The sequence below is a fragment of the Delphinapterus leucas genome, chromosome 11, assembly GCF_059928025.1.
Source record: "Delphinapterus leucas isolate spDelLeu-1000000601 "Yukka" chromosome 11, BTC_Dleu_Yukka2, whole genome shotgun sequence".
NCBI lineage: Eukaryota > Metazoa > Chordata > Mammalia > Artiodactyla > Monodontidae > Delphinapterus > Delphinapterus leucas.
In genome coordinates, this window is record NC_143139.1 from 13221926 (window position 1) to 13366104 (window position 144179).

General features: G+C 38.6%; 1 protein-coding gene, 1 long non-coding RNA gene, 1 other non-coding gene and 1 pseudogene across 7 annotated transcripts; 2 read left to right on the forward strand and 2 right to left on the reverse strand.

Moving 5' to 3' along the window:
• Positions 1-4658: 4658 nt before the first annotated feature.
• Positions 4659-27023, reverse strand: LOC111176811 (uncharacterized). The gene is made up of 3 exons (XR_002645156.3): positions 26668-27023; positions 24783-24812; positions 4659-8566 (listed from the first exon to the last, which is right to left on the reverse strand). It is a non-coding gene; the product is annotated as an uncharacterized LOC111176811 (long non-coding RNA).
• A 7783-nt stretch (positions 27024-34806) lies between these two features.
• On the forward strand, positions 34807-68928 carry MGST1 (microsomal glutathione S-transferase 1). 5 transcript variants are annotated; one of them, XM_022577681.3, is made up of 5 exons: positions 34807-34922; positions 39802-39918; positions 54696-54843; positions 57041-57135; positions 68318-68928. In XM_022577681.3, exons 3-5 carry the CDS (start codon positions 54718-54720, stop codon positions 68562-68564), a joined length of 468 nt encoding a protein of 155 aa, XP_022433389.1. In that variant the 5' UTR covers positions 34807-34922; positions 39802-39918; positions 54696-54717; the 3' UTR covers positions 68565-68928. The 5 variants fall into 5 exon arrangements, with proteins under 5 accessions (XP_022433389.1, XP_022433388.1, XP_022433393.1 ...); XM_022577680.2 differs by lacking the exons at positions 34807-34922; positions 39802-39918 and adding an exon at positions 48052-48178; XM_022577685.2 differs by lacking the exons at positions 34807-34922; positions 39802-39918 and adding an exon at positions 48653-48675.
• Positions 68929-92139: 23211 nt separating this feature from the next.
• Positions 92140-92265, reverse strand: LOC115802894 (small nucleolar RNA ACA64). The gene has a single exon (XR_004023472.1). It is a non-coding gene; the product is annotated as a small nucleolar RNA ACA64 (small nucleolar RNA).
• A 51187-nt stretch (positions 92266-143452) lies between these two features.
• Positions 143453-144179, forward strand: part of LOC111176558 (large ribosomal subunit protein eL43 pseudogene) — a 7524-nt pseudogene continuing 6797 nt past the window's right edge.

Here is a 144179-nt window from a genome sequence, read left to right on the forward strand (position 1 = left end):
GACCATTCTGACCACTGTGAGGTGATACCTCATTGTAGTTTTGATTTGCATTTCTCTAATAATTAGTGATGTTGAGCATCTTTTCATGTGCCTCTTGGCCATCTGTATATCTTCCTTGGTGAAATTTCTATTTAGGTCTTCCGCCCATTTTTTAACTGGATTGTTTGTTATTTTGATATTGGGCTCCATGGGCTGTTTGTATATTTTGGAGATTAATCCTTTGTCTGTTGTTTCATTTGCAAATATTTTCTCCCATTCTGAGGGTTGTCTTTTCGTCTTGTTTATGGTCTCCTTTGCTGTGCAAAAGCTTTTAAGTTTCATTAGGTCCCATTTGTTTATTTTTGTTTTTATTTCCATTTCTCTAGGAGGTAAGTCAAAAAGGATCTTGTTGTGATTTATGTCATAGAGTGTTCTGCCTATGTTTTCCTCTAAGAGTTTTATAGTGTCCAGTCTTAAATTTAGGTCTTTAATCCATTTTGAGTTTATTTTTGTGTATGGTGTTAGGGAGTGTTTTAATTTCATTCTTTTACATGTAGCTGTCCAGTTTTCCCAGCACCACTTACTGAAGAGGCTGTCTTTTCTCCACTGTGTATCCTTGCCTCCTTTGTCATAGACTATTTGACCATAGGTGCATGGGTTTATCTCTGGGCTTTCGATCCTGTTCCATTGATTTTTATTTCGGTTTTTGTGCCGGTACCATATTGTCTTGATTACTGTAGCTTTGTAGTATAGTCTGAAGTCAGGGTGTCTGATTCCTCCAGCTCCATTTTTTTCCCTCAAGATTGCTTTGGATATTTGGGGTCTTTTGTGTCTCCATACAAATTTTAAGATTGTTCTAGTTCTGTAAAAAATGTCACTGGTAATTTCCTAGGGATTGCACTGAATCTGTAGATTGCTTTGGGTAGTATAGTCATTTTCACAATATTGATTCTTCCAATCCAAGAACATGGTATATCTCTCCATCTGTTGGTATCATCTTTGATTTCTTTCATCAGTGTCTTACAGTTTTTCTGAGTACAGGTATTTTACCTCCTAAGGTATGTTTATTCCTAGGTATTTTATTCTTTTTGTTGTAATGGTGAATGAGAATGTTTCCTTAATTTCTCTTTCTGATCTTTCATTGTTAATGTATAGGAATGCAAAAAATTTCTGTGCATTAAATTTGTATCCTTACCAAATTCATTGGTTAGTTCTAGTAGTTTTCTGGTGGCATCTTTAGGACTTTCCATGTATAGTATCATGTCATTGGCAAGCAGTGTCAGCTTTACTTCTTATTTTCCAATTTGTATTCCTTTTATTTCTTTTTCTTCTCTGATTGCTGTGGCTAGGAGTTCCAAAACTATGTTGAATAAGAGGGGCGAGAGTGGACATCCTTGTGTTGTTCCTGATCTTAGTGGAAATGCTTTTAGTTTTTCACCATCGAGAACGATGTTGGTTGTGGGTTTGTCATATATGGCCTTTATTATGTTTAGGTAGGTTCCCTCTATGCCTATTTTCTGGGAGTTTTTTTCATGAATGAGTGTTGAATTTTGTCAAAAGTTTTCTCTGCATCTATTGAGATGATCATATGGTTTTTATTCTTCAATTTGTTAATATGATGTGACACATTGATTGATTTGCATATATTGAAGAATCCTTGCATCCCTGGGATACATCCCACTTGATCATGGTGTACGATCCTTTTAATGTGCTGTTGGATTCTGTTTGCTAGCATTCTTTTCAGGATTTTTGCATCTATGTTCATCAGTTATATTGGTCTATAATTTTCCTCTTTTGTGATATCTTTTTCTGGTTTCGGTATCAGGGTGATGGTGGCTTTGTAGAATGAATATTGGGAGTGTTTCTCCCTCTGCAATTTTTTGGAAGAGTTTGAGAAGGATAGGTGTTAGCTCTTCTCTAAATGTTTGATAGAATTTGCCTGTGAAGCCGTCTGGTCCTGGACTTTTGTTCGTTGGAAGATTTTAAATTATGGTTTCAATTTCACTAGTTGTGATAGGTCTGTTTATATTTTCTAATTCTTCCTGGTTCAGTCTTGGAAAATTGTACCTTTCCAAGAATTTGTCCATTTCTTCATGGTTGTCCATTTTATTGGCATATAGTTGTTTGTAGTAGTCTCTTATAATCCTTTGTATTTCTGCAGTGTCAGTTGTGATTTCTCCTTTTTCACTTCTAATTTTATTGATTTGTATCTTCTCCCTTTTTTTCTTGATGAGTCTGGCTAAGGGTTTATCAATTTTGTTTATCTTCTCAAAGAAGCAGCTTTTAGTTTTATTGATCTTTGCTGTTGTTTTCTTCATTTCTATTTCATTTATTTCTGCTCCAGTCTTTATGATTTCTTTCCTTCTACTGACTTTGGGTTTTCTTTGTTCTCCTTTCTTTAGTTGTTTTAAGTGTAGCGTTGTATAGTTTATTTGAGATTTTTCTTGTTTCTTGAGGTGAGATTGTATTGCTATAAACTTCCCTCTTACAACTTCTTTTGCTGCATTCCATAGGTTTTGGGTCGTCATGTTTTTGTTGTCATTTGTTTCTATGTATTTTTAAATTTCTTCTTTGATTTCTGCCATGATCTCTTGGTTATTTAGTAGTGTACTGTTTAGCCTCCATATATTTGTGTTTTTTACAGTTTTTTTTTTCCTGTATTTTATTTCTAATCTCATAGCGTTGTGGTCAGAAAAGATGCTTGATAAGATTTCAATTTTTAAAAATTTTCCGAGGCTTGATTCATGACCCAAGATGTGATCTATCCTGGAGAATGTTCCATGTGCAATTGAGAAGAAAGTGTATTCTGCCACTTTTGGGTGGAATGTTCTATAAACATCAATTAGATCTATCTGGTCTATTGTGTCATTTAAAGCTTGTGTTTCCTTATTTATTTTCTGTTTGGATCATCTGTCTATTGGTGTAAATGGGGTGTGAAAGTCTCCTATTATTATTGTGTTACTGTCAATTTCTCCTTTCATGGTTGTTAGCATTTGCCTTATGTGTTGAGGTACTCTATGTTGGGTGCATAAACATTTATAATTGTTTTATCTTCTTCTTGGATTGATCCTTCAATCATTATGTAGTGTCCCTCCTTATCTCTTATAAGAGTCTTTGTTTTAAAGTCTATTTTATCTGATACAAGTATTGCTACTCCAGCTTTCTTTTGATTTCCATTGGAATGGAATATCTTTTTCCATCCCTTCACTTTCAGTGTGTATGTGTCCCTAGGTCTGAAGTGGGTCTCTTGTAGACAGCTTGTATATGGGTCTTGCTTTTGTATCCTTTCAGCCCGTCTGTGTCCTTTGGTTAGGACACTTAATCCATTTATATTCAAGGTTATTATCGATATGTATGTTCCTATTACCATTTTGTTAATTGTTTTGGGTTTATTTTTGTGTGTCCTTTTCTTCTTTTGTGTTTCCCAGTTAGAGAAGTTTCTTTAACATCTGTTGTAAAGCTGGTTTGGTGGTACTGAATTCTCTTAGCTTTTGCTTGTCTGAAAAGAGTTTGACTTCTCCATCGAATCTGAATGAGATCCTTGCTAGGTAGAGTAATCTTGGTTGTAGGTTTTTCTCTTTCATCACTTTAAGTATGTCCCGCCACTGCCTTCTGGCCTGCATAGTTTCTGCTGAAAAATCAGCTGATAACCTTATGGGGATCCTTTATATGTTATTTTTTGTTTTTCCCTTGCTGCTTTTAATATTTTTTCTTTGAATTTAATTTTTGTTAGGTTGATTAATATGTATCTTTGTGTGTTTTCCCTAGGGTTTATCCTGTATGGGACTCTCTGTGCTTCCTGGACTTGAGTGACTATTTACTTTCTCAGGTAAGTTTTCTACTATAATCTCTTCAAATATTTTCTCAGACCCTTTCTTTTTCTCTTCTTCTTCTGGGGCCCCTGTAATTTGAATGTTGGTGCATTTAGTGTCCCAGAAGTCTCTGAGATTGTCTTCAATTCTTTTCATTCTTTTTTCTTTATTCTGCTCCTTGGCAGTTATTTCCAGCATTTTGTCTTCCAGCTTGCGTATTCGTTCTTCTGCGTCAGTTATTCTGTTATTGATTCATTCTAGTGTAATTTTCATTTCAGTTATTGTGTTGTTCATATGTGTGTTGTTCTTTAGTTCTTCTATATCTTTGTTAAACATTTCTTGTATTTTCTCAATCTTTGCCTCCATTCTATTTCTGAGATTCTGGATCATCTTTACTATCATTACTCTGAATTCTTTTTCAGGTAGATTACCTATTTCCTTTTCATTTATTTGGTCTTGTAGGTTTACCTTGCTCCTTCATCTGTGATATATTTTTTTGCTGTCTCATTTTTTTTTCTTTTTTTAATGAGTGGGATCGCGTTCCTGTCTTACTGGTTGCTTGTCCTGAGGTTTCTAACACTGAGGTTTGTAGACTGTTGGGTAGAGCTGGGTCTTGGTGCTGAGATGAGGAACTCTGTGAGACCTCACTCTGATGAATATTCCCTGGGATCTGAGGTTCTCTGTTAGTCTAGTGGTCCAGACTGGCAGCTCCCACTGCAGGAGCTTTGGCCTGACCTGGGGCTCATGAACCAAGATCCTGCAAGCCACCTGGGGGTGGCAAAAAAAACCCCAAAAAACAAAAACACATCAATAACAAAGTAAAAAATAAAATTAGACTAGGAAACTAACAGATATATTAGGAGGAATATAAAAATAAAAATATAGATGAATCAACAAACGGAAGGTACATCAGTACCACAATAGTAGAAAAGAGGAGGCGGGAAAAGAAACAAATGGTGGGGGGAGGGGGGAAGGCCTTGGCTGTGGAGGGCAGGGCCTAAGCAAGGGCGAGGTTTGGGTGGTGGGTTGGGCCAATGCTTAGGACCCACAGGGGTGGAAAAGGCCCTGGGGGCTGTGGGGGGTGGCCCTTAGGCTCCAGGAACAGAAGGGGCCCAGGCGTGCCCCCCACCCCTGGTCTCAGAGGGCAGGGGACCTCACCTGGGAGCCCATTAGGTTTCCTGGACTTGACTGGGTGGGGAAAATGCTCCTCCCGTCTGGGAGGGCCCCTCCTGCCTGCCTCTCCTGATCTCCACGGCCTCCCTCCTATGCCCCCAAGGACCTATGTGGCCTGCAGGGGTCTTTGGAGGGCATGGGACCAGGCTGAGAGCTCAGCAGACTCCCCATGCCCGAGTGGGTGGGCAATCGCCCTCTCTGCTTCTCTCCCTCTCCTGATCTCCCTGGCCTCCCTCCTATGCCCCCAGGACCCACGTGGCCTGGATGGGCCTTTGTGGTGGGGGTACTGGCCTGGGAGCTCAGCAGGCTTCCCGGCCCGAGTGGGCCAGGCAATTGCCCTCCGCTCCTCTCCTGCTCTTCCCAGAGAGTCCCTCCCACCTGCCTCTCCTGATCTCCCTGGCCTCAGGGGTGCTGATCCTGTCTGGTTTCCACCTCTCCTCCCCACTCAGTCCCCCTACATCCTACCAGTTCACTTTGGGGTTCCTCCCTTCTCTTTGGGTGTCATAGTTCCCCACAAGTGGCTGGAAGGAGCCCTAGTTGTGGGGAGATGCTAACTCCGTGTCTTCCCACGTGGCCATCTTGACTCCCCTGTCTTCTTAATTTTCATAGTACAGACACAACACATAGCTCAGGACATGGGTATCTCCAACCTGGACTATCACTCACACCTTTCTCTGAGCTTTGGACTTTGGAGAAAAATTGAAAGCAACCTAATTTTCACCAACAGGAGAATTAATAAGTAACTTGGATTACATTCACATGTGATCACTATACAGTGGGCAAACTGGGTGAACTAGAGCTACACGTATTAACAAGGAAAGATCTCAGAAATATAAGGACGTATGAGAAAAACATGCAAAATGATACATCCAGGATGATACCATGCCTCTAAGGGTTAAAAACTAAAAAGTCAATAATTGTCGTGGGTACACACATATGAATGGGGATGATAAACAGCAAATTCAGGATAGAAGTTATCTCCAGGGAGAGAGTGAAGGGAATGAAATTGGGTAGATATTGATACAGGGGGCTACACCTCTACCTACAATATCATATTACTCCTTTTCTGTAGGAAGAGAACTTTCACCTGAGTTCAAAAGGGCACATGGATGCCTAGCTAGAGATTATGTTTTCCAGTCTCCCTTGCAGCTACTGTATAGTCATGTGACTAAATTCTTGCCAAGGTAGTATGATTAGAAGTGATGGGTGCGACTTCTTTGTCACTTCCTTGAGGAAATTGCTTGTCTTTTCATCTTCTCCTTCCCCTTTCCCACGTGCTGGAATATGGTTGTAATACTGTTAATCCAGTCTTAACCTGGAGGACATGCACAGTACTCTGGGGCACGTGTCATGCTCTTTGGGCCAGTAGCCTCGTGTGATGCATGTAATAGTAATTCATAACTTTCACTCCTATGTCTTATTTTATTGTGTGAATACAGGATGGTTTATCCATGGTCTTACTGATGGACATTAAGGTCACTTCCTGTTTGGGGCTATTAAGAATATTCTTATACAATTCTCCTTGCCTCATAGATTAGAGTTTCCCTATGGTATTTTCTGTCTTAGTCTCTTTGGGCCACTATAACAAAAAATACAATAAACTGACTGGCTTATGAACAAACGTTTATTTCTCACTGTTCTGAAGCCCGAGATCAAGCACCAGCTTATACCTGATGAGGTATCTAATGAGGACTCACCTCCCAGATGACCACTTTTTCTCCATGTCCTCACATGGCAGAAGGGATAAAGGGAGGTTTTTCAGGCTGCTTTTATAAAGGCACTAATCCCTGAGGGCTCCAGCCTCATGACCTAATCGTCTCCCAAAGAGCCCCCCCCACCACCTTTTAATATCATCACCTTGGGGGTTAGGTTTCAACGTATGAATTTGGGGGTAGACACAAACATTCAGCCTGTAGCATAGGAATGGAATTGCTGAGTCATAGGATATGTCTATGTTCAATTTTTCTTACTACTGTCTGGATAAACTTTTTTCCAGGTGGCTGTTACACTTGAAGTCATCACCACCTGTATGTTAAAATTTCACCTTGTTTTGATTGAATTTTAATTTTTAAATGTATCATCGTTTTAATTTTTAACAAAATTAATTACAGTAAATCGCCTACCTACAAACCTTCAAGTTGCAAACTTTCAAAGATGCGAATGTGCCCCTGTATGCCAGCTGTTGTGCTGTACTAGTGTACTTTTCAAGGTACTGTGCTGTAAGATTAAAAATGTTTTCTTTATTTTTTGTGTCTGTTTTTTATGTATTATTTGTGTGAAAAGTATTATAAACCTACTACAGTACAGTACAATATAGCCAATCGTGTTAGTTGGGTATCTAGGCTAACTTTGTTGGACTTATGAACAAATTGGACTTACGAGCTCTCTCTCGGAACAGAACTTGTTCATATGTAGGGAACTTACTGTAATCATTTCTCACTGTGGCTTTATTTTGTATTTTTCTGATTGCCAGTAAGGATAGGCATCTTTTCATATGCTTAGGGCTATTTGTGTTGCCTTTGCTGTGAAATGCCCATTTACATTTTTGCTCATTTTTCTATTGGGTTATCTTTTTCTTATCGATTCTACATCAGTGATTTGTGATTTGTCTTTTTAACTTCTTATACCTTTTGATGAATGCAAGTTTTTAGTTTCAATGTAATGATATATCTATCTTTTACTTTATGGTTTGCCAGTTTTATTACTGCTTAAGAAAGCCTCTGTAGTCTGACTTTGTAAAGATATCCTATATTTTATTCTATAATATCTATAGTTTTTACCTTTCACATTTATTTTAAATCTATAACTGATAACTAATTTTTGGATATGACCTGGGTTAAAAAGTAAACATTCAATTTTCTGGTAGATAACCAATTGTCTCAGACCCATTAATTGAATAATCATTACTCCCCACACTGATCTCAAATTTCTGCTTCATATTATTTGTGTGAGATTAATTTAGACCTCTCTATTCTTTTCATTATTCTGTCTACCTAACCCAATTCACATGCCACATTGTCTTATTAGAGCTTTAATAAAAATGATGGCGGCAGGTAGGACACAAATCTCCCACTCCTCCTTGCTCTTTTTAACCAAGATTATCTTGGAGAGTCCTGTTTCTTTGCTAACATGTCTTAACTTCAGAATCAGGTTGTCATGTTGTTCCACTGTGTTTGTGTATTCCATTGTTTTTATAGATTAATCTGGGAGAAAATTTTGGCTTTATTTCTTTATTTGTTTTTAAGTTGACTTAAACATTTCTTTTATGTAAGTTTCTCATAAGCATGACTTTTAAACTTGTTTTCTATGAGTTGAAGTTCTGGTTCAAAATTAAACAGAGACAGTAAAGATCCTAGTTAAAGAATTGTTTAAAAAAAGAAGAAAAGAAGAGAGTTTTTGTTGTGGCTTGAAGGAAAAATTAATACATTCAGAAAAAAGAATACCTTAGATGGAAACAATGAAAGTGGAAGTCATAAAAGATAAAGGTAGGAAGCAAAGCTTGTACCTGAACTTGAAGAGTGAAGTGGGTAAGTGGAGGCCAGGCTGGCTACCAGCTGGCCCACGTTGGCTTAGGCTGGCTCAGCTGCTTTCTGGAGTGTTCCCTGAGGGAGAGAGCAGAGGATCCAGAGGTAAATATTGAGGGTGGGAAAGAATGAGTTCATTATGTAAATAATAGTTGCAAGCCAGATGTTCAGAGCTTGGGTATACCTTCCTTGCCTGAGGCGGTTGTACAATGCATTTTGAGCGAGTTTTCATATCCTCAGGGACTTTGCTATCAAATTCCAAAATTACTCCCTCTCCCCAGACAGCTTCCCTCACAACTGCTGAAAAAAGAAACTGTTAGGAAGATCTCATATTGAGGAAATTTTGGTAAACTGTGTTACATGCACACAGGAAGGGAGCGGGAATTAAACAATTCAGATAATTACTGTCCTGAATGCAGGACTGTATAAAAAAGAAAGGTTTCTGCTTTTCAGTGTTTATACTGAAGTACATAAAATGAAAAAAAGAATGACATGGAGCTAATTTAAAAAAACAAAACGAAGCAGGCTTTTAGATGCTCAGATCCTATAAAAATCAAAAGGACAGATATGACTTAAACTTGCTTTACTGAAGCAAATTTCCACAACCTGACATTTAAATTGAGCTGGGGGGCACTCAAATAATCCCACAGGTATGTAAAATCGGACACTATATCTGCAACCAAGTATTCTGCTCTGGGATTTGGAGTCCCAATTGGCAACCTGGGAAAACCATGTTACTTACACTTGCTCAAATAGTCTCTAATTAGTTCTTCTGACCCTCTTGTATACTAATAAATGGCCCATTCCGAAACATTAAAATGGAATTCTTTGCATTAAAAATGATTTCCTTGCTAGTGAACATGAACTAGGTTTAATGGACAATGTTGGTTAACATTAGGTTGTCCTAATGTACAGAGGACGCTTTCCAGTGTGAAAGGATGCGAGCAGGTTAGGCTTTCTGGTTCAGTCAGAGAGCTGAGAGGGGCGTGAGTCTTCCTACAGTGGTCGAAATATTGCTTATGTTCTTAGCTTGTTTTGGGTGGGTCTATTACTTTTTGATCTAAAGAGCTGAAAACTCTAATGTGAAATTGTATAATGAGCCTTGGAAAATTATGAGCCTAAAGAGACTTTTAGATCACTTCTTCAGGTCAATTTCCAAGTTTATTTTGTTAGTGGGATAAATAGGCTGACGTGGTGGGAACTTCTTCTGGGATTCTGGCACTCCTCATGCCATCCAAGGCTCCCTTGGCACCCAGTATGGTGTCACACATAGTAGGTGTCCAAGGACTATCTGTTAGATTAATATTGTAAAATGCTTCTGAGGGACCGATAATTCAAATTTCTGGAATGTGTATTTAACAAATCAATAAACACATATTTATTGATTACCTAAATGTGCCCAGGACTGTGTCTGACCAGCCCTAAGGAAAATTTAAAAGAGGCATTAAATGTGCTCCTAGGAGACAATATTATAAGGGAAATATTAAATACGTCTCTGAAATTCTTGTTTTTATCCCCATCCACACCAGGAAGAAGCATCTTTGCTGCTTAGTTGGTTTTGGAGAGGAATATTGGATAAGCCGAGAGAGGCTGAATTACTTTACTTAAGAAGAGGGGAAAACCCCTGTAGGAAAACTTTCTAAACAAGGGGTAGGAGGCTGGGAAAAATGGTCAGAGAATGGAGTGAGAAAACCCAGAATGACTGAGTCTCATATGAGAGGGTTGTGGGTGGGGTAGAAAAGAGAGAAGTTGCTCTAAGGGGTGGATCTTTGGGGTGGAAAAGAAACAATAAATTTTTCAGAAACTCGTGCTCTGTAATGTGTAAGGTAACAAATCTCCTTGTTTTGCCAACAAACCTTCAGTAAAAATATCTCTCTTCAAAGCTTTTAGAGTCAAATTTGTTGGGAGGTTTGCAAACGGGGCTTAGACTGGTCTTAAGAGCTAGAACTAGTTGCATTCACATCTCAAGAACGTTGAAAGAAACATAACACTTGGTATCTAAGTGCTTATTTATCTAGAATAAATTATAAATACAGTAGTCGTTTTTGACACAAAAGTAGGACACATGGTTTGAAAAATATAACGTACTTATTTGGTTGATTGGTAATTAAAATTCCTGAAATGTTTATCTAATCAATCAATAAACATATTATTGGGCACCTATATGTGACCAGAATTGCATTTGATAAGCCCTAAGGAAAATTGAAAAAATGCATTAAATATGGCTCTATGAAATGATATCATAGGGATTAAAGTTTTTCAGAAAATTATAAACTATTTTGGTTTGAGGATAGCCCAGAAAACCCAGGCCATAAGGCTCACAAACTCTTGGCATGCTATTCAGAATGTTGAGTAGTAGGTCTTGGAAGGTTTTAATATAGCGACCAATTTTTTTTCCCTAAGTTGATATGGTGGGAAATGTACTCACTGAACTATATTTATGGAGCATCTGGTATGTGCCAGCTGCCCTGCTAGGCCCTAGGTACATACATAATGCATTACGATTGCCCTTCAGATGAGCGTGATGAAATGGGAAAGTGAGAGACACGCAAAGATATGCTGGTAGAATGGAATAAGCATCATGATAGCTGTTACTGCAAGTTCAGACAGATGGACCCTATCTCCCTGCTGAGCTGGGCTTTGCCTAACCAGGTGAAGAGGCAAGAATGGACAGGACAGGGAGAGAAGGTGAGGCCAAAGGAATTGGTGAAGGATGTTGACTAAATAGGAATGTACAGGGGATAGAAAGTAGGTGCAGGAAAGAGGAGATATTTGTTGAATGGCATGAATTCTGGTGGAACTTTGGCTTAGTTGGTACCCAGTACTGCAAGAGCTTCACAACTGCTCTTCCTATTTTCAGCTTAAGCTGAAATTATCAAGCAAATCTTTTAAAAAATAATGCACATTTATGCTCTCCTCTCAAAGGTCTCCCAATTTTTTGAGAAAATAAACTCAGACTCCTTATTTTGACATTTGAGCTCTTCTATAGCTTGGCCCCAACATAAAATTTTGACTTATAAAAATAGCATTTTATGTGTTTCAACCACATAACTTCACTTCTTCCTACTCCACAAATATACTCAAATTAATCAAGCTTGACTTCTTTATTGTTTCTGTATCTTTTCTAAAAATACTGCTCATTGCTAAAAGCCCTTTCCGAATGCTGCTCCGCTGTGAAGGTGCTCCTTGCCCTCCTTCACTCATCCGCAGTAGGATTTTTTCCTCATCTGAATACACATCTTAATTTATTTCTCTCTATGGTGTCTTCTGTCTTATAATTATTTATGTACATATATATTTTCAATCTCTTTGATTATAAGAGATTCAAGAAATTCTTATTGTATTCAACTTTTGGTCTTTCACTCCTCTTACAGCAACTAGCATAATCTAAGACCATAAATAATGATTACAAAGAACAAAACTGAGTGCTTCGTGGAGTTGATTGTGAGAGACTTGAAAATCCAAGGGGAAAGTGAAGTGTAGAGAGATGTTGAGTTGTGATCCCTTGGAGGACTGTTGGAAGAATCTCTCTCTCTTATTCTCTCTGTCGTGTGTGTGCGTGTGTGTATGTGTGTGTGTGTGTGCGCGTGCGTGTGTGTGTGTGTGCACGCGCATGCGCACGTTTGAGGGTCTTCTAAATATTTAAATCAAGATTAGGAAATCTCTGCCAAAAGCATTAGTAGCTGCGACTATGCAAAACCATTATAACCTCCTTATTTATTGTGTGATGAGATTGACAGCCTCATTTAAACATTGTGAATAATGCAAAATGCCTTTGTTGGGGATTCCAATGTACAATTTTCCCAACAGTTTCAATGAATGAATACAAAGTATTTTCAATGCCAGCGATTTCTGAGAACGAATTTGACTCTCAAGATTTTTGTCTCCTACTTCCATAATACAAATTTTACAAAGAAATACTGTTTGTTTTTTTAAAAAAGAAAATTATTTAGGAGTAGAGAAGAATATCTGTGGATACAGGTAGAAAGTTTGAAGTCAGTACTTGTATAGTGAAAAATAAGTATGAAAAAAATAGAAAGATGAGTATGAAAGAAACAGCACGTGCATTTGAATAAATGGTGCTAATCTACATTTGCTGACATATTTCCAGCAATAGTTTCCCTCTCAAGGTGCTCTTCTCATATCTGTGGGGGAATAAGCATTTTTTCAGATGTGGAAACTGAGACGCAGAGAGATCATGTGATGTGCTCTAATTTTCTTACTTTGTTGCTCTAGATTTTGCATTCTCTCCCCTCACTATTTAAAGAAACACTCCTTATGAGTGAGGAACTCATTACTCTGAACTCTTCATGTATCTCATACTCTTGCTCTGTTTTTTGCTGACTAATCTTTTAACCCCACATCCTACTCTAAAATGGTGAGGTGTCCAGATGCAGACACTCTTTTCTAATAATTAAGCAAAATTCCTTCTGTTTTGCTCCCTTCTCTTTCTCTGCTATTCCATCTAGCAGCTTTTATTTATTTATTTTAATTAATTAAACTTATTTATTTTTGGCTGTGTTGGGTCTTCGTTGCAGTACGTGGGCTTCTCATTGCAGTGGATTCTCTTGTTACGGAGCACGGGCTGTAGGCACAAGGGCTTCAGTAGTGGTGACTTATGGGCTTAGTTGCTCGGCAGCACGTGGGATCTTCCTGGACCAGGGCTCGAACCCGTGTCCCCTGCATTGGCAGGCGAATTCTTAACCACTGCGTCACCAGGGAAGCCCCCAGCAGCTTTTAAATATTGCCATTGGTCTTCATTTAATCTAGGTCTCATATCTGTATCATTATTCCTATTTTTTTAATAAAAAGAATGAGGCCCAGAAAATGTGTGAGACTTCCCTAAAGTCCCTGGGATTCTGTTACAAGTTGAACTGTGTCCCCCCAAAGTCATATGCTGCAGTTCCCACTCCCAGGAACTCAGAATATGACCCTCTGGAAAGAGGATTATGTCAGATGTAATTAGTTAAGATGAGGTCATACTGAAGTAGGATGGGCCCTTAATCTAGCCTGATAGGTTTCCTTACAAAAAGGAAATTTGGAGACAGGCACACACGTAGGGAAAATGCCATGTGGAGAAGGCAGAGATTGAGGTGATGCTTCTACAAGCCAAGGAATTCCCAAGATTGCCAGCAAACCACCAGAATGGAGATGAGGGCATGGCACAGAGCCTTTGTCACAGGAGCCAGCCCTATGGACACCTTGAGTTTGGACTTCTAGCTTCCAGAACTATGAGACAACAAATTTCTGTTGATTAAGCCACCCAGTTGATGGCAAACCGATACAGATTCCAACCCAGACCACCCAGGTCCTGTGCCCTTTCTACTCAGTCACAGCTATCTTTTTCTGAATAGATGTCACTTGACTTGGGTCTTAAGGTCTAGGCTAAGTTACTAGGAAACACAGAATAGGAAATGATGTCTTCTGCCTGGGTGTCCTAGAAGGTTTTATTGGGAAGCTATCATTTGTAAGGGGCCTTGATCCAAGAGTTGGAATCCATCAGATACAGGCAGGTTGGTGACGGGGAGGAATTCCAGGTGGAAGGAACAACACCTTGCACTCAAAAAAAGTAGATTACAAAAAAGATTGGGGAAAATCGATAGATAAGGAAAAAGTCTTGAGCAGGCTGCAAGGCATAAAGAAGTTTTAATATTTTAGAAAAACTTGTGGGTGATTGTTATGTTTGAGAAAAAATAACTCTGACCACAAGGATAGACTTGAGAAGAGGTCATAGGAGGCTGTTGAAATGGCTATTGTACTAGATCCTGGCCCTTAGCAGCCCCGCCCATGCCGCTGTCAGACTCATGAGCCTCTGCCATAGCCCCAGTCATCTCATTTCCTAACACCACCAGTTGGCTCAGCCTCCCCTGGAGCAAGGACTTGTTTTTTTGGCTTAAGCTGCATCGCACCTACTACAATGGGAACCAACTACACCGGGAGATTTGACTTGCAGCTGCCCAGTGGGGGGCAGGTAACACAACCCAGAAGGATAGGCAGTTAACACATAGGGTTTTGTCCAGTTCAAGACATTAGACAGGGAGGAGTTGGCAGATACACTGCTTCCTCTTTTTGACAGGCTCTGAGCAGAGGTATTATTCAATCTTGCAAGTTTGCTGCAGGTTTTTTTTTTTACTTTTTAAAAAAAATTAATTTATTTATTTTGGCTGTGTTGCTTCTTCGTTTCTGTGCGAGGGCTTTCTCTAGTTGTGGCAAGCGGGGGCCACTCTTCATCGCGGTGCCCGGGCCCCTGACTATCGCGGTCTCTCTTGTTGCGGAGCACAGGCTCCAGACGCGCGGGCTCAGTAGTTGTGGCTCACGGGCCCAGTCGCTCCGCGGCATGCGGGATCCTCCCAGACCAGGGCTCGAACCCGTGTCCCCTGCATTAGCAGGCAGACTCTCAACCACTGCGCCACCAGGGAAGCCCTGCTGCAGGTTTTCTGTGACTTTCTGTTGTTGGTGATAGATACTGTAAACAGCTCACCTTATATTTGCTTTGTTTCATCTCTTGCTTCACTTTCTTATGACTATCCTGCCTTGTCTTCCCAAAACCAAAATGAAACACCAGCATGCATATTTTTTTCTTAATCTCTGGGATAGGCTGAGACAACTCTATGAGGAGTGATACCAGAAAGCAGACTTTTGGAATGGAATTTTGAAGTTGAATTGCCCACTGGTCTGAAGGTAAAAGGATCCTTAGCATCCAGTGGCATCACAGTGATTGACACTCCTATAGTTAATTGGAAAAAGGATGCATCTGCAAAGCAATGTATTGGGAAAGGAAGTGGCTGTTACACTGGAGCATTGATAATTATAAGGACTGTTGTGTAGGATAGCTACCTTTGAGAGGCTTAGGGCACCTACTTGCCAAGCTAAAACCCACTGTTAAAGCCACAGGCAGCTTGAAAGGAGATTCTTACCTCATGTAGCCACATGACAGAATGTGCTGTAAATCAGGCCTAAGATCTTATTATAAAGCAGCGCTGCAAAGAAGACAACTAAATAAACAGCCTTGTCAGGGGTCCTAGTCAAAGTTAGATGTCCGATAGGGAAAGAGTGGGCCCCTGAGATATTTGAGTAGACAAGCCTGAGAACAGTAAGCCCAACAGTTCCTGTAAACGCTTCTGGGTGGCAGAAGAAGCCCCTTCTTTCTTTTTTAGAGAATAGCCTCCGTTTGTCCAAAGACCATTCAGTGACCTCAGGTAAAAGGTTGCCATGTGAGAGAATGCTTGCTCTTCTCAAGATGTGCGATCACCACCCCTCTAATGCTGGTAGCCCAATACCCGGATAGAGTCTCAACACAGCCTCGGTGGGGAAGTAAGAGTCCTATTTCAGAAAGACAAAGACCACAAGAACTTGCTACTATTATCTAGCAGGGATTAGGATAATATAAATGACTTGAGATATGGAATAGATATCTGAATATGGAAAAAAATCCATTGACTTGGTGGGCACTCAGCAGTGACTCAGGATTCAATGTTGAATCAAGACCACCTGAGGCTGGTTCCGGGATTTTGCCAGGATGATTCCTAGAAGCTTGGACATGATAATGGACTATAGTAAATGAAGTGGAGAGGCCAGAACTTCCTTGGCATTTTGAGGAAAGTGAGGGAAGGCCGAGGGAGGTGGATTGTTAGAGTAGTTTTGTTAGGTAAGATCCACCATTTGACTTTGGTCCCTGGGAAGGACTGGGCAGGGGAGTAAACATGAGGATATTCCCTTCACTAAGGTAATAAGGACTTCATTGGAGAGGACACCAAAATCTTGGAGAAACTTACTGGTGGCTGTTCTCTGCAAGCTGGGGGTTGACAGTAAAATAGGCCGTGGAACTAGATTCCCTGCTATCTGTAAGGATGCTGCGATTTCAGAATGTCAGGAGCCAAGTGACAGCGCTTAACAATCAGAGATAAAATGAATTTAACTACAGAATAGGAAGTAAATGTAGCAAATCAGTCATGACAATCAGGGTTCATTTTCCTGCAGGGATCTGTGGTAAAGGCAAATAGGTCATGGTAATCCTGAGAATGAGATATAGGAACAGCTAACAGAGGCATTGCTCAATTTATGTAGTAAAAAATAAAAGTAAGATAGAGCTGGCAAGTAGAAGTTAGTTGCTATAATGGAAGATTGAAGCCCTCATTCAGTTTCCAAATCTAAGTCATTTTATAGACATAGATCCCATTGATTGAAGTGGAGACTGCATCACCTTGAGGAAAGACCTCGCAACACCACCAAGAGTATATCCAGTAAATACTCCTCTGAACCTTCCGAAAAGATCGTGTGCCCATTTATCAGAGAACAGTGCAAGGGGAATACAAAACGTTTTCAAGGATCTTAGATATGTGATGTGATGTGACGTTCGATTATAATCCCTTAGTTTGAATAGGGGTTTATGGAAGGCAGGTGAAAATTGAATTGCTGGTTTCCTAGTCGGTTTTGTGGGTCCGTGAATAAAACCTGTGGTTGTTTCCCCACCCCGCTAAGGTATAGTTGGGATAGATATGCTTAGCTGTGGGAAGAACCCTCTCATTGGCTCTCTGATCTGTGGAGTAAGGTCCATTATGATTGGAAGGACCAAGTGGAAGTCCCTATAATCAGAAGCAACATTGCATCCCAGGAGGGACTGCAGAGTTTAGAGCTTTCCTTCAAGAGTTGAAGGATACACGGATAGTGGAGTTATGTCCTAACCCCTGCCTGCTCAATTCACTCATCTGGCTTCTGCAATAACCGTATAGATCATGACAGGATTACCATGAACTGGGACCCCCAACAGCAGTGGCTCCACATGAAAGTTCTTTACTGCAATAGATCAGCATAGCCTCTGGTATGCAGCGTGCAGCTACTGGTTTGATGAATGCTTTTAGATCCCCACTGACACATACCCTTCATTGTTTCCTACAGGGCTTCACAGCTCTCCCCCTTTCTGTCATAACACAGGGAACTGGATTATCGTAACATTCTTTCAGGCTGTCATGCAGCTAGCTCATCTATGTTGATGATGTCATGTTAACTACACCTGGTGAACAAGAGGTGGCAAGTGGCCTGGATGCTTTCATAAAGCACGTATGTGACAAAGGGAAAAAGATAAACCCCAGGAAGATTCAGGGGCTTGACACATCACTGAAGCATTTAGGGACCTACTGGTTTGGGACATGTTGGGAAAACTATTAATAAATGACTTGTACCTCTTATCACTAAGAAGAATGTACCTTGTACCTCTTAGCACTAAGAAAGAGGCCCAGTACTTGATGGGTCTTTTTGGATTTGGAATGCAGCATGCATTACTTATTTATCAAGGTGATTTGGAAATCTGCCAGTTCATTTCTGGGCACAGCGCAAGGATGGCATGTCAGAGGTGCAGGCTGCAGACAAGCTACCCTGCCATTTAGACCATCTGACCCACTATTTTCAACAGTGCTAGAGGTAAACGTCATGGTGAATAAGGATTCCACAGGAGAAGAGTAGCAGTGTAGACCTTTAGGGTTCTAGAGTGAGGCTACTCTCTCTTTTTAAAAATAGCTCCCTGGATGTTTCAGAGCCCTCATAGAGACTGAGTTGCTGATTACGGGACAGCGAATGAGAATGGGACCAGAGCTACCTCTCATGAATTGAGTGTTTCTGGATCTCGTGCCTCAAAGTGTTAAATGGACACAGCAGCAAATCGTCATAGGATGGAAGTGATACAGTCAGGACCAGACCTGAGCACCGGCACTGTTGAATGTACAATCCACTAGCAGCAATGACTAACAGCCCTTGTATGCCACTGTTTTTTTGGAGAGAAGAGTCAGCCACATGGTGGCAGGTCAATGACATCGAACATCTTTCATCTTGGAGGAGGCAGTAATTTATCCTTACCAGAACGGATAATAGATTGAAGCAGATGAATTTGTCAATATATGACCATTTTTGTCTTACATAGCTGACAATTTCATGTGGTTCAACCAAGTACATTATTCTGGATGTAGGTATGGAGGCAGAACCATGCTATGCCTTCCCCCAAACATGTCTATACCCTAATCCCTGAAACCTCTGAATATGTTAGGTTACATGGCAAGTGAGAATTAAAGCTGCAGGTGGAATTAAAGTTGCTAATGCGCTGACCTTAAGATAGAGAGATTTTCCTGGGTTTTCTAGGTGGACCCAATGTTAATTCTAATAGTCCGTAGAAGTAGAAGAGAGGATTGGAAGAGAGAACCAGAGAGATGATGGTGTAAGGACTCGGCTCAACATCGATGGCTTGGAAGATGGAGGAAGGCAGCCATGAACTGTGGGTAACCTCTAGAAACTGGAAAAGGCAAGCAGAGAGCCCCCCAACCCCGGCTAGAGTCTCCAGAAAGGAAAGCACCCTGCCAACACCTGGATCTTAGCCCACTGAGATCCACGGCAGATTTCTGATCTACGGAACTGTAAGACAATTCGTGTTGTTTTAAATGACTGATGATTTGTTAGAGCTGCAATAGGAAACTAATACAGTTGACCCTTGAACAATACGGTGCTGACCCCCATGCAGTCAAAAATCCACATATAACTTCACAGTCAACCACTGGTATCTGTGGTTCCATATTTGTGGATTTACACAACCTCACATCATGTAATACTGTAGTATGAATTCATTGAAAAAAAAAATCCACATGTCAGTGGCCCCATGCGGTTCAAACCTGTGTTGTTCAATGGTCAACTGTAGAGGTTTGTTTTTCCTGCCTGCATTGCCCATGGCAGCATGCATTTTAATCCTCTACAGAAAGCCTTGACCGTTGACCTGGTCAACACACAATATTGCCCTGGGCTAAGAGAGCCATTGTTGGGCAAAGGAGGCACAGCGCTGGGCTCATTCCCATGAAATACTTATGTCTTCCCCATGGCTCATAAGTAGGCAGCTTGACAAAATGTGGAACAGCCATTGAAGCCTCAGTTAACGCATCAGCTTAGAGGAATCTTTGAGGGGTTAGGGCAGTATATTTGAGGTGTTAAAAACCAGTATATGGAGCCATGTCCCTTACAGCAAGAATGTTTAGGATGAAGAATAAAAGGACAGCAGAAGGATTTATCTATTTGCACTGCATTTCTTTCTCTCATTTACCTCTTATCCTAGAAAAATGTAGGCTCTATGATGTTAGAACTGGAAGCTGTAAATACTGTTTGGTCCCTCTGGGGTTTCTGTGCCAATAAATCAGAAGGCAAAAAGGAGTTACTCTAAAGGTCAAGGTAAATGGTACTCTTTACTCTCAGGAGCCAGAGTTTCTACTACAGAAGTAAGGCAGGAAGGAACATGTCCGGAACGGACAATATTCACTGGATCTTCTCTTGGTTCTCTGTGCCCTCTGATAATTTTGAACAGACTATGGTAGCGATCGCAGCCTGTCAAGGACAAGGAAGCTATAGCTCAGACACTTCCAGAAAGGAGGGCTAGTTCACTCACTAGGTAAGAAATACAGACCAGCTGGAGTTCTGGCCAAGGGAGAGGAAAATCTAAAATGGATAGAAGAGAGAAATACATGTTAAATGTCATTAAGCAGCTGGGAATGCAGCTTGGGCTGCTAACCTTCTTTAAGCTCTTTTAGGAGATGGCAACAAGCACGATCTTAGATGACTGGATTTGTACCTCCCTCTGGGGAAGAAGTGGGGACATCTTCTGTACATCTAAGACCTGTACTTTATTAGAGGTTATTAGATTGTGAGCAGAACTGAGTATCACCGAGTAAACTTTAACAGATTCGGTTTGTGTAATCCCAGACTTGCCTCTCCACCCCAGTCTCAGTGATTTGCCTTCTTTTCTGTCCAGATTGCTGCTAGCAACTGCTCACACCATTTCGTGCTACGTTCTGAGTAACCTTATGGTCCCAAACCTCCAATTGTTTACACCTTCCCCAGGAGGTGAGGGCTGGGCTTCGGCACAACCTCCATGCTACACGCTGCAACTGGGGAGCCAGAGTAGCTCTAGTGCTTAGTTCCTACTTGAGAGGGTACTTGGAGATTCCAACTTCTTCAGTAGTTGTCCAGAGGGACCCAGAAACCAAGATGGAAGTGTAAGAAAGTTAAAGCCCAGAGGAGGAGACTTTGACCAATAAGAGATGGAAGACAGGATCTGAAGAAAATCTGCTTATGCTTCTTCTCCCATAGATTCTTCCTAACCGTGTTTCCATTCTATCTTGTGGAACTGAGGAAGCACCTGGATTTCCTTGAGAAACTGTGCCAGTTCGGAAACAGATCACCTTGTGCTTCCTTTTCCTTCTTCTCCACCTCGCTTTTTCCTTCCCCTCAGTATTAAGTGTTAGCACTTTGGCTTTGTCCTCAATTCTGATTTTGAGAAAACTGGTCTGAGATATTGCACTTGAGGCATGTGGAAGACTTGAACTACGTGAGTCATAGTGCAGATGGTAAAGAAGTGTAGATGCGTGAGCTAATTTGAGAGAAGAAATGTCTGTATATGCTATTGCTTTGGATTGGAATTGGAGAGCTGAGGGAGAGTAAGGGAGTCAATTATGAAACCTTTGAAGTTGATGGTATTGGCAACTGCTGAAATGATGTGTTAACTAAGATTTCAAATATTAAATGTCTGGAGAGAAGGTAACGAGCTGAATTTTCAATAAATCCTGCTTGAGGTGCTGGGGGACATCCAGGTGTTGAAGTCTAAGAGGAAGTTGGAAATGCGTTCTCACAGCTAAGGTGGTGGCTTTAGTAAATGAAAGGCGGAGGTCAGCTCACTACAGTGTAAATTTTTTGTACACATAGATTGTTGTTTTTTTTTTTTTGCAGTACACGGGCCTCTGACTGTTGTGGCCTCTCCCGTTGCGGAGCACAGGCTCCAGACGCGCAGGCTCAGCGGCCATGGCTCACGGGCCCAGCCGCTCTGCGGCATGTGGGATCCTCCCAGACCAGGGCACGAACCCATGTCGCCTGCATCAGCAGGCGGACTCTCAACCACTGCGCCACCAGGGAAGCCCCACATAGATTTTTTTATGGCCACATTTCTGGCAGACATGGAGGTGTGTTTCAGCAGTAAATATAACACCTTTTGGAAGATAAATCATCCAATAGCATTTATTTGAATGTCCCCTGCCCTAAAACATTTTAACACTCCTGTCCTTTATTTCTTCCAAATCATCTATCATTTATCCTTTCCGTGCTAAGGCCACACTTATCCACAGGGCCGGCTATGATGTGCTATCAGAGGCCCCCGTAAGCCTGCTCTGTTTCAGGAAGTATCTCTTCTACTGCCTTGCTCAAGCTTGATTTTCACAATTAGTGGTTCTACTATTGAAATGAAAGATGTAATTTATCAAAACTCGGGAGGTCATTAGTGGATTTGGAGAGACTGAAAGTAATAGATTCTCTCTGAGGGAAGAGAGAGAGAGAGAGAGAGTGTGTGTGTGTGTGACAGAAAAAGAGTGAGACAGGGAGTTAGGTGATGTCATCAAGGTTGTAAAATAGTGGTTCAATTAAGATTCTTGTGTCAGTCACTTGGGTTGAATCCTAGCTGTCTTGTGTCTGGCTCATTCATCTTGGAAAAGTTACTTCGCTGAGATGCAATTTTACCACATCTATAAAATTGGACATAATCATAGTAAATGCCTAAAGGGTTGTTATGTGAATTAAATGGAAAAATGAATGAAGGGCATTTCGTTTATACTAAGCTCTCAAAAATTCTTAACAATATTTTTTAAAGTATGAATTGTAAAGCCAAAGACAAACATTACCTACTTTATAATTCTGTCCGGAAAAGGGCTTTTGGATCATTTGTTAGTAAATTTAGATTTGGGATACATTTTTTGTCATAATTTGTATTCTTTATAATTTAATTAAACAGAATGATTCCAAATGACCCCTGCCCCCCACCCACCCTGTGGAAGTGCCATCTACCTGCTTCGCTTCTTGGCTTCCTGAGAAAGTGGTTTCTCAGTGTTAAGGTCTCACCCATTTACTTGGCAGGTAGATGGTCTGCTTTACCTCCAAAATACACCTTAAACTGTCCATCTCTCACCATCCACATGGCCTTGACAATGGCAGTGACCTCCCAATGGGACTCCAGTTTGCATTTTTTCCTCCTACAATCTGTTCTACCCTCAACACAGAGATTGTAAATCAACTCCACTCTAATTTTAAAAAAAAAGAACCGTTCAGTTGATTTTTGTTTTGATAAGAGTAAAATCCAAACTCCTAACCATGGCTTCCAACGTCTCCCATTAGTAGATTTCCGTCATGTCTCCCATATCATTAACAGCCACAGGATCTTATTCTACTTCTTAAAATATCAAGGCTTTTTGCTTCTTTCTTGGTTGTTTTCTTTCTTGGGCCTTTTCACTGGTCTCATTAGCCTGAAATGCTCTCTCCCTGCTCATGATGAATCACAAGTTTGTGTTCACAAATAATCACCCCTTTCATTTTCTTTATAGCCTTTATATCACAATTTTCTTGTAATTTTCTTGTTTCTTTTTAATTTCATTTGTATAAGCCTCTCTCTTCTATAAGAGCTTCATGAGGTCAGGTGGCTTATTCCTATCTTGTTTATTGTTGTATCTCCAAAGTTAAAAGAGCCTGGCATAGAGCAAGGACTCAATAAATATTTTTTAGTGAGCAAATGACTGAACAAATGAACGCGAGGAAGTATTATTGACCATCCATGTCTCCATGACTAACAGAGTCAGAAAAGGAGGTGACAGTGAAGACCACCCACATGATGATAATATACTAGATGTCTGTGTGCCTACGGGTAGTGGAAAAGAAGTAAATATGAAGGTTTTAACAGTTGAGAAAGTAGTGCATAATAATTGCAAACACATTGTTTTTGTTTGTGTGTTTTGTTTGCCAGCGATTGTTCTAAGAAATGTAAGCACGTTAATTCATTTAACTTTCACTATAACCCCACCAAGTAGAAGCTGTTATTAAAATTCCTATTTTATAGATGAGGAAACAGTCACAAAGGAGTTCAGTAAGTTGATGTTCAAGATCACACAGTTAGCAAATGTTAGGGCAGGATGTGAATGCAGCAACCTAGTGCACATGGTTACCCTACTCTATGATTCTCTAAAGTAGTATAACAGGCTCATCAATGTGACACTTATACTGAATGATGAAAGCCAGGACCATAATCTCACAAACGTTCATATCCACTTAGTAGTTAATTCACTGCCTTACATGTGATGGTTGTGTATCAGACTGAATCAGAATATCATCAGGGTAGGTGAAGAAAGAAAGGTCTTAAGCTAGACCTTAAAAATCAACAAGTTAGGGGGCGTCCCTGGTGGCGCAGTGATTGAGAGTCCGCCTGCCGATGCAGGGGACCTGGGTTCGTGCCCCGGTCCGGGAAGATCCCACATGCCGCGGAGCGGCTGGGCCGGTGAGCCATGGCCGCTGAGCCTGCGCGTCCGGAGCCTGTGCTCCGCAATGGGAGAGGCCACAGCGGTGAGAGGCCCGCGTACCGCAAAAAAAAAAAAAATCAACAAGTTAGTTGGGAGAATATTCTAGAGATAGGCAGGAAAAAATGATGATTAAACAAAAATGGGGAACATGGTGATAATAAACACAAACGATAAGATTTTTATAGCATCCAGAAAAAAAAGTAGAATAAATGAATGTGTTTCCAGGGAAAGAAAGACATTCAAAAGAAAGAGGGTAACTTGACTAGAGAACACAAATATATGAGAAAATTGGCAAGAAGAACCCTTCAGTGGAGAAGAATGACTCATGAGTCTTCATAGCTTGATGAAAATATCATCTCTTGGGAATACACAATTTCCATTTCTCTGATTCCAAGCAGTCATTCCTTGGTATCCACGGGAGACTGGTTCCAGGACAGCCCGGCAATACCAAAAACTCCCACATGTTCAAGGCCCTTATATAAAATGGTGAAATATTAACACATAATACGCACATCCTCCTGTATACATTAAATCATCTCTAGATTACTTATAAAACCTAATACAATGTAAATGCTACGTAAATAGTAGTCAATACAATGTAAATGCCATGTGAATAGTTGCCAGCATGCAGCAAATTCAAATTTTGCTTTTTAAAACTTTCTGGAGTTTTTTCCAATTATTTTCAACCTGCAGTTAGTTGAATCCGTGGATGTGGAGCCTGTGGGTACGGAGGGCCAACGGTATTTACCAGGCAACCTTTGAATTTAAATTCAATTCCTCAATGTTTCCTGACCTAGATAAGAAAGGTCTAAAGTCACAGACAGAGAACAGACTTGTGGCTGTCAAAGGTGGGGGGAGTGGGGGAGGGATAGACCGGAAGTTTGGGATTAGTAGATTCAAACTATTATACATAGACTAGATAAACAATGAGGTCTTACCGTACAGCACAGGGAACTCTATTCAATATCCTGTAATAAACCATAATGGAAAATACCATGAAAATTTATATATATATATATATATATAACTGAATCACTTTGTGTATAGCAGAAACTAATACAGCATTATAAATCAACTACACTTCAATACAATAAACTTTTTAAAAAAGGTCCAAGAAACTAAAAACACAGGCAAATTGTCTGCTTTAAAGCAAAATTTTTCACAGAAAATTATTACATTTTCTCTTGATTATGATTGCAAGCAATGCTGCTTAAGCACTTCATTTATGCAAGGAACTCTTTCAGGTGTGGGTGTGGTCTAAATGTGTGGCATAAATGTGAGTCTTATCATATAGAGGAGCTGACCATTAAATTCCTTGATGGGTAGTCGTGGAGGATCAAATTCTGGCTGCACGCTGCCTCGAGATAATATGTGTCCACCGTAAATGTCCCTATTTCAAGGGAGGGCATAAACTTTTGCTATCAGAGAGTTTGCTCACTTGGCCCTGTTCAACCTTAATTCCTTCTCTTCCTCTACCCTGGGAACCCGTACTGACCTGGTGAACCAGCAATGAACATTCCTCAACTAAAGACCAAGATAATGCCTGGCCTTTCGTGGTAGTGACATCACCATATTGGTGCCATGATCCCCGTTTTAATTGTGGCCGGAGCAGGGGGGATACTTGGGAGACAAAAGTTGTGTGATCTTGGCAATAGCTTGAAAGATTTTTATTATTTACTTGCATCAGAGAGCTATAGATAAATAAAGCCTTCAAGCCGGTTTTAAGAGTGTTTGTTTTCAGTCAAGAATATGTAGCCTGATCTCTCTCTCTCTCTCTCTCTCTCCCTCTCTCTCTCTCTCTCTCTCTCTCTCTCCCCCCCCTCTCTCTAGTACAGACACACACAAACATGGGTGTGTGCGCGCACACACACTGCCTTCTCCCAGCGTACAATTATATAATATTCTAATGTTATCATTCCCCTGACACAGACTCGAACCACATGCATCATACAGGGTGAGTACTGAGGAAAGGAGCATGGGGGTAACAGTATTGAAAGACTTGAATGAATTTGTTTCCTCTTATTCATGAATAAGAGGAATTTATCCTACTTGTCAGCTTCCAACATTGTATGATTTTCTGCATTATCCCAAGAGCTTTGGTGCATGGGTCCCTCCCAAGCTAATGTTAATGAGTTGACATAAAAATACTCATAATTACATAGATGTTAAATAAAAACTAGGATACAGATAAAACACATTCTAAGACAAAGGGAGTGGAGCTCATCACAGAATGGCTCTGTTTACTGGTTAAGAAACACAGGCTGGGTGTCTGTAACATTGCTTTGTCCTCTTGCAGCTGTGACCTTGACTCCCATGCATATGTGGCAAGGCCTCAAATCCTTCTGCAGTCTTGACTGAAATCAGTCTGAACTAAATACGAGGCTTTTTCTTCTCTCCCCCTTTTTTCCTTCATTCCATTACTTTTTCATAGTTAATGTCTATGTGGAACTAACTGGCTTCACTGTTTTTCAATTCGTACTCCCCAAAGCCTCCTCTGGAGCCATAAAGCCATGAATAAGAGGAATTAGCAAACAGAAAGCCTATGATTTTAGAGTATCTGGGGTAAATGGAAATATAATTAGTCTGGTGCTGGTTTACAATTAGGAGAGGGATTATATCTGCCTTTGCTCGCTATCTATGAAGGTAACCTGGAGAAATATGACTAATTTGGAGGAGAATTATCACTTTAGCCCATAGCTCTAGTTCAGCGTCTCTCTCCGCTAGCTGTGGTAACCCTACCAGCCCCTTCTTACAGAGAAAGCCCGGGCTACCACCCCTGCTGCTTTATAAATGCTCTCTTCAACCCGAAGGGATTGTACTCACAGCACAGTGCAATTTTCATTTAGAAACGGGCTTCCAGTCGTGTTGACACACCTCATTAGCTAAGCCCTGCCTCTTAAGTCAGGAACTTTCATACAGGTGTTAAGTACTGGAGGAAAAAAAAAACCTAACAAGTAAACGAAGAAAAGCTTTATTGTTCACCCAGATAAACAAGGGAAGACAGGGTTCCTATTCCAAGTCCCTTGTACCGTGTAACTTTAAGCTTTATTATTGTTGCTGCTGTTCTGTCTTATCTCATTTCTCTTCACTCTAGGGTGGAAAGTTACATCATTTGTAGATGATGAGGGTGCAGTTAGATATGGGTTCAGCTTTCTAGAATTATAGAAAAATGGCTCAATATTGTTTTTCTCTCCATGGCTTTCACCACTGTGCATTCTTCTCATTGTCGGATGTGCCATTTGCAAGTATTCAGTTAAATTTATTTAAATGTTTTATTTTATCAGCCTCTGCTGAGGGTACCTTTTGCACTTTATTTTACTTATTGGTTTATCCGATGAGCTGTTTCTCAGTTGTCTAAAGGAGTTTGTGTACTGTTAACTGTGGCAGGTGTTTAAGCGTTTGGCAGGGTTTGTCACTTGGAAGAGAACCAACCCAGCTTGGGCCATGTCCTGTGGTAGTAAATTTCAGCTCCACCGTAGGTTTCTCCTGATCATCGATGATTTACATGTCAGGAAGAGCATCTAGGAGGTTCTACTGAGTTAGATGACTCTGCCGTCCTCAGAAATATTTAATGAATCAGTTCTCATTATAAGAGAAGACTGGAGACAACCGCTCATCTATTTTGCTCTTTTTCTTCCTGTTTCTTTCTAAGCCTTTCCCTGAGAAAGAGAATTACAACCTAATCCTGCCGTTTGCAATTAATATGTGATTCTTGCCTTTTCTCTGGACATCTTTTTATGTTTCACGATGAGCTTTTGCTAACAGCAGAAATGAGAGACAGGATGTCAGGAGGGAGAAGCTACTGAAAAGGCTTTACGTAACAAACCACATTGTCGGACATTACCGGAAAAAACATGGGTACAGAACGGTGACAAACACGGGGGGAAACACCAATGGCCACCACAGATAAACACATGCATTTAAGTTCCCTTAAGTTCTTTATTCACAGGTGAATGCGGAGCAGATTTTAGAATGCTACTGGGGTAAATTGATAATTTTTAGAACCAGGATGTTTTTCTTAGTAAACGCAGTGTCCCCTCTCCAGTTTTCACGGAATTGTTTTTGTTTTAGCTCTCCTTCTATGTCCTTTTCACTTGACCTATTTGTAAACTGTAATTTTTTGTTTTTGGATTTTTTTAATAAGAAATGTGTTCTGAGACCAGAGCACCCGCTCCCCACTCGCAGCACTAACCGCTTGGGAGAAGCTAAACTGTAATCTTGCTTCATTCTAATTATCGGTTAGCTCTAATGATGCTTCCAGAGATGACAAAGAATGACTGTACTTTTGGACTGCACCGCCTTACCTAAAACAAGCAGTGACTAGCCTGCTACCTGAAACACATATCCTGTTCTGTTCAAAAGCATTTTCTATGATTCAGGAATGGTGTTAAAGGCTTTATGTGCTCACTTAAGACATGCAGATATCACCATAATTCTAGTCCGTCTCAAAATGTATTCTGGAAAAAATACTGTAGTGCAGTGTTACCAAAGCTTGAATAACCATAAGAATCACCTTGAACGTGTAGATTCTAGCCCAACACTAGGTTGATTTGGGTCAGAATCTCCAAAGGGAAGAGCCCAGGAATCTATAACTTTGACAAAAGCTTACTTTTACTATCAGACAAGTTTGAGAACCATCTCTCTGTGTCTATGAGCTGTGGGTATGGGAGGAAGAAAATGGTCTATGAAGACAGAGAGACATGGCCTTGAGTCTCTGCTTTCTCATTTCCTTATTGTGTGGCCTTGGCAAGCAAACTTCTCTGAGCCTCATTTTTCTAATTTGTAGATTAAGGACAATACATACAGGGACTGATATTAAAAATATTTGGCAACCAGGATGGCATGGCAGCCACCAATGAGATGCCAGGCATCGACTTTTTATTTATTTATATTTATTTTTAATTTAAAAAAATTTTTTTTTCAGTAAAATATTTTATTTGCCCAAGACTTAACTGTTGCAGAACAACTCCAAATATATCACTTTTTTTATACCACATGGCTACAAATGAAAAATTGCCATTGGTTTGTCTGATTATGTTTGACATAGAAAGGAGGAAAATAAAGAAGGTAATGAAGCAGTTTTCTTAGAGAACATACAGAGATTTGGTTGAGCTTTTTCCCCATCTTACTATCCAGTAGCCCTCCCTTTGTTTGATATGAATTTTAGAGCCGAGAAAGAAATGACTGATTCATTTTTGCTTTAGAAGGAGCATGAATGACAAGGTGGAAGTATTCTGTTTAGATAACTTTATAACTGCTTTCTTTATCCAATTTTATTTCTGAAGTAAAAATCAGAACACTTTTTCTTTGCCAGATTGATGAATAATGGTTTGTTAATTTTGGTTTTTTTTTGAAGTTACAGATGAAGCATTTATTTTGCCATTCTTTTATTTTTATTTATTTATTTAATTTATTTTTTATTTTTTACATCTTTATTGGAGTATAATTATTTTACAATGGTGTGTTAGTTTCTGCTTTATAACAAAGTGAATCAGTTATACACATACATATGTTCCCATATCTCTTCCCTCTTGCGTCTCCCTCCCTCCCACCCTCCCTATCCCACCCCTCTAGGTGGTCACAAAGCACCGAGCTGATCTCCCTGTGCTATGCGGCTGCTTCCCACTAGCTATCTACCTTACGTTTGGTAGTGTATATATGTCCAAGGCACCGACTTTTTAATTCCCATTCCTGGAGAGGGCAGCTGATGGCAAGAGAACCTGGGAGCTGGGGAGTCTGATGGGGGGGCACTTGGAAGACTGAGGCCATGGCTATTTACTAACCCATGAGAAAGTATTACAGTATTTCCGTAATTGGGAAAGAGATGTCCTTATGCCTATCACCAGGCTAGCAGCTCTGTATAAATTAAAAGATGGTTGTGGATATTAAAATAATACTTAACATCACAGTGCTAAGTACCTTGTAAGTAATTCAACAAATAGAAGTTACTATTAGCATTCATGCTTCTTATTACTTATTACATGTATTATACTTGTGGAACTGAACCAGACCAGAGAAGGTCAGGTCCAAGAGTCCACAGACACTCTCAGATCTTCTATAGGCTTATAACTAAATTATTGATCTAGCTTTGGGAAGACAACAATGTGAATATAGAAAGGGAATCTGAAATTGGGAGATGACTCCAAGTGGGAAAAACAGCTTCGATATGAACCAAGCTTAGAGGGAACCTCATGTATCACCTTAAGCAGAGACAGAGCAGGTAGTTACAGAGTCTACAGAGACCCCACCCCTGTAGAGAGAACTGGCAACAATCTAAAGAGACAGGTATTCAGATATTTGGTAGTGAATGTCAAGAACCTAGTTGCAGGGATGGGCTGCAAATTAGGTGAAGGACTAGCGATAAAGATGGCTCAGGGCCCGAACCCAGCCCTGGGGAGACTTGGCTGCACTAGTCACAGGGTCATGATAGCAAACAAATTGATTTAACACGAAGATAAAACTTAAATATGAATGCTTAAAATCCCTCTGCCTAAGGACTGGGCTGATTTCACTGTAGGAGGCAAGTCTTAGCCTACAGATGAAGGCTAAGTGGACAATTTTCCAAGCAATAACTCTGATCTATGTGACAAGAGATAAGCACAGTATTGCAGACTCCAGAGAGATTCTGAGAAAGGAGTGGATGAGAGACAGTGGCGATGATTTGCGGTGGGAGGTGGGGGGCGAGAAGAGGAGAACTCAGCAGGCAAGGAGATGTCCTTCAGAGACCTGTCAGTCCTTTTCCTCCCATGCTCACCAGCTCTCTCTGCCTTTAGCCCATTTTTCTCTCATCCATTGACATTTGCTCCCCAAATAATGTAATTGTGGAAGCCAATCGTTATTGCCCTAGGAAAGCATTATATACATTTATTAAATGGAAACAGAGCTATTTGTAGAAAGCTTAACTTTAAAAAAAAAAATTGAAAATGCTACTCTTCAGGTAGTGACAGCATTGTAGCCTGCAACACTGTCATTGAACCACTGCTGGAAGGAAGAATCCAGCTGTGGGCACTTCTGTGGGGCTGGGAGAGCCATTGAAGCCAAAATTGAGAAAACTTCATGTTTTGTAACCCACAGCAGTATTGATTCTTCTCTGCTGCCTTCTGTGGGAACCAGAAATGATTGTAGCAAGAAGGCTGACAGGGGGAAAATAGCAAAAGTGGTTTCCAAGTAGTTCAGGAAGCACCAGGGAGGGAGCATCTACCAAATGGGACCTCTGGGTCCCCTGCCGCCTTTCGCAACTGCCTCTTCCTCTATTTACCTCTGGCCAGTGTTGCCGTGGAGCAATTGGGAGCATATTTTTATTCCACTATTAGCAAACTCCAAAGGGAAGACTTATCAAACTGCCTCTCATTTGTAAATTTTGAGCTGGTGACTAGAGTGACTTACAAGGTGGGTACCTTGTCCTCAATAACTAAATAATTCACATGATTTATACCTTTAAATAAGTTTCTTTAGGCACCTGCTGTTCTTAGAACTGTCACAGTTAAGCTGAAGGGGGTGAGTTCGGGCTGGAAACACAGTTTCTTTTTCTCGAGTTTAAATTAAATCCTTGACATTATAAAACATTACAGATACATTACCATTGTCGACTGTGTACTGTTCCTATGTTTTTCCTATTGCATTATTCAGAATTAAGTTAAAAATTCTTTCTATTGTGTCTTAATGTTTCTGGGATGTGGACAGATCAATATTTCCAGCCTGTGCACACACTCTACCTAAGGGCTGTGAGTCATATTTGCTTTGAAAGAAATAGCACTTAAGGACTGTCAGTCAAGTCAGTTGTAAGAAACATAGAACTCTTTAAGAATTACTCTGCCTCTTCCTCACATCTAAATGTAGCCAACCGCTTGGAGTATCTAAGGCAGATAACTAAACTGTATTTTAAAAATGGTGCAATTCCAATTAATCTATGCAAATAAAAAGCTCTGTGTCTTAGCACCTATACATAGCAAATATATAATCTTTATTAAACTAAAAATTATATAACAATACGAGTAAGGAATATGTGTAAGAAAAAGACCCAGTTTCCTAAAGTCATTTGGATGTCAATATTACAGTATTTTGCTATACTAGGTCTCTATGCCCAGGCTGGGAAAGCACTGGGTAGGGTGTGTAAAATGGGATTTCTAGTCTGTTTGGCCACTGCTTAACTACATGACCTTTAAAAACTACTGCCTTCACCTCTTGCTTCCCAAGGTCCGAGTCTCCTTTCAGACTGCAGGTTAAGGACCGCATGTTAAGAATTAGCTGTATATTTTCAGATTTACTCACTGTGTCTGTGAGAAGTTGGAGTTCATATCAATTCAGCTTGATATAGAAGAAATCCACCTTCAGCATTAAAACTGGCTTGCCTCATTAGGATCTGTTTACTGTTCCTGAAAGTAAATAAAAGCAAAATTGTTCCTCTGGTATCTAATATACTAATAATGTATATTAGTACTATTATTTATCCAGTGACTACTTACCTCAGGCTCATTGTGGTGTTAGGTGTGTAGACGTTTAATCTTCTCCCTGTATGAGCTTCCATTTACCTACCACATAATTTATATATGCAAAGTGATATTTGGATTCTTCTGGCACATTATTGCCAAGAGTGCCAATAAAGGAGTCATACTGCGCCCTAATATTCCTGATTATATTTGTATCATTGTCGTAGAGGCTGTATCAGTGGACGGAACAACGGACTGTACCGTTAAATTAGCACAATTTTGCAGCTCTGCCTGGCAGAAGCTCTCAGTTAATCCAAGAGGTGATTCAACCCTATCCAATATGATTACTCTATAAATATTTGCCCAAGCTCAGCACCAGCCGTTATATCACTAATCACACAGAGGTTTGTTATAGCGAAGGCCGCCAGTGTCAGCAATTTGAAAAACAAAGCTAATTAGTTTTGATTTAGGGATGGGAAGACTTATTAAGTTGCAAGTGGAGAGCTCGCATAGTATAGCAGCTGTTTAGAGCACATAGGAATATGAAGGAGATTTACTATTTTTTGCATAGGATTTTGAGAAGGAATGGGAGGACTGCCAGGCTAAGAATACAGGCGTGTGTGACAATGAGTGGCAACAACCAGTGATGGCTGGGGTGGGGGTGGAGCAATAGAAAACCCCCCTTAAAATACGACCCCAAATAGACACACATTAAGTAAACAGTGTGCTTTCTATATAACCAGCTTTAGGTCAAGTTCCTGGCTTCCCTTTCCAAACAGATTACTGTTCTTAGACTCCTCAGTAGAGAATCCTGGTACCAACAACAGTGTTGACCCATATGGGTTGATTTGGAGGGAGGGTAGCAAAGGAGCCCCTTACTCCTACATCCCTGAGCTACGAGTCTACTGTGGTAGATAGGTTTATTATTATTATTATAGTCTTTGCATCCTTTAAAAAATATCTTGAATTGGAAAGTTTTTACTTAGTGACATTTATCTTTATTAGCAACAAATAATACAGTGCTATTTGTTCCAGTTTTTGAAAAGCACTATTGTTTTCCACAGAAATACCTCTACTCAGACACTAAAGGAGGAGAACTAACATTAATCAAGCCTTTAAATTGGACCGAGCACTGTACTACCCTCTTTAAATATGCTCTCATTCAATTTAACACTCATAACAGTTTTCTTTGGTAGGGTTCATTATTTCCCCTTTAAAGATGAGGAAACTGAGATCCAGTGGGGTTAAGTAATTTAGCTCTGGGCATCTCACACTGTCTCCCATGGACAACCAGGTTTTTCTACTCACAGTTGAGATCTTGGGTAAGTTGCTCCATTCTCTGGAGTCACTTGCCTCCTCTGTGAAGTAAGAGGAATAGGTCAGATCACTGATCTCTCAACTTTTTTGATTATACTATTCTATTAGTTAAAAAAAAATCTTGGAGTATTTACAGCCTAATACATATTTATGGTAAGTCATATATATACTATTGTGAATCCATTCATTAAATAATGAGCTTGTTTTTTTCTTAAATTTTACACTAAAAATATAACTCTGAATACTTTCCCCTCAGGATTGAATCAAGATATTAAGGTTCCTGTGCACCCTACTTTGTAAACTGTGGGACTAGGTGATCTCCATGAGTTCTAAAAATCTGTGATTCTAGGCTGTCTGTTCAGCTTTGTAAATTATAGAAAGAATGCATTGATGAATAACTTCTTGGCATGAGTAAATTGTGATAGAAGAGCCAGAAGGAGCCTGAAAAAACTAGGCCAGGAAAGGTCAGTTGAGAGTCCTGGATAATATAATATGGAAAAACTGGAAACCCAGTAAATGGGGAGGAAGAAGTAGGGATCAAATGAGGTGATGATGATAATGATGAAGATAATAATAATATTTAGTAACATAATAGAATAATTTCTATGTTCTTGGCCCTGTTTAAATCATTTAACATGTATTTCTTTATTTTCTTATCACCACAACAATGCTATGAGGTAGGCGCTATTATCTTTAAATGAGGAACAGAGAAGGAGAAAATAAGGAACAGAGGGGTCAGGTAACTTACTGGTTGTATAGCTAACAAAAAGCTGAACTGAGATTCAAAGCCAGTCACTTGGTCTCAGAAATGAGACCAAAGGCCATAGAAAATTGCTAAGTCTCAGTGGATATTTGTTCATTGTCTTATAAGGAGCCACTCAGTGGTTGTACTAGTCAGAGTTCTCTAGAGACACAGTAGGATAGATAGATAGATGACAAATAGGTAGATAGACAGATAGATGATAGATAGATGACGTAGATAGATAGATGATAGATAGGTGATGTAGATAGATAGATGATAGATAGATGGATAGATAGATAAGGTTATTATAAGTGCCTGGCTCATGTGATGATGGAGGCTGGGAAGCCCAAAATCTTCAGTGTGGGCTGGCAGCTTGGAGACCCAGGAGACCGATGGTGAAGATGAAGACCAAAGGCAGTCAACTGAAGGAGTCTTTCTTGCTCTGAGAGGCCAATTTTTTTGTTCTATTCAGGTCTTCAACTGATTGGATGAGGCCCACCTACATTATGGAGGACAATCTGCTTATTCAAGGTTCACCAATTTAAGTATTAATTGCATTTGAAAACATCTTCCAAGTTGACATAACCAGTGTAAGTCATTCAGTGTATTTCATCTATACAATTTCCGAGATGGATATTTGACTCTGTTAAAACCAATTAGGGACAAGAATGTTTACCTTGTGACTTAATGTGTTTCCAGAGACAGGACTATCTTGAAAGCATGAGGGGAAATGTTGCCTGGAATTCAGCCAACAGCAAGGAAGCAGAGCAGAGTGAAAGAGAGACATCTCAATTTTATTTTATGAAACTTGATCCAAGTTTCCTTATGGAAACTAGATATACGTGTGGACTACCCAGTTTTGTGAGTTAATAAATCCCTTTTAATTGGATTTGAGTTGGGCATTCTGATACTTCTAACATAAAAAGTTCTAACAAATATATACAGAGAAGTTAGGCAGGGAAGGAGCCCAAACTTTTTGAGATCAACCTCAGGTTGTAGGCAGCTACCATGATTTATCACAAAAGGACTGTGGCCACTGACTATTAGATCCAGGAAAGCAATGCAGACATTTTCATGTATTTCTAGGTTCAAAGAAAAGCCTGGCTGACCTTTTCTGCCAGATGAACTATTGCCTACTTCATGGTTTCACTTAAGACCACTTAATGATAATAAATAAAGGGAAGGATGTGGCCATACATCTAAACCAGAATTTTTTGAAGGATTGGTGACTAGAATTATTTTAATGTACTCTATAAAAGAATTCATTTTAATCTCCCGCAAAAATAACCTTTCACAAATCTCCTCTACAACATTTTTCTTTTTTTCTTAATCCTGGTCAATCTCGCTGTATTTCAGACTGTTCTTTGGCTCACATTGTCCCCCTCCTAACTGTCTATCCAATGGTACCAAAAAGTGCTGTCTTCTTCAAAAGCATTTTCCTGTTTTAACCCAGATTGAACTTTCCTTTTCTAAACCAGCGAAGCTGGTATTGCCTGTTCTACTCATTTGAGCACTTAGTCATTTGTTGTCTTATGTCATTACCCTGTAGACTCGTGTCCCTGAAAGAAAAAGAGAGAGAGAGAGATGTACTACTCCAATTTGTAAGACCAAGATAGAACGTACTCAAGGATTTGACATATGGGTTGGTCAAGAAAGAGAAAACAGAATGGAGGAAGATCTAGATGTATTGCTCAGCCTGGAATGGTGAATTTAGAGATAGGCACGTGGAGACTGGAGTGCTTTCAACTGTAAAATCAGGCCAAATGTGGAATAGACAGAAAAGATGTCAGTACTTTTAGGTTCAGACACATCATCAGTCTGTCAAAGGAGGAGCAATGTAGTGATGAGCACATGGTCCGATGACAGACCAGGCATTGAGAACAAGCCCTGGGAAGTCAGCAAATAGCCATTTGGTGAGGGAAGTTCTTGACAGGGAAAGCTTCCCTGGGGTCTGAAATGAAAGCAGGACTTTAGACATTGAGACTAGGGTGTAAGCAGGGGGTAAGGACTCACTTGGATGTACGTCACAATCTGGAGTTAGGTCAGATAAATGTAATGCTCTAAAATAATCCCAAACAAGATTCAGGACCGTATGATATAAGAGCCAGAACCTTAGACTTAGAAAATGTAGGTTCTAGTTACTAGCTGATTGGTCTTGGACAGGCATTATAACCTCTCTGTGCCTCAATTTCCTCTCTGGTAAAATGAGAGGGTTGGACTAGATGAACCCTAAGGTTCCAAGGGGTGATTCAGGGATTTTCTAGCCAAGTAAGTGCATATTTGCTCCAATTACTAAAGACTTCAGACCATTTGAGAAACCTGCACCTTGCTGTCAATTATTTTAGATATTAAGGTTCTATGTAAGATTTCTCTTGAAAATAGAATTCTACTGAAAAGAACAGTTTGAAAACCACTGAGCAGATGCTACTAGAGTCTGTTTTCATGATATGAACTAATAGGATTCTTTATCCTTCTGGCAAATAACCCTAGATGATAAGTGATGGGGGTTTTATTGATATCACTTGACAGCGTCTTGTGAAATAAAGGGCCTAAAGTATCTTTGGCCAAAGGAACTAATCAAATATTTGGATTTCTGATCAAATATATTTATTATTGTATTTTACATTAAAACGTAATACATGTTATGATGGACACTTTCAACAATAAAGAGAAGTATAAGGAAGAAAATGGAAATCATATGGATGACTTTAAGCCAGGGAAAATAACTATCACCATTTAGTTTATTTTCTTCTGGTCTTTTTGTGTTTGTGTGTGTGTGCGTGCACACAGGCACAATGTTTTTCAACAAACTTAGGGCTCTGTACATTTATATACCGTACATTTAAAGGTGAGTAAGAGTAGACTAGTAGGAGTGTTAAAATACAAAAGTAATTAAATTACAGTTTAATGTAAACATACTATAAAGGAGGTGAATATAGTCTGCTGCAAGAGTCCAGCAGAAATGAAATCACTTTTACCCATAGGTAACAGCTTCAAAACAAGAAGCTCTATGGATTTCAGGTAGACTGACGTGAGAGAGAAGATATTCTCAGATAAGTCAACAGAGGGTATTGCAATGGAAATGGCGGGGAACCAGTGTCAATTGACAAACCCCAGAGTAGACAATCCATCTAGACTCTCCCCCTAGTCTCTGCTTTCTCTGCCTGGCTTGGGATTTCATACAAAGGCAGATCTCATTTTATTGCACTTCACAGACACTGTGCTTTTTACAAGTTGAAGGTTTGCGGCAACCCTGCCTTGAGAAAGTCTATCAGCGCCATCTTTCTACCAGCATTTGCTCATTTCGTGTCTCTGTGTCACATTTTGATAATTCTCACAATATTTTAAAGACTGCACCAGCAAAAAGATTACAACTCACTAAAGACTTTTATGATGGTTAGCATTTTTAGCAATAAAGTATTTTTAAAGGTATGTACATTATTTTTTTAGACATAATGCTTTGCACATTAAAGAGACTATGTATAGTGCAAATATAACTTTTACTTGCCATGGGAAACCAAAAAATTTCTATGACTTTCTTTACTGCGATATTCACTTTATTGTTGTGGTCTGGAACTGAACCTGGAATATCTGCAAAGTATGCACACACAATGGAATACTACTTGGCCATAAAAAAGAATTAAATTTTGCCGTTTGCAACTACATGGATGGAGAACTTGGAGGGTATTATGCTAAGTGAAATAAGTTGAAAGACAAATACTGTATGATATCAATTATATGTGGAATTAAAAAAAGAAAGCAAACTGGTAAATATAACAAAAAAGAAACAGACTCACAGATACAGAGAACTAACCAGTGGTTACCAGTGGAGAGGGAAGAGGGGAGGGGCAACATAGGGGTAGGGGAATAAGAGGTACAAACTACCATGTGTAAAATAAATAAGCTACAGGGTTATATAGTACAATACAGGGAATATAGCTAATATTTTATAATAACTATAACAGTACCCAAAAGAGTAAGTACGTGTAACTCAAGTTTCTCTCTGTGAAAAGAGTATGAAAATCACTAAACAGACATTTTGAAAATAAACAGTACATCTTAGTTCAAGAATAAAAATTGTGAAATTCGTATTAGGGAAAGTTTTCTATTTTATGATTCCCAGACACCCTCAAAAAAAGTTGGCACATAAAAAGGAGAGAGGGTTTAAATAGTTCTATGTGAGATAGGAGAGACGTAAAAAGAAGAGAGGTTTACTAGAGCAGAAACCTTAGAAACCAGGGCCAGTAGTTCAGCGGGAACAGTTAATTATTTTATAATAACTATTTTAAAATTGTGAATCATTACCTTGTACATCTGAAATGTATATAATATTGTACACCAGCGATACCTCAAAGAGTTCGTATACTGGCCCCATAAGCTATTAAAATAGTTTGGCGTTCCTAAACCACTGCTGACAGAGATGATGGGGGATGGAAACTTCATAGAGTTGACATAAAGTGTCCTGTCACCGCCAATGTAGAGCAATCTCTTTTCAGATCTCATGTGAAGCAGGAAGCAACACTTTCATCTTAATAGGGGCTTAAACCCCACCCCTATCTTTCCTATGCTGTGTGAGTAGCAGAATAGAAGGTCATTGATCTTACAAAGAGATGGAGGACATGGAGACCGTCATTGTCTGCAGCCAATCAGCACTTTCCATAGACGTCATATACAGATTTGCATATATACAGACTGCACTGTGAGCAAGTGTCCAAGTAAAGACTGAGACTTCACAATAAGGTTTCCAAAACAAGATGCAGCATAGGTTTTACTGGACAAAAACAGAGTAGAACATGTAGGGGAAAAGTCCATTCTGAAGTAAGTTATTGCGTTATTGAGCTATTGAATTCAATGATTGCCAGTTTCTCCCCAAGGGGGAACTGGCACTGTGATCAGAGCCTGCTGTGTGTTCATTGTATATTCGTTGTTTAACCAAGACATGGCTATGCTCAGGAGGCTTCTACATTCTCAACTTGTTAGTTGGAGCCCAGCTTAGCACCTCTCATGAGTTCCTGATGAAAAACCAATTCCTTGAGTCTTTAGAGGGTTGGATACTTCACTGAAGACTGATGGGAAAAGAAGAGGAGGGTTACATTACATACTATGCTTAGAATCCTCATTTGAAAATCCTCATTAGCTATGTCTCTTCTCCCTCTGAAGTTCCTCTTTTTCACTAGCCACTTCCTCTCTTTCTCCATCCTTCTCCTAACTGTTCCTGCTCACCTTCTGGCCCTGGTTTGTAAGGTTTCTGCTCTAGTAAGCCTGACTGCTTTTCATGTCTCTTCTATCTCACACAGAACTATTTAAACCCTCTCTCTTTTTTTATTTGCCAACTTCTTCTGAGGGTGTCTGGAAATCGTAAAATTGCAAACTTTCCCTAATACGCATTTCACAATTTTTATTTGTGTACTAAGATGTACTGTTTATTTTCAAAATGTCTGTTTAGTGATTTTCATACTCTTTTCACAGAGAGAAACTTGAGTTACACGTACTTACTCTTTTGGGTACTGTTATAAGTGGGCGCACGTACAGTTGACCTCACTGTCACTGTCAAGATTTTGATGCCATAGAAGTCGACCAAACCAGGTAAGAAGACTCATCCCATTTTCTAAGTACTTTAACTGTCATCCAATCTGATGCATCTTACAGATGAGATTGGAAAGACAGATCAGTTGAAATCATTGTTTCTTTTTTTTTTCCTTGTTTATTGATTGATTGATTTTTTTTACGTCTTTATTGGAGTATAATTGCTTTACAATGTTGTGTTAGTTTCTGTTGCACAACAAAGTGAATCAACTATATGTATACATATATCCCCATATCCCCTCCCTCTTGAACGTCCCTCCCACCCTCCCTAACCCACCCCTCTAAGTCGTCGCAAAGCACCAAGCTGATCTCCCTGTGCCATGCAGCTGCTTCCCACTAGCTATCTATTTTACATTTGGTAGTGTATATATGTCCATGCCACTCTCTCACTTCATCCCAGCTTACCCTTCCCCACCCCCCGTGTCCTCAAGTCCGTTCTCTATGTCTGCATCTTTATTCCTGCCCCGCCACTAGGTTCATCAGTACCATATTTTTTTGATTCCATATATATGCGTTAGCATATGGCATTTGTTTTTCTCTTTCTGACTTACTTCACTCTGTATGACAGACTCTAGGTCCATCCACCTCACTACAAATAACTCAATTTCGTTTCTTTTTATGGCTGCGTAATTTTCCATTGTATATATGTGCCATAACTTCTTTACCCACTCATCTGTCGATGGACATTTAGGTTGCTTCCATGTCCTGGCTATTGTAAATAGTGCTGCAGTGAACATTGTGGTACATGTCTCTTTTCTGAATTATGGTTTTCTTAAATGCCCCAACCAAAAGATACAGACTGGCTGAATGGATACAAAAACAAGACCCATATATATGCTGTCTACAAGAGACCCACTTCAGACCTAGGGACACATACAGACTGAAAGTGAAGGGATGGAAAAAGATGTTCCAAGCAAATGGAAATCAAAAGAAAGCTGGAGTACCAATACTAGTATCAGATAAAAAAGGTATTAAAATAAAGACTGTTACAAGAGATAAGGAAGGGCACTGTTGGTGGAAATCATTGTTTCTTAAGTTCTACCACAAGTTTCTAGAAGAGTGGATTGATCACAGTTGTGCGTCAACAGGCAGTGCTGGGTAGGCTATACTAGTAGGGAAAGGCTAAAATTGGAGAATCCAGTTTAAAAATTCTGGTGTTATTTCTGTGGTTACTGGAAAGGTATCCTCTGAAGGGAACCTGAGATAATTCTCCAATTCTACTATAGCCTGGATGAGGTATTTCTTTTGTTCTGGGCAATTTATTATTTCCCATTTGGTTTTCCACCTAGGAAGGGAGTATTTTGTAAAGAAGATATGACTATCTGATCAGTGGAAAGGAACAACTCTCCTTTTTTACCTAATAAATTAAATTCTGATTTATAAATCAGCAATAATAAATCTAGTAGTATGAATTAATTTTGGAGAGACTGAACACTTGTCTGGGCCAATAAAAAGGAAATATTTAAAATATTTTAATATTAAGTTAAATACTTAAATGTAAAATAAAGACAGAGGCATCTGTGTGGCATCTTAGCCATGTTCCCACCCTCCCCTTTATTTTATTTATTTATTTAATAAATTTATTTATTCGTTCATTTATTTATTTATTTAGGCTGTGTAGGGTCTTTGTTGCTGTGCGTGGGCTTTCTCTAGTTGTGGTGAGCGGGGGCTACTCTTCGTTGCAATGCACGGTTCTCACTGCGGTGGCTTCTCATTGTGGAGCACGGGCTCTAGGCACGCGGGCTTCAGTAGTTGTGACACACAGGCTTCAGTAGCTGTGGCTTGTGGGCTCCAGAGCGCAGGCTCAGTAGTTGTAGCACACGGGCTTAGTTGCTCCGCGGCATGTGGGATCTTCCCAGATGAGGGCTTGAACCCATGTGCCCTGCATTGGCAAGCGGATTCTTAACCACTGCGCCACCAAGGAAGTCCCTCCCTTTTACTTTTTAATTGCCATATGCCATTTCAAGGTCATTAATGTCTGTTCTTCGGTTTCCTAATCTATGCAAGGAAGCTAATACTTGTTCTAAAGTGTTTTTTTAAGAAGCAAATTATCAGTAGAAGAAAAGACAGAGAGAAAAAAACTGAGGTGTTATAAAATTTTAAAGGGATTACAAGTTAACTTTATAAACAGAAATTGTTTGGCCCTTTGTTCCTGATAGACCATACCTGGTTGTACTGAAAAGGTATAAGACATTTAATTTATATAAAATGTATGCCCCTGTCTATGAATGTTTACTGTCACATGCTCCATTCTTGAGCTTTGTACAATGTTGAGAAATATTTGACTTAGATTTATGTTATTTCTAGGATAAAAAATTTTAGTGGGTATAAATTGATAACTCCATAAAAGTTCTCTGGAATAATTGGAAAGATGTGCACCCAAGATGAACCAAATCAGATGTTCTCAGTTCAGGGCAAATTGTTCTCTGCTCACCCTAAAACCAGTCCTTCTTAAAAACATTTAATAACCTCAGTGCCTGGAGTCTCCCTTTCCTACCACTCATGCCATACCTCAGCCCTGCTTGAAAATTTGTACTGTTGCTACCACTGATATATCTGTTCTAGAAAGAAACAGGCTTTCGTTTCCAGGACTGTCAAATCAGGAGCTTTCACGAGAACACAAGGATTCACTCTATTATTGCACATCATAGAACTCATGCCTGTAGCTTGAAAATAGAAGTCTTTGGTGTAGGCATTTGCTTGTTTGACAGTTCTGTTCTAAATTTTGAAACTCGTGGTACTGTAAAGTGCCTGTCTGACGATGGTGTACCAGCGCTTAGTCATGCAAAATAATTATTGTTCACGGTTCCTTAGCTGAAGTCAGTAGCTCCGTGCAAAACACAACATAATGCAGAGATCTAAAGTTACTAAATCAAAACTGAGAAAAAGAAGAATTTTAAGCAGGCTTGGCAGAAAAAAATAGGTTCTACGAGATTTGCCAAGTGATTTCTCTCAGCATACGGAAGGCTCTAATATTTCTAAAAGAACCCCCATGATAGAAACCATGGTAACTTTTATTAGTATGTCCTGGTGATTGTTGTCAGTTAACTTGCATGACGTCAAAAACACGAAAGCAATTTTGGAGATAGCAAATGGTGCCTACTGCTTGTTTCCTAAACTTGAAATAATATTTTCAGGTTTGCTTCTGTCAATTCAGTGTTTGAATATCTACATCCAGTATATCATCTACACTGAAGGGCTTGATTAAATTAACCTAAGTGTGTATAGGACTGAATTTTTGTGGCTGGAGTGTTGGGATGCCTACCCTGGACCCATAGTAGGGCCTGTGAATCAGTATAGTGGTGCATGCAGGAAAAGTGAACATCAGTCCTACAAACGAAGAGTTATCTCTCCATGTTGCCCGAAACATTTGCCGGAGAATCTTGGCAAGATTAGGTATTGCTGCTTGAATGCAAGGGATGATGTCCTTCTTAACCCCCAGCAGACAATTGAGCTTAAGAGTATCCCTTTTCTGGGAATAACAAACAGCAATATCTATCGTTTCCTTAGAAGAGGGAAAAACACAGAAAATAAACCAGGAATTTCACAGACTCTGCCATAATATATTTACCTTCAACACTTTCAATCCAGTATTAAGACAGAATTGTTAGAGATGGATATGTAATTATTTTAGACTTAGCTCATGGCCACTTTCCATAGAGTTCATGAGTTTTTAAAAAATAATCTGTTATTGAGGTTTCATTAGTATACAGTGAACTGCACAGATTTTAAGTATACAGTTCAATGGTTTTGACAAATGTATACTTGCATGTAACTAATATCCTGAACATTTTCATCACTCCAGAAAGTTTTCTTATGCTCCTTTCCAGCTAATTATCACCCTTATCCCACTAGAAACAACCATGTTTCTCATTGCTGTTATCATAGATTAGTTTGCCTGTTTTTGAACTTCATATAAATGAATCATAGAGTATATACTCCTTTGCGTCTCATTTTTTTTTACTTAACATAGTGTTGAGACTTAGTCATGTTACTGTGTGTATCTGTAGTTTATTATTATTTTTAAATTGTGCTCTAGGTAGTGTTTTTGTGTGTATATACCACAATTTGTTTTCCCATTCTTCTGCTGATGGACGTTTAGGTTTTCCCAGTTTTTGGCAATTGCATATAAAGCAGCAAAGAAATTCTTAAACAATCCTTTTTGTGTCTAAATGTCCTCTTTTCCCTTGAGTTATTCCTCAGAGTGGAAATGTTGGATTATAGCCTAGGTCTAAGTTTATCTTTATAAGAACCTACAAGACAGTTTTCCTAGTGTGGGTATCCCATTTTTTTACTCTCACAGGCAACATGTGAGAATCCCATTTGCTTCACACCCTTGTCAGTATTTGATCTTGTCTGTGTTTTCAATTCTTGCCATCCTAATGTTTGGGAAGAAATATCTCATTGTGATGGATATTTATAACTTTAATTCAATTATATTATGAGGAAGGAGCAAAAAGTAAAAATATCAATGAACAAAGTAACAAGTCAAAAAGAGAGCTATAGAATAATACAAAGATATTTGAAGGAAGGAAGGAAGTAAAAGAGGGAAGCATAAAGTAATGAAACATGAAATAAACATTTAATAGAAAGGATCACAAAGCCAAAAATTGATCAAGAAAGAAGAGAAAGCACAAATAAATTCTATTATGAATAAAATGGGACCCTAACTACTGATGCAGCAAACATTAAAAAGATGAGGAAAACATTATAATAACCTCATAGTAATAAACTGCTTAGAAAATATAACTTTCCAAAACTGACCCACAAAGAAAAAGACTGAATTCTCTTCAATAACCATTTAAAAATCTGGACTGTTAGTTAAAAAAAAATCCTACCCAAAGGGAAACATGAGGTCCAGAGGGCTTTACAGGTAAACTCTATAGAATAGTCAAGAAACAGATTATCCAAACCTTTATACAAACTCTTAAAATAATAGAAGAAGGGTGAACACTGCCCAACACACTCTGTGAGGCTGGTATAACTTGATACCAAAACTAGACAAGGACAGTATAAAAAACCAGAAAACTACAGGCTACTGTATACTACATCCATGAACCAAGATGCAAACTCCAAACCAAAATTAACAGCAAAGTGAACCCAGCAATATACTAAAAAACTAAAGCTTCATGGCTAACTTAGGTTTATCTCAAAATGTAATCAAAATCGTGATCAGGAATTGTTCATGAAACTACAACGAAAGGGCTAAGGATAGCCAAGACTCTCCTCAAAAACTAGCTGAAAAGACTTGTCTTACTAATTATGTAATTAATAATTAAGACAGTGCATTGGTTCAGTGATAGAAAAATAGAGCTAAGGAATAAAACAATGAGCCCCGAAAGGGACCCATGTGAGTATCTCATTGTTATCTGACTGCATATCTCTGAAGACTAATGCCACTGGACACCTTTGCATATGCTTCTTAACCATTCAGATATGTTCTTTTGTGAAGTGTCTGTTCAAATCTTTTGCATACTTTTTCTATTTTTAATTATATATTTTGTCTCCTAATTATTGTTATAGGTATTCTTTATATATTTTGCATACAAGTTCTTTGTTAGATAAACGTATTGAGAATATTTTCTCCCAGACTGTAGTTTGCCTATTCACCTTCTTAATGATGTCTTTTGATGAGCAGAATTCTTAATTTTGATAAAGTCCAATTTATCATTTTTTTTCTCTTACGGATAATGCTTTTTGTGTCTGGCCTAAGAAATCTTTGCCTACTCCAAGGTCATGAAGATATTTTCCTATGTTTTGTTGTAGAAGGTTTATAGTGTTAACCTTTAGGTCTGTGATCCACTTTGAATTATTTTTGTGTATGGTGTGAGCTGGGGGTTGAAGTTCCTTTTTTTTCCATATGGCTCTCCGTTTGTTCCAGCTCCATGCATTGAAAACTTTCCTTTCTCTATTGCATTGCTTTGGAACCTTTGCTGAAAATCAGTTGACCAACTGAGTGTGCGTGATTCTATTCTGTCCTTTTGACCCACTTGTTTATCCTAAACCTTTACCACATTCTCTTGATTAGCTTCATGAGTTTTATCATTTTTTTTTAGTCCTGTTCCTCTCATTGTGGCTTCTTTTAACTCCAGCAGGTAAGAGGTTCATATTTTGTTTCAGAAGTTAGTACAATTTCCGAACTCCTCTGGATCTCAGTATCTATAAAATAGGAAAAATAAGAACTCCCTTATAGGGTTTTTTGGGAGAGATAAACAATCTAGAATACCTTTAAAAAGTATAATATAATTCTAAAATAATATTTGTATGTTTAGAATGTTACTTATTTTTATTTCACTTTTTGCTTCCCTTTATCTTAAGACACGTTCTCACATATGTTTACTGAAATCTCCAAGAAGGGTCTGTACCCTTAGTTTCAGATTTGTGGGGGCATCTGTTCTACGGATTTAGAGAAAAAAACAAAGATCTAAGAAAATTAAAAGGAGTGAGGGGCACCTGATTCCTTCCCACTTTACCGGAAACCTAGTCTAGTGGTGATAGCAATCCTTTCTGACATTTCTCATTTGTCTGTTTTTTAAAAGGCAAGATCGGCTAGATTTCTAATGCTTTGTTCTTACAGATCTTTCTGATTTGATCTTCATTTTCTTTGTTGTAGCAGCTACATTTTGCTGAATGACCTTTGCTCTTCCCACCCCAAATCAGTGACCTTTTAAACTGTTTTAATATTTACTGTGGAATTACTTGTCCTGAACTTTGGCTCGAGTTTCCCTGAAAGATTTCATTATAGGCTTAAAATGGAGGGTTCCAAGTTTGTACCCTTACCTTTACCCAAACTAAAACAAGCTGAAAAAATAACTCTTTCTCCTCCTTACTCATCTAAGAGCATACAACAAAGATGAGCAGAAATCTAAATTTTTTCATAACCTTTTCCCTGTTACTGCTCTAGATCATACCCCAGTTATCATTCTCATTGCTAAATTGAAATCTTTTCATCCTTAAGTTTAGTGGCAACTTCTTTTTTCCGGCTTTTGTGTCTACCTGATTGTAAACTCCTTGAGCACAATTATTTGATGTTATTTATCTTAGTTTTGGATTTTAGCATCAAACCAAGTGCCTTGCATTCACAACGTAACTGTCTCCTAAATTCATTCATTATAGGCAAGTGCTGATTATTGTACCAAAGACAGTTTCATATATATAACAGACAGGCAATAATTGTACATGGTTTATGGAGAGCAGGAATCCAGTATTTATTCATTGATTGATTAATAGTTTGAAGTCATTTTATAATTAGAGCATCAGATGAGTTTGGTGCTCCTTTCTTTTCAAAAACCTGTTAGAACCACTCAACTGGAATTCTGTATATCAATTATTTAAATAATAGCTCACTGTACCTTTTTCTGTAAATTTATCCACAAGATTAGAGCTGTATTACCTCATAATAAACGAAAAGGGTCTTTTAAATACTTGTAGTACTAAAATCCCTTGGCAGGAATTCAGAATTATCTCACATTCTGCCCTATTCCAGTCAGTGTCACAGCCAGGTTCCAGTGTACATTACCAAGATAGGAGAATAAATATATGTAGTTTTCAAAAGACACAGACAATGAAAACGAAGACTAACGTCTGCTGATGCTAGATTTTCCGATACTTCTACTGATATGCTCCTATAGAAACTGTTCTCAGGCCTGTGATTAATTGCTGTTTCCTAGAGCAAACTGGTAAATCTTACTTCCTTTTTTGGTAGAATATGGATTTGTCCATCAAATCTTAGCTAGTCCTGGAGGCACCCTTTAAAGTCTAAAGGAGGTAAAATTAGGACAAAAAAAGGAAGTACACCACACATAGCAGGTGGTAAATGGGTGAGAAGTATGACCAAGTGAGAAGTAACGTAGATGGAAAGCATAAATCCTTAAACATGTTTACATAAAGCCATGGAAGTTAGATCCATAAGTACTGTTGTGGGTACTAGGAAGCTTGGAAATATCCTTAATCCAGATATTGGTGTTAGAATAACTACACCTTCTAACCCTAGCATTCTTGAAAGTCCCTGCAAAAAACCATACTAAACTGATTGTGTAATGAATTGTGTAATGAACTGTAATGATCCAGCTTAAGCTCCTCCAGTTCCATTTTGGACTCTGAACAGCAGGGGACAGAATGAGGAGGCAAATTGTCTAGGATCACGGATTTGGAAGACTGGAAGACTATAGGTGATCTTCACCAAATGTTACATTGTGTCAGTGCCAGCCTTTCGAGGAAGCTTTGCCACAAGAGCAGGGAAAGAGAAGTTCAACAAAAGGTAATTGATTTATCAAAGACTTCTAATCAGCGTCCCCCCAGCCCCCGAGATTTGAATATTCTCTAAAGCTTTCAAAGCTTTCAACATTGAGATCTTTTAAAATTGTTTGCGGCTACATAAAAGTCGGCCTCCTTTCCCTCTTTCCCCACGCCCAAACTTGATGTGTCCCAATACAACGGCTAACGTCCCGAGGCGCTGCAGAGGGGAAATGGCCTTTCGGGAGGAGACTTTGCGCCGGCGCCAAAAAGAAGGGTTCAGAGAGGAGAACCGGTGGGCGGGGGTTACTCCAGGGGGAGAAAAATCAGGCGATTTAGGGGAGGGCCTTGGCGAGGTTGGAAGTCCTGCTTTCGGCGCCCGAGAGCAAGTTCCGAGGAAATTAACCAGAGAGGGCGTGGCGCCTGCCTCCCACCCGCCCGCCCTCGCAATGAAAGTCACCGAGCGCCTGCGCGACCCGCCTCTGGGACCAGGTCGCTGTCTTTCTCCTGCTCGGATTCACAGTACGTGCCCGGGAGGGGTGTGTAAGCGGCGGGTAAGGAGAGGGAGGCGGCGGGAAGGGGACCGGGGTGGCAGGTGTAGGCTTGAGGGTCTCTGCCGACCTGAAGCTTCTTTGTTCCGTGTAGCTGCTATATGTTTGCTTTTCAGTCCATCACTTTTAAAAGGGAGTTTCATTCCTGTCCCCCTTGCAGGTGAATTGTCAAGCCCCAGGACTAAAACTTGAGAGAATAAGTCTTTTTGCGTTTAAGTGATGATTGACCCACTTTGTATTCTCAGACCAAGGTAGCATCCACTTTGAAAGGGCCCCCTTGAACTTTTGGGGAATAAAAAGTACGTGCAAGTAATAGTAATCTAGAAAGTGGCTGCAGTTGAAGCAACTTCTGTTCATCCTAAGGGTGTAAAATCCTGCAGCGGCTCTGAGTTCAAGGGCAAACTGGCCTTTGTACCTCCTGAAAGACAGGACTTGCTTCTCTTGGTTTGCTTTGATAAGCCAGAGAAACATTAGCAAAGTTAAAAAATAATAATAATTAACAAAGTGGAGGAGGACATGAATTAGACCCTATTAGATGAATTGGAGATTGTTAGAGTCTGCTGACTGGAACCCTGGGAGGATTCTCAGCCCCCCGGTCTGGAGGCGAAAGCCACGTGGAAGGAGTAAAGGAGAAAGGAAGCCTTCTTTGGGGGTTCAGGCCTCAGCTGTTACTGCTGTTGCTGGACTGGGGTGGTGGGGACCAGGGTGCATGCAGATTCCATCTCCCTGCTTCCTTTGAAATAGTCCCAAGGCCTCTTAGTAGTCCGGGCACCACATTTATTTTCTCCTTTTTCCTCTGCCTGTTTACTCTCCAAGAACGTGCCAGTTGGGCTGTAATCAAACATTGTTGAATGGCCTTGGAAACTTCTCCAGGTCTCCAGCTAACAGGCTTTAACCCAGTCTAGCCCAGTGTCCTCAGATCCCTAGCCTGCTATGAAAACTAGACACACCTTTTGCATCCCCTGGGAGTTAGGCTGGTATTGAGTTTTACTGTCTTCTGCTTTTTCCAAAATAAGAGGCCTATGTGTGTTGACCACCTTTGTTCATCTTGAAAAATGGCAAATCGGTCCAGATTTGAATATTACTCTCTGTGGCAGACAAGGACAGTTTTTCTGAGGGTTTGTTTGAGAGTGGAGTTTCTTAAACGCTGAGTCCAGAAAAGGTCAGCATAGGCCCCTGGTAACGGCCTCCCCCCACCTCCCCCCCCAGAGCCAGAAGCATTTTCCTCCCAACACCTGGGCCCTGAAACTTGGAGGCCTTGTCTGCAGTCACCTCAGTCTATTCAGTAAATTCTAGAACTCATAAACAGCAATGAGACCACTGAATTATCTTTTTTCTTTGTCTCATGGGTACTGTTCTGTTGCTTTAAAAAGTCTAAAATTGCAGAGTCATGGCCATGGGAATGCGTGCTCACATACTGTGTGTTGCACAATATTGACGTAGAAAGGCTGCTATAGATAAGAGAACTTTGCTCTTTTTGGCTAACAGCCTATAAAGAGAAGAGGAATATTTCTCAGTTGGTAGTATCTATCACTCAACTGTGATAGATACTAAGGGAGCAGGGGTGGGATTCTGTGGGGTGCGGGGGACAAGACAGGAAGGGGATTTGACAGAAGGAGGCCCCCAGAAGGCCAGAGAAGTCTAGAATGTGTAGCCTTGATGGTAGATAGCCCACAAGTTCAACACTTGAGAAAACTGGGTTCCAGTCTTGGGCCCTCCACTGTGAATTTGGGTCAATTACTCATTCTAGCTCTCTGGGCCTCAGTTTCCTTATATGTTAAAAGTAGAGACAGATATTTGCTCTGAGTACCTTAGAGTTCTCCAAATTCTCAAGTGAGATAATGTGATGGCTTTTGAAAAGTCTAAAATTGTATCCTCAGTGCCTAGAACAGCACTTATTTATTTACCAAATACTTGTATAGCACTTACTGGGTCCCACTGCCTTTCTGAGCACTTTATACTTTATTCACTTAATGCTCACAAGAGTCCTGTGAGGTAGGAAGTATTATTAACCTCATTTTTACAGGTAAGGTAAATTAATTGCAGTGGGTAAGTGGCAGAGTTGCATCCACCTGGACCACAGTCTAGTTGCACAGTCTGTGTGAGCTCAACACATAGCTCTTTGTCCTTTGTAAAGGCATCACCTTCACATTAGGGGACTGAGCCCCCCTCTCTGGCGATATAGGTACAGATATTCTCCACTGTGCCAACTAATGCTGGACAATAAAAGGAACAATACACTGTCCAAATAGAATACATCGTTGGAATCATTTATTTTCTATAACTCATCACCAAGTTTCATGTTTTGCTCTGCTTACTTTTCTTAGATTATTTCTACTGCGCTCCTAGACTACTCAAATCACTGAACACTTTACCGTCTGAAGTATTATTACTACTATACTGCTCTCCTCCCTCCTGGTGACCTTTCATGTACAAAGTTTCCACTAACTATTTTTAGAGTGCAGTGCCCAGGCATGATGCAGGTTCAAGGCAACTTACTGACAAATTAGCTTCAAAAAAGAAAGTCTAGATCAGCACCTCCTAATTTTGTGCTGTAAATGACCCCTATTTCTTAATGCCTTATCTTTAACTCTCCTCACCCCACCCTCAGATGTGCTGGGAGTGGACCATGTTGATCCTGAGAGGCGATTTGTGGACCCATAGTGTGTGATACCAGAAGCTCCCAAAAGCCACAGACTTGAGCTAAGGCACATTTTGGTGACTGAGAAACTCTCTGTGTAAAGGACACTTCGTGTGTTGTTCACATTTAGAGAAAAAGCCTCCCATTGACCTTTGCCTCCAACTGCTCATGTCTTTGTGTTGTTTTCCCACCAACAGGTCTGGAAGTCTTCTACTTTTTCTCTATCCTTTCTATACCCATTTTCACTGAGAGAAAACCATCCTCTGGTTGCTAAATACACTTCATTCTGAGAACATTGGTGGGGAGGTACAGAAACTGTTTGACTTTTAAAATGATGGTTGAATAGTAGCATTTCCTACTTGATAAACTTTTCTTAAATTAAAAAAAAATTAACACCTCTGCTGTGTTTCTTCATTATCTCTGTCCAGAGGCATAGGACTTAGGGCTTCCTTATTAAGCTAATTACTCTACCTGCGTACTGAAGGAGAGTGCAGTTTATTCATGACACCCCCCCCCGCCATACTAGAACAGGAGCATATACATTAAATGTTGCTAAAAGTATTATTTTGCACTGAGAAACGTCAACTGAAAAAAACACATAACGTGAGAGCTGGGAGTTCAGCTTTAGTTGGGGCTTTCTGAGGACTGTAGCTCTTGAGGAGGTGCGGGTATCAGTATATATGTGATTTTGCTGAAGGGGGTATGTGCAATCAAACACACATCTTAGTAGAAGTTTGCTGCTGGTTATGAGGAACAGGTGTCTCCACTAATGATGTTAGTGCTTTTCTAGGTATGAGAAGATGCAAAAAATTGGGCTCATAAAAATTTCTCCTGAAAATATCTAACTCTCTGAAGGCGTCTTCTGCCACTTTTCCCCAGAGCACACACAGTGCCTCATTCCTGACCTGCCCTGAACTCCTTTCAGGGTGTGTTAAAGGTCAGCGACGGCATTGGCTAGTGACCTCCTGCTTGTAGAATCAGATGGTGAGTGCTATTTTTAGTTGGCAGAATCTATCTAACATACTTGCTTTCAAGACTACTGACTGGTGGAGGTGGGTTAATTTGCTACTGTGTGTGTGTGTGTGTGTATTTAAACTAAATACGGTTGACCCTTGAACAATGCGGGGGGGTGGGGGGCCAGCCTTCCACGCAGTCGAAAATCCACGTATGACTTACAGTCGCCCCCTTCTTATACTCGGTTCCTCTGTATCCATGGTTCTGCATCTGCTGATTCAACCAGCTGCTAATTGTTTAACATGCTGGTATTTAGTATTGAGAAAATCCAAATATAAGTGGACCCACACAGTACAAACCCGTGTTATTCAGGGGTCAACTGTACATTTCTATTTGTCTGAATCCAAGGAGTATATTTTTAGTCTACCTTTTAAAATAGGAGTTGCTTAGGAAGCTTTGGGTTTTTTATTTGCAAAATGGGAGTAATACTTAACTTGTAGCATAACTGGAAAAGGAAGGAAGATAACAGATGGAAGGGGTGCCAGCGCTGCCAGCTGCAGGGTAGGCACTCAGTCAGTGTTAGTTGAATCAGAATTAAGCAGTTTGCAGCCTCTTGAAGGAGACAGTGCAGTGTGGTTGGTATACAAGACGTGAGGTCAGAGACCTGGGTTTGTGTCCCAGCATGGCCACTAAGTATCTCAAATTTCCATTTCATTCATCTGTAAAATAGATATACTTATGAGAATTATAATTTTATGGTTATGAAAATTATGTAAGGCAATGCACATAAAGTACGTGGTATAATTGGATGTGTAGCCAAGCCTTATAAAATTAAATATACATGTATTATATATGTGATTTATGTCCCATTCAACAGTAACATACAGACAACTGCATGACCGGTAGCAGAGTATAGAAAGATATGTAGGTTTACAGATTATTGGTAGATAGAATGATCACTCTAGGTTGCATGCAGGAGTCGAGTTTTAAAGGCAGGAACAGATATGGTCTACAGGAGACAACGCTCCGTGCTAAGCCTGAAAAATAGCGTTTAAGCTTGGGTATGAGAAAAGATATTTGTTTATGTAGAAGACATAGAAGATGTAGGTAGTGGGGCTGATAATAGAACAGAGGAGGTTAAAAAGAATGACTCTCAGATAGTGTGGAATTTCAGCTTTACCCCCTTCCCGAGCACTTTCCAGGTTATACTTCCGACACCAGACTCAGGGCGTTACCTTCAGTTTACTCCTGACTGCTTTTAGGTGGAAGTAAATATGGAATGTGAAGTGACCTGAAGACTTAGGTAAAGTTAATCCTCCTCCCCTTGTGCCTTCTACAAAAGCATCATAAATGCCAATTTTTCACCTTGCATTTGCAAGCCTGTTATTTTATGTTTCCATTATCCTGCTTCACCCTCTTCATGTGTGTTGATGTGAATGATGACCATGGTCTTGATGGCAGCGATGATTGTGATCAGGAGATCATAAACTTTATTGAGGGTTTTCATGGGCCAGGCACTGTGCTAGGTATGTTCCACATGTTATCTCAATTAAATCCTGACAACAACCCACTAAGTTAGGAGGTATTACTATTGCTATCTTATAAATGAAGAAATTCAGTTTCACAGAGGCTAAGTCTCTCAACCAAGGTTAATAGCAAAATGGTGTGACTGGAATTAGAATCCTGGAGTCTGAGATCTTGAATATGACTGAAAGGACAAAAGGCTGTTAAGTTGGGTTTGTAAAGGAGGACATATGTTAGAACTTAAGCATTTCTAATCAAACATTGATGATACTAAATACTATGTACATAGTTTGATGTTTCTGAAGAGATCCATGGATTCTGTTTTTGTGTGTGTCCAACTTGTGGCTCGTCTTGATGCAAAAATATGATTTTATTTCTATCTTTAGAGCAGTTCACCTGTTTATTTTTGCTTGTAATACCCCCTGCATTTTCATTTTCACTCAGTACTTGTTTGATGTCTTCAAGCTTAATGATATAGAACTAGAAAAAAACATAATAGTATTCATTTTGGCATTAAACCTAACATTATTTCTTCTTCAAATAACCCAAGATATCTTTTTTTTTTTTTTTTTTTTTTTGCGGTACGCGGGCCTCTCACTGTTGCGGCCTCTCCCGTTGCGGAGCACAGGCTCCAGACGCGCAGGCTCAGCGGCCATGGTTCACGGGCCCAGGCGCTCCGCGGCATGTGGGGTCTTCCCAGACCGGGGCACGAACCCGTGTCCCCTGCATCGGCAGACGGACTGTCAACCACTGCGCCACCAGGGAAGCCCTACCCAAGATATCTTTAAGAACAGTGTGGTTAATGCTGCAGTATAAGCACATCGAGGGTATTTCTGTCTGCTTTTTCCTATCTTGTCTAAAATTCTTTTAAGATTCCAGACCAAAATTGAAACAATGGTCGACCTCACGCAGCTAATGGAGAATGAAGTATTCATGGCCTTTGCCTCCTACACAACGATTGTTCTTTCAAAAATGATGTTTATGAGTACTGCAACTGCATTCTATAGATTGACAAGAAAGGTAAGACATTGGAGGCAATATTTTCTTTTAAGAGTTGAGATTCTGGAAAGCAATTTTCTTAAATTATTTTTTGTAAAGCCCAGTGGCATATTGTCTAATACTGCAAATGAAATATGCAATCGTTTGGTACAGGTGGTTCTGATATATTTATGGAATGGGTGCTTTTTCCTAGAAACTAGTAAATAGTTTTTTCATTGTAGCTTTTACCTTTTGTCATGCCACTTAGCATATGAGATTTCTGGAGTATCAAAGTTTTCAAGGAAACTTTTTGTGATTCCGAAGTTAATTTTGCCTACTAGAGTTTAGAAAATAGTCATTTCCTAGACAGTGAACTGGTGTTTTTCAGCTCTGTTACAGGTCAAGGATGTGCCTTTGGGGATAGAATTAAAGTTCTTATTATCAGCAGAACCTCTTATAATTGGGGATAAGGCATTTGAATTTTGTGTGGTTATGAATTCTTAAGTGGATAATATTTCTACCCATCATGATAAGAATGATTTTTTTTAAAACTGGAGGCTTGGGGAAGGTGGTAGAAAGTTTTTGAAACACATAACCTATATTCAGGCAGGGTTTATGACAACAGTGATGGGCGTAAAGCAAAGCTACATTGACAAAGTTAAATGCTCTTCATTGGTGTGGTCCCTGTGCCTATTCAGCAGCTTCTTTCTGGAAACCATCATTTCTCTTTTAGTCCCTGTCCTGAGTTTTTGTCCTCCAGAGCCTTGCTTTTATCTAGAAGTCACGGTCCTTCCTAAGGTATTTCCTCATTACTGTCTTGAGGTGTCATTTCTTCCCAGTGATATTTGCATTTTAATGGGGACACATACCCACATGTTTAACTCTCTAATGGGGCAAGGTGTTAGAGCAGCAGGCTATAAAGTGGCTGCTACCACCAGATCCACACTGTCCTCTAGAAATGTCATGGCACCAAGGATAGCAGAAATGTCGCTCGTCTTAAAAGGAGAAGGGAATTCCAGTTTGTGGAGTGCCAGTGATATATGTTAGGAGCCATGACACTCTGTGTGTGTGTCAGATCATGGAAGCATTTTACATAATTGTTAGCATTATCATGTGAGATGAGCATTACTGTTCCCATTTTATAGATGAGGAAATACAAGTCAGAGAGATTAAGTAGCTTTCCCAAGGTTACACACCAATAAAGGGTGAGGCTGAGATTCAAATTCAGATTGGTTTAAATGAAAATCTCATGCACTTTACGTTGTAATACCTTTATTTACTTATTCGAAATGTATTTATTGAACATCCACTGTGTGCCAGGCAATTATTTAAGGACAAGACAGACAGATCTGACCTCAAGAACTGATACTGTATCACACTGCTGCCCATCAGTTCTCCTCAACATCTTTACCTGAAATAAATGCTCATGTCATATTAAGAAAAATATTATAATATTTATGACGTTCCTCAGCTTAAATTAAGGCTAATTTTAGAGTTCGTGTTTTTCTTTATTATATATGATTAAATACTGGGACATACTTAAATATTTTTAAATGCATGTTTCAAGTTTCAGGGAATGGGGAAATCATTTCAAACATCATCATAATGGCAGGAAGGAGTACATGAAATACGCCCTAGAACATGTCCTTGGTGTTTATAGGAATGCGATTCAACTTCTTATATTTCACTGTATTGTTCAACACAAACTTCTAGTTAATTCAGAAAAAGAAAAGAGGCACACATATCCTAACGAAGTACAAAATACTTTTCCTGCCCCTCACTCTTTTATGCTGCATGCCTGTTCTCTGATATCCTTGGCAAGTAAACTTATGACTTTCATATGAGCCAACCAGTTAGAAATATTAATACTCTTGAGGGCAAGTGCATCAACATTACTGTAAAAAAATGCCAGTTCACCGTAATAGTCAATGAGGACTTAGAATTATGCTCTGTTTGTCCATTTTTGCTTCCTTTTCGCTATTTTTATACATTGGTTTTTATTTACGTTATTTATGCTTCTCTTAAAATTTGTTTTTACACTGTTAATAAAAATTCAGATTTTAAGAAGAGATGCTTTCTGCTACCCCTGGGTTTGATCTATTGCTCCCATTTTTTTTTCATAATGGCCAACTTGGATGCCTGTATTTCCTTCCGTTAAAATGTAAATAACTTATCAGATACAGTTACCCCCATGTTACTTGGCATTTGAAATAGGTTTTTTCCTCGTTATTTGGAATAGGTTTTTGCCAACCCGGAAGACTGCGCAAGCTTTGGCAAAGGAGAGAATGCCAAGAAGTACCTTCGGACAGATGACAGAGTGGAACGTGTACGAAGGTGAACCCACTGTCTCCTGAAATGGTTTACTTGATCAAAGAATTTTGGTATCAGAGTTAAGTGAGGATGTTGGGGTCTTGAAAGAAGGAAGAAAAGTCGGTCATTTTACCTAGTCCATATAATTATAGAAAATTAGCGATCTAGATGTCTCCAACTATCACTGTGATTACACATATTTCCAATTTAGCTTTTCTGTGCACTTTGTTGGGGTTAATGACTTTGTTCTGTGTAGGGATTTATCAAAAGTAATGACAGGTAGGAGGTGAAATGAGGATGGTAGATTCTTGCAGTTTTTGTCATCTTTCTCCAGAGGTGAAACTGTTAGCTTGTGTAAAAGGTTGAAGAACTAGGTATTTTCGCATAAGATTCAAAATATGAACTTGGGAAATCTCTCCCTTTCCAATCTCTCTCTCTCTCTTCTTTGTAGATATTATGTTTAATATACTGAGAATGCAATGAACAATGAAAAGCAGTAAGCCAAGATACCATCTACACAGTTTCCTAATAATACCAGGAATATACTTATTTTAAAAGCACATTGAATTCTAGTTCTGGAGTATATTTCTTAATCCTTGGCATAAAGTCATGTAAATTGCAAACTTTTTTTCATCTTTACAGAGGTATTATTGACAAATAAAATTGTAAGATGGTTGAAGTGTACAATGTCATTTGATATATGTATATGTTGTGAAAGAATTCCCTCTATTGAGTTAATTAACACATCCATCACCTCACATATTTCATTTCCCCTCCTCTCTTTTTTGGTGAGAACATTTAATTTCTACTCCTATAGCAACTTTCAGTTATACAGTAACACAATACAGTGTTATAAACTATAGTCAGCATGTTATACTTTAGATCCTCAGACCTTGTTCATCTTATGACGGACGATTTGTACCTTTTTATCAACCTCTCCATATTTCCCCCAACCTCTAGCGCCCTGGCTACCACTACTTTCTGTTTCTATGAATTTTATTTTTTTCCTTTTGGTAGATTCCGTGTATAAGTAATACCATATAATATTTGTCTTTCTCTGTCTTAATTATTTCATTTTGCCTAATGCCCTCCTGTTTCATCCAAATGACAGGATTTCCTTTTTTTTTTTTAAGACTAAATAATATTCCATTGTGTGTGTGTGTGTGTGTGTGTGTGTGTGTATGGTTAGGTTGTTTCCATGTCTTGACTGTTGTGAATAATGCTGCAATGAATATGGGAGTGCAGACATCTCTTTGGGATAATGGTAGTTCTCTTTCTAATTGTTTGAGGACCTTCCATACTGTTTTCCATAGTGGTTGTACCAGTTTACATTCCCAGCAACAGTGTGGAAGAGTTCCCTTTTCTCCACAACCTGGCAAGCATTTTCTATCTCTTGTCCTTTTCATAGTAGCCATCCTAACAGATATAATGTGATAACTCATTTTGATTTAGGATGATTGGTGATGTTGAGCACCTTTTATGTACCTCTTGGCCAGTTGGATGTCTTCTTTGGAAAAATGGCTAATGGGGTCTCCTTTTTTAATTGAGTTATTTTTACTTGTTTATTTGTTTTGGGCTATGGAATTGTATGAGTTCCTTATATACTTTGAATATAAGCCCTTATCCGATATGTGGTTTGCAAGTATTTCCTCCCATTCCATAAGTTGCCTTTCAGTTTTGTCGATGGTTTCTTTTGCTGAACAGAAGCTTTTTGATTTGATGTAGTCTCATTTGTTTGTTTTTGCTTTTGTTGTCTTTGCTTTTGGTGTCAAATCTAAAAAATCATTGCTAAGGCCAGTGTCAAAGAGCTTACCGACTGTCTTTTCCTTCTAGAAGTTTTATGGTTTCAGGTCTTATGTTCAAGTTTTTAATCCATTTTGAGTTGATTTTTGTGTATGGTGTTAGATAGGGTCCAGTTTCATTATTTTGCTTGTGGAAATGTAGTTTTCCTGACACAATTTATTGCAGAGGCTGTCCTTCCCTATTGTGTATTCTTGGCTCCTTTGTAAAAAATTAATTGACTATGTATGGGTTTATTTCTGGACCCTCTATTCTGTTCCTTTGATCGATGTGTCTGCTTTTATGCCAATACAATACTGCCTGGATTACTATAGTTTTCTAATGTAGTTTGAAATCAGGAAGTATGATGCCTCCAGCTTTGTTTTTATTTCTCAAGATTGCTTTGGATATTCAGGGTCATTTGTGGTTTCACACAAATTTTGGAATTTTAAAAAAGTTCTTTAAAAATGCCACTGGGATTTTGAGAGGGAGTACATTAAATCTGTAGATTGCTTTGGGTAGTATGGACATTTTAGCAATATTAATATTAATTCTTCCAATCTATGAGAAGAGAATCTCTTTTCATTTATTTATGTCTTTTATTTCTGTCATCAGTGTCTTATAGTTTTCAGTGTATAGATCTTTCACCTCTTTGTTTAAATTAATTTCTAAGTATTTTATTCTTTTTGCTGCTATTTTAAATGGATCGTTTTTTAAGTTTCTCTTTCTGATAGTTCATTGTTAGTGTATAGAAATGTAACTGATTTTTTTTCATTGTAGTTTTATTGAAATTTGAGCAAGAATTTGGCTTTGATATTCTCCAACAAAATTATTTTTGTATATTGATTTCATATCCTGAGACTATACTGAATTCATTTATTACTTCTAACAGTTTTTGGTGGAATTAGGTGAGTGTTTTTAAAATAATATATCATCTACAAATAGAGACAGTTTTACTTCTTTCTTTCTGTTTTGGATGACTATTTCTTTTTCTTGATTAATTGCTCTGACTAGGATTTCCAGTACTATGTTGAATAAAAGTGATGAGAATGGGCATCCTTGTCTTGTTCCTGATCTTAGAGGAAAAATTTTTGGCTTTTCACCATTGAGAACCATGTTACCTGTGGACTTGTCACATATAGCCTTTATTACATTGAAGTACATTCCATCTATAACCAGTTTGTTGTGAGTTTTTATCATGAAAGGGTTTTGGGTTGTCAAATGCTTTTTCTGCTTCTATTGAGAAGATTTTTTTAAAATTAATTAATTAATTTATTTTTGGCTGTGTTGGGTCTTCGTTTCTGTGTGAGGGCTTTCTCTAGTTGCGGCAAGCAGAGGCCACTCTTCATCGCGGTGCGCGGGCCTCTCACTGTCGCAGCCTCTCTTGTTGCGGAGCACAGGCTCTAGAAGCGCAGGCTCAGTAGTTGTGGCTCATGGGCCCAGTTGCTCCGCGGCATGTGGGATCTTCCCAGACCAGGGCTCAAACCCGTGTCCCCTGCATTGGCAGGCAGATTCTCAAGCACTGCGCCACCAGGGAAGCCCCTGAGAAGATTTTTATCTTTCATTTTGTTAATGTAGAGTATCACACAGGTTGATTTGCAGATGTTGAACTATCCTTGCATCCCTGGAATAAATCTCACTTGATAATGGAGTATGATGCTTTTGATCCTTTCAATTAAACTGTGTAATTTGTTTTGCTAATATTTTGTGGGGGATTTTTGCCTCGTGTTCATCAGGGATATTGGCCTGTAATTTTCTTTTCTTGTAGTGCCCTTATCTGACTTGGATATCAGGGTAATACTGGATTTGTAAAATGAGTTTGTACATGTTTCTTCTTTTATTTTTTTGGAAGAGTTTGAGAAGGATCGGTTGGGTAATGTATTCTTAGTTGGTAGTTTTTTTCTTACAGAACTTTGAATATATCCTCCCACTCTCTCTGGCTTGCAAAATTTCTGATAAAAAATTCTGCTGATAATCTTATGTGGGTTCCCTTGTATGAAACAAGTTGCTTTTCTCTTGCTGCTTTTAAGCTTCTCTCCTTGTCTTTAACTTTTGATAAGTTAATTATAACGTGTCTCGGTGTGGGTCTCTTTGGATTCATCTGTTTTGGCACTTTCTGAGGTTTTTGTAGTTGAATGTCTATTTCTTTCTTCAGATTAGGAACATTTTCAGTCATTACTTCTTTGGGTAAGTTTCTGCCCCCTTTTCAGTCTCATACTTCTGGTACCTCTGTAATGCATATATTGGTCTTTTTGAGGGTTTTCCAATAAGTTCCTTAAGCTATTGTCACTCTTTTTCATTATTTTTCCTTTTTGTTTCTCTGATGGATGAATTCTGCTGCACTGTCTTCAAGTTTGCTGAACCTTTCTTCTGCTTCATCTAATCTGTTGTGACCTCCTTTATTGAATTTTTTAATTCAGTCATATTCTTCAGCTCTGTGATTTCTGTTCGTTACTTTAAAAATATTTTCTATTTCTGTTGAAATTCTCACTTTGCTCATGCATTGTTCTCCTGACCTTGATGAGCATCTTATGACCAATATTTCCATCAGGTAAATCACTTATCTCTGTTTCAGTAAGGTCTGTTTCTGTAGACTTATCTTGTTCTTTTGTTTGGAACATATTTCTCTGTTTCTTTATTTTTCTTTATTCTCTGTGTTGGTTTCTGTGCATTAGATAAAACAACCACCACTCCCAGTCTTGAAAGAGTGGTCTCATGTGGGAGATGAACCTAGTCAATTAGCTTGAGCTCCTGGTTGTCTCTCAAGCCTTTGTGATTGTCCAAGCTGCCTTCTTTGTTTCTACTGGCTCCCAGATTTTGAGTGTGTGCCAAGACTTTTCAAGTGTTCCAAAGGGGAGGATCACAGTCAGCAGCTAGCTGCAAGCAGATTGGAAGCTGGACTCTCAAACAACAGCTGGAAAAGTAGGTAGTTAAGCCCCTTCCAGAGAGAAACTGGGATTTGGGCATTTTTCCTGGGCTCAGGTGTATAGCTGTGGGGAGAGCTCTTGTACCTATTAAGAAACTGCTTCCTTGTTTGCTGTAGTCCTGTGGAAGTCATGAATGCAAGCCCCATTGGCTGTCAGAGCCAGGCAGTCCAGGAGCCTGTCCCTTCAGTAGTAGCTGCAAAAGTTGGGGTGCCAGAGGTGCGTACAAGCTCCTTCCAAGGAGATACTGGCAACTTGGAGTGGGCTAGAGGGAGAAGGTGAGGGATGTGTCTTCTGGCTTCTCCAGTCTCTGAGGAGGATTATAGCCAGCCCCTAGATGCATACTGAATTAGAAGCCTGACCCTCAGCAGCAGCTTTAAAGTATACAGATGAACGCCTTTTAGGGAAAGACTGGAAGATGGACATTTTTGCCTGCTCCCTCTTCACTGAGCCCTGGGGATGGCGGTAGCTGCGGCAAGTGCTTGTGCTTGTTGAGAACTGCTTCTTTGTTTGCTGTATTCCTGTGGGACTTGTGAATGGTAGCACCATTGGCTGTCAGAGCCAGGTGATCCAGAGACCCATCACTTGGGCTGCAGCCATAAAAGCTGAGGTGCAGATGTGTGTAAGCTCCTTCCGGGGAGATACTGGCGACTTGTTTTGGGCTAGAAGGAGAAAATGGAGCAGGTGTCTACTGGCTTTCCTAGGAAGGATCGAAGCCAGAGCCTAGATGCAGGCTAACTGGGAGCTTGACCTTTAGGTAGCGGTTTTTAAAGTATGCAGGTGGATCTCTATCTGGGAAAGACTGGGAGATCGGCATTTTTGCCTGTTCCCTCTGTACGGAGTCCTGGGGGAATAGCTACAACAAGTCTCATGCACCTGTTAACAACTTTGCTTTTGTTTGCTATAGTCCTTTGGGTCTCCAAGATGCAATCCTCACTGACTTACAGAGTTAGCTGTTTCGGTGGGGGCCTGTTTTTGGGTGAAAGTCTTAAAGGTTGGGGCACTAAATATGAGGTCTAAACCCTTTTCTCCTCAGGGAGAAGCTGGGAGTTGAGAATTCCCTTCCGACTGTATGGTGCTGTTCTGGGGGTGGGGTTTATAGCAAGATTTTCTCAGCCTTTCCTTATCCATTTTGATGTGCGTATTTTCTCATTCTCTCAATGAGTAGAAGTTGCTCAGCTAGTTTCTGGATTTCTTTCAGAGGTAATTGCTCCATGTGTAACTGTCCATTTGTTGTATCTGTGGAAAGAGGGGAGTTCGGGAGCCCCCTCTGTCACCATCTTGGCCAGCCTTCTCCCCACCGCAAAATTTTTTATATTGAGATTCCATTGCCAATCCATTAGTTACCGTTTTCTAACATGTGAAACATTAAAGTTATGTACCGTCTTCATTTAGTATTTTCTAATGCTCATCTAAACTGGAGTACAATTCTAGACACATTTCACAGGATAAGCAAAATTATATAAAATTAAAGAAGCAGTGAAGAGTTTTCATAGCCATACTTAAACATTTAGATATTTAGTTTTGTGATGAATAGTTAAGATGTGAAACATCATGAATATATTTGACTACACTTCTTCAATTTGTTGAGTATAAATAGATAATGAAATGGGGACTGAAAGAAAAAAATTTACTTCTGTAATTCATGTATCTGCTGCAGCATCAAATCCCTTTGGAGTCTAGATCATATTTGCATCATCACTTTTGACTTCCTGGAAAGTCTGAAGCCCCTCCCAAGATCTCTGCAGATTCCCTTATGGTATATAGTCTCAAGATTAACCCAGTCTGCAATCCTGCATTTGTGCATGTTTCCGTATTCTACATTTTGTTAGGCTGGTGTAAACTTGGTTCTTTCCTCAACTCTGTCAACAAATCAAGTTAAAAATGTGATAAAAATAGACCTGACTAAATCAAGGTGCAGAGTTTACAGTATGGCAACACAAACATTTCAAGTTGTATGTTACAGTGCTCTGTCCTTCAGCATCCTCTCCCTGGGAAAGTTGCATTGTGCCCTTGTCACCTCACAAAATGGTCAGCATTACACCATTTTGCAGGCTGTTCTTTTACCCCATGTACTTCTCTGCTCCTCCAGTACCGAAATTTAATTTTTTTATTTATGCAAAAGTTTAATCTCAAATTATTTATCAAGCAAGAATGGCTTTTTCTAAGAGGAAGTCTATGCTAGATAGTTAGAATAAAATTTTAACTTTTGCTTCACTTAGTTATATATTTGTTAATTCAGCAGTCCTACTGATTAAAGTGGCCAGGTTTCTTTTTTGGTTTTTTTTTTTTTTTTTTTTTTTGCGGTACGCGGGCCTCTCACTGCTGTGGCCTCTCTGTTAAGGAGCACAGGCTCTGGATGTGCAGGCTCAGCGGCCATGGCTCACGGGCCCAGCCGCTCTGCAGCATATGGGATCTTCCCGGACCGGGGCACGAACCCGTGTCCCCTGCATCGGCAGGTGGACTCTCAACCACTGCGCCACCAGGGAAGCCCCAAAGTGGCCAGTTTTAAAATGGATTGTGTCAAGAATATGGATCTAAAATAGTCTCAGGAATCTCTCAAAGAATCAATGTGAAAGCTTCAAACAGTATCAGAGGAAAATTATATGTGTTATGATGAAAAAGAATAAAAATTAGAAAAGGTGAATAAAGCTTTGTGGAGTTATCAAAACCACTAAAGAGAAAGTAAGCAGTTTAAAGCTTTGTCTCATCCTTTTTGTGCATCCCTATTAGGGAAGGTAATCAAATACATGATGCTAATCATGACACTATGCTCATAAAATTGCCCAGAACTTGAAAGTGACAACAATTAGACCTTTAGTAGCATTAGTAAGTTTGAAAGGAAGATCAAAGTAAGTCTCACCTATGAAAACTTATCAACAGGTATTTTATTGGGGGATTTTTAGATTCCTCCCCACTCTCCCTTCCCAGCCCCTACTTCTATCTCTCCTTGCCCATGGGATTGTATTTCTAAAGGAGAAAGCCATTATCTAAGCTGATCTTCTCATCAGGTTGTGCACAACAAATAAAATTTAGTGAGAATGATTGACCTTAGCTGTGAAAGGAGTCAGTGTCCTTGAGGAGGTGCAGCCACTGTGTGTCCAGCGCCTCCTGGCGATCAGACACTGGCTTTTCAGTGCGGCAAGAAAGAGAGTGTCCAGGAAAGGCAAGGCATCCAGTTTCCAGGTGTATTTTTTTGAGATCGGATCAGTCCCATCAAAAAATTTCCTACTAACAAATCTCTTTTGGAGATACTTTTCAGAGAAAGAGTTTCCAGAATCTCCACTTTGCATTTTTAACCTAGAATTTTTCTTTTTCATTACTTCCACATGTAATTATCACGTTATTTCTATTAGCATATTTCAGTGACAGGGACAGAACTTGGCTACAAAGGAAGTGAAAATTATGCTTTCAGGTATGCAATAGTGAGAAAATTAATACATTCTACACATATGGAACACTTAATTAAAAATATAAAGTAATATGTGTTGAAATGTCAAGATAAGTAGCCTAAAGTTAGTTATTTATATTCTGGGCAGACAGAAATCAGTGATGATTAGAAAACCTTTTACATTATGCATTTATTTAATCCTATCCCATCTCGTTCTAGAAAGAATTCAAGACCAAATGTGTTCCCTACAACAAGGTAAAAAGAAAGTTGTACGGTAATCAGGGCAGCTGGAGAAATACAGGGTAGCATTCAAAAGAGGAAAAGGGGGTTGGTACTTAGGAAGAGGAGAGATGTTTAGAATAGGCTATGTTCAAAGGTAGAGAATACCCCTTCACTGAAACTGTTCAGTGGAGTCCAGGTGATACTCGCTGGGGATTCTTCAAGGAACTGGAACATGGGCTAGGATTTGAGCCAGATGACTTCCCTTCTGGCCCCAATGCATGAAGGAAGCATTTATTGAGAGATTACCGTGTGTGTCTCACGGTCACTTCTTTTATTGGAGTGCTGTAAAATAGCTTTAAGACTGGGTTCCTGCCCTTGAGGGGGTTTATAACTTTTCCTCTAAAAATAAGACCAACATTCATGTAGTTAGAGAATGATATAAAGCAGTCTCCCTTTAGATGTTAAGTCGTGAGGTACAGGGTATTAGTTCCTAGGGTATTTAAGAATATTTCATAAAGGAAGAAGCTGGAGAATGTTAGGAGAAGGAGAGGAGAGATCACGTCAATTTGGGAAGTTTTCTTTGTGGGAATTTGGACATACTGCTGCTGTATGCTGAGCATGAAGAACTTTGGGTAAGAGAAGGGAGTCAGCAAGTCTGGTGTGAAGCTCCTTTTGTAGTTGGCCATCCCCTGATAATTCTCAAAGATGTCTAGCAACTCTGGTCAAGGTCAGGGTGATGCTGAGATCCGAGTGGTTCTGATCTGACTAGGAAGGTGTGACTGGTGCATCATAAGCACAGAGCAGGGCTGATGGGAAGGTCAGCCCAGAGCAAGCTTGCCCCAAGGAGCATCTGCCTGAAGGAGAAAGGAAACAGGAACACAGGATGATGGAGGGGGGGAAATAGACCCCGGTAGAAGGTGGTCACACATAAAGATGGATGTCCACCAGGTATTAGATTTTGGTAGCTGTCTAGGAATGACGTGAAAACGAAGGAAGCTGCCCCTCTAGGATGAGTTCTGTTGTTTGAGCAGAGAAAGGGTTATGGTGGAAGGGTGATACTGAACTACAGTAGGAGCTGACTGGGAGAGTTGGGTAAGCACGTGCCTGGCTCAGGGTCTAAAAAAGAAGAGCATATAAAATAGCATAAATTAACACAGAGTATGAGGCTCCATTGAAAACAGACCTTACTAGGACAATAAGGAATGCTATCTCTGAGACCATTTTGAGGGCCAAGGACAGGGAAAGAGAATTGAAAAGAGAATAAGATAAAGAGAGAGAGGGAAGCCAGAAAAAAATGGAGGGGCCAGTAAGGTCCAAGGAAGCCCTGCCTTTGAACTTCCTTCCCTCTCCCTCCACTGGAGCTCTTTACCCCTTATTGTCTTTGACTTTCTTCTCTTCTCTTTGCCAGTTGCTTAACACAGGCTTAGAAGTAAACACATCTCCACAGAGTCTCACCATTATAGGTTCTTTCCCAACTTTAAAACGTCTGTCCTTTTAGAATGTTGTGAAGGAGAAAAGTAACATGGCCAAGATGGGAGGTGAAGATATATCTGTGGTCCAGCAGGAGAGTTCAAAGGACCCAAACAAATACCCTTGGTGTAATTGGTGAAGCGGGCTCTTCTTTAGTAGAAAATAGTATCCCTGTCCTTTCTTGCCCACCTCACTCTAGTAACCCTTGGGTTGTTCCATGAAAGAGAAGGGATAAGAACTCCCATGCCTTTCTGTCTTGGCTTTTATTCAGGAACAGGCAGTTGTTCATTTAAATCTTTTAAGCCTGTTACTTACCTAGGTTACTGTCGCATTCTTCATACCTTTATGTTGTCATCATCTTTGTCAGAAAGGTGATGAGAAAGGATGATCTACAGGAAACAGGAGAAAGGAAAGGAGGGGAGGAGAATGGTGATCATTGAGCAGGCAATATGTAATAGTTATGTTTTTTGCTAAAAGAAAAGAGAGTAACATAAAACCAGTATTTTTCATTTTGAAATATGTATCGATAGCTGATAAGCTCTATCAAAATCTCAATTTCTAGTCTAGATTCTTAAGCAGTTTTTAACTCTGGAGACTTGAACAGGAGTACCAGATTTTTGAAGATTAAGCAGGTTAAAAAAATGTCAAGTATTCAAGGTGCCATGAATTGGAGGAAAACTTGTGTCTAAACCATGCTTTCTGTTTTCTTATAGCTGTGGTATGAAATCCCGATCAAGGAAATATGTCTTTCTCTTTATTGTCTATCAATTTTGTGTATACTTTGCACTTTGCTCCATCACTACTAACTAATTCCTTTTGCAATTTGAGGATAGGTTGGCTAAATTTTTTCCCATGTTTGAAAGACTAGTTATGTATTCTGTTATATGGATGTGGAGAGCATGAATTTCTTGATATTAAATTGGTAAATTGATTCTTGGCAACCTAGTGGATTGGGTGAATGGGCAAGGGTGGTCTCAGGAGCCATTTTGCAGACTAGCACAAGTGAGGGAGGAGTCTTAAGAAAGATCATAAAACGATTTTGTTCTTTTCGGAAGAAGAGTTTTTATAAGAAGAATCTTGAATTGCTGTTGTATGGACCTTAGAAGAAAAAATATTTTATATGTATAAAAATGGAGTGAGTTTTATTATGTAGATGCAGTTTTGATAGTCTTGAAAGTGCAAAAAGCCTTCTCTGTTGTATGTTGAGATACACTACAAATAAAAGAAACAAGATAACGAGACATTCTAAATAAGAGTCAAGTGGGTAAGGAAGCAAGGGAATTTGAGAGAAATAAAATGAATCTTACTTTGCATGTTTAAGATCCATTAACACTTCTAGTTAGTTTCAGAAGAGAGGAAAAAATGAATATATTTCTGCTGATTTTGAAATTTGTGTTTTACAAGTCATCTTTTTCCACAGAGCCCACTTGAATGACCTCGAAAATATTGTGCCATTTCTTGGTATTGGCCTTCTGTATTCCTTGAGTGGTCCAGATCTCTCTACTGCCATCCTGCACTTCAGGCTCTTTGTTGGAGCACGAATCTACCACACAATTGCATATTTGATACCCCTTCCCCAGCCAAATCGCGCTTTGGCTTTTTTCCTTGGATATGGAGTTACACTGTCAATGGCTTACAGATTGCTGAGAAGTAGGTTGTACCTGTAAAGAGAATCATACAACTCGTCATCCAGTGATTTTCTAACAATTCTGTACTTCCAATTTATAACAAATACTTTTTAAGATTTTAAGTGGGAAGGGAGCAGAGAAATTAAGATAAGGAAAACCTAGTCTGAATATTAATGTCACCAATATCCTTTATTCTTTTTTAATATTTGCACTAGAAATTTAACATAATTTTTAGCTCTTTTGTCTTATTCTTAAAGTACTTTGTTTTAAATTTTGATTGTAATTTGTAACATTATTCAACATTTCATATTTTAAATCTTTAGAAAGAGTAAGTACATGTATGTTAAACTTGTATTTCAGTATTGCTGAAACTGGCATATGAAATAAAGAATTTAAAGAACGATTTCATTTGGTTTTATTTTTCCCAACATATTTTCAAAAGTTTCAGGGCTTGCCTGGTGGCGCAGTGGTTGAGAGTCTGCCTGCCGATGCAGGGGACACGGGTTCGTGCCCTGGTCCGGGAAGATCCCACATGGCTCAGAGTGGCTAGGCCCGTGAGCCATGGCCGCTGAGCCTGCGCGTCCGGAGCCTGTGCTCCGCAACGGGAGAGGCCACAACAGTGAGAGGCCCACGTACCGCAAAAAAAAAAAATTTTCAATCCTACAGAAAAGTAGAAAAGTAGTACAATGAACTTCTATATGTCTTTCACCTAGATTTACCAAGTTGTTAACATTTCCGCGTATTTGCTTTAGCTCTTATCACTCAGTGTTTTTTCTGAACAATTTGAAAGTAAGCTGCATATACTATATCATGCATTTAAGATACTTCACTCCTAAATACTTCAGCATTTATCTCCTGTGTACAAAGCAGTCTCCAAATAACCATACCATTCTCACACCAAAGAAATTTAACTCTAATACAATATTTATTAACATACACAGATCATATTTAAATTCCCCAATTTTTCCAATAATGTCTTTTATAACTGCTTTATTTTTGATCCAGGAATCAAACAAGGAGGTCACACTGCCTTTTGTTATCATTTCTATTTAGTTTTCAATAAAATGGATGAGTTCTTTCATTTTTTTTCATCTTTTATGGCTGGCATTTTTTGAGAAGTTTAGGCTGGTGGTTTTATAGAATGATCCTTAATCTGATTTGGTTTTGTATATTATTTTCTCATTCAAATTAAACATTTTTGTTAACGTTGTGTTCTTCAGATTACAACACATTTGATGTCAGTTTGTCCCATTAGTGGTGATCAGTTCAGTAAGGTAGTATCGACCAGATTTATTCACTGTAAAGCTATCTTTTTGTAATCGTATTTAGGGTGATAAATTGAGACTGTGCAAATCCTGTCCTCCTACAAACTTTCACCCAATGGATTTAGCATCAAATAATGCTCAGTTTTGTTTCTATATAAAAATATAAACATAAAAATTCATAAAGCATATGTTTACAAACATATAAACACTACATACATCCATACATATTTATATTTTTTGTCTTGAATTATGTGTACTTAAACCTTTATAATAAAGGATGAACTTTTAAAATATTGATATTTTTCTTATACTCACCATTTATATTACTAGTTTTTCCCTTGATTACTCTTAATTTTAATACATATTTCTTAAGTAGTGCTTTTAGTGGCTCTCATAATGGTTCATTTAGGTTTACCACACAAATGAAAAGTCACTGTGTTTATATTTTAAGTTTCATAATTTGAGCAGCTCTTAAGTCCATAAACGTATTGGACAATTGACTGTGGAGAATTCTGTACAAGTTTCTTTTCACTTCTTTTCCTAATGTTAAAAGCAGCTTTGCATATCAGGAAAGCTTTGTGGTATAATTAATGGAAAAGATCATGAGCTCAGAAGTGAAAAGTTCAAAATTTAAGGATTAGATCTGCCTGCATAAACACGCACACACACACACACACACACACACACAGACACCCTACCCTCTGGATTTGGGTAACCTATTTACTCTGTCCAATCTGTAGTTTCCTTAAACTTCGGTTATGTTTTTTGAAGGTCAAATGATCCATGTATGTGAAAAAAAGATATTCTAAACAATAAAGTGTCCTCCATATGGAAATTATTTGAGTAATCTATCGAGCACAAAGATTCAGTTAGTTGAGTTTTGTGTAAGATACTTGTTTAACCATTGTCACTTCTGTAATTGTTCTCATAAATTTTCTACTTCCCTGGTAATGCTTCTCAGAGTAGTAGCAGAATGTACTGTGGTTATTGGTTACCCACTCAGCTACTAATATTTGATATCCATTACTTAACAACTATCAGGAAAAAGAAAGGACATTTAAATTATATGTTCTTAGAGGTATAAAAACTATGTGTGCAGAACATGTTTAAGAAAAAATGAAAATGTCTAGAGATCACCTACTTCAATTTCCAAGTTTGAATAATAGTTGTAAAGACAATTTAAAATGGTTTCTAACTGTGTTTTCACTCAGAAGAGAAGCTGTAGATGTTGGGGAATTTATTAGTGAAACTGTTGTAATGGAGGAGGATGGATGAAGGAAAAAATATTTACTGGTCCAGTGTCTCCTGTACCAAGGAATCCCCACCTGACCACATGACACACTGGACTCTGGAGGGACGTCTGTGCTATAAGTGGCTTTGACTTGTGATGGGACAGAGGTGGAGAAGAGATTGCACAGTTTGTATTAACACTGTTACCTAGGAGGGACCTGATGGATATGTTCATGTTTCTACCACTTAATTAGAACTCTTTGAACGCAAGGATTGTGTTTTCTTTGTCTTCATATATACATTCTCATTCATGTACACAAACATGAATGTGTGAATGCACATCTGCATTCACACACCCCATTCTCAGACTCCACACTCACCACACACACACACACATACACACAGGAGTTAGTACCACCACCATCACCAGTACTAACCATTATGTATGCACTTAATAATTAGGTAACAAGTTACTTCTTCAAATTTCACCACTCCCTTCACTCAAGCCTTGGTCTCTCACCAACCCTAAACTAACTCTACCATAAGTCAAGTTTCTTCTGCAGAAATCAGAAGGTATTTATCTGTAATTCTTATAGAAGCATCATCTAGGGTGGTGATGGGAGTTTTAGTGAGAGGGTGCAGTGACTCTCAAATGGGGCTAGAGGGTGGGGCAGATTTTATCAAAATCTCTACAGCTAGCATCTACACATACACACAATATACTGAATCAATATTATTTAGGACATAAGCCCTATGGTTATTTCACGTAGTACTACGTAGAGTAGAATCTTCTTAGCAGGTGGGGACATCTGCCTCTAAGATGTACTTATTTGGCTTGGACATGTTGAAAGATGGTGGTGGGACATCAGAATTTGACATATATTAAAGGGCTCTGTGGTTTTAAAAGACTGAGAAAACCTTATCTAATCAGTGCCAAATGGGTGGGACCGTCTGCTTTGAAAACTCAAACACTCTTTCAGGGTATTGATGTGACTAGGCCCTGAGAGGTAGACTCATAAATGAGACTTGAGTGTAAACCATAATAGCAAGGAATTCACTGAAACTCAGTCCTATAACTGTCCCATGGTCTAGTGGTTTTGAATCCCAGGGACCACTCCATTCTGGCCCTGTGGTCAAGCTGCCTTGGAAGTTAAATTGTGATCAGAAATCCTCTCTCGATTTTCTCTGGGGAAGCACTGCCAGAGGTACCAAAGTTACTCCATGACTCAGTGCTCTGCACACTATAGGAAGGCTTGTGTGGCAAAAAAAAAAAAAAAAGGCTTTTGTGGCTTGGAGAGCATGGGTTCACACCAAAGAGAGTTGGATGAGTCAAATGTTCAATGGCATAAGACTAAGGTAATCTGATGTATCCGTTTCAAGATAGAGGTGATGTCATGAATGGGACTAAAAATACTCATAGCTCAAGCCTAGGGAATCCTGTGTAAGTTCTAGAAACCATTCACCTGAGGGTTCTACTTTATAAATACCAAAAAAAAATTTTTTTTTGAGTTGCATAGTTGCTTCACACTGACTATTTTTGGAGCCAGATGGTGAGAAGTGAGGCAATTTGCCTTGAAAGTCTCTACAATCCATTTAGAAACAGCGGCACAAGAATCCTATGGTCATCTCCCCGCTGCCAGCCTGAAATGTCAGCCCTTTGGGAAGCTGATAGGTGTTCCTGCTATCAACGGAAGCAGCACCTCTACATTCGTATCTTTCAGAGTACTTTATTCACTATATATCCTATGTAAACTGTTGGATTTGACAAGGAGGGGTTGTCAAAGGCAGACTACTGGGAAGGGGCTATGTTGGGTTGAATTTGGCACCAATCTCTCACACTTGACAGCTCAAGCACAAGATTGGGGATGCGCTATAGGACCTATGAGCCTCCTCAGGCAGCAGGCGCAGGCCCTAAGTCACATTTAATTCAGAAAGCCCTGACAGCCCTGCATGAAATAGGAGCGGTAAAATGGAGAGATAGGAGCTGCATGCAAGAGTAGGCCCTTTAAGTTATTTCCTCTTACTGGAGTTTCGGAAAATAAGAACCAGGATGATATAGACTGTGCTACACCACAAAGAGATCTGCATTAGCAACTTAAAGAAAATCATCTAAATTTTAAGGCTGGGTGACATGATTTTCCATAGCTTAAAGCTAAGAGGGGAATCAGTGGAGAGTCAGAGCTGCCTAAAATTCTTCATCTTTTACCCTACATTATACGTATCTATATCTATATTGCTATATAAATAAACCCATCTAAAATAAAGAGAAAAGTAAAGGATTGAAGCAGTTTTACATAGTGGAATAGAACAATAGATTTGAAAGCACTTAAATTTGAATCTTGGCTCTGACACTTTCTGGCTGCCCGAGACAATGACCAAGATATTTAACTTCCTTAAGCCCCATCTTTAATTCTAAAATGGCAAGATTAAGACTTTACCTACGGTATTAATATTCTTTTGCCACAATACTTCTATGTAACAAATCATCCGTGACTCAGGGGCTTGGCAAATGATTCTGCAGGGTTGGGCTGGTGTTGGCTGGGTTCGCACATGTGTCTGCTGTGAGCTACAGGTTGGCTAAGTGATTCTCGTGGACGTGTGTCTAACTGTCTCGCATATCTAGGAATTGGCTGGAACTTGGGTGATTCCAAATGATCTAAACTAGGATTACTGGGGCAACTCAACTCTATTCCATGTGTCTCATCCTCTAGTATGGGGGTCAGCAAACTATGGCTCCTTGGCCAAATCCAGCCCATGTATTGTTTCTATAAATAACGTTTTATCAGAACACAATTTTGCTCATTCATTTTCATATTTGCTATGGCTCCTTTCATGTCACAACGTCGAGTAGTTGAATAGTAGCAGTAGAGACCACATGGTCCACAAAACCAAAAAGATTTACTATCCGATCTTTTACAGAAACAGTATGCTGACTCTTGCTTTCGTAGGCTAGCCTGGATATGTTAACATGGCCACGGCAAAGAGCAAGAGAGGAAACGGAAATGCGTTAGCACCTTTCCAAGATTCTGCACGTATCACATCTGCTAACGTGCTACTGGCCAAAGAAAGTCACATGTATGACTGCAGAATTAAAGCTCTAGGACACAGACAACCTTATTAGTGAGAAGAATTGCAAAGTCATGTGAGCCAGGGGCCTGGATACCCGAAGAGATGAAGAATTTAGGCTATTTTTGCAACCAATTTACTTCACCTGCCCACTTCATGATATTGTTATGAGGTTCAAGTCAGACACATGTAAAACATCTTATAAACTCTACCACAGTATGCAATTAAAACAGCATTCATTCTAATGTGTCATAATTTTATCAGATTAGTGGTAATCTGTTACATCCTCAGTATGATAAGAATAGTTATAACTAAATATGTGGTATGTGAACTTGACCTTCTCGTTCTCATTTGCAGTGCGCTGCCTTAGAGAGACAGATGGGACAAGGAACAAATATTTGGATAACCTTATTGCTTCTTTAATCAAGTTGGTTCCGAAACTGTGCCCAGTCTGTTCTCTTGAAATTATCATCTACACCCTGCTCCCAACCAAGTGTTTCATCAAAATTAATCAAGTTCTGATTACTGATGTATTGAGTGTAGCACAGACAATATTACTGGCCCAAATGTAAAATTTTTGTGTTAGTATTTGCTGAAGTAATTGCATTTTAGCTTCTCATGGGTTGAATTAATCATGAAAATAAGGGCTGTGCTAAATCCTTGTCTGAGCTACTACATCTATAACTTGATAGCTAAAGGAATGTAATTTACTCTTTCTTTATAACTCATCTTTCATGACAAGACAGAGTTGAGAACCAAGAATTGGTTCTAATGATAGCTTTCCACTAACTTACATGAGACACAGGCAAATCACATACTCTTTCTCTCTCCATGTCTTCATATTTAAAATCAAGAGGTTAAATTAGAAAAATATTTGAAATATTCTCTGACTCCAAAAATTCTATTTGTTCTGGAGGCAGGTGTTGGTCTCCTCTTTTTCCAGTGATAAAATATGAAAAGCAACATGTGGGAATAATTATAGTAGGAAGCTTGTAGCCTCTATTAATGAGGTCAAAGCTAAACTTGTATGTTAAATAGCATTTTGTGGTTTAGTGCCTTAGGATGATAATCTTTAAATTAATTTTTCTCTGAATCACCAACATGCTGCCACCAAAACCAAATTATCATTTGTTAATTTTCAGAAATAAATAAACAACTGCACGGAGTTACCCCCACTTTAAGACTTCCTTCTATTAAATTTTCTTCAGACACTGAACGTGCTGCCACTTGAGTAGATCAGTCGCTAGTAGCAGTGATTGTGGGACAAACAAATAGAATGCCCAGAAATAAGTGAAGTAGGGTTTCTTGTTTTTTTTCATCCTGGGCTCCCAGAATCTTGACTCTATGAGTTGGCTAGGTTCCACTTAGTCCAAATAACTATATATAAAATAAATATTTTATGTATGTTACCTATTGTTTCATGAAAGAAATATTTACTATGGGCCTCCTATGTGCCAGGCGCTGTTCTAGGTGTTTGGTATACATCAATGAATAGACACATGGAGAGTTTGCCTTCTAGTGGTGATTCTTTAATTTAGGGATTGTAAAGAAAGCAAAAGGATCTGTTGAACTGATTGAACCCATACTATCATGAGAATTTTCTATGCCAGCAGTCAGTCCACTAGGCCCTGTGGACCAAATCTGGCCTTCCACTTGTTTTTGTTTGGCCGACAAGCTAAAAGTGTTTTTTTTTCCTAATGAACATTTGCAATAAATTTTATGATTGAGAACGCTAACCTTGAAACCCACTTAAGCAAAATATTATCCTTTGAATAAAATTCCATTCTTTTCACTAGTAGATCTGAATTACAAAAACTTGTGCTCCATCATTATTATTTTTTGAATTTCAACAACAAAAAATGTGGAAATTTGTTTTCTCGTTTGTTATATAAGTTCCTACATAACACACTTGATTTTGCCCCTTGTCTCACTAAGTCTAATATTTGCTGTCTGGCCTTTTACAGAAAAAGTTTGTCAATGCCTGATCTATACAATTGAATATAAAGAATATGAATGGATACAGAAAAATTTTCTAGTTCTTTTTCATTAAATAACTGAATTTAATCAAAATGACTAAGAAAACTTTATTTCAACATTGATCCTTTTATATTTAAATTATTATCTATTTTTGTTCTAAATTATTATGTCCTATATGGTATGTTATATGCTGGAATATTTGTAATCTTATAAGCATTTTCTCAATTGTTAAAGGATTGAGATATTGTTAATTGACCTCTATGAAAACACAGCTTCTTACCAGCATGCTTTGAGTCTATATGTGCTCTCTCCCCGGTAGCTGAATTTTCTCTCTAAGATCAGTGCTCTTTTTAAAAAAAATTATTGAAGTGTAGTTGATTTTCAATGTTGTGCTTAATTCTGCTGTACAGCAAAGTGACTCAGTTTTATAAATACGTATATATACATATATATATACATTCTTTTTCATGTTCTTTTCCATATGGTTTAACACAGGATATTGAATATAGTTCCCTGTGCTGTACAGTAGGACCTTGTTGTTTATCCATCTTACATATACTAGTTTGCATCTGTTAATCCCAAACTCCCAATCCTTCCCTCCCTCACCCCCTTCCCCCTTGGCAACCACAAGTCTGTTTATGTCTGTAAGTCTGTTTTTGTTTTGTAGAGAGGTTCATTTCTGTTGTATTTTAGAATCCACATGTAAGTGATATCATATGGTATTTGTCTTCTGAGATCAGTGCTCCTGATGCTACTGTGATGGATATTGAAATTTTAAAGCCCCCTTGGCTGGAAAAATCTCCTTTTGCTTGGAGTAGATATATAGAAATCATGACACTTCCAGTGTAACTCTATTATTACATCACTCACTTCTCAGAAAGGATAGTTAAAACCATTCATGTTTAATCACTTCATACCCAATGCCAAGTAGTTTACACTAATAGAGAGCAGAATAAGCTATGGCCAAATGAGATTGAACGGAAAACTCAGAAACAGCTGATGAGGTCTAACTTAACATCTTTTTTTCCTGGTTCGTTTATGCTCATGATGGTGATTTTATATTGCATACATATAACATAGTCACAGTTATTGCTTTTAGAATTGCCCTAGTTTCTTTGATGGATTTATATTTATTACTCTTTTATGGAGAAATAGTACACTGTTCCACTAGGAAAATCGTGACTGCTCTGCCACACAAACAAATTTTAAATTTACCAATTCAGAAATTACCCCAAGCCCTTTACCAAAACAAAAAACCAATAACTATTATGTTTAGAATTCGGAGTTAGTATTTTCAATTATATTTCAAGATATGAACTAGAAAAATTACATAGATTTCCATTTTTAGGAATCTATTCCAAAGATACATGGGTCAAAAATATAAAAGTACTTGTGAACAAGGCTATTCACTGAAGCACCATTTATAATAGCAAAATACTGCAAATAATTCAAATACCACCAATAAGAAATGGTTGAATAAACTATGATGTATTCACACAATGGATTATTATGCAGGTGTAAAAAAAGAATCAGAAAAATCTCTACGTTACTATGGAATAATCTCCAGGATATAAGAATGTGTGTTTGTGTGTGAGTGTGTGTGATTATAATTTAAAACTCAATGAAAAGACAAACCATGAAGTTTAAAAAACAGCTAACTATGGGAGAAGGAGGGAAGAGATGGAAGGAAGGGGGATAGAAACTATTTTTTTTTCTTTAGATACTTTGTTTTGAAGATGCAACTTTGGGAATGTAAATATTTTACATAATAAAAAAATAAAATTAAACACAAAATGCAACTCCTAAATATCAAAAGTGAAAAGAAAAAGAAACCTCAAAGTGTATCCTGTTGATCCTCTCACAGAGAAATTCTCCCAAGTGACTTTAAGGCGTAACGGTTGGAGTGTGCATCCCCAGTGGGACAAAATAAATTGAAAAAGAAAAAACCCTGTTTACAGTAATGATATAGTTGGTGGTAGTGTTTATATTATTCTGAGACCATCGTGTATGTAGTATTGATAAAGCAAATAAATAATTATATTGGTGTCATTGAAACCAGGGTTTGGGGCATGGCAGAAGAGAGAAACAGATATGAAATCAGCTAGGTTAAATAAAAACCTTGTATTCCTGAATTTGAATTGGAAGTATTAGTTTCAACTTATGATGTGTTTTATCTAAAACAAAACAAAGATAACAATATTTTCTATCTATAGCCACTGAAAAGACCTTGCAGCCAGTTGTAGGAAATGCAAGATGAATCTTGTCACATCAGAAAATAAGGATTCTATTCAAGACTACTAGTGTCATCCCAAAAGGACTCAGAAGTCTAAGTGAAGAGACTCCCTTGTCAAAGAGAGGATGACTTGAGTATCACTATGTATAATAATTGCAATATGTTGTAAGGCATCAAAGATGTTTAGGGCTTCCCTGGTGGCGCAGTGGTTGAGAGTCCGCCTGCCGATGCAGGGGACACGGGTTTGTGCCCTGGTCCAGGAAGATCCCACATACTGTGGAGCAGCTAGGCCCGTGTGCCATGGCCGCTAAGCCTGTGCATCCGGAGCCTGTGCTCTGCAACGGGAGAGGCCACAACAGTGAGAGGCCCGCGTACCGAAAAAAAAAAAAGATGTTTAAATCCATGTGTTAATAAAATACATGCATATACGCACACATACATGTACATATATACATATATATATTATATATAATATTATATATATAGAAGACCACATATATATAAAAAAAGAACCAAGCATTCATCTTGCTTCTCCTATGCAAACTGTACCTCAGCATAAACAATTGCTCTTGAGGGGGAAATATCTCTTAGAAGCTTACCAGCTAAGAATTTAAAAATAATTTATTGTTTTAACACCTTAAGAATTATTGGATCTAAGCAATGATTATCAATGTCTGCTAGCATCACAAAAAGAAGACAACCAGGGATTATTATTCATTCCTGAGGGTATTATACAATGAAGATGTCTGGACAAAAAATCCCTCATAAATCTCCACCCGTCTCTTATTTTGAATACAAATTTACAGAAAATGCAAAGGACAAAAATCACCAAGAGGATAAAGTCAGAAAAATTCAGACAGAAAACTTCATAGGACAAACCACCCATTTCTTCAACAAAAACTTCAAGAGAAAAAAACAAACAAACAAAAACCTCAAGAGAGAAGAGAAGAAGAGGGAGACAGGCACAGACAGAGAGCCTAAAGACTGAAAGAAATTTGAGACATTTATCATCTCTCAATGTATAGATGTCATTTGGATTCTAATTCAAAAAACAAGCTAAAAACAAAGTGAAAATGATAAAATAAAAAACTGGGGAAATGGGCTTCCGTGGTGGCGCAGTGGTTGAGAGTCCGCCTGCCGATGCAGGGGACACGGGTTCGTGACCCGGTCCGGGAAGATCCCACATGCCGCAGAGCGGCTGGGCCTGTGAGCCATGGCCGCTGAGCCTGCGCGTCCGGAGCCTGTGTTCTGCAACGGGAGAGGCCACAACAGTGAGAGGCCCACATACCGGAAAAAAAAAACAAAACTGGGGAAATGTGAGCATGATTGAATATTTGATATTAAAGAATATTTTAACATTTTCAGGTATGATCATGTTATTGAATATGCAAAAAAGGGTCTCTATCTTTTAGAAAAATCTATGAGATATTTACAGATGACGTGATGTCTAAGATAAGCTCAAAATTCAGGGATGGGATAAAGAGAGACATGAAGGTATCAAGTATAAGGGAGCAAAGTTGGTCATGGTTTATGAACTGTTGAAGCTGAGTGATAGGTACATGGAGAATGGTTATACTGTTTGCTCTACTTTTATGTATATTTGAGATGTTCTAAAATAAAATATTAAAACACAGAGGGTAGAGGTGAGCAAATTCTTCCAAGACCTAGAACTATAGCTTATCAAAACTTAAGCTAGAACTACAGCTTATCAAAACCTATAGCTTATCAATTACAGTTGCCCGTTGAGCGAACACTTTAACAATATCTTGTCCTCTAGAGAGGAAGATTATATATAAGCTGAGTTGTATTAGTGGATGCTTGTGGTCATCTTTTTTATACATAGTAAATCTTTAGATTATTTTCCAAGTCTGGATTTCTCCTTTAAAGTTTTGGTTAAGATGTTGTCATGTGGGGCCAATGTCTTAATATAACAGACTCTGTGTGTGTCTGTATATATATACTGGAGATAATGTTTTTGAAATATGTTCACAAATAATATAATCTCTCTCTTAATCTCTCTCTCACTTTTTTTTGCCACTAGTGCATGCCTTGAGTCTTTATCACCCCAGGGAAGAGGAAGGTAGGTACCTTCTAGAAAAAAGAGGCCCAGACGTAGGAAGAGGGCAGATGTGACAGGTGAATTCCTCATAGAAAAGGGACAGGAAGCAGAAACAATTCTGGTGCAAAAAGGAAGGGGTTCAGAGAGAATGGATCTGGGATTGGGATGCTACTGGGATCCCCTGGAGGGATGTACATACCTCTGGCCTTTGTGAGAAGGTAGAGGCCCCTACCTTGTTTAAATAGTGCACCCCCTGACCCGAAGAAAAAAGATGTGTCTAGGTCCTAAACCCCGGAACCCATAAATGTGACCCTATGGAATAAAGGGTTTTTGCAGATATAATTAAGTTAACGATCTCGAGATGAGATTATTCTGGACTAGGATGGGCTTTGAATCCAATGGCAAATCCTTATAAGAGATGAGAAGGGAAAACAGACACAGATAGAGAGGGAAGAAGATAATGAGAAGAAAGAGGCAGTGACTGGAGTTATGCAGCCCCATGCCAAGGAATGACAAGAGTCACCGGAAGCCGGCAGAAGCTAGGAGAGAGGCATAGACCGGATTCTCCCTCAGAGCCTCCAGGGAGAACCCACCCTGCTGACCACTTGATTTCAGACTCTGGCCTCCAGAATTGGAAGAGAGTCAATGTTCTGTTGCTTTAAGCCGCTGAATTCGTGATAATTGCTATTGCAGCCCTAGGAAACAAACACACCCTGCTTCTCATAGGGAACTGTGGGAGGAGCGCATCTCACAGGGTCCTCCGAAGTGACATGAGAGGCTGAAAGAGTAGTAATATCAGTGTCATGGGAGTGGTCTGGGAGAGCTCCAGGTCTCCATTGACTCACTTTCCCAGACTGTTTCCTGGAGTTCTGACATGCTCTTGGTGGCATCGCTGAGAAACTGGTGGACCCATCAAGAGATCCCTGTGGTGAGGGATGACTCCATTGAGGGTTGCAGCAGGGACTGCAGGGAGAGGTAGATAGAAGAGGTGGGGACCTAAGAAGAGGTTGGTTGGGAAGAGTGAGATAATACCAGGCACATAAGGAGCTGACAGAACAGACCATGGATTTCCCCAGCGTGGACTTAGCATGGATTTAGATAGGACAGTCTGAGAACAGAGAGCTGGAGAAACCAGTTACAACTCAGAGACGCAGGAGCCAGGAGAGAAACACAGCACAGGGACTAGAGACCACCTCCCCAGTTTAATCTTCTTGTGCCCAAATTTCACTTGGGAAAGGGAGAGAAACTTGAGTTGTTAGAATAAATAGTTTGAACTGCAATACAAGTTCAACTGCAATGGGTGATTGTAATCAAGAAGGGGGCTAGTGAGCATGAATGGACAAGTTCAAGAGTTTTCTTGTCATTAGATGGGCGGGGATAAGTGGGTCAAAAGAAGGACTTTGTTATTACATCAATTAGGTACTTTTCTAAAGCTATACATTAGGATAGGATGCATGAGTTGTAGTATGTAAAATTTGACCTCGCTACACATAGAAGAGGCAAAAATCAGCAGTTATAGACTTTAGAGATATATATATATATATATATATATATATATATATATATTTTTTTTTTTTTTTTTTTTGCAGTACGCGGGCCTCTCACCGCTGTGGCCTCTCCCGTTGCGGAGCACAGCCTCCGGAAGCGCAGGCTCAGCGGCCATGGCTCACGGGCCCAGCCGCTCCGCGTCATGTGGGATCTTCCCAGACCGGGGCACGAACCCGTGTCCCCTGCATCAGCAGGTGGACTTTCAAACACTGCGCCACCAGGAAAGCCCTAGATATGTTTTTCATGGTAAAATCTACTATGATTTTTACCAGCTAATTTAGACCTAATTTAATTTATTTGCACATCTGTCAGCCTGTGAAAGAGTCAGCTTGACAACAAAAATCTGATGCAACTGTATCTATTTTATCTTCAGTCTTTCCATCAAAGGCCAGGAGAAACCTGCTTCTTCTAAGGGCTTTGTTTTTATCAGTCTGGGTGGCCAGCTTTGATTTGGCGTTGTCGTCTTGCTGGGGAGCTCACAATAACTCTCATGAAGAGTTCTGCTGTTGCTTATTTATAGATCAGCAAGTTTGGAGGACCGTTCTTAATGTATTCAGTTTATTTTGGAGCTTTGCCTCTTTTCTACTTCTCTGGGGTCAGGTCTGTTTTACAGCCAGCTAGAAAGACACTGCTGAAGTAATTGTCCATAAAATGAGGGCCTCCTATCTGTATTCTCTCCCCAGCACCCTCGCCTGAAGAATCTGTCTACTGCCTTCCCTCTTTGCTTCATTCTGGGTGTACAGAGACTTGTTAGAGGTGTCCTAACAGGTGGCCAGGGTGTCCAGCTTCATTTCCGGGGCCGCACATCACACTGATTCGTACCTTCAAATGCAGTGACTAATTTGCTAGAGTGTGAGGTAAAATTCAGTAAATGAATCTAAAGTCCCCAAGCAGCTTGTAGTTTGGAAATTCTTGGACTCCTTTGGAGCAGGTTGGCAATTTCCTATTACCACTAGATGTCCCTGTGTGGCTTTTCTTTTGGACACCAGTGCTGTACAAGCTGCACGTTATTTCTGCTCTCCTGGATGGAAGGAAAGTGCATCACAGTCTCTGAAGAGGCTGTTTACAGTGGAATATCAACCACGCTGGGACCCAACACAGCTTAGCCCCTAGTACACTAATTTCAAGTCCAAGGGCATGGCAAAGCTGGAGAGTACTCTGAGACTGTGCAGAAGTCAGGACTATCTCTACAGAGGTCCCAGGTTCTTTCCAATTTGCATTCATTCAATTTCCCCTGCCTCCCAGCTGCCTCTCGGTAGCCTAGACCAAAGCTTTAAAAACTACCATGGAGAACTAGTTAAAAAAATTTTTTTTTCGCACTTCTGCTTTCTTGCAGACCAACACATGGTCTTACTGTGCAGGACATCACAGGTTACTCACTCTGGGAGTCTGATAACAACCAAACTGTCTGTTCCCCCTAACAAAATGATGGTATCTGTACTTAGATGTGACGTTGCACAGCAATGTCAGCTGACTACGAAAGGTTTTTTTAAAGCATTCTCTCAATTTCTGTATTTCCTTTGTCTTTGACTGGCAACAGCTTGTGGACCAGCACCGGTCTGAGGATCATGCTTTGGGCGGCACTGGCCTAGGCGTCATTCTAAGGCTTAGTTCTACATCCTTGAATTAAAACTAATGGGCCATGGGGAACTGGAGTGGCTCAAGGCAGCTTTCGAAGACTTGAACGGAGACTCGTGCAATGTGCAGAGAGCCGTGGTCTCTGTCCTTCTACCCCAGGTCAGACCTGGACCTTCCACTGACCTACTGTGCTGAATCTCAGATTAAGGCAACGTTAAACAGAAAGCAGTGGGTGATCCCCAGAGGCCACAGCAGTGGAGAGGGAATGAGAGTTCTTGCAGCTTTGGAACCTGTTACCGAGTCCAAGCTCGTACTGCTTGCCGTATGACAGGCCAATAAATCGAGAGACGAGTTGTTAGGGTAAGGAATAGCGACTTTATTCAGAAAGCCAGCAAACTGAGAAGACAGTGGACTCATGTCCCAAAGAACCATGTTGCCTGAGTTAAAATTCAGCCTTCTTTTATAATAAAAAGGGAGGGAATAAAGTCCAACATTTCCTGGTTCCAGTCAGCCTCTGAGGGGATGTGCTAATTTCCTCCTTCCTGCAGTAATTCACACGTGGGCCTGGTCAGGATGTTTCCTGTGAGCAAAAGGTATTTTAGCTTAATGATCATTACCTGGGAGGCAGGGCTCCCAGAGGTGGGCCACTGTGTAAAATTTGAGCTTATAGGTGACATCCCTTTAGTGATTGACTTGTAATAGAATGCAAAGTTTCTTCCCCATTACGAACCTTCTTGCAGAACTTAAGTGGACCTTGTCAAGGTCCACTCTATACTTTAGAAGAGAAATAAAGGTGGTGAAGGACGGTAAATACCATGTACTTGTATTCGTCTTAATAATTAGCCATAGTGACACCTGGGTGATCAATCCTGTGATGTCTTATGGCACAACCAGCTCCAATTGCAGGAAGAGCGGGAAAGAGTTTCAGCTTCACAAACCGAAAAGAAACAGTTTGTTTACTCAATGTACCAACAGTTTGTGTCCCCAAAAATCATTTATTAAGACAGTCATTTGTAATGTAAGAGCACAATTTGCCTTCAAAACAATGTTGAGAATGGTGGTTAATTTTCCTGTTTACTCACAGAAAACCATTTAAGCCAGGCAGTAACTGACTTAAACACTATTTTTCTCTTTTTTATGATTCCATGGGTCAGGTCAAGTCAAGCAGCCAAGAACATTGCTTTCTCTGTTATAAGCTCTTGAGATCCAAGTTCCAAACTTTGATAGAAGGGGTTTCCCCTCTCTTTCTCAGGGTGCCTCATGGAGAAACAGGATTTGTCTGGACTTCCTTGTTCTGGAAAGGACAACAAGATGACTGTGGTCCCTTGCAGCGGTAACCAGCAAGGAAGCAGGATTCCCGATGAAGGGTTCCATTAGCTGTGTCTTTAAGGCTTGGAGTATAAAACCATGTTTGATGAGCAGTGTTTGATGAGCAGGGACCTTTGTGGTAAAAGCTTCCAGGGGTGGCTGGGAGTGAGGCATGGGATCTCTTAGAGAAGGAAAAATCATGGGGTGAGAGCTAGAAGCACTGGATCAAGAGTCACCCAGTGGAAGACTGGGATGAAGCCGCATGAGTGAAAAAGGAAGAAGAAAGACATACTCACATGACAAGAGTTGAAGGGCAATATATGCAGCTCTGTCAGCTGGGGATTGAAATTCCACAGTTGAAGGCTCATTTTCATATGTTCACATTTATGGGGCAGAAGCCTTGAAGGAGAGGCCCTAAATATGTCCTTCTGGAAAGGTGACTCTGCATCTTTAGTGTCTCCTGTGGGAAATGTAATAGAGGTGGGACAGATCCAAGTTTCGTGGAGCCTGAAGCTTATGCAATTTGTGGATACTTTAGGAAAAAAAAGCAAATTTAAAAATGTAAAATTAGGTATGAATATAAATATTTATTTACATAAGACAATAAATTTTTTAAATATCCATTTTAAAAAGCTAGCAAATACAGGCATACCTCAGAGATACTGTGGGTTTGGTTCCAGACCACTGCAATAAAGGGTATATTGCCATAAAGCGAGTCAAATGGATTTTGGTTTCCCAGTGCATACAGAAATTACATCTACACTGTACTGTAGTCTATTAAGTGTGCCATAGCATTACGTCTAAAAATGTCCATCCCTTAATTCAAAAATACTTTATTGCTAAAAAATGTTAACGATTACCTGAACTTTCAGTCAGTCGTAATCATTTTGCTGGTGGAGGGTCTTGCCTCCATGTTGGCAGCTGCTGACTGATCAGGGTGGCAGTTACTGAAGGGTAGGACAATTGTGGCAACTTCTTTTTCTTTTTGTGTGTGTGTGTGTGTGTGTGTGTGATATGCGGGCCTCTCACTGTTGTGGCCTCTCCCGTTGCGGAGCACAGGCTCCGGACGCGCAGGCTCAGCGGCCATGGCTCACGGGCCCAGCTGCTCCGCGGCATGTGGGATCCTTCCGGACCGGGGCACGAACCCGTGTCCCCCGCATCGGCAGGCGGACTCTCAACGGCTGCGCCACCAGGGAAGCCCTGTGGCAACTTCTTAAAATAAGACATCAGTGAAGTTTGCTGCATCGATTGACTCTTCCTTTCATGAACAGTTTCTTGGTGGCATGCAATGCTGTTTGATAGCATTTTACCCACACTAGAACTTCTTTCATAAGTAGAGTCAATCTCTCAAACCCTGCTTCTGCTTTATCAACTAAGTTTATGTCATATTCTAGATCCTTTGTTGCATTTTAACAATCTTCACAACATCTTCACCAAGAGTAGGTTCCATCTCAATAAACCACCTTCTTTGTTCATCCATAAGAAGCAATCCCTCATCAGTTCAAGCTTCATCATGAGATTGCAGCGATCCAGTCCATCTTCAGGCTCTACTTTTTTTTTTTTTTTTTTTCTGAGACAAGAATCTCTTTTTATTTAACATTGCAGGGTTAGAAAGTAAGGACCAGGCAGAGCAGGAGACAGTACAAATAATCAAATGGAATATAACCCTTACATTTTCATTTGAAAGACAGAAAAAAATAAGCTTTAAAGTGACATGTGTTTATTGTATGCTGTATCAAAGCAAAAGATATGGACATAGATATACAGACATAGATATAGATATCACATTTTCTTTACCTGTTCATTCATCAATGGACAATTAGATTGTTACCATGTCATGGCTGTTGTGAATAATGCTACAATGAACATGGGGGTGAAGATATCTCCTCAAGATACTGATTTTGTTTCCTTCAGACATATACCCAGAAATGAGACTTCTGGATAATATGGCAGTTCTGTTTTTATTTTTATTTATTTATTTATTTTTTGCGGCACGCGGACCTCTCACTGTTGTGGCCTCTCCCGTTGCGGAGCACAGGCTCCGGATGCGCAGGCTCAGCGGCCATGGCTCACGGGCCCAGCCGCTCCGCGGCATGTGGGATCTTCCTGGACCAGGGCACGAACCCGTGTCCCCTGCATCGGCAGGTGGACTCTCAACCACTGCGCCACCAGGGAAGCCCTGTTTTTAATTTTTTAAAGAACCACCATAATGCTTTCCACAGTGGCAGCACCAATTTAAATTCCCACCAAACAGTGTTCAAGGGTCCCTTTTTCTCTACATCTTTGCCTACCTTTTTAATCTTTTTAAAATTATCATAGCCATCCTAACAGATGTGCAATGATATGTCATTGTGGTTTTGATTTGCATTTCCCTGATGATTAGTGATGTTGAACACCTTTTTGTGTACCTGTTGTCCATTTATATGTCTTTGGAAAAATGTCTATTCAAGTCCTTTGACCATTTTTACGTTGGATTATTTGGGGTTTTTTTGTTTTTGTAATTAAGTTGTATGAGTTCCTTATATATTTTGGAAATTAAGCCCTTACCAGACATCTGATTTGTAAATATTTTCTCCCATTCCATAGGTTGCCTCTTCACTCTACTAATTGTTTCTTTTGCTGTGTAGAAGCTTTTCAGTTTGATGTAGTCTTGCTTGTTTATTTTGCTTTTGTTGCCTGTGCTTAGGGTGTCATATCAGAAAATTTATTGCCAAACCCAATGTCAAGAAATTTTTCTCTATGTTTTTTTCTAGGAGTTGCATGGTTTCAGGTCTTACATTTAAGACTTTAATTCATTTTGTGTTAGTTTTTGTGTATGATATGAGATAGTGGTCCAGTTTTCCCAATGCCATTTATTGAAGAGACTATCCTTTCCCCGTTGTGTACTCTTGGGACCCTTGTCAAAGATTAATTGACCACATCAGGCTCCACTTCTAATTCTAGTTCTCTGGCTATTTCTATCACATCTGCCATTACTTCCTCCACTGAAGTCTTGAACCCCTCAAAGTCATCCGTGACTTCTTCCAAACTCCTGTAAATGTTGATATTTTGACCTTTCCCCATGAATCATGAATGTTCTTAATGGCATCTAGAATAGGGAATCCTTTCCAAAAGGTTTTCAATTTACTTTACCCAGATCCATCAGCGGAATCACTACCTATGGCAGCTATAGCCTTACAAAATCTGTTTTTTACATTTTCATTCCTCATCTCACCTGTCATAGTCTATCCAGACCCAAAGCATGACCACAGGGTAACCAACTGACAATGCACCAAGTTCTTTAGCCTACAATTCCTGTATTGATGGATTGTCTAATTGACTAAAGTATTTCTTGATTCAACAAACATTTATTTGTAGTTTTTACTTTGTTCTAGGTGCTCTTCTGGACTCTGAGTATAAGAAAGAAGGAGAAATTTTGCCCTCCTGGAGGAGCTCAGAGAGCTTTTTGTTCCAGGTCTTACTGATAGAGAGTAGCAGAGTCAAGGTGAGAATCCAGGTGTCATGATTTCTGGCTTAGTGCTTTTGCTATAAGGCCACATTGTTTCTGAAGTTTAAAAGTCTGACCAATACCAAAAGCAGAAAATGCTTCACAGTGATGTAAACAAATCAGTACCTCTAATTTACGGTAGGTTACTAAGGGCCTCAGTATTCTGGAACTATTAAAAGTAACCTATGGAATCTGAGGTAAGGGGCCCTAAAGTCCCTACAATAGGGATCAAATTCTAAACCTAAGAAACATCCCCAAAGACAAGTACTAAAACATCAAAGGTATTGGTTTTAAAATATAAAAGCACAAAAGCAAGTATTTAAAGTATCAAGACAAGTATTTAAATGTAATTGAGGTCCTTTCTTAATGACTAAGTTAAAGCGATTATACACGTGGGAGATGGGATATCTTCAATTTCCAGCTTGAGCAGCTCTTCCTTACTCCTTGCTGTAGAGAGAGACTTTTAAGACTTGGTGGCTGATTGCACTTGTACCTCTTCATCAGGAAAATAAAGCACTCAAAGCAGGGCAAAGAGGACTCACAATTTTTGAGTGTCATTGAGATGCCCTGAGTTTTATGCCTGTTGTGTCATTTAATCAACAAAACAGTCTTATGTGGTAGGGATTTTTGTCTTCATTTTACTGAAAACTAAATTCAATTTTCTTTTTTTGACTGTGCTGCATGCTGCATGGCTTGTAGGATCTTAGTTCCCCAACCAGGGATTGAACCCGGGCTCTCAGCAGTGAAAGTGTAGTCCTAACCATTGGACCACCAGGGAATTTCCTAAATTCAAATATTTTAAATACTATGCCCAAGGACACAGTTTGTAAATGGTAGACTCAGAAATGATGGGACTTCCCTGGCAGTCCAGTGGTTAAGACTCTGCTGCTTCCATTGCAGGGGGCAGGAGCCCTGGTCAGGGAACTAAGATCCTGCATGCTGTGTGGCATGGCCGAAAAAAAAAAAAAAAGTAAAAAGAAATGAAACTAGGCTGGTTTAGTTCCAAGGTTCATGTTCTTTGCAGCATACCATGCCACCTTCAGGGATAAGAACAAAATTTAAAGGAGAGAAAAAAAACCCTGAAGATGAAGTAGGGAAGATTATAAATAAGGAAGAAGGGCTAACATTTAGATATTTTTTTTGATTAACAGATATACCAGCAGAAGGGCTGGGCTTATGATGTTTGTTATTCTCTAATCAAACATCACTTTTCAACACGTGGTGCCAGAAACCAAGCTCAGGTCCCTCCCTTACTTGTCCTGTACCCAGGAGCAAACTTTTGTACTCATTGAGAATTTCTGAAAGATTCTGCCTTCATCAAGAAGTAGAAAGATAAAATCCTGTGCTCTGGAGGCAGAGAACCTGTGTTTAAATACCACATTTGCCACCAACTAGATATACGTAGACAGATTTTTTAACTTTCTTGTGTTTGAGTTGTCTCAATGGGGATAATAATAATAAAGCCTCACTCCTAAACTCATGGGGAGTAAATAAGATGATACGTAAAAAGAATCTAATATGGTGTCTAGTCCAAAGTGAGTGTTCAAAAATGTTGATTTTCCTATTACTATTTTAAAACAAAACAAGCATGATAGGTATAAATTGCTTCTCTATACTCAGAGGCAAGAAATGACACATCTCTTTATATTGTAAACAAAGTTTGGTCCATTTCAAGGATTAGTAAAAAGTCCCCTGATTAATTTGGAGATCTCACTCCTACCCTTTGGAGCATATATGTTTAGAGTTTATGAGTCTCATTGGAGGAAGATCATTGTTGATGTCCAGGCTTATGTGCCCTATTCAGAGATGGTGGCTCTACTACCCAAATCAGGCCTCTTCACCAAGCACTTGTTGTCATTTCTATCCAAGGTTCTATCACTCATTTGATTGTGGCCAGGTCACCACCAATCCCATAAACCCAAATCCAAAGGTCTTCTTTCCCAGTCTTTGGGGTCTAACCAGGCATTTTGGGTCTGAGTCATTCCCTCTTCAATATCTTCTGTTCCTACCTCTTCTCAGATACCTGAGCCTACATCTCCTTAACACACAAGCCTCTGTAGTTATCACCTTCAAAGAGCCAAAACTTGCCTGGCATATTCTCTTCTCTGGCTCTGAAGAAAAGGCTTTCTTTCTTCACCAGGGGGTAGTGGTAAGGCAGAACCCAGAACTTTAGAAACACAATTCTGGTTTATCCTTACTGACAGAAGAGGAGAAACTTTATTATTTTCCGGTGAGATGGCATCAGAAAAAAACTCAAAGTAACAAGAAACTTTCTCAATAAATTACCTTGTTAAATACATATATATACACTTATATATATAAATATATATATATAAATATATATATATATATATACACCATTTTATATATATAAAACCAGTGTATCTGTAAGATACTGTAGGAAATGCGAGGAACTTACCCTCTAGTTAGGAAGTGAGACCTAGTCAAGATAAAACAACTGAGACACTTCTGACCTTCCTTCTATCAAAAATCTGAATATCCTTGAAGTGATTTTAAAACATGACAATTTTAACTAAGCACTAGTTTGGAGAGTCACATCTCTGCCTGAAAATATACTTTGATGGCCATAATCTTTGTCTTCCTGCTTCAGTGACGTGGAGACGGATTGGATGCCAGGGTGACAGAGAATCTTCCTAGCTGATTGGGTTTCTGTAGACACAACAAAGGCCATACTTTAAATTAGCTCCAACAGTCTAATCAGAATGAACAGACTACTTGGGTCTGTGATGAAGACATATTGGCAGCTGGTGAAGGCTTCCTAGAGGGATTTTGGTGAAAACCCAAAGTATATTAATGCTGAAAGCAGTTTGATTCCAGTGTAAGGATTAAGGGTGATTTAGAAGGAAATGTTTATGCTAACAATTCATTTCTATTTTAATTTTCTTTCAAGTTTGTCTTTATGTATTAGCTTTAAGAATCATGCAAGATAATGATTTTTCTCATCTCTTTCATCAGTGGTTTAAAAATATTAATTCGTTAAAATAATCACACTCAGGAGCATTTTGATATCTCAGACCACCTCATCAGGATGCCCACTACGATCTGGGAGGAAAATGTCCTAACTGCAGATTCATGTCTTTTGGTTCAGGAAACCAATTGCATCTTGATTCTACAAACTTGAGCACATTCATAATCTAAGGAAAATCTATATCACTTATTATTTGAAGACACGGAACTTACTCTCATAATGAACTTTTCCAGAATATATCTTTTTTTTTTACATGTTTTTAAAAGTAACTAGAAAACTATCTTAAGTTGGGTTTCCTGGGACATAAAATTTGAGCCAGAAGTTTCCATGCAGGATGTTAACTGAGGAGTGCTCTTGGGATCAACACCTGTGATGGAGAGAAAGGTGGAGAATGGCAGAGGGAAGGGTTGAATTGTGATGCAATCACAACAAAGCCTCATTGGATCCTAAAGGGAGTTCTGAAACTGGGATTAATCTTCAGAGTTGGACCTTTATTCTTATTCATCAAACAATGAGTGGATTTGGGCTGCCCATGAGAAGGGGAGGTGACCCTGAGTGAGACTCCTCTCCTGTTGTGGGCGAATGCCAGTGAAGGGCTCAACTGAGGACCTTCAAACATTAGCTGAGGCTCCTAGCATCCATTACAGTCTACCCGTTGAGTTTTTCAGATCCATTTTTTTTTTTTTTCAGATCAACAGCTTTATTAAAAAACGAAAGCAGAGCCCCCCCTTCCTGCGCCCCCCGCCCCCGGTCATGGCGGCATCGGCCTCAGGCTCTGAGCATCCAGGCATCCTAAGGGTAGAAGACGAGCTCAGGGATCAGGTACCAGAGTCCGGAACATGAGAGCGGCCGCAACCGGGCCCGGAGCGGCGGCACGTGTCGGGGCCTGGGTTTCACCTCCCCACACGGAGGAGAGGGCGGTGAGCTGAGACCCCGGTGGCTCTGGGCGCCGAGTCTCACCTGCGGCCACGGCCAAAGCCGCAGGTGATTTTCAACCAACGCCGAGATCCATTTGTTTTGCAGGATAAATTCTGGGAACAATTTCTCTGGAATTCTGATTGGTCTCTTTTTGGGGGAACACTTGCCTGAGAAAGGTTAGTGGGATGAATTACCAGCCCATCTCTGCAATTGATCTCAAGGCTGCAATAGATACTCTTCTTTCCTTCCTCTACTATCCTTTGCTACCCATTTCTCCCACTCTTGGCTACCATCTCTCTTGGTTTAGATTACTTGACCTGGTAATCCAGACTTCAATCCTGAGGAATCTAAATCCCTGGTCACTATATCCATGGCTATTGCACATAACCATTTATCAATAAAATTGGCAAGGGAAAAACACAAGACATTCCAGTGGATCACCTGAGTACTACACATTATGCCTTCATTGTTTAAGGGTAGCCTTATCACTTCCGATTGATCAGGGTGCGTTGCTTCTAGCAATATGGCTACTCTTTTCCTTCTCTACTGGTTTCTTGGAATAAGGAGTCTCATGTGAGGTTTCATGAGAGTCTTGTTTGGTTTCCTGGTGAAAATATTTCCCTTCTGGGAACTAGACCACTAAACTTATGAAGTCCAGAGTTTCAAGAGTGAGTAGCATGAATTCCCCAAGTGGCCCACTTCTACTGTAGTTCATTATTTCTAGATCCATGTATTCTATTTATTGAGGGCACAGCTCAATTTGAAGGTTGCTTTCCTAGGATATATGCTGCTTGTAAAGGATATTGTCCTATTCACGTATGGAATCATATTCTAATTTTTGTCTCACTTGTGCCTTCAAAAACCTCTTCCTTTACTCCATCAAACCAATTGTTTCTGGATGGTATGGTATGTGCGTATGTGATAGGTCTATGGTCATATACCCACTGCCATCCCTCCTTTTCTGTAAAGTGAGTTTCTTAGTCTGGAGTAATGTTAGATGGAATTTTATGCCGATGGGTCAGACACTCTCTAAGCCTTAGCATAGGAAGTAAGGCAAACTCATGCTTGAAATCTGTGCCCATTATGGTCAAGATGGATAACTGCCCCTTCCAGAGCAGAAGGGTTAAATGTATTTAAGTTGACACTAAGTGGCTGTTTTGATCTCCCTGAGAAATGATGCCATATCTGGACCCAGCATTCGTCTCTTACCATCACTTTAAATCTCTGTGGCTGGCTGGTTGAACATTTGGCAGCAGGAGCAGTGACTAGATCAACCTTGATGATTGAGTGTCCATGCTAAGCCCATGCATAGTCTTCATGTCACCATCTTAACTACTCCACTATTGCACCCATTGTGTTGACAGTGGAATGGCCATTGGCCAAAACTGGCCAACCTCAACTGATTGAGTCATTCTGTCTTAATATTTATTGAGTTCTTCTGGGGGACAAGTGCTGTCTTCCAAGCCTCTGACCAACTGGCCAATCCATTTTCCACTAACTGTATATAGATTTATATATATATATATCTTGAAACACCTCTCTTTTTACACAATGTGGATCATCGGGTATCCCAACCACATCTCTGCTCAATGTGAGGATTTCCTCTCACAACTGTCTTTCAGGGCCACTTCTAAGTAAGGATTCAGTTTCAGCTGGTTCCACACACACCAAGATGACCCATTTTCAGCCTGAGCCATATATACCAAGACCAATTTTTTCCTTCAGCATTCTCAGATCATAAGGGAACCCAGATGAGGCCATAGGAGTGAGCTGAGGTGCAACAGTGGTAGCTGACATGGGCTACCTGCCTGTAATGGTCTTGTGCTATTGCCTCTGAACTTGCATGTGTCTGATCCCAAATGTACCACTTCCCTTAGATTTCTGGGCACACAATCACTTGATATTCTTGTTAAGTTACTTAGAAATGGCCTTATCCTTTTGGTTCTTGCTTTAAAGATTTGTTAGTGAGTGCAGGAAAAGAGTTCAACCTAGAGCTAATTACTGAGACAAAACTCTTCTGAGTACCCTACTCCATGCCTCATGAATTACAAGGTTTTCCAGTCTGGCTGCAGGGAACAAGGCCCCTTTCCTATGTCTGAGCCCCAGATATTGTTTCCTCTAGTCCTTTTGGGTGATTCTTTCCTGAGTCTTGGGTGATTTTTCTCACATCACGTGCTGATCAGTACTCAGCTGAATGGTCTAAGGGAGCCTCTGCATCCTCTCGGTACCCACTCTCTGATCTATAGCCCTCTGCCCTGCAAACTCTAGCTGCCTTGTTTTCCCCAGACCCTCTTGTTTCCTCAACTAAACAAGTCTGCTGAGCTCTGCTTCAGTTTCCCCTCTTTGAGCTTGTAAGCTCTCGGGACAGTAACCTGGAGCAATCACAGAGTTCAGCTCGCTTTTTCATCCCCTCAGGGATCCCTGTCTTCCACTGCCTAATATCTAGTATGTTGAAAACTATTGTTTCCTGTATTTCTTCCATTTATTTAGTTGTTTCATGTGGAAGCATAAATCAGGCCTGTGTCCTTGTGTATTAAGACCAGCTCAGACCTGGTATTCAATAATCCTATAATCATCTGGGTATTCCCTTTTCCCAGTATATGCGATTGGGCATAAGGATATGTCACAGCAAACATTTTGATTTCAATGTGAAACAAAAAACCAGTTCTGAGATATTTTGTTTGTCCGTTATGTCTATAGCCTATGCACAGAAAATCCATGTTGTATATATGTTTATTATTTATCCCTAGAATTAGGTTACTCGTCATGTGCCCTCTGAAAGTATTTCATTTGTACATTTATTTGGACTCTAATTACCTGGGTACTTGTTATTTTGCTGCCCAATATCAATTATTCCTTCCTAAAAGTCCTCTGAATTTTATTATTGGGATGATAGCTTCTCCATTTCATTCCTCTATCCAAGGGCACCTGATTCATGGGAGGCCAATCCTGTGCTCCCATTCTGTTCTCAGAAAATGGTCATTCCACCTGGGCAGGGACAGCCTCACCAGATCCTTTCTGCTATCATTCCTCTATGGTGGTCCTGCATCTTAGCCTCCCGTCTGGTCTTGGTGGCTCTCAGTGCTCTAGTTTGGTTCTCCAGTCTTCCATCAATTCTGAGAGTCTCCCCAATCCATCCAATTTATTTCCTTTTCCATAACATATCCAGAGGACAGTTCTATTTACATTCAATAAATGACCTATCCAGCTTTGTATTATGGTTATGTACATTTCTCTCTGCAACTAGATTGTAAGACAGTGGAGAGCAAGACCCATGATTTATCCATCTTCTTGTCTTCTAGAGGAACAAGAAGAGATGCAGATGCTAAACAAACGGTGCATTAAATTTAATCAATCATCAAATGTTTTTAGCATCTTACTTGTGAAGGATATATTATTTACATACATGAATATGTCACAGTCTTTAAGTCCAACAGAAGTCATAGAATCAACCTCGCCTTGACCTATCTTCCTGAGAGAGCTTTTGGATAGGAAACGTGCATTTCCTATCCGAAAGTATACAGGAATGGAGTAAAGTCCTTTGCGTACAACTGCAAAAATCTCGAGCCATTTTTGCAAAATCTAGTCTATGACCTCCCAAATCTATAAATTGCCATTAATAATATCTAACTCTCCTTTCTCATGGACACCTTTTCATGCCTGGGCATTGATTTGCTATTTTTATATTTTCTTCCAGTTAACTGTTTCTTCCTCTGAGGTCCAGGATTGAAAACTGTGCTCTGTTACTTATTTCTTTACTTATCCCCACCATATGTATGAAGATGTTTTCCAAATCTTTATCTCAGCACGTAATTTCCCAGCTCTGCTCCAGTTTTACACCTACTCTTGCCTGAGTGACATGGGCATATACGTGTACTGCCACCCATCCAAGCTAAATCTGGCACAAAGTGAACTTTTCACCTTTTAAACTGTCACCTTGTCATTTTTCCCATCATCATTAAAAATACCATCAGCCCCCAGACTTAGAAAGTGGGATATATCCTCTATTTTATTACTCTACTCTCACAGATCAAGTCTACGAGTCATAGTTCCCCAAAGTAAATTTTTTCCTGGACTTCCCTGGTGGCACAGTGGTTGAGAGTCCGCCTGCCAATGCAGGGGACGCAGGTTCGTGCCCCGGTCCAGGAAGATTCCACGTGCCACGGAGCGGCTGGGCCCGTGAGCCATGGCTGTTGCACCTGCGCGTCCAGAGCCTGTGCTCTGCAATGGGAGAGGCCACAACAGTGAGAGGCCCGCGTATTTTCCTTTAACTCTCTTCACCTATATATATGCTGACAAAAGAAACAAAATCAGACATGTTTGGAACTAATTAGTAGAGTTAATCTATAGGAAGGAATAAAATCTGATTCACACAGCCATCTCTCATTGGTATTTCTGGGAACCTAACATCTCTAGCCGTAACCCTGAATTGATTTGATTCAGGTAGGAAGGACACAGGATCAGAATGAATTTTTTATTTTTTTATCTATGGCCATTATGGACTAGTTTAGTTTAGTTTCAATTTGTTTTGTATTTTATCCACTTAAGCATAAAAAGATGGTTGGATTCTTCTAAAGGTAATAAGATAGTCACAAGATCCTACAGGTAAAAAAAAGTACTAAGAAGGGACACAATATATTTTTGAAACCTAGATTTGTTTTTTCTTCATTTAAAAAAAATTTTATTGGAGTATAGTTGATTTACAATGTTGTGTTAGTTTCAGGTGTACAACAAATTGAATCAGTTATATATATGCATATATTCTTTCTTTTTCAGATTCTTTTCCCATACAGGTTATTACAGAATATTGAGTAGAGTTCTCTGTGCTATATAGTAGGTCCTTATTAGTTATCTATTTTATATATAGTAGTATTTATATGTTAATCCCAGTCTCTTAATTTATCACTTCCCCCTACTTTTCCCCTTTGGGAACCATAAGTTCGATTTTGAGATCTGTGAGTCTGTTTCTGTTTTATAAATAAGTTCATTTGTATCATTTTTAATTAGATTCCGCATATAAGTGATATTGTATGATATTTGTCTTTCTCTGTCTGATTTATTTCACTTATGATAATCTCTAGGTCTGTTCATGTTGCTGCAAATGACATTATCTTGTTCTTTTTATGGCTGAGTAATATTCCATTGTATATATGTACCACATCTTCTTCATCCATTCCTCTGTCAGTGGACATTTAGGTTGCTTCCATGTCTTGGCTATTGTAAATAGTGCTGCAATGAATATTGGGGTGCATGTTCTTTTCAAATTATGGTTTTCTCCAGATATATGCCCAGGAGTGGTATTGCTGGACCATACGGTAGTTCTATATCTAGTTTTTTAAGGAATCTCCATACTGTTCTCCATAGTGGTTGTACCAATTTACATTCCCACCAACAGTATAGGAGAGTTCCCTTTTTCCATACCCTCTCCAGCATTTATTGTTTGTAGATTTTTTGATGATGGCCATTCTGACCAGTGTGAGGTGATACCTCATTGTATCTTCATTTTGTTTGTTTGTTTCACACTGTGTGGTTTATTACTTTATATATATACATGAGTTAACTTTTTGGTTTCACTTTTTATAAACATTTATTTTTCTATCAGAACTCTTGATTATTAAGTGGAATATTCTTTTGATCTAAGGACCTACTGTATAACACAGGGAATTCTGCTCAATATTATGTAACAACCTAAATGGGAAAAGAATTTGAAAAAGAATAGATACATGTATATGTATAACTGAATCACTTTGCTGTGCACCTGAGACTATCACAACATTGTTAATCAACTATACTCCAATATAAAATACAAATTTTTAAAAAGTCATCAGTAATTCTTAAACTACAGGACACCACACCGGTAAAGATATTTCTAGTTACCTGATGACAACTAGCTATAAAGCACAGTCTAGAGGAAAGTCAGTCGCTCAAGAATGCACTGCAATCCTTCAGAATCTCCCTGTGCTTCAAGCCCTTGTGTCTAACTGCTCACTGGGCGGTTCCTTCTGTATATACTTAAGTCCTCATTTTCCATAAACCCAGTCTTGATTCCCTATTTTCTAGTCACTCAAGTGTGAAAATGTGCACTTATTTTCAAATCCTTTTCTTTCAACCCAGTAAGTTAATTTACATCCATTTTATTTCTGAAAAACATACTTTCATTCATTTTTCCCTCCATTCCATTGTTACTGCCACTAATACATTCTGATTTCATATCTCTTGCCTTGATGATTTCAGTAGACTCCTCATGGACTCCTTGATTCCAGTCTCTTCTCTTGACCAGTAACCCTCCATGTTGCCAAGAGACTTGTATTTTTAAAGGGATATCTGATCACTTTCTTCTCTGATCCAAAAAACCTTGATGCCTCATTGCCATTATGACACAATTTAAATTTAATAGCATGATGTTCTTTGCTCTGATCTGAAAACCATCATCAAATAAGTGTTGAACAGCATTTAATATTATTTTCCTTCTGCTATCAAGATTCTATAATATATTTGCTTGATACCCCCTTTATCTCTTACTGCTCACTATAGGTACTGCTGACTTTATGCTTTGGCTATACGAGTTCTTTCCTAAATACGCACCATGATTCCCTGTCTCCATGGCTTTGTATCACTTGTTCATTTTGATTGGAGTGTTCATTCATTCTACTCTTTTGTGTCAAAAATTCTATTTATTCTTCTTGGAAAAATTCAAATGACCATCTTTTAAAAATTCTCCCAGGTGAAATTAGACAATTCTTCCTTCTATGTTCTTTTCACTGTTTTTCCCCCTCTTACATCAAATAAGTTTAATAATTATGTAAATGCCTATCGATGTTTCTTCTAGTATATTCATATAAACTTTGCCAGGCCAGATACAGGTTATTTTATCTCTCCCTCAGCCCTTAATCCCCTGTTTAACTAGATAATTCCTGCTCATCTCCTGGGTCTCAGTATAAGTATCTCTCCATAATTCGGAGTCTCCCCTGAGTCCCTAGAAAATGTTGATCTTCCAAAAAACATTTATGGTAACATGAACTTTTCCTTAATAGCATACAATACATGATTAATTGTTTAAAATCTTCATTGTCAGACTGTAAGTTACCTACTTCACTGCAGTATTCCCTGTAATCAGCCTAATGTTTGGCATATAAAAATAATTCAATAAATATATTTTCAGTGAATGAAACTAACTCTGTTTTGTTCACTTTTATAACTACAACAGTACCAAGCTTTATGCATTTGATAGATTTAGCATTTGACAAATGCATGTCATGTAATGCAGTTGGATTTATTGTCAAGAAGTCATATATAGACTGATCACTCAATAAATGTTTCTTAGATGAGTGAGAAAATGAATTAATGAATGCAGGCAGTCATATGGTATGACTGAAAGGATATTAGATAGAGAATTAGAAGGTCTTGGAGTGGTGGTACCACTGTCTCACTGCATGGTTTTGAGCAATTTACCCAACCACTCTTCGTGTGAATAGCAAATCCTATACTACCTACTGGTAAAATGAAGTAAAACACAAATGTAAGGAGTTTTCATGATGCTATAGTTCCTAGGTTAAAAGGAAATGAATATGGAAAATGGCCCTTTAGACTATTCCATTCTTCTCTATGCTAGGGAGAATGCTTTTTCCAGCTGTGTTGAAAAAGAAGATTGCATTCAGCGGGTTGGAATATCTTTCTTCAAAGAAGTGCAAATCACCTGCAAGATATAACTTTCTCCATCACAAATATGAGCCTTAGGTTCCTTCAACACAAGTATCCCCATCCCCAAACATTGAAGATTTTAAACTAAAGGTTTAAATAGAGGTTTTTAGTCTCACACCAGAGCTGTGACCTTGCTCTGTATATTCCTTACCCTAACAGTTTATATATTTCTTAACCTAAGAGTCCATATATCTTATATATAGTTCATATATCAAATTCTATGAACTCTTCTAAGAGTTCAAGGATTTAGGAACTTCCTGAAATTCTAGGAAAAGTGTTGTGTGTATTTATATTTGGGGGGTATATTTAGCACAGTTTAAGAAATCAGGTTCTCAAATGTGTCAAAAGTTAAAAATCACTGGTATATAATTAAATGAGAAAATGTCCAAGAACCTCGAGAAAAAGAAACATTGAAGGTGAGCTTAACAATAGCAACAAATATAAAATCAGAGAATTTTGTAGAGACGTAGAAGTAGAGGCAAGAAAACCCAGCCCTGCACTCAGGCCATATTGACTCAATTTACAACTTCTAATAATCTCTGTGATTTGATTTCCTAGCCCAGAGGAAATCAGAAGAACCAAATTAGAAGAGTGGTGTTTCAAAGAATATGGCTTGGTATTGGCTCTTCAGAGTTCATTTTTTCCTACCTAAGCATTTTATGCTCTTTGTATATCTAGTTTCAACTGGTATTTTAATTTCACATTTACAAAACTTATTGTTTTTAACACTTGTTCTTCTTCAGAGACATGTATGTTGGATTTTTTTAGCTATTTTCTATTTCTCTTATAATTACTCTAGTGTTGCAGTTGAAAGTTTGAAACTCATTGCTTTTTAGGTGAAGTTTTGTTCTTATAATTTTTCTTTTGATATTCTTTTTTAAAAATTGAGATATATTAGTTTCAGGTGTACAACATAATGATTCAATATTTGTAAATATCATGAAATGATCACCACGATAAATTTAGTTAACATCCATCACCACATGTAGTTACAAATCTTTTTCTTCCTATAACATTCTTAAATGGCACTCTTCTTCCCTCCCCCACGTCCCTTAGCTCAGTTAGGACGTGGAGTAGTGGTAGTCAATGAGTAAATGCCTAGGATAGCCTGCATAATACCTAGTCAACATGGCGTGGTTGAGTTTTTTTCCTATTGATTTCTGCTTCCTGGTTGTGATGGAGCAAATAATGATTCTCTCAAGGACAAAAGGGGGAAAACCAAAAATAGAGCCTAAAAATGATTCAGCATCTTAACTTCCACTTTTGCTTTTGTTGCCCCACACTTCATATTGTCACCCCTATACTACAACTTCACCCCTAAATTTCTCTCTCTCTCTCTCTCTCTCTCTCTCTCTCTCTCTCTCACACACACACACACACACACTATAATAATCAGGCTTCTCCAGAGAAACAGAATGAGAGAGAGAGACAGAGGAATAAGGAATTGGCTCTCATGATTATGGAGGCTGACTAGACCCAAGGTCTGAAGGGAGAATTGGTGAGCTGAAGACCCAGAAGAGTTGATGGTGTAGTTCCAGCCTTAATCTGAGAACCAAGAGAATGGTTGGTCTAGCCCTAGTTTGAGAACCAGCAGTCCTGAAATCCAGGAAAAGCTGATGTTTCAGTTCGAGCCCAAAGGAAGGAAAAAGCTGATGTCTGAGTCTGAAGGCAGTCAGGTAGGATGAATTCTCTCTCACACAGGGAAGGATCAGTCTTTCTGCTCTATTCAGTCCTTTAAATGATTGGATGAAGCCCACCCACATTAGGCAGGGAAATCTTCTTTACTTAGTCTACAGATTTTTTTTTGAATTTCATTTTATTTTTTTATACAGCTGGTTCTCATTAGTTATCTGTTTTATACATATTAGTATATATATGTCAATCCCAAACTCCCAATTCATCCAACCACCACCACCACTGCCACTCCCCCCCATTCTCCCCACTTGGTGTCCATATGTTTGCTCTCTATATCTGTGTCTCTATTTCTGCCTTACAAGCCAGTTCATCTGTACCATTTTTCTAGATTCCACATATATGCGTTAATATACGATATTTGTTTTTCTCTTTCTGACATACTTCACTCTATATGACAGTCTCTAGGTCCATCCACGTCTCTACAAATAACTCAGTTTCGTTCCCCTTTATGGTTGAGTAATATTCCATTGTATATATGTACTACAACTTCTTTATTCATTCGTCTGTCGATGGACATTTAGGTTGCATCCATGACCTGCCTGTTGTAAATAGTGCTGCAATGAACATTGGGGTGCAGGTGTCTTTTTGAATTATTGTTTTCTCTGGGTATATGCCCAGTAGTGGGATTGCTGTGTCATATGGTAATTGTATTTTTAGTTTTTTAAGGAACTTCCATACTGTTCTCCATAGGGGCTGTATCAATTTACATTCCTACCAACAGTGCAAAAGGGTTCCCTTTTCTCCACATCCTCTCCAGCATTTGTTGCTAACTGGTGTGAGATGATACCTCATTGTAGTTTTGATTTGCATTTCTCTAATAATTAGTGATGTTGAGCAGCTTTTCACGTGCCTCTTGGCCATCTGTATGTCTTCTTTGGAGAAATGTCTATTTAGGTCTTCTGCCCTTTTTTTTTTTCTTTTTGCGGTACACTGGCGTCTCACTGCTATGGCCTCTCCCGATGCGCAGGCTCAGCAGCCATGGCTCACGGGCCCAGCCGCTCTGCGGCATGTGGGATCTTTCCGGACCAGGGCACGAACCCGTGTCCCCTGCATCGGCAGGCGGACTCTCAACCACTGCGCCACCAGGGAAGCCCTGCCACTGGTAATTTGATAGGGGTTGCATCGGATCTATAGACTGCTTTGGATAATACAGTCATTTTCACAATATTGATTCTTCCAACCCAAGAACATGGTATATCTCTCCATTTGTTTGTGTCATCTTTGATTTCTTTCATCAGTGTCTTATAGTTTTTCTGAGTACAGATCTTTTGCCTCCTTAGGTAGGTTTATTCCTAGGTATTTTATTCTTTTTGTTGCAATGGTGAATGGGATTGTTTCTTTAATTTCTCTTTCTGATCTTTTGTTGTTAGTGTATAGGAATGCAAGAGATTTCTGTGCATTAATTTTGTATCCTGAAACTTTATCAAGTTCATTGATTAGCTCTAGTAGTTTTCTGGTGGCATCTTTAGGATTCTCTATGTTTAGTATCATGTCACCTGCAAACAGTGACAGTTTTACTTCTTCTTTTCCAATTTGTATTCCTTTTATTTCTTTTTCTTCTCCGATTGCCATGGCTAGGACTTCCATAACTATGTTGAATAATAATGGTGAGAATGGGCATCCTTGTCTTGTTCCTGATCTTTGAGGAAATGTTTTCAGTTTTTCACCATCGAGAATGATGTCTGCTGTGGGTTTGTTGTATATGGCCTTTATTATGTTGAGGTAGCTTCCTTCTATGCTCACTTTCTGAAGAGTTTTTGTCATAAATTGGTGTGGAATTTTGTCAAAAGCCTTTTCTGCATCTATTGAGATGGTCATATGGTTTTTATTCTTCAATTTGTTAATATGGTGTATCACACTGATTGATTTGCGTATATTGAAGAATCCTTGTGTCCTTGGGACAGATTTAAATGTTAATCTTATTTTAAAAAATACCTTCACAGAGCTTCCCTGGTGGTGCAGTGGTTGAGAGTCCACCTGCCGATGCAGGGGACACGGGTTCATGCCCCGGTCCGGGAAGATCCCACATGCCGCGGAGCGGCTGGGCTGGTGAGCCGTGGCCACTGAACCTGTGCGTCCGGAGCCTGTGCTCCGCAACAGGAGAGCCTGCAACAGTGAGAGGTCTGTGTACCGCAAAAAAAAAAGGAAAGCAAACCTTCACAGAAACATCCAGAATAAAGTTTGACCAAGTAACTGTGCACCCTGTGACTCAGTCAAGCTGACACACAAAATTAACCATCAAACACCTCCCCCCCCAATTTAAGGCAGGCTTCAATGTCCCCAAGGCTTTCTGTTAGTTTTTATATTGATTTCTTATGTCTATTCTTCTTTCTTTTCTGACATCTGCAGGGATAATTTTGGTAGAGGAAGCCAGTAGCGCATGCTAATTTTCCATATTGTCAGGAATCTCCTATTCACAATTCCTAAATTATTTATATTATCACCAGTACTTTTTTCCCTTTATCAGAGAAAATTGCTTCTCTTTTTCAAAACTAACTTCTACTGTTTCCATCTCTTTCCCCAGTTACCATTATATTGTCCATTTCACCAACCCATTAGGGAACTGTACTTTGTATGTATGCATGCATATATATATATATGTGTGTATATATATATATATATATATATATATATATACACACACACATGTATATATAAGCATGTATTTATTTCTACTCTATCTAGACCAATAAGAATATTCCTCATATAGGCACACCCAAAATGTTCATTGAATGAACAGATAAATGAATGGATAATGAATGGATGAATGAAATTATCATCAAGTACAAATCTTTAATGTAAAAATCATGAAACATTATGCAAATGAGAAAGAAATGCATTTTATGAATGGTGGTAGAAAGTCATATAGTTGAGCTATGAAGAATTATAAAATACTTTCTAGTTTTAAAACACAAGATTAGACAACAGAAATTGCTGGTTCTTGTGATCACTTGTTATGTTTATTATAGTTCCAAGTTATTCCCATTTATTTTATTTCAGTCCGTGTGTGTGTGTGTGTGTTTCTGTTCAATTTTTAACATGGTTCAACTAAATTTGGCTTGTGTCTATATGCTGGATACTAGGAAAGACTCTTAGAGAATTATTCCATGGCTTGTTCAGTCCCTAGGTAATACAAAGATTCATTGTCACCTTAATTGAACAGCCATTCTTCTTTTTTACTTTTTCTTTTTTCTCCCACCTCGTATATTTTCCATCTATTCTTCTTTTTTCTTTTAGTAGGTAAGAGTGGGAGTTCTGAATTATTTTTGGAACATTCAGATCTCCTTGGGGAATTAGCCAGTATGCTTGACTTCCACGAACTCTTATAGTAAAACGATTTGACAGAAGGTAAATTTAACCCCACTTTGGTAGCTTCACTATGTGGTTTCCTCAACAGCAAAGATCACATTTGATATTAGTTTGTTTAGAAAACAATTTTTTTATGAAATTGACAGAACATAAGCAATGAAAGTTAGAATATAAGTGATATTTTTAGTTAGCTTAACCCTGCAGATTTATATAACTCTTGTATTGTTTGTTTTTAAATTCATCTGAGATCCTCTTTTAAATAAATCTAACAGAAGGCTGTCCATCTCTTAACTAAGAAGTTCACTTTTTAGAAAGTTCAGCTCATATTTATTGAGCACCTAGCATATGCCAATGTGCCAGGCACTATTCTAGGACCAGGGGATACAGCTGATATCATAAATTTTCACAGCATAGTCTTGTTATTCATTAATTTCGTTCTGATTTTATTTCTTTGTCCCAATTAAATGTACAAATTAAGAGTAACTTCCACCCTGAATTTTATTGTATTCTAAATTTGATTTTCTTCAATTCATAGCTAAATGTCCAATCCAAAAATGGGCAGAAGACCTAAATAGACATTTCTCCAAAGAAGACGTACAAATGGCCAAGAAGCACATGAAAAGCTGCTCAACATCACTAATTATTAGAGAAATGCAAATCAAAACTACAATGAGATATCACTTCACACCAGTTAGAGTGGGCATCATCAGAAAATCTACAAGCAACAAATGCTGGAGAGGGTGTGGAGAAAAGGGAACCCTCTTGCACTGTTGGTGGGAATGTAAATTGATACAGCCACTATGGAGAACAGTATGGAGGTTCCTTAAAGAACTAAAAATAGAATTACCATATGACCCAGCAATCCCACTACTGGGCATATACCCCGAGAAAACCACAATTCAAAAAGACACATGCACCCCAGTGTTCATTGCAGCACTATTTACAATAGGCAGGTCATGGAAGCAACCTAAATGCCCATCGACAGACGAATGGATAAAGAAGATGTAGTACATATATACAGTGGAATATTACTGAGCCATAAAAAGGATCGAAATTGGGTCATTTGTTGAGACGTGGATGGATCTAGAGACTGTCATACGGAGTGAAGTAAGTCAGAAAGAGAAAAACTAATATCGTATATTAACGCATATATGTGGAACCTAGAAAATGGTACAGATGAACTGGTTTGCAGGGCAGAAATTGAGACACAGATGTAGAGAACAAACATATGGACACTAAGCGGGGGGAAGTGGCGGGGTGGTGGTGGTGGTGGTGGGATGAACGGGCAATTGGTATTGACATGTATACACTGATGTGTATAAAATGGATGACTAGTAAGAACCTGCTTTTTAAAAAAATAAATAAAATTAAATTAGAAAAAGAAAGAATAGACATTAACCCCTCACAGATGTATTTATTCATGAGTTTTATCAGAGGGTTACTTGTTGGTAGTTTATCACAGAGAAAGTGAAAAACCCAGATTAAATATCTTAAAGTATCCCTGATTGCCTTTCCGGAAGGACCCAGTTGCCTTCCCAGCATTCACATTGTTTTAAAACTATTTGGCATGCCTGGGCTTACTTATGTGGTACAGTAAAAATTTTTTTAAAAAAAGCTTTTGCCCGCTCTTGGAAGACAATACTATGCTAAATATAGTACAATGCTTCTCAGCTCATAAAATCTGCTACATAGCACAAACTTGAAGACATCCTCAAAAGAAATATGGCAAGAGACGTACATTGCCTGCATTAGTCAAAACTGCCATTTTCCTTACGGAATTTTCCTGAAGTGGCTGGACATCAGCCTTCCACGTACTGGCTGGGATTAAAGTGATTTTTCTATAAAAGGAGAGGAGGACAAAAGAAAAAGCAAAATGTGGTCCACAATGGAAAATGTGATCCTTAGCCACTGGCATAAAATTACATTGACGATGGGGGAGTAACTTTCTTCCTTCAAAGAACAATGTTTGATATTTGAACTAGACTGGTGATGAAGCTTGTAACTTGGGAGATAAATCAGTTTCAAATTTAGAAAAGAATTTTCAGAAATTGCTTAGCAGGGTACTTTTAGGGGTTAACATATGAATGGAGGTTACATGGTTCCTGGTCTGTCTGTCCCGTGTTTGTTGGACAGAGATAATAAGGCCTGTTCCCCATGGTAGCACGTACAAAGAAATTTAAATTCTGTCATAATTATTCATTCTAAATTCTGTGACATTTCAGTATCGAGGAAATGTTCAAATTGTGTCTAGTTTCTGCCTCCCTTCCCTCTTTATGTTGATTTCTACATCTCCTCCTATTTATCTCTTTTGTGCATCGCATATATTTCACTATGAACTCAATTTTGCGGGTGAAAGGCCACAACTAACGGTTTGCATGCCTTATCTCTGCCTTAGAGAGTGGTAACTCACAAATGAGCCAGCTGCACCTACTGTACATAAAACAGCAACATCACTTTGATCTCTCCCTTAATGTGCTAGGTTTAGATTACTCCTGTGAGCAAAAGGGGTGAAAGGTGGTGGGAAACTATTTTAACTAAGTACTGGGGGCAGTGTTTATTCATGGTGCAGACTTTTAATGGGAAAGATGGAACATGAAAGCTTGTCAAATGTACTGCTCAGAGAGTCTGACAACACAGAATATTTTTATAGATGAAAGGTGAGGAATCTCCACCTTCTCAGTGTAACATAAATTGTGTTGAAAAAAGTAAGACGTAAAAAAGCCAGATAGAAAACTATCTATATTCCCTTATGACTGCATGAAATCCTGCCACAAAACCAGAGGGCTATTTCAGGGTTGCATTTGTCTGGTGCAAAGAGGGACATGGTGAACATTAAAAATATACACTTTGAGAAAGATTCTCATTACATTTATAATTAATGTAATATTGTTTTAGCAAGAACTAGGTATGTTTAGTAAGAACTATTCCAATGTCGTGGCAAGGTAGAAACCCAGAAATATCCAAGGATAATATTCTCCACAATTGGAAGAGTGAATTTATCTTGCCCCTCCAATCAGACTATAAGTCCAATTATGTTTAATTCAGAAATAGCTTGAAATTCTGCCTTTGCCTTTGATGAGACCCTCATCTTTCCTTTCTTGGCTCACCACAGCCTTGCCCTAAAGCAGATTCTCAATCTTTCTTTCTCAAATACTGATGGTACCTAGTATACTGCTGCTGGTTATGGTGGCCTCCTATGAGAGTGTTTCTCAGGTAGAGGGGTGGAAAGTGCAGGAGGTGCATGGGAATCTCTGGAGTAAACTGTGCATTATAAAGAAACTTCCAAGATGGTTTTGACATGCCCACAATTTCCTAACTCATGCCTAGGAGTCATTAGTGTTAAATTATTGAACCCTTTGTAATCTGGCTATAATGCATTTCATTAATTACATCAGCAATTATGAACTCCATATTTTTAGAATCTCACCTTATATATATTATTCTATCTCTTGGGAATATCAAACTCCACCTACCCTATTTTCTCTCTCCCCAGCACATTTCTGTTTCCTTTGAAATTCCAAGCTCGAAATTGGTCCTTGAGTGAAGACTTCTCCATCGGTCCCCCAAAGACTTAGTTGTTCCTGTCCTAGATATTTCCACAGCAACATGATAATGACTCTTAAAATGAATTATTCTATTCTAATGTGTCTGTTAAAATAGCTGTCTTCCCAACTCTACCACCAGATTGTGGGCCAGGATATTTATTCATCTTTTAAGCCCTAACTTTAAATACAGTGGCAGCTACATTACAGGTGATGAATAAATGATTACTTGTACATGTGTGTACTTTTCATTTATTTATTGATAAATTATTTATCTGTGTATATAGATATGGTAACATATACAAAGCTTAAGTGCAGAGGTCAATAATTTTTATATTATATACCTCCATGTAAGTACTACTCAGATGAAGGCATAGAACATTTCCAACGTCCCAAAAGATTCCCTCCTGCCCCTTCCTAGTCAACACCTTCTCTGCACAACCAGTTCTGTTCTAACTTATGCAGTAAATTAATTTTGCTGATCTACAACTACATATGGACTCTATAAATGGAATGAATCACTTAGTATTTACTTTTTTGGAGTCTGACTTCTTTCATTAGACATGTTCTTGAGACTCAACCATGCTGTTACATGTTCATTTTTTTGTATTGTGGTGTAGAATTCCATTGCATAAATATGTCATGAATTTTTTCACTCTCTTCTTCATGAACATATGAACTATTTATAGTTTTTCATTCTTATGAACAAAGTTACTATTAATATTTTTGTACCTATTATTTCATGTGGAAATTTACACTTTTTTTTTTAGTATATACCTAGGCATTAGATTGGTGGGTCATTTGATAGGTACAGGATTAGCTTTATAATATATTATTACTTCCTAAAAATGGCTGGGTCAATTTATACACTCCAAAGTTAAATATAAGAGTCCCAGTTGCTCCATATCCAACAGTTAATATTGTTAGTCATTGATTTTAGCCATTCTGGTGGTAATATAGTGGTGTCTCCTTGTAGATAGAGTTTACATTTATGTCCTTAATGACCAATGATGGTGAGCAAGTTTTTATATACTTATTGGCCATTTGAATATCATCTTTTGTAAACTGCTTCTTCAATTCTTTTGCACATTTTTAGTTGGGTTGTTTGTCTTTTTTCTATTGATTTTTTAGAGTTCTCTATATATCTGGATGCAATATCTGAATGCAATTCCTTTATCAGAGGTATGGCAAATATATTTTCTCAGATGTGGTTTGCCTTTCTTTTTTTTTTTGCGGTATGCGGGCCTCTCACCGCTGTGGCCTCTCCCGTTGCGGAGCACAGGCTCTGGACGCGCAGGCTCAGCGGCCATGGCTCACGGGCGCAGCCGGTCTGCAGCATGTGGGATCTTCCCGGACCGGGGCACGAACCCGTATCCCCTGCATCGGCAGGCGGACTCTCAACCACTGCACCACCAGAGAAGCCCTGTTTGCCTTTCTTTTGATGAACAGAAGTTCTTAACTGAATCAAATTTATTATTTTTCCTTTATCTATTGGTTCTTTTCATGTTCTTTTAAGAAAACTCTATCTCATCCAAGTTCATGAAGATATTGTTTTGTCTTCTTACAGAAATTTGATTGTTTAATTTTCAAATTGAGGCCTAATATCCACCTCAAATTAATTTTTCTGTAAGGTGTGTGGAAAGGTTCAAGGTTTGTTTATATCCCATAGAGATATGCAATTGCTGCAGAACCATTTATTGAAAAGATCATCTTTACTCCCACTAGCTTGTATTGGTAACTTTGTAGTAAATTGGGCAACCATATATGTGTTGGTTTACTTTTGGATTGTCTATTCTAAACCATCGGTAAGTTTGTCTTAATTACTGTATTTTAAAATCTGGTAGAGCAAGTCTTCTAACTTTGAACTTTATTAAGATTATCTTGAATATTCTAGGTCCCTAGTTTTTCATGTAAATTTTAGAATCAAGTTTTCAATTCCCACCTCCCCAACAAAGTTCTAAGTTTCATTGGAATAATATTGAATCAATAGATTTTAATTTGGATAAAAACACTTGAAAATATATAGAACTATTTAGATTTTCTATTTCTTCTTGTGTCAGTTTTGATAATTTGTGTTTTTCAAGGGTTTGTTTCCATTTCATTGATTTAAAAAAAAAATCATGAATGGAAGTTTCTTTAAAAGTTACTTTATCCCATTTTAATGTCTTTGCAATGTATAGTTTCTTCCTTTTTTCACTTTAGACAGTGATAATTTATGTTTTTTACTCTCACCCCCTTTTTTGTCCATCTTACTAGTAGTTAATGAATTGCATTAATCTTTTCGGAGTACCAACTTTTGGCTTTGTTGATTGTCTCCATTGTATGCCTCTATTGCCTGCTCGTAATTATTTTCTTCCTTCTACTTTCTACTACAATTTAGTTTACTGTTCTTTTTCTAAATTTTTGAGGTAGAAGCTTAAATTATTGATTTTAGACAATTCTTTTCTGATACATGCATATAATTCTTGGTAAGCCTGCTTTAGCTGTATCCCATAAATTTTGACATGTTGTATTTTTATTATCATTTAGCTCAAAATATTTTCTAATTTATCTCGTGATTTATTCTTTGAATCAAGGCTTATGTAGAAGTGTGTTGCTTAATTTCTAAATATTTAGGGTTTTCTAGTCATCTATCTGTTATTCAGTTCTAATTTAATACTTAAATGATTAGACTATGATTTAAATCCTTAGGAATTTTTCAAGGCTTATTTTAAGGACAGATTATGGTCTATTTTGGTAAATGTGTTATATGCACTAGAAAAGAATATGCGTTTTGTGGTTGTTGCATATAATATTCTATATATATTAATTAGATAAATTTGGTTTTGTCAGTTCTTAGAATCTTATTGAAATGACCATACCCAAGGTCATTTAGATTTTCTCTTATATTTCAGGATTTTTACACTTAAGTCTATGATTCATTTTGAGTTAATTTTTATGAAGGGTATAAGATCTGTATCTAGATTCTCTCTTTCTTTCTTTCTTCCTGTCTTTTTTTTTCTTTTTGCATGTGAACATCCAGCTGTTACAGCACCATATGTTGGAAAGACATTCTTTTTTTCCATTGAAGTGCCTTTTTGAAGTGCCTTTTTCCTTTGCTTAGTCATTTGTTTGGTGCTGCCTGGAAAGAACATGGCCTTGGCTCAAAAGCTGAGTTGCTTCCTTAAAGCATCGCAGGTGGAGGCTGTCAGCTAACTATACTCAACACAACTGAATGGCAAGTCCTCCTTGAAGGGAGATCAGAGAGGAACAACTCCATGACTATCAAATTTTTGGTTTAAGGGTCTCAGGCATCCCCAGCAAGGGTCCTAATATTGGCATAACAGAACTGACTTAGTTGAGCACTCTACACTCCTTTCCAGCAGTTGCTCTCAGCTAGGCATCCTGGAAGCTCCCTCAGTGCATGGTTGGTCCAGGAGTTATCCAAGGTCCTGATAGGTGATTGTGGTGCTCACTCACGGGCCTCTCTTTCATGGGTTGTAGCCTTGCCTCCGTTACTGTCGAATACTTACAAGCAGTTCCCGTATACATTTTTTTCCCTTATAAATTTTTTTCTAGGTTTTCTATTTGTTTATGGTAGGAATTTAATTAAAAGACTAGGTACTCTATCATGGCCTGAACTGGAAGTCTCTTAGTAAATGATTGTTGAATAAATAGATTTGTTGAGTTGGAAGGAATTCTGGTATATCCTGATAAAAATGTTGAATAGGCATTGGGAGTCATCTGTATATTGGTAGTAGTTAAAAGAAGCTATAAGGGTGTTGATATTTTCAAGGAAGATTATACAAGGGCCAAAGAAAGAAAAAATTTTAAAAACAAAATCAAGGAACAACAATATTTAAAGGATGCCAGATTAAGAGAATCCAGAAAAGGCTGAAAGTGGGACAGAAACATAAATATTTATTTAGGCACTCTGTTGCACTTTAAATTAATTAAGTACTTATTGAATTTTTAAAAATAATTTGTATGACTAACAAAAGAAGGATTGCATGGATTTGTGGGTGAATCAAGGATTAGGGTTCAATGAGGAAGAATTTCTAAGAAGAGTAAGAGTTTTGAGTTGAAGACTAATTGGATTAAATCATTATGAAATGGGATAGATGTGGAGAATAGGGTTAATTCAACCATCAGCTGAGCATGAGCAGGATTAAGGCTTTGCTGCTGGGATGCACACGAGGAAATCAACCTGAAAAATATCAGGGTGGAAGAAAAGGAGCAATGGCTCCCGAAATTTTGTGTTGATAGAGATTTGGGGCAAATCTGTAGCTGAAAACAGATTCAGGGGACTTGCCTTGAGGTTGCATTTTAAGTCTATAACGTAGATCAGTGAACATAATATTAAGTTGAAAATTTCAAACACACATTTGCTGATTCTCTTATTATTTAAGTAATTATTTAACTTGAGATGACTTTGGGAGGCTACTAAGGATTTGGAAGACATTTAGTTCTCTCCAACTTCATCCCAAGCTATCCTGATTCTGCTAATAAAATGCATTAATGTGTTAAGTCTGATTGTTAAGGTGAGTATATTGTAGTGCATATCCAGGTGGATACACTTTGTAGGTAGTGAAAGGCACACAGCTGGACAGAGAAAGACCCATGGCCATCTGTCTGTCTATGGCATAACAAGTGCTCCAATGATGGAAGTGTTCATCAAAATAGAATGGCAATAAGCAAGAGAAACTATATTGTATTACCAATAGGGGGCTCTGTTGGTATTGCAATAGAACTGTACTCATTCATTTAAATTCCCCTGTCCCCATGACCCATACAGCTTTCTCTGTTAATTAACAACTGAGTTCTTCTATCCATCCATCTCTTCTTCCGTCCTTCCGTTCTTTCATTTAGTGTCATTCACCTGCATTCTTCATTAGTTAACAGTGAAAATACTAGGAAGGCAAATAGCTCTACGGTTTTCTCTCCACCTCATTGGAATTGTGGGAACTCTTACTGAGTGGTGAGGGGTAGGGTAATGAAACTTGGAAAAATGCCATCCTAGGATCCCTCTGTGCTACCAATATGCAAATAATTTAATAGTAATGCAGTCAAGAGTTCCCTGAGTAAAGACTCTCCATTTTCATCACTGTTGGTAAGTGCCAAGAGGGACAGATGAGAATAAGTTATAGCCACGTTGTGACATGTAATAAATCTTCCAGAAGAGGTTTACCTGTACTCAGCTCTTTGGCTTTTATCCTGTGTACGACACTTCTGTTTGCTTTGCATCTAAGCAACAGAAAGTAATCAGCCTCGAAAAACTTAATTACTGGTTGCACGGATAACCCTTAGGGTGTGTGTGTCCAGTCACTTGGGCCTCCTTCTACGTCTCTCATCACAAAAAGCAATATGCTTCCCTCAGTGCTGGCCTTTCTGCAAAGCAGGGTGGTTCATTTCTTCTTCAAGGGGAAGACAAAGGGCTGCTGAAACAACAGAATACATTGAAATGGCCCTTCCTTGGGAAAATGAGCTGCTAATAGTTCTTGATGACTGAAACAAAGAAAGAGTCCTAGGGCTAGAAATCACTCAAGAACGGAGGCTTGATAACAGTCAGCCACTGAGAGGTAGAAAGTGTAAGGAATTCTAGGGAGAGGAGTGAGAAAATACTGTAACGGTCTTGCAAAACACAACTCCGAATCACACTAGTATTTTAATAAGACAAGTTTAAACTAATCACACTCCCACCTCTTAACCAAACTGTTAACACAATTTAACACACTTTCAAAAGGGCACCCCTAGGATGTGCTAATGAAGTCACTTTCTTCCCAGCAGGAGTCAATGGTCTTTTCCCTCTTTGTTGAGCTCTCTTTGATCAGGCTTACAAAATACTCAAATATCTTGTCAATCCCGAGGGGTGGTTAGTATGTTTTTCAAATATATCTATGGGGAAACTGAGCCATAAAGGACCAGTCTAAAGTTCAAAGTAGTATAATTATTAGAGTTTGCATTGATGTACTGTCCCAGCTTTTCCCTACTGCTATTTAACTGCTGTGAAATAAATAAATGCTGTTCAGGAATTCTATCTTTTAAGTTTACAAATAATTTGGACAGGAACAATAGCTGTGAAGAGCTCTGTAATTGTTAAACACTGAACAAACATACGAGGTATTAACATTTCAGTTTTCAAAATTACATTGCAAGTTATTTGAACTGGACTTCGAAACAATTGTTTTTTTTATTTATTTTTTAACTTTAAGTGGTAATGGATACATTCTAGAAACCAATGGATATATTTCAAGCAACCGAACAATTAATTATTTTCAGTATAGCTTCAAGATTAAAGCAGTCTCTTAAAAGGCATTGTTGCACCCAGGTAGCTCCGAAGACAGAAATGACAGTCTTTTAGGCTAAGTGATGTGCACAGTACAGGCATGTTTATTTTTCTGTTCTTTAAACTGCACACACGTAAAAGTATACAAAATATACTTTTTATATGTATTATACATTTCCAAATAAAAAGGAATTTTCAAAGAGACTTTGTTCCATAGCTGAAATCTTAAAGTGAATTGAGCAGAGATGATGCATGTAGCATTCATAAAAGTTTCTTACAAGATTTTGTAGAAGAATTGCCCATTATTCTGTTTGACAACAGACCTATGAATTTTGGAGAAATACAAAAAAGAGGACCTGTAAAAAAGAAAAGAGTCCTTACACTGAACTATGTAATATACAGATTACTACCTATAATATTTTTATGAGCATCTAGATTTTGGTGGCAAAGTTTTTAAAATTTCTTATTGCTCTTATAATCCTTTGTGATTATCTGACAATGATTCATGTAATATTATTCTATATCTGACTTTGGCTGTTACCCATTACACCATGTTAACATATTTCAATAAGTAATCAATTTGGTTTCCAGTGTGCTGATTTGATTCAGCTTTCATTATTTGCCTAGTATTTATTTTTTAGGCATGTTGTCCATCTTAGTCTAGCACTGCCCTTTTTGCATTAGCCATTTTAGGATAAAATACTTAATAAGATTTGCATTTAAAAAATGAACTAGAGGAACTGGACCCCCTCCAGCCAGAACAAGTAATTATGTCATTTGTATTGCAAAGCAAGAGTGGCTATAAGCAATGGTACACTTTTTTAAAGATTGATAACCTTAAGCAGTATTATATTACACATAAAATGGCAGGTCTGACAGAGGAACTAAACGTGGGCAGTGTACAAAATCCTGAAAACTGTAGAGAGTTAAAAAGTTTTTACTTTGTCTTATGATGAACTACTCAATTAGAAGTAGTTATTTACAGTTTATATCTTTATTTTGTATTATATCTCTGTGTCATACATTGGACTTCCCCTGAGTGAACGCTATGTTTATGTGGATAGCAAGAGTGCCACATCATACACTAGTGAATGATCTCAAGTTCCACGTCCTAATATTCAGAGGCCCAACTTAGATTTGTGTCGATACGAAGTGGCCAAATAACATTAAGCCTGTTTAATTGCCTTGTGATCACTTAGGAGGCACTCACTCTGCCAAGCTGAAATTTTCCATTGTTGATAATGACTCTGAAAGCTGGAAATGCTATTAATATTACTACCACTGCTAAGAAGAGTACAGTATGCCTTTATTGAGCACTTCATACTCAACACTATGCTCCAAATGCTGTGTTAAGTACTTTACACACCTTATCTCATTAATCCTCCCCACAACCCTGCAAGGTTGTATTTTTATTAGAAGAGATGAGGATTCTGTTTATGGAGGTTACATAATAATCCCAGAACCACCAGCTATTAAAGCCGTGGAATTGGGATTTGAACCCTGTCTAGTTTAACTCCGTAGCTGGTGTTCTTCATCACTATGGCATATTTATATAAACTAAAAAATCTTTTAGAAAATATCCCGAAGATATTTTCCTAACAGAAGCAGCTACGACTACATTCCAGTGAATGACGGGGCATTAAAATGTTCTGGTCCTGAACTTGGATCTTTTCAACCAGAAGTGGTCCCCTAGTAGTTTTAGGGGGGAAGGATTTATGATAAGATGTGCCTAAATGATCAATCATGGTCTTTCTGTAGGACAAAAGTATACATACTACGCTATTTTGTAGGCATTGGTCAACTAGATATTTCTTAAATTTAACAAAACTGTTCTAAACCTTACCCTCACAGTGTTCACAGAAAGGGAAACGAAATGCAAGGCAAATGGGAAAAGCAGTCTCATAAGAAAATCAAAATTCCACAGAGGCAACTAGCCAGTGTGATATGAACCAAGAATGCTGATGGGGAAAGTTTCTTCTGCACTTCTCATGGGCTAAGGAAACACATTTAGGGAGTTCAAAACTGAGAGGGGCAATCTAGAGATAGCAACATCCTCTTAGACTTCAAAGAGAAGGAAATATATTTAGGGACCTTTCTGATGTTAAAAAGCCATTATAATTTTGAAGCTTTGTTTTCCTTACTCTTCTCAATTGGAGACGCTAATGTTCAGTCATTGAATTCCATGGTTAATTGCTCAATATTTCAATCAACAGTCTACTTCAAACAATCAATCAATCAAATAAGTTTTCTGGTAGTGTATATTCTTCATACCTACAAATACATATAAATGTATTTGTATTATAATTAAAGCTAAGCATTTTCTAGTTAATTATGGAATAAGAAGAATCAGTTTCCTAGGGCTGCCGTAACAAAGTACAATAAGATGGATGGCTTAAACAACAGAAATGTACAGTCTCACAGAATAAAGGCTACAAGTCTGATGGAAGGAATGGGAGTTTGGGATTAGCAGATGCAAACTATTGTATATATTGAATAGAAATGATAAACAACAAGGTCCTACTGTATAGCGCAGGGAACTATATTCAATATCCTGTGACAAACCATAAAGGAAACGCATATGAAAAAGAATATACATGTATAACGGAGTCACTTTGCTGTACAGAAGAAATTAACACAACATTGTAAATCTACTATACTTCAATAAAATAAAAAAAGAAGATGTCAACTAGACTGGTCCCTTCTGAGTCCTGTGAGAAAAAAAATCTCTTTTGTTCCCCTCTTCTCACTTCTGGTAGTTTGCTAGCTCTCGTTGATGTTCCTTGGCTTTTAGAAGTATCAGCTCAATCTCTGCTTTCATCTTCACATGACATTCTCCCTGTGTGCCTGTCTATCTCCAAATTTTCCACTTTTATAGGGACGTCAGTCACATGGATGAGGGGCCCATCCTCCTGCAATAACAGTACATCTGCAATGATGCTGTTTTCGGATAAGGTCACGCTGAGAAATTGGAAATTAAGATTTCAACACAGGCATTTGGAAGAGACATTGTTCAACCCAGACCATAAGTTTAACTTTGAAAAAAAAAAAAAAGGAATGTTTAGTATCATAAAATATTAGCATTGGAAGGAACTTTAGAAACCCGTATTAATCTTCCACATGAGATTACCTGAGCTCAGAAATGAAGTGATTTCTCCACCTACCAATCACATAGCCAGTGGCAGAGCCGATGCACTCCCTCCCACCCAGGCGGCAGCTTACTGGTAATAGTGCACTGGTATAAATTATTTCATTTAGAAACTGACTTTTTTCTAATAGGCAAATTACATTGCTAAATAACATTTTTAAAGTTGGGACCCCATAGTTCACATACTTTAAGTAGAAAATTCTGGAAGCTTACAAGAACAATATATTAAATAATTAAATAACAATAATTTAATCTCTCTCCAATTCATCTATTTCCAATGACACTTAGATAACAAGGGCATTGTACAAAAGTCTCTACTTCACTCTCTCAATGTATCTTCATTGTAACCCCAAAAGCTAGGTGCAATTATTCTCATTGTAAAGATGAGAAAAGGAGAAAGAAGTCAAATAAGTTGACCGAAGTCATGCAGAAAAGTTACACAGCTAGGAATCAGACAGGTCTACTTGACCCTAAAAGTGCTTTCTTTTTCAACTATGACTAAGCTGTCTCATGTTTTGATTGTTGATATCATAAAATAACCTGTAAAGATATAGCGAAGAAGAGATGAGGGATAAATCATTTTACATGTAATTTTCCTATTGGAAAAAAATGGCCCCATGTGAGTAAAAATGTACCTTAGGTAAGAGTGTGTAAAGAAGAAATTCAGGGAACCGAAGTTGATTCATTGATAAAACTTGTAGTTAATATAAAAAAATGGTCAATAAATTTAAATAGACAAAGAGGAAAGAGTGGGGAGATTTGAGAACCAGGAAAAGATGGTGTCGATGTCTCACATTAGGAAAATGTGAAGGCAGAGAGTTTATTGAACTAAAAGTCTATATGGAAAGAAAGATTACTCATATTCGTACCACCAGTCCTTAATCTGCAGTAAATGATTAATAAGTAGGTATAAATATGATGGAATGAAAACTTTGATAGTGGCTACAGGAAGGCAATTTTCATAGAATTTTGAGGACTATAATTAGATGTAAGTAAACATACATAGTCCCATAATAATCTATCATACTGGTTTGAAAAATGGATCCATGCACAGGAGAATAAAAGCCAACATTAACTGAACACCTTCTATGTTTCAGGGACTGTTTTAAAGAGTTTATAGACAACATTGCATTTTTTTCCCTCAACAAATTTATAATGTGGGTGCTATTTTTTAATTTTTATTTTATATTGGAGTATAGTTGATTAACAATGTTGTGTTAGTTTCAGGTGTACAGCAAAGTGATTCAGTTAATACATATACATATACCTATTCTTTTTCAAGTGTGTACTATTTTTGATCTCCATTTTATAAATGAGGAAAGTGAGGTTTAGAAGTCATACAGTAAAGGGTCCACTGGATTATACAGAGCAATGTCACTCTTCTTGTTTTCAAGGTAACGTTGGTTTATAGCATTATATAAGTTTCGTGCTTATAACATATTTTGACTTCTGTGTTCACTACAGTGTGCTTACCACTAACTTTCATTTCTATCGGTCACCATACACTTGACCCATTTTTCCCTCTCCCACTCCCATTCCACTCTGGTAACCACTACTCCACTATTCTCTGTATCTATGTGTTTGTTTTCATTGTATTTGTTCATTTATTATTATTATTCTTTTATATTCCACATATGAATGAAATACATTATTTGTCGTTCTATGCCTGACTTATTTCACTTAGCATAATACCCTCAAGGTCCATCTATGTTGTTGCAAATGGCAAAAATTTCATCCTTTTCATGACTGAGTAGTATTCCATTGCATATATACTACATCTATATCCATTTATCCATAAATGGGCACTTAGGTTGTTTTCATATCTTGGCTATTGTGAATAATGCAGTGAACACAGGGGTGCATGTAATCTTTTCAAATTAACTTCAGATAAATACCCAGAAGTGGAATAGCTGGATCATATGATAGCCACTGATATCATCAAGGAGGAAGAAATGATATAAGAAGGAATTTAATTTAGCTCTTTTTTCACCTATTGCAGCACATGGTAGGTATTTAATAAATGTTGGATAAAGTGAACGGAAGTTTTAAGTTTTATTACGGATTGGGTGCATGGAAATGCTGAATAGCATAGGGGAGTCCTCAGGGGATAAAGCAGATGACGTTACAGAATGGAAAGAAACAGCAGAATCAAGTAGCCTCATCAAGTGAAAAAATAGTCTATGAATGAGCATATGGATAAATAAGGTAACTGTGTAAAAAGAGAAATCCTTCATCATCTATTGCTATGTCTCATCAGATCTTAAATTCCAGGAATATGTGTAAGAAAGTTAAGTTTATAATAGTCACGAAACTCATGTACATTTTTCTTATCCATGTAGTTTATATATTTCGCAATTGTCTATTTCCAAAAAGTTCAAATATGAACTATATTGTTAATATTGTATAACCATAAAAATGTCAGCAGTAAGTTATTAAAACAGAGTAGGTGATGGGTGAATTACTATAGTGTGTGTGTGGAGAGTTATATTGAATTATTAAATGCCAAAACATTTTCATTTGTTTGATAGTAAAATACATAAACAACTGCCTTAATATATGGACAAGTTAAAATGTATGGGCAGCTGTTCACTTTACATTTCAAATATAAACACATTTATTTCACATTTATTGAGTTTCTATTATGTGCCAGATATTGTGCCAGGCTCCATGATGTCTTCCTATTTTTAAAATTAAAAAAAAATTAAAAACATTCTAGTTACAGTTTGTTAAACTTTATAAACCTTAGAAACACTTAGCTTCACTATTTTCTCCCAATTGAAGAATTTTGATATCCACTTCTTTTAAATGAATATAAATCTTTGCCAAATATTTTCTGAATATTAGATGAAATTTCTTACAGGCTCAGACCATTATTCACTATGTTTATCATTAAAACTTAGAGGCTGAATGAAATATATATTCTCCATCTTTTTAGAGAAAATCAATAGTATGCCTTTAAACCTTAGTACCAATCCAAAGATGCTATTTTAGTAGATTGCCAAAAATTTTGTCTAAGTACAGAAGCCATACCCTCTCAGACAATGGACCTAACTCACACTGATTTAATAGGTAGATGGGATTCTGTGAAGATAAACTTACCAAAGGAACATCAGTAGTTGTTTCTGTAGTAAATGCCTTTTTCAATCACTACTGTCTCAGTAGAGGCAGAGGGTCCAGGAATAACATTAATCTAATGCAGTCTTTTGGAAATACTCTCAATGAACACATGAACTTAGTCACCTCCCCTGCATACTCCTTAATCTACATTCTCTAACTCATAAATAGTGATATCAGCCTTCCAGTTTTTCCAAAACGGAAACCTTCAAGCTATTCTCGAGTCCTCTCCTTCTCCATAGCCAATCAAAGGTGAAGTTCTGTCGATTCAGCTTCTGAAAACAGATGACTTCATTTCCTTCTCCACTTCTTCCTTAATTCAAACGCCCACCTCCTAACCTGGACGAGTGCAGGAGTCACTACCCGCCCTCCCTCACTCCGGCCCATTCTGGCCTTCCAGTCAGTCCTCGAGGCACCCAAGTTAGAACCTGACTCGTCATTGCCTGCATAAAAGCCTTTTAAGGGCTATCAAATGCTAACGAATCTAAACCATCCTTTTTATGGAATTCACGTGGAGACACCCATGGCCTTTTCAGATCCAGGCATTCATAAAAGAAATGACATTGGTATTACTAAATATTTTTACTACAATTTTCTTACTAATGTAGATTTATTAAATATTTACAATTGTTCCAACAATAGTTTTAATTTCCTTTCTAAATATATACATACCTATCATATATTATATGTGTGTTATATATATATACACATTACATATATATGTATATATTTATATTTTACTTCGTTTGGAAAAACTTGGTAGGATGCTTTAAATCTTAGTAGTAATCTAAAGATGGCCATCTCATTAGGTTGCAAAAAATGTGGCCTAAATACCCTAGTTTATAATTCAGCAAAATGTTTGGAGGAGGCTCAGTAGGAATGATGAATGGTAAAGATGGGATTATTACTCAAGTCTCATTTGTGACAGTTGTGACTTCCGTGATATTTATCTTACATTTTTCTTTTTGGCTGTGTGTGTGAGTGTAATACGCTTTATGTACTATCATTGGTCCATCTATTATTATATTGGCAGCAGGAGATTTCCATTGACTAGTTTCTCTTTACTTGCTTTTTCTTTCTTTAAACCTTCATGCTGTAATGCAGAAGATTTATTTTCCATGATTTATTAAAATGTAATTCTAAGGTGACTCCTTATCAAGGAAGTAATCTGCAGGTTATCTTTGTTTAAACTTGCAACCTGCTTTGTCAAGGAAAACTGCCTATGAAATTTTCATTATAGTAGACAGCTTTTCATAATGAATGAAAAACAGCTATTATGATTGAAAACAAATTGCTCTGAAACATATTCTTTGAAACAATGTGCTGCCTAATTGTATTTTGGAGGAGGGGGGGGAAGCAAAGGCAATTCTATTTAATTGGTTACATTTTTCAGTTCTATAAATTAATTTGCAGTACCCAATATCACTTAATTTTTCCCTAGGAAAGCTTTTGCTTGCCCTAGCAATATTATAACTGCTAATTCAATTACACTGAAATTGTTTAATAGAAAATATAATTGCTTATTCATACAGAATACCCATTAAAGAAGTGCAAAACATGAACCCGAGGGTTACTGCATATTAATACTTTGGGAATAAAGATGGGAAGGTTGTGCAGAGAAGGTGCTGGCTGATCCTTAATTGTTCATCACCTGCCTCCAAAATAATATGAATGGATCCAAACTAAATGACCACTCATTACAAGTTTCAATTTAGGAGCTTGGCTGGGGTCAGCAGATTGCTTATGCTGATCTCAATGATTTGAAGTTGTGATTACCATAAGCAATTTAAATGTTATTGATCTCCCCTTCTGAAAGTTGTAATTGAGCATAGATGTTGGACCCAGAGCTCTCCAAACTAAATTGTACTCTGAAGCCCTTGCTGGATTCCTGCAAGAATCAATAAGCAGTCAGTCACATTAACAATGAAATAGGTCCATTAACATACAGTGCTATTGGTGAAACTTTATTTAGGAAGGGTGTTAGTTCACTTCATTGTTTTATCAATGAATCTTGGCTGCACAAGGAAAAGTATTGCTTTAATATGTGTAATAAGCTGGTATGGAAATGAAATTATATATTATAAATATATGGAATGTGACTAGGTAGGCAGTTGAGTCCTTCTGTGAGAGTCGTTGTGATTCATATCATCTTTTTACTGTAAACAGAGGTTTCATATGACTGGAATTGCAGCTTGCCTGCTGCAGTGCTTTGCAGTAATTCGGAATTTTGACTCCTTTTTATTAGATACAGTGTTTCCCTCCATCAAGGTTAAGTACATCTTGAAGTCTCCACGTTCAGTAGTAAGTAGTGGCTTGTTAAAGGAAGCTATATGACCCATCCTGCTGGGCCAGAGAGAGAAAGTTGGGAATTCAAACAGAAATCTAAACAGTTCCAAGCCATTTGGGACAGTATTTTATACCCAGAGCACTACTGAGTTGTGGTAACAACTCTGGCCTACCTATTATTATCAAATTATAAAATGCTTAAAACTGTATCTGTTAAAACTTTATGACAATTCTTCAAGAAATCAGTTCTTATTTGTCTCTTCCATTCATTTCCTAATCAAACGATAAATAGTAAACTCTTGAGGATTCCCAACCTCCTGGAAATTTTACACCTCAAGAAGTGTGAGGATAATAATACCATCATCTAAGAAACTTTCTGCTAATCCCGTGAGTTTTGGGGTGTTTGGATTACCAGCTGCCCGGGACCCTCTAACTTGGCACAATGCGGTAGACAGAGAAAGAAAGTGGAATTAAAAGCTTTCTGTCCGATTTTTATTATTTAACATTAATTTAACCATAGTACACAGAGCCAAGTTTTATTTTTGGATTTTCCTTACTGAGTAACCTCTAATTAGACTGAGCTCCGAAATGGTGGAGAAATGGGAAGAGAATGTCAGATCAAGAGCCATGGAGTAAGGTGGAGAATCTTACCTGATTTCGAATGGGGTGCAGGTTTTTGCTAGAATATCTCAAAGAGTTCTGGAACTCAGCTTCTCAACTACGTCTTTAGCCCTCGGGAACCTTGATGAGATACGTAAAGCCCAGCAGGAAATTTTACTTTGAATATGGCCTTGGGTCATGTCTTTTCTATGGGGAAATTCTACAAGGGAGCTTTGCTTAAACAATCTAAAACAGGAATAATGATTCACATGGGGCTATGGAAGAGGCATAGTTTATGAATTTGAATGCTACAGTTTTTAACCACTTGTGTTATAGAAATAAAAGGCTAGATGGATTGGAAATGTTACTAAATCTCTCTAGATCTCAGTTTCCTCAGTGGTATAAGGATAGTAGTGGAAGACGCTTCATATGTAAGGTTGATGTGGGGATTAAATGAAATAGTCCACGTAAGGAATTTAACATAGTGCCTGGTACAGAAGGAGCTCTCAATAAAAGTTAGTTGTTAGTAGGACAACATATATATGGGTTGCCTGGGATAGCCTCAGTTTCTTATAGTGTCCCCTTGCAATGGTCTGGATGAAAAACTAAACGTCCACTTGAGCTATTCTTATCGTTCAATGAAATGGTGAGTGAAAAGTCTGGCGTGGCAATTTTCTGCTGAAGAAATCAGAAATTGAGGGAACTCTAGAGGCCATGTGTTTGGTTGGAGGGTCAGAGTTCATGGAGGGCGAGCTGAGGGGGGGTACCCAGAACACAGATGGGTCTAGAGCCAAAGGAAAGTTGCTAAACATTTTCTCTCACATACCCCTACTTGCCTTTTAAGATCTCTCTCCTCTCCTCCAGTGATCTCTTTTCCTCCCAGGCACTCTCATCTCATCTTGAGTGCGTCAGTCCCAGGCTACTTGAGACTGCTCAGTGCTTCCCATGATGATGTCTAATTCAGGTCAGCTTTTTTGGAGCAATGCGTCATGTTCTGGGTGTTGTGGTTTTTGTTGTTAATCACCTCCAGCTTAATCAATTCTAATCACTATTCTCTGAGCTCCGTCGTTGGTAAATAATCTCATATCTAATTTCAGATTAAACTGCAATGGCTTTTTAAAAAACAAGTGTTTATTGAGTGGATAATTAAATGAATGAACACTCATGGGGGCATTTGTGTTTTAATAGATGCAGTCCCTTAACCGTAATAAACCACTCTGAAAAGGTAACTTTGAGGCTCTATGTCAGGCTGTTAATGGAGATAGTATAAAGCAAGAAGCTTTCTTGGTGTCTCTTCAATCATATGGCGTTGGTGATTATTTGACCTACTTGCACAGTAGAAGAGATTTAAGAGAATACTCAGAGGAAGATGATGTAGGATAAATGGGTCAAGCGGCTATTGAATAATTAAGTAATAGTGAAACAAAATAGAAGTGATCAAGTAATAGGGAGAAAAAAACAAAATAAAGTGGGGTTTGCTTTGGGGACAACTGAAACTAAGAGGATAATAAGTTATTTCAATGAATTAGCTTAAGTTCGAATGCCAGTTTCATCACTGACTATGGGGTTGTGAGCTTCATCTGTAAAGTTGGTATAAAAATACTACTAACTTTATAGGTCATGAGATTTATGTAAAAGAATCTATGTAGGGCTTCCCTGGTGGCGCAGTGGTTGAGAGTCCGCCTGCCGATGCAGGGGACACGGGTTCGTGCCCCGGTCCGGGAAGATCCCACATGCCGCGGAGCGGCTGGGCCCGTGAGCCATGGCCGCTGAGCCTGCGCGTCCGGAGCCTGTGCTCCGCAATGGGAGAGGCCACAACAGTGAGAGGCCTGCGTACCGCAAAAAAAAAAAAAAAAAAGAATCTATGTAAAAGCACTTCCTATACTGTCTGGCATATAGTGAATGCTTAATAGTAACTATCATGAAACACAATGCAGTCGAAACACAAATGAACATTTCTCCTATTACGGTTTTATTTTCCCCACTTTAATATATCTAATGACATAGATAGAAAAAGCTTCCATGATTTATCTTCCTTCTTCTCCTAGGCTGGTAGCAACTAGAGAAAAGTTTTTCTGTTGTTTTTCTTCCTTTGGAAAAATCGGTAGTTTTTCTGGTGAAAGAGTGATTTCTTTCACCTTTATGGTGATATGGTTTCAGAAAATTATATGATTAAAAATGTAACTCTAAGATTCCTGTGAAATAGTTAAGCAGGGGCTGTGTGTGTTTTGCTAAAGGGCAAATCAGCAAGCTATCAATTGTTGTAATTCCATCGTAGAGTACGGGAAGGCAGGCCTTCAAGAACCAGGCCGTCTTCCCTGAATTCCTATACAGAGGTACTCACTGGTATTACTGTGACAAATAACCTCAACATCTCAGCCCCTGAACATGATCATTACGTGTTTTCTGCTCAAGTGACAGTTCAACGTTCCTGACTGGTATGAGGCTTTATGTGCTGGCACTGACACCAAGGATCCTTCCATCTCGGGGCCCCTCCACGGCCCAGATCTTAGCAGTCCTCTGCTATATATGTGATGTAATTAAATTATTGGATACCTTACAAACGAAGACAGGGGAATTCTCAAAGAGAAAGTCCTTTTGATTTCCCTTGGACTGCTTTCTCTGAGCCCATGCCTCGTTTTCTCCCGTGCACATGTTTACCTGATACAGCAGTGCTGTGTGTTCTACACACTTGGAAAAACAAACTCGAAATACTGTACTCCTGCATCAACATCACCTCTTAGCAGAGCAGTGTATGTGTGACCAACCTGGGCTCCAGATGTATCCTAGATGCGCGACTAGAAGCTTTCCTTATTGGACTTTAATTTGGATAACGGCAAAGTGGAGCGTGGTGACAAGATGTGTGCTTAGACAAGGAAGAAAAGCTCCACTGACCCAGTAGGAGATTGTTTTTAAGTGGAATCCTTTGAACTCAAAATTTATAAGAGGCAAGGTGAATACATGGAGCTGTTTCTCTATTCATTTTACTCTGAAGGAACTGCAGTTGATGGGAAAGTATGATCAACCAGATTCAACTCTATCCACATCTTGTATTTTAAGATCTAAATTTAACTGGTTAATATTTAAATGAATTGGAGCTCTTACACCATAAAGTGTGATGGGCTTTGCTCCCAATTTTACATCTCCTCACCCCTTCAACCTTAGTCCTTTCAGCCTTTCTCTTTCGTATCTTTTGGTTTGTAAGCGTTCTCAGTTTTTAAACTATTTAGGTCTCTCTGGATATAAGGATGAAAATTCATTTTTTAAAAAGGTTTTATTGGACTATAGTTGATTTACAATGTTGTGTTAGTTTCTGCTGTACAGCAAAGTGAATCTGTTATACATAGATCCACTCTTTTTTAGATTCTTTTCCCATATAGGTCATTACAGAGTATTGAGTAGAGTTCCCTGTGCTATACAGTAGGCTCTTATTAGTTATCTATTTTATACATAGTAGTGTGTATATGTCCATCCCAATCTCCCAGTTTATCCCTCCCCCCCACCCCGGTAATTGAAAATTCATTTTAATGGAGATATTTGTGTATACTTAAAGACAATTGCTTCTATGTTTAAGAACGATAAGTTAGGAAAATGGGGTTAACAGATACACACTACTATATATAAAATAGACAAACAAAAGGCTTTTACTTTATAGCACAGGGAACTATATTCAATATCTTGTAATAACGTGTAATAGAAAAGAATCTGAAAAAGAGTACATACATATGTGTGTGTAAATGAATCATTTTGCTGTACACTTGAAACTAACACAATATTGTAAATCAACTATACTTCAATAAAATTTAAAAGAAAAAGAAAAAAGAATGTTTATAATAAACTGATTACTAGTTATTACTTTTTTTTTTTTTTTCGGTACGCGGGCCTCTCACCGCTGTGGCCTCTCCCGTTGCGGAGCACAGGCTCCGGACGCGCAGGCTCAGCGGCCATGGCTCACGGGCCCAGCCGCTCCGCGGCATGTGGGATCTTCCCGGACCGGGGCACGAACCCGTGTCCCCTGCATCGGCAGGCAGACTCTCAACCACTGCGCTACCAGGGAAGCCCTAGTTATTACATTTTTTAAAAGACATGCACCATTTCTGATTTCTGCTCACACGTGTTGACCAGAATTTACAAGGCCATACTGAACCTCAAAGGAGGCTGGCAACTGTAGTGTAATTTTGTGCCCTGGAAAAAGAAAAAAGAGATTTATGAATGGTTCAGGATCTTTGCCCCCAATCCCTCTCACAGAAACCCGACATCTTTAAATAGCTATCTAAGTTAATCATAATGAGTGTGATGAAAAGTGAAGGATTTGACTGTATGTAATTGAACTTAAAAATTTTTTTCCCAGTTTTATTGAGATATAATTGACATACAGTACGTATAAGGTGAAGTATACAGCATAATGACTTGACTTGTAATTGGACTTTGACACTTTTGAGAATGTCGTTATTAAAACTTGACTAATATAGCTTACTTTTGTCATCGGACCTTAAATTCATAAACCTTGATTTAAGATAGGTTTTGATACTACACTGAAGAAGAAAAGATTGCTATTTTGAGGTCATTAGACGTGAGCTACTTGAACAGAAGAAGAATGAGTCTCCTAGGACAGTTAAAGCAGAGGATATTGTTTACATCAGCGTGGGACAGAATGAACCACTGCCCAAAACTGTAAGAATCCCAATTAGGTGTATGTTTCCTCTAGATGGAAACTGGTAACAGAGATAAAGGAGGAGTTAAGCAATTAACTCTATGTTTCTTTCTCTTGACACACCTTCTCTTTTGTGTCAGGTATTAAAAACCCGCTTACCCTGAAATCTTGAATATTGAACATTTTGATGTTTCCCCTTTTTTTCCTGAAGATTTCACATTTCCCACAATTTTGTAGCACTGATAACTACCACTTCTCCCCCAATAATCTCAGTTCTATGCAACTTGTAGAAGGCAGAGTGACACTGAGACGTCGTAGTGGGTGGCAGATGACTTTGGTGAACGACTCTTTCTGCTATTAAAATAAAATGACAGGGAGCATCACAGAGAGGGTTCTTTATTTGAAAAAAACTTGAGGTTGTCATATGATATAAAATACAAATCTAAGGGCTTTTAGCAGTCACTAATCTCACGTGGTATGATTATCACTAGAAGAGAAATGTAACATCCCCCTTCAAGATTCTGTGAAAGATGCATTACGTGAAAGGCAAGACAGTGCTTCCTGGCCTACTGCTTACATGTGTAGAAATTTATTATATGAACTGCAAAGTACAACTCAGACAACTTTTGAGTGCTTATTGAAATTGCCAGGCAAAAATATCTCCCTCCATGCTACGTTAGCATTTTTCTGGTTTAGACCAGCTCATCTTTTTGAATTGGGGTGCATGAACCATCACATCCAAAATGTAAGTTTTATATGTGTATTTAAATATTTTTCCTTTCGAAATGGAATGATAATTCATATTATACACAATCTATTCTGAAAAAATAAAACCAGTCAGCTTGCAGTCTTTTGTTCCCCTCAGATACCTAAGAACTGTAAGAGCTGAAATCTTAACATTGAAGGGATCAGGGATGTTTTTAATGGTCAAGGGTGTCCGTTATTCCACTTTAAAAAAGTTCTTAGATCTTATTAATAATTTTATATACCATAATCATTCACCTCGAACGTTTGCTATTATGTCTAAAATATTATTCTCTATTTAATTGTTTTCAACAAGCATTTTTATTGAACATCCACCAGGCAAAAAAGTACCATTTCGAGTGATCTGGAACCTTCTGCTTTCGTTTGTTAATTATTCCCAAACAGAATGTCTGCTTCAGACATTAGTTTCTGAAATAGAATTGAATCTTAATTAGTTCAAGAGAAACTCTTACTTAAGTGGTCTTAGAGAAAATGCACTCATTTCCCCTCTAATATATCCTCCTGTTGTTTGACTGTGATGAGAATGGTCTCTTAAAAGAGGCCTCAGGTGTTAAACCAACTGTTCAGGCTCATTGTCAGCTGCTGGTTTCTAGGGTATTAATTCAAAATTAGTGAAAATATAAGACTATGTCTACATTGGCCAACCCCATTGCGAAATTGAGCAATTTTCAGCTAAGGGTGCAGCATTCTCTACAATGCCCTTGAGGAAGATTCAGAAGCTCATTCTATTTCCATCTGCTTCCATCATTAGAGAATGCAGTTGATTGATTCATCCTCACTAACAATAAGAATGGATGCTGTTTAACTAAAAGGTGAGTAGTATAGGCGTAATCTCTATGCCAAAATTAATAAAAATAAGCATGCCCTCGGTCAGTTTATATACATATATATATACATAAATATACAACTTCATATATATATAATTTTTTAAAGATAATTTTACTATTTGAAGACTGAAATGACCTTATTTGTATTGGGTCCTTGTTATTATTAGGTGAAAAGTGCAAAAGAAGAATGGGCATCCATGAGCTGGCTGCTGCCTTTTCCTTTAGTTTTCCTTTCAGGAAAGGAACACTGAATACTAATATCACACATTTTCTGCACCACTGATTGAGCGCCTACGATATTACGTTATTAGCAACATTATTGATAATATTATTGGTGGTATTCAGTGTATAAAACTTATGTCTCTACAAATATCAAGAGTTTCTTTTGAGTAAAGATCTGTATATAGTTAAAATTCTTTGTGGAGCCTAGTGCAGTGCTGTATACAGAGTAGGCACTCAGGAAATATTTGTTGGAAGTAAGATTAATCAAAAGCATTATTTTATAAACCATTTATTAAATGCTAAAGGTACAGACTGCTAGTTGCCCCGCCCCCCCCCCAGTGTCTATTCACCCCTTCTTTTTTGTAAGAACAGAATCCTTCCTAGCTCCCAACTCCAGTTTTAGCAGGGCACATGGCTGTCTAGCTAGGGACTACATTTCTCAATCTTGCTAGCAGCTAGATAATATGTTCAATGTCTAGGTCATTTCTTTAACAATCAAACTGCTTGTCTTTTACTTCTCTCACATTTTCATGGGTAGTGGTGAGCCTGCTTCACCCATGCGAGATGAGCAACACTTAGAAATGGTAGAAAACAAAGCAGAAGGAATCTAGATGGGGAAAGCTGTGTGTAAGTTCCCCCATCTCTGCACTGTTAAATGTGAGAAAGCTAGAGTCCTATTTTATTTGAGTGATTGTATTCTGTGGTCGCTTTGTTACTGCAGCTTCGCTAGCACTCTAACTCACAAAAATGCAAAATGCTCTTTTCCATAGCTGCCATTCTAGAATCCATGGACCCACTTATTATCCTCCACTAGGACTGTGATAATCTAAGAAAGCAGCTTGGCTTGACTTGTGAGAGCGTCTGTGGCCTACTGAAGAGTGGAGAACATCAAGGATGTGTTAAGGATGCCTGCTCTTGAGTAAATTATGGGCAAAACTTGTCAAGGCTTAAGTCTTCTTTGTAGAGTGGCGCTGTGCCCTCAGAAGTCAGCATCTCACAGATAATCAGAGTAAGCTACCCTTTGTTGGTTGTGCAATTTGTAACTCTGCCTCAAATAAATTCAACAGGAATGTATTTTAGGCTTTGTAAAAGAACAAAAACTGAAGCTGAAACTAGCCTTGGTTAATTAAAATATCTTCTTTTTCTAAAAGCCTCCAGGTCTTCACCAAAAAGACTGTAAACAAATTGAAGATAGGGATTGTTTCATGTTTCTGCTTACACAGAAATTATATTTCTATACATAGTAAAACAGGAAACTCATCACTGGGGCTCAGTTGAGGTTTGTTGACTTAATTGTTCAGAATTCAGAAGTTCAAGAATATTACAGATTTTCTAGTTCCTACGACTAATAATTAGAATGTTTCACTATAATTTACTAATCTAAATATTATTTTCCCATAATTGGGCATTGTTCTATACTGTTTATAGTACAAAAAGAAATGTTTGGGGGATTTTTCCAAATACAAAAGTTTTAAAGGACTGCTAGAGTTATTTGGGCTTAGAGCTGTCCTTCAGCTGGGATTTCCAGAAATATTTGCTAAAACGTTTATCCTGCATTTTAGATCAAGAAAACAGGATTTATTTCTGATCAGTGTTAATGTATTTACAGAAAAGTCTCTGTATAACAACCAGGTCAAGTTTGCTTTTTTGAGCAATTAATTTACATGTTATATTAATAAAATTTTTCTCCATCATACTAAGCTTTCAAGGCAAGAAGAGGTTTCTCATTGGTAAGTTGATTGGTTTCGTCTGGGTAAACAGGAGTTGCTCATGTAGCAATTGTTTGTTTCGGGAAGATCCTCTGTTTTTTGCCTTGTGTTGATCCTCATCATAAAAAAAACAGCCTTGGGGCTTCCCTGGTGGCACAGTGGTTGAGAGTCCGCCTGCCGATGCAGGGGACACGGGTTCGTGCCCCGGTCCGGGAGGATCCCGCATGCCGCGGAGCGGCTGGGCGCGTGAGCCTTGGCCGCTGAAGCCTGCGCGTCCGGAGCCTGTGCTCCGCAACGGGAGAGGCCACAGCAGTGAGAGGCCCGCGTACCGCAAAAAAAAAAAAAAACAGCCTTGTATAGGTAACTTTTCTGATTTATACTGATACAGACAATGATTAACAGTGTCTAAACACGTCATCTGTTGCTCAGTTTTAAAGAGCTGATTGAATCATTACACATTAAAATATAGTCCTTTGAAGATTTTTGGCCATCCCTTCTAGAAAAAATGGCATCTTTTAAATTGAAAAATAATATCAAAATTCAATAATGGACTCTAAAAAAATTGAATGACTTAAGAGTTGACTATCTTTTCCCAAATTAAAATTATATATTAAGATCCTGAGTTTTTGAGATCATTCTAAACTTCCCATTTTTTGGAGAGCATTTTTAAACTAAAAACAATTAAGTTTTGAGATCCATTTAATTTTTACTTCTTTTAAGTACCAGCAAAAACATCTGCCATCTGGCATGGAAATTACCTCATATGGCGGGAGGAGAAATGAGATTTATTTAAAAGTTCTTTGTCTTTGATACTTTTTCCTGCTGCATTTTCCACTAGTGTAATTTGAACCTGACTGTATTTAAATAACCATTTATCGCCATAATGGAAGAGCCGACTTAAAAATACATAACTGCTGTCATTCCAGGAGACTGTATTAAGGAAACATAGAATTTGCCATTCTAGATCAGACCATTTGTCTGTCTTGTCTAACACTTGCCTCTGGCAGTGACCAATATTGAGGACATTGGAGAACAGCAGAAATATACAACATGAACACAAACCATTATTTAGGGGAATAATTATTTTCTCAGTTGGTAATCTTACACTACGGGATATTAAAATTGAATCACCCTTACCTGTTTATTTTATTAATATTTTTATCAATCAATAAGCTAATCAGTTTTGTTAAAATTATTTTAGTGAATGATAATTATCTATGGTATTTCTGTATACAAAATTTTCTTATGCAACTAGCACTCAGTTTTTTAATGCTGTGATTTTTACATATGAGTAAAATAGGGAGAAATTTGGGCTGTACAGCAAAAAACAGAAAACCAAACCAAACAAAAAAATCCAAACCTTTAATTTTGGCTTGTAGTTCAAAGTCTAGATAAAAATGTATTTACTACAAAAGTTCAGTTTACAGGTCCAGAAGACAATCTAACACTATCTAATTTGATACTAAATTTACCATTGATGGTAGCAGAATAATCCTGTGCTGAGTGACTAATGGGTGGACCAGAATATAGGCTTACAAATGTGTATCTTCCCTGACAACTCATCAGTGTTGTGGAAAGACTATTACAGAGACAAATTCATCCTTGATACATCTCTGAAGTTATAGGTAGATGCAATGAACAGAATACTTACCAAGTGTAGAGCTCAAATGAACACACACTCACACACACACATGCACACACACACACACACACATACCTCTCTAATGCTCCAGTCATATCAGATTCCTGGTGTTCCCTAAGCCCATCACCTCTGTTCATCCGTTCCTTGCCTCTCCCTAAGCGAATATAAAAGACTTTCCTCTGAGATTATATAAATTATGCACATTCTTCTCTAAGACTACTTTAATCCCTCGAGTAATTCTAAGTGCATAAAATCTGTATACTCTGTCAGCCAACTTCTCACCTGGCCCATAAAAGGTACTTATAAAACAGCTTTTCTCTTACCTCCTTGACAACCAAGAAAAAAATTGAGGGTCAAAATGAATCTGTTAATTAGCAATACTGCCCAAACTATGAATACCACTAACAATGTGACCACCTGTTTTGAACCAGATCTTCTCAATATTTAGAAATCAAGAGTTTTAAATAATTTGGGCAAATACCTGCACAACTGATTACTTACCTGAGCTGAAAAACGGTGAGTCTTAGAGGCTGGAGATGGTATCTATCACATGACATTTCCACCCTCCAAGGTGCTGATGTGTTAACTGCTAATTTTTTTTTTTTTTTTTTTTTTTTTGCGGTACGCGGGCCTCTCACTGCTGTGGCCTCTCCCGCTGCAGAGCACAGGCTCCGGACGCGCAGGATCCGCAGCCATGGCTCACGGGCCCAGCCGCTCCGCGGCATGTGGGACCCTCCCGGACCCGGGCACGAACCCGTATCCCCTGCATCGGCAGGCGGACTCTCAACCACTGCGCCACCAGGGAACCCCTTCAACTGCTAATTTAATAAACTCTTCCTGAAGTGGCTAGTGTCTTTGGAGATATTTTTTTTTTAATTTGTTTTTATCCTTATTGGGGAATAGTGAAATCCTACATGGCCATGGATAACTAAAAATAACCAAATGGAGATGCTTAGAGGGTTAATGAGTTTTAAAAATGCTCTTTAAGTAGGTAAGCAGTTGAAAATGGTTTATATCAATTGGTTTTGTACTGAACTGGCAGCAAATGGAGAAGCCAAAAAAAAAAAAAAAAGCCAAAAACAAACTAAAAAAAACTCATCCCTTCCTAAAATAAGTGATGGAATGTTTACTTTGAGCCAAGCTCCGATGACATCTGGAAATCCTTGAGTCAGTTCCTTAACTCCTTACATTTTGTAGGTTAGTTTTTCCATGAAGGCAAAAAGAACTTCCTTAGCACAAATGTCTCTTCTAGCTGAAATCAATCCCTGCCTTTTACATGAAGCATGTATAGTCAGAAATAAACCTTGCCAAGATTCCATCCATATTTCTACTAGACAATTTTCAAATCTGTCGGCTAGAAGCTTGACTTTAGTATAAGATAAGGCTTATATATCCCTCTAAATCAGTGGTTCTCAAAGGGAGCAATCTAGTCTCTGCATCCCTCCCTCCCCAGGACATTTGGCAATGTCTAGAGATGTTTTTATTGTCACTCCCATGGGGTTAGTGCTGACATAAAGTGGGTAGAGGCCTAGGATGCTGCTAAACGTCCTACAATGTACAGGGCATTCCACCCACAAAAAGAATTTTCTGGTCCAAAATATCCATCATGCTATGGTTAAGAAACCCTGCTCTAAATGGAGGGCATTAGGAACACAACCAAAGAAAGCTTTGGCATGTCTGACCACACACTCTGGAAGGAGAATTCTATTCACTATACTGTGAATTAAATTAAGCATAAATATATGCAATTATAAAAGTAATACTTTGGGCTTCTCATACTAATTTTTCATATTCCTCTCTAAGAACTGATGAGAGCCATTTTGTGGATTTCTAGCTAGCTTCTCAGTTTTCCGGCATCGCTGACATTCCTCCTACACCATTCTTGACTGTGTTCTGTGTGTTTTGACTGGTCATGTCCTTGCTTCATTGTTTGTGCTGCTATTTGCTATTCGCAAATCATGAAGAATGCAGTGGCCTCAAGTTAATTTTAAGTAGCAATCTTTGTCATCTTATTTCTATAGGGAAATAAGGTGCTCAGCAGCTCTGTGTCTAACCTGAGCATTCTGTGCCATCCCGGACCAGAGTGAGAGATTTGTTCCACAACCTTCCACAGAAAGGATCCCTCCTGAACAAGTTCCAGTTGGAAAGGCATCCTTCACGGACTGTTAACTATAAACACCATGACATTCCTTGAGTAACACCAGTAAACATCTTCTCATCCTTCCCACCCTACTTGTGGCAGCTGCTCAAAATTTGTTTTCTGTTTAACCATTGTATGCCCAATAGCAAGAAGGAAAAATGTCATTAAATTGACAGGACATGCAAAAGTGTCTTTGCAGCTCCAGGTGAAGAACTGTAAGGAAGATTTCTAATTTTACATTTCCTGAGAGGGGAGTTGCATTACCACCTGCCATCCACCCTGTTATTTCTGAACCAATAGAATACATACTTAAAAGAGTTTGCCCTTGTTGGATTTCATTCAAACTTGTTAAGGCTCTTGGCTATCCACACCAAAATGGACTTTCAAAATTACTTGACCCCAAAGCTGAATACATACCTCTGATATATTCTCCAATGATTAAGCTTGAAAACAAGCATTGTCTTAGGCCAGATGACTGGCTTAATTTTCCATTGTCATTGCTTTTCCCCTCACTGACAAATCAGAAACCTCTATCCCCTTTCCTTGCTGTCCCTACCCCACTGCCAGCTTTATTGCTTGACCATTTCTGAAGACACAACAAATGGTTATCTTCAGATTATTTTTGAATGAGAGCAATAATAATAATGAGACTAAAATCCAAATTCAGAGAAGACACGTGTTTGATTCAGAAGCCCGTGTGCTTGTGCATGATGTGAAAGGTGTACTGAGAAGATATTAATTGCATTTTCTCCTTTCATTCTACATGAAAGCTGTCGTTATTGGGATAAGAATAAAATGAATATAAGTATGATAAATGATAAGTGCACATGGTAGTCAATATACTACTTGGAGAGAGCGTGCTAATCAACCCGGGCAGTGGGCTAATGCACCCTGTGAGCAAGCACCTGGGCGAGATTCTAAATTTGTAACTCAGGGAAGCCTGGCATTTAACTTGAGCTGCTTTGGGCTTAAGGTGAAACAAAGGGTACAATCATGATCCATTTATGGATTACAGTAGCAAATGTCTCAGAAGGTGCCTTTGCAAGACTGTGGAAAACGCAAAACCAATGCTATCTCCCTAACAAGGCTTAGCATATACATGAATTGTTCAATGAATGTTAAAGAATGTTCATAAAAATGGGTGAGAGACTCCCACACCTATTTTTTTTAATGAACAGTGAAAAGGAAGAGTAAGAGAATCAATGAGTTCTCAGTTTGAAAGCTTTGCCTTTTGTAATAAAACTGATGAACATAATTTTAAAAATGCAAGTGCCGAAGTTTCTAAGCTATTGGGGATCTGCCATCTTTTAAAACACACTTTTTAAACTTGATTCTTAATTATTCATAGATAAATGAATCCCAGTGCTTTTGATGATCTCAGTATCTCTTACATAACTTCAGTTTTAATGGCAATACCATTTCTGTTTTCCTATTCCAGTTAGCCAAGAAGCTGGAAAAGTAGGAAGTTTATGGTTCTGTGATTCCTACTAAAAAGCATTTTTTATGCTTCTAAGAGGAGTAGAATAGACAGCAATTGAACTAAATAGAAATATGGCTTGCTAGATTGGGTTTATGTTGGTTAAGAATTGATTTTGGAAATAGCAATTCTATTGCTGATTTGGGGGATGAATAGTAATTCTTATTAACATCAGTCACCTTGGCTCTTCCTTCTGGTATTTCAGAGGTACCTCTGTTGAACTCCCTTTCCTGGGGGCTGATGAATTAATTAGTATTTACCAAGCATCTACTATGTGTCTGATTCCTTTTTAGGTACATAGAGAGCCACAGATCAAATGGTACAGTAAAACAGAAAACCCATAACCACCTGGAAAACTCTAATTCCTGTCTGACAGTTCAGAAGAGTCGAAGATGTTGGAAAAGGGAGGAAAAAATGATCATGGCCAGAAAGACGAAGCAGATGCCTCAACTGCCATCTTACAATCTACCACCACATGCCTCCACTCTTGTATCCCTGCTCCAAATCCAGTGAGGACTTGGTAATATACAAGCAGCTGGTGGAGAATAACCAAAAGAGTGGAAAAGGGGGATAACCCCAGGGAATGGAGCTAGAGACTAAGTAGTGGTGTGTTGTGGTGAGGGCACAACTAAAAAGACTCCTCACATCTTTAACCATCATAACCTAGTTGACAGACATTGCAGGATGGGCAGGGAGCCAGCAGCGGTTGTGAGGTAGTTGCCAGCTTTATTTACCATCAACTGAATTGATATTGTGCTCTGTGATTTAAACATATTAACATAAGTGTATAATAATAGCTGTTCTATATTTCAACTATTCCATAAATATTCAGAAAGGATAATACATCAACACTGTCTATACAACAACCTTCTCTCAGCAAGCATTTACACTCATTGTCTACTGTATTTCTGGCCCTATGTAGGGACTGAGTAAACAGAAATGACTAAGACATGGTCCCTGTCCTCAAAGAAGACAACGTAATGGTGTACTTTCTTCTGAAATATGCTGATATTGTTACCATACCAGAATCATGGTTATGGTTGGTTAAACACATTGGTTGAATGTAGTCATTTTTTTGGTTGAACCAACAGAAGTTGAGCCTCTTTAGTCAGAGGATAAGTTTTAGATGAGGCGGGACCTGAGGGAAGGATTTGAATACATCAAAGGGAGAAAGGGCATTCCACGTGGATGGAAATATGGAAGGGAGAAAGAATCTAGTTTTTAGAAGACAGCATGGCATCTGCCTGACAAGCAGTCAAGGTCATTCTCTGAAATCAAGTGGGAGAAAAGGGGATTTCTGCATTGCTTAATGTGTAAATAAAGTCTTTGGAAAGAGATCTGGCCGCTGAAACCAGGAGATCTGGATTTAGTTTTGTAATCTTAAGCCAACCAGTCTTAATCTAGCAAGTATTAATTCTCTAATTCATAGAATGAGGGCAAAAACACATATTTGTCTATGCATATATTTGTCTAATGCATATCTTCATCACAGAAGGGTTTCTAGACTGAATAAGAACATAAAGCAAATTGCTTTAAGCTCTTGGAAGAAAGATGCTCTTCAAATCTAGGGAATTATATTAAGATTTTATATTCATTCACTTCTATATGTGGTTTTGCTAAAAGAGAAAGATTAGTTTGAAGTTTATCCTGCTGTTTTGGTAAAATCGGTAAAAATATCTTCCTGATATTTTTCTGAGCATAAGGTAAAACTTATTGTCCTCAGCTAAGTAGATTACCAGCTATTTTCTTTGAACACCCAGAGCTCACAAGTAGCATCTGTCTTATTCATATATAACCTAAAAAATAACATGTAAACTTTTAAATTTAAAGATAAGTTAAATGCATGAAACCATTTTTAGTTCCAAATTTGTTTTTTCCTTTCTGTGTAGTATAAACTGAATCATTCTTAATGTTAATTTTAGCAGCTTCCCAAAAGGTTAATACAAACAAGTGTCTTCCAAGTATATATTTTAGTTGTCTTGTTTTGTTTTGTTGCAAACCTACTAACTTACTTCTCTACTACTCAACTGCATTTGAACAATCATAGACACTTCTTCATTCTTTTCTACAGCTAACTAATGCTCAACTGTCAACTGCCTCTTAAAATCTAAGGAAGATTGGATTCAATCTTTATTTAATGTTTAGTGGAAAGTCCAGTGCAAGAAGGAATGTCCTATTTGAGATTTTTGCCTCTTTCAAAGTAGGTCAGCTTATGAGTCATTTTGGTACCCTGTTCAAGCTGCCCCTCTTCCATCATATTGTCCTAGAGATGGAACTCATTTTGCTTACCTGCTGTCATAGATAAACTTCTCACAAAAGACTTTTTGGTGTTAGCCAAGTTTAATGGTACTTGGGGAAATGGACAGGATCAGCAACGCAGCATTGTAAACATATAAATTTCATATTAAATATCCCAGTTCTTTAAAAAATGTTCATTTGTAAGGGTTTTCTGAAAATCAGTCTTTAGCCTTCTGTGTTTTTGGGGTTTACTTCTCCTCTTATTCTCTTAAAAACGCAACATTAAAAAAAATTAAAACAAATCTTCTCATTTTTATAAAGCAGAACTGAATTCCCAGTCCAGTTAGATACTACAAATAGAAGAAACTTACAAAGAAACACCTAAAAATCTGATTTCTAAGTAGTCACAAAACCTTTTTATAAGGTTGTTTTGTTTTTCCTGACAGGGAAGCAAATAATAAACCAACAATAGAAAAACAAATAACCAAGAGAAAAAAAGAGAATGCAATCTAGAAAATCAATAAATAGAACAACGGTGACAATAATAAACTCTACTCACCCAACAAATATCTATTTTGAGGATCTACTATACATTAGGTATCTTATTTTACTCTGGAAACAAGGTGATTAAGATGATGCTCTAGTCTCCATGAACTCCCAGTCAGCCATAGAGATTGAAATAGCAATCATGTAATGGCAGCAAGTTTAAATTCATGGAAGCTTAATTTCAAAAATAAGAGCCAATCAGGCTCCCTGACTTCAGACTATACTACAAAGCTACAGTAATCAAAACAGTATGGTACTTTGGGATTGACATGTACACACTGCTATATTTAAAATGGTTAACTAACAAGGACCTAATGTACAGCACAGGAAATTCTGCTCAATATTATGTAACAACCTAAATGGGAAAAGAATTTGAAAAAGAATAGTTACAGGTATATGTATAACTGAATCACTTTGCTGTACAACTGAAACTAATATAACATTGTTAATCAACTATACTCCAATATAAAACAAAAAGTTAAAAAAAGAAAACCAGTATGGTACTGGCACAAAAACAGATGCAGAGATCAATGGAACAGAATAGAGAGCCCAGAAATAAACCCATGCACATATGGTCCATTAAGCTATGACAGAAGAGGCAAAATATAAAATGGGGAAAAGACAGTGTCCTCAATAAGCAGTGCTGGGAAAACTGGACAGCTACATGTAAAAGAATGAAATTAGAACATTTTCTCACTTTATATATAAAAAGAGACTAAAAATGGATTAAAGACCTAAATCAAAGACCAAAAACTATAAAACTCTTAAAAGAAAACATAGCCAGAACACTCTCTGACTTAAGTCTTAGCAATATTTTCTTGGATCTGTCTCCTCAGGCAAAGAAAACAAAAGCAAAAATAATCAAATGGGCCCTAATTAAACTTGAAAACACTTGTACATTAAAAGAGACCATTGACAAAATGAAAAGACAGCCTTCTGAATGGGAGAAAATATTTGCAAATGGTATGTCCAAAAAGGGGTTAATACCCCAAATACATAAACAGCTCATACAACTCAGTTTCAAAAAACAAACAACTTGATTTAAAAACAGGCAGAAGACCTGAATAAAAATCTTGCAAAAGAAGACATATAGATGGCCAACAGGCTCATGAAAAGATGCTCAACACTGCTAATCATCAGAGAAATTCAAATCAAAACCACAATGAGATATCACCTCACACCTGTCAGAATGACATTGGACTATTATTGCAACAAAATAATAAGCATAAAATATAAAATGCAACTAATGTAGCAAAAGTCATGTATTTTGAGGAAAATGTGTAGTCCCAAATACTTATATTAGTAAAGACGAAAACCTAAAATTATTGTGCAAAGTTTTCAACTCAAGAAATTAGAAAAACTAGGGCTTCCCTGGTGGCGCAGTGGTTGAGAGTCTGCCTGCCGATGCAGCGGACGCAAGTTTGTGCCCCCGTCCGGGAGGATCCCACATGCCGCGGAGTGGCTGGGCCCGTGAGCCATGACCGCTGAGCCTGTGCGTCCGGAGCCTGTGCTCCGCAATGGGAGAGGCCACAACAGTGAGAGGCCCAAAAAAGAAATTAGAAAAAGTATCATCAAACTAAATCCAAAGAAAGTAGAAGAAAAGGAATAATGAAGTAAGAGCAAACATCTCCCTCTCATTCCCTTCTTTCTCTTTTGCTTCCTCCACACCAGTCACACAAGGATTCTGCTGAACCTCAGAAACACCAAACATTGCTCTCACACCAGGAGCATGCTGACACTTCCACATACAACGCTTTTCTGAGAGAAACATGGTTCATTTCCTGCTCTTATTCATGTCTTTCCCCAATGTGATCTTCTCTATGAGGCCTTTCTTGACTCCCTTTTACAAAATTACACCTCTATTCTCATTCTTCTTAACTCCTCTACTCTGATATATTTTTCTCCATTGAGTATATCCCATTTAACACAGAATATACCTTACATGTTTGTGTCATTTACATTAGAATGGCATATTTGATCACATGAGGGCTTTTTTTTTCTTTGTCTTTTTTTAAAGAAGATGTTGGGGGTAGGAGTTTATTAATTAATTAATTTATTTTTGACTGTGCTGGGTCTTCGCTTCTGTGCGAGGGCTTTCTCTAGTTGTGGCGAGTGGGGGCCACTCTTCATCGCGGTGCGCAGGCCTCTCACTGTTGCGGCCTCTCTTGTTGCCGAGCACAGGCTCCAGACGCGCAGGCTCAGTAGTTGTGGCTCACAGGCCTAGTTGCTCCGCGGCATGTGGGATCCTCCCAGACCAGGGCTCGAACCCGTGTCCCTTGCATTAGCAGGCAGATTCTCAACCACTGCGCCACCAGGGAAGCCCTACATGAGGGATTTTTAAACTATTTTTTCCCAGTACCTAGAAGAATGCTTAGCCAATAGTTGGAACTCAGTCAACATTTGTTAGGTAAATGAAATCAGTGAATGTAAAAACAAGCTACAGTAATAGAAAAACAAAGTTAAAAATCTGCTTCTTTGAAAAACATAAAATAAATAATTGGCAAATTAATTTTCTTAAAAGGAGAAATTTAAAAAGTAATGTGAAGGGCTTCCCTGGTGGCGCAGTGGTTGAGAGTCCGCCTGCCGATGCAGGGGACGCGGGTTCGTGCCCCGGTCCGGGAGGATCCCACATGCCGCGGAGCGGCTGGGCCCGTGGACCATGGCCGCTGAGCCTGCGCGTCTGGAGCCTGTGCTCCGCAGTGGGAGAGGCCACAGCAGTGAGAGGCCCGCGTACCAAAGAAAAAAAAAAAAAGTAATGTGAATAGTATGAAAATTTTGTCCTAAGAAATTTGATAAGCTCAATGAAGTAAATTCCTTTTAAAAAAGCTATTTAGAAAAAGTGATTTAAGAAAAACAGAAAACCTAAGAGGTAAGGGTCAACTTGTCCAAGACTCATTTCCTACGGCCTGGCTTTCCCAGAAAAGGAGTCTGGTCTCAAGGAAAATTCCATGAAAACTGGTCAGAGCCTTGTGCTTAATATAATCAGTTCTGGAAGAATGCTGACAGAGTAGATCGGGATGCTGGTTCATCATATCATGTAGCTGAATCACAAGTTTTGGGATTCCGACCAGGGAAAAAGTTGGTGCTCCCCAATCTTTAAAAGCTAAGGTGGTCATAAAGTACAGGGCACAAAGGTTCCGCTTGATCACACTGCTGTAATTTCAGGGCTTGAATGCCAGCTCTTGATCACACCTCTTCCAGACCATGAATGTTGAAGAAGCTACCATATCTTTTTGCTGTTATAGACTCTTCTGTGCTTTCACCAAGGAGGCTGGTTCTTCCCTAATCATGCAACTTAAAAACTTTGAAGCCTAGGGACCAGGGTTTCTCGTATGGAAATTTGATGTATAGCCTTGCAAGATCCTGTATACTGCTCCAGACTACATAGAACAATGGTGGAAACTCAGGTTAGCTACTGTGAAGTCTCCCCAGGAAAAGCTGTTCCAGGAGACCAGTGTGTGAGGTCTGGATATTCACCTTCAGTTGAGCATGTAAACCAGAACAGGTTTTTCAATAAAAGAAATCAGATTTTTTTTTACAAAAAAGCAATAAACCCAGATAATTTTATAGTTGAATTCTACCAAATATTCAAGGAAAAAATAATTTCAATCTTTCATATACTCTTCCAGAGAAGAGAAAAGGAGGAGAGACTTTCCAACTAACTTTTATCAGATTAGCATATTTTGATATCAAAACTAGATAAAAACAATACAGTCAATGATGGCCTATCTCGCTGAAGCACAGAGATGCAACAGGTAATTATAGATATGATGAAGGGGCTAAAGAGGAGACAGGAAGAAAAGAGTAAGTGTATTAACATCATCTTAATATAGCCGAGACACCACTGGAGTCATACCATCTGTAATTGCTGGAACAAGTACTAGAGGTTTAAATATATTATTTACAGTTACAATGGGAATGATGGAAGCATTTAACTAATAATTTTTAAATTGCCTGGAGAATGGGCTAAAGAGAAATGAAAGAATGTGACTTACATTCCCACCTTCAGTACCAGGAAGTTGAAAATATATTTTATTGCTAATGAATTAAGAAATGAGAAATTGAACAATTTATTTAGCAATATCACAGTAACCAACAGAATTTAAAAGAATGAGGGGA

Coding starts and splice junctions, on each gene's coding strand:
- MGST1 (XM_022577681.3), top strand. CDS start 54,718: ATGGTCGACCTCACGCAGCTAATGGAGAATGAAGTATTCATGGCCTTT. Junction 54,844..57,040: donor TCTATAGATTGACAAGAAAG/GTAAGACATTGG, acceptor TATTTGGAATAG/GTTTTTGCCAACCCGGAAGA. Junction 57,136..68,317: donor AGAGTGGAACGTGTACGAAG/GTGAACCCACTG, acceptor CTTTTTCCACAG/AGCCCACTTGAATGACCTCG.